Source organism: Phocoena phocoena, chromosome 4, assembly GCF_963924675.1.
Source record: "Phocoena phocoena chromosome 4, mPhoPho1.1, whole genome shotgun sequence".
NCBI lineage: Eukaryota > Metazoa > Chordata > Mammalia > Artiodactyla > Phocoenidae > Phocoena > Phocoena phocoena.
In genome coordinates this window covers 91301855-91446033 of record NC_089222.1, presented here as the reverse complement: position 1 = coordinate 91446033, position 144179 = coordinate 91301855, and the positions used below count along the sequence as shown (strand labels likewise).

The 144179-nt window shown below is 41.9% G+C and overlaps 1 protein-coding gene and 1 pseudogene across 2 annotated transcripts; one reads left to right on the top strand and one right to left on the bottom strand.

Moving 5' to 3' along the window:
- Positions 1–71809: 71809 nt before the first annotated feature.
- On the bottom strand, positions 71810–128033 carry CD47 (CD47 molecule). Of its 2 annotated transcripts, XM_065876093.1 has the most exons (11): positions 127733–128033; positions 114739–115086; positions 104348–104437; positions 87162–87269; positions 85880–85972; positions 84748–84840; positions 83308–83400; positions 77724–77755; positions 76329–76353; positions 75672–75704; positions 73523–73766 (listed from the first exon to the last, which is right to left on the bottom strand). In XM_065876093.1, exons 1-11 carry the CDS (start codon positions 127776–127778, stop codon positions 73762–73764), a joined length of 966 nt encoding a protein of 321 aa, XP_065732165.1. In that variant the 5' UTR covers positions 127779–128033; the 3' UTR covers positions 73523–73761. The 2 variants fall into 2 exon arrangements, with proteins under 2 accessions (XP_065732166.1, XP_065732165.1); XM_065876094.1 differs by lacking the exons at positions 75672–75704; positions 76329–76353 and having other exon boundaries at positions 71810–73766; positions 127733–127921.
- Positions 107715–108164, top strand: LOC136122580 (mitochondrial intermembrane space import and assembly protein 40 pseudogene; annotated as a pseudogene).
- Positions 128034–144179: the final 16146 nt, after the last annotated feature.

The window sequence follows — 144179 nt, the reverse complement described above, 5'->3', positions numbered from 1 at the left end:
TTTTCTCTTTGGCTTCCTTTCTGAACCGTTTTTGTTGTAGAGCTCCAGGCAGAAGCAGCTCTGAGCGAAACTGGGCACAAGGGAAATTTCTCTCTGACATTTTCCCACCTTTTCCATCCGGATCGTCTCTTCCTGCCCTCCACTCCCTCCAGCCTCCTCCACTTCCAATACTGAATTCCAACCACAGGCACAGGGTGAGTATAATATTTGCAGAGGAGGGAGGAAGTGGGAACAACCACTTGGATATTGTAGTGATCCGTATTTATTTTCTACATTGATGAAAAATTAGTCATTTTTTAAGTTGTCACAAAACAAATAGAATCATGACTTATGTTTTATAATTTATGTAACTGATTTTATGTACTTTTAATTTTTTATCAGATTTCTGACAGTTAAAAATCATTTCCCCTTCCAGAAAGATGAAGGATCACGTTTCCCCCTTCTGCCCAGCTGCAGCCATCTGGGAGCGCAGCGTTGCACATTGTTCTTCCTGTGCAGTGTTGAAATAAGTTTCTTGACCCAAGATGGAGCTGCTTCTGCCCAGGGTGCCATGTCAGCAAAGCAAAACTTAGACAACTTTTGTGTCCCTGGAAATGTTCCACTTGATCAGAAAGGTGGTTCCCCAAACACGAAGCCAACTCTGGGGTCTCTACTTACATCCATGTTCCTTCTTTAGCCTACAAAAGCTTCCTGCGTTCCACCCCATTTTGACGTTCTCCAAAAGGAGACTGTTCACTTCATGAAGTGTCAAATAAAGTTTGTTTGTATCACCTAAGTTGTCTTCTTTGGTCATTTTTAACAGTAGTAATCAGTTACTTGTAACTGTTAACTGGTGAAAACTCAGGCTGTGTACAACAAGGACCTACTGTATAGCACAGGGAACTCTGCTCAATGTTATGTGGCAGCCTGTATGGGAAGGGAGTCAGGGGAGAATGGATATATGTATATGCATAGCTGAGTTGCTTTGCTGTTCACCTGAAACTATCACACATTTTTAATCGGCTCTACTCCAATATAAAATAAAAAGTTAAAGAAAAAAAGCTATTGCAGAAAGAAAGAAAGAACACTCAGGTGGTATGGATCCCAAAGACTATAAGGCCTGTGGGGATGGAGGACTACCTGGTAAGAGGCCTTGAAAAAGAGTCAAGTGAGAAACAAGATGGCCCCAGGACACTTGCATGGGCCGATGTAGGAGATCACTGAGGAAGTCTGGAGACCAAAAGCCTTGATATTTTGGAGAGTAGTTGAGACTGCCTTCTCTTAAGGGAGAGAGATTTATCTATGATGAATGTAATTACTCAACAGCAAACTCTTATTGCAGTAGCAAATAACTGGAAATAATTATCAATGGTGGGAGGAGCTTGTAAAAAAATTTATGGAACTAGTAAATAAAACATGGAACTACCATACAATGAAGCCATTAAAATAATGAGTTAGAACTACATGTGCTATTAGACAAAGGTCTCTAAGCATACTGTACGTGGGGAAAAATAAGAAATGCATAATTTACTCCTGTTTGTTTTTGAAAACTAAATATATCACTAGATATACACATAAAATTTCTGGAGTAATACATAAAATATTAATAAATGTTCTTATTGGTAAGAGAAACTGGTGTCTTCAATATATACTCTTTTATAATATTTTTGCTATTATTAATATTAGTTAACATTTATTGAGTACTTGCCCTATGCCAAGTCATGTTCTAAGTGCTAGGTATGTATCATCTCATTTAATCATCCAAATACCTGTAGGACAGATTTTATTATCTTTAGTTTACCTTTGTATAAAATGAGGCACAGAGATGTCAAGTAACTTTCCCAAAGTCACACAGCTAGTAGGTGGCAGAGCTGGAACTTGAGATCAACCTCTTTATCACTTGCATTTCATCACTATACAATAGTGCCGCTATTATTACCTTCACTTTCCAGATGTGGAAATAGAGAGCCAGGGAAGTTAAGCAGTGAATCATGGATTCAAACTCAGGTAACCCTATCCATTATACTACGTGGTCTTCTTGCTTATATTGTTTGAATTTTTACCAAGCAGATGTATCAATTTTCAGATTTAAAACATCTTGACAACAAGTGGAAGATATTCTATAGTTTTACAAATTCTCTGAGGAACTACAGTAAATTAGTTCTATGCTAGGAATACAGAAACTGGCCTCCCTGTCTTGCCCTTCAGGGCTCACAGGGGAATGGGAGATACCTACAAATGAAGAGACAATATAAACACAGTAGTAGAGAGAGAAATGTGAGATGTTTTGGAGCCCAGGGAGCTCCAGAATTATGGAATCCCAGAATTATAAAATCTGAGCTGAGTCCTAGAAGGATAAGTAGGAAGGAGCTGGCAAATTAAGAAGCTGGTGCATGGGGCTGGTGGGATGGGCAGGGAGAGGCAAAGACAGAGGTATAAGATAACAGGCACCTCCAAGAACTGCAAAGTTCAAGATGGTTCCAGCACAAAGTTAAAAAGTTTGAGTAGCTAGAAATCAGACTGGAGAAGTGGTCAGGAGCCAACCAGTGTATTTCAACTCAAGAGTTCTTGGTCTTTGGACGGGACAGTTCTTTGGACAGAACTGCATCTCCCATTCAGGATATTTGGCATCCCTGGTTCTTTCCCACTAAGTATTAGTAACATACTGGACACGGAGAAACCCCAAATAACCCTAAATGAAATGATACTGCTAGATCCCATCTTCCCTTGAGAACCATGTGATACAAAGTCTTATGGGCCATAAGGGGTGAAGACTTTATCATAAAGGCAACAGGAGATGTGCAGAATAACAACAGATTTGCACTTCAGAACTATTTCTCTGAAGGATTCCATGTGATTTGGAGGTGTGAGAAAATCGGAGGCTGGGGAAACAATTGGGAGGTTGTTACCGGAATACAAGTAAGAAATTCTGAAGGCTTAGAAGAGGGCAGTGGGGAAGTAGGAAATTGACTGACTGCTAAGGAGACATTATTAATATGTGTGTCTATTGAGTGGAGGTGAAGATTAAGGAAAGAGCAGCCAAGAAGTCTGGGTAGACCTTGGTGACTTTGGGTAGACATTGGAGTCATGTGCCATAAGGAATACAGAATGAGTAGGTCTGAGAAAAGGAAGGAAGGGTGACTTTAACTAGGACATATCAGCAAATTTGTGGTGCATCTGTGACATCCAAATGGGGATGTCCAATGGGTCAGGAGAGAAGCGGGAGCTGGAGATACATGCTTGAGTCCTCTGTGTATGTGCTTTGCTGAAATCATGGAAATCAAATGAGTGTAGCTGACTTGGGGAATTGATGTGCCCTACGTCGCCTTTTGAGGCAGGAAGAACTATTAGGTGAATCATATGAAATTGCCAATACTTAACTGTTTTCTGACTGTCAAGAAAAGAATTTCATATGGTTCAAACGAAGATTAGTCTCATCTTTATACCTCATGAGATTATTTTTACCCTCTGCAATATTGTAGTACATATAAGAAATACGTATTTGGTCATTTAGATGACCAAAATGTATTTCTCATATGTATTTGGTCTCTGTCCACAGCTCCTGGCTCACGGATCCCCAAACCCTTTTGGTCTCTTGTCCTCAGTTCCTGAAATTGCTTCACAGCCATAAAGGTGAAATAGGTTTCTTGTTATTCATAATAAACTCCTTTCCACTACAACTGGGTTTATATTAATGAGGTGACTAAGGATGGGAACTTGTTGCTAGGGGAACCGACCATGAATAGAGGAACTTTCAGTTCATCCCCTGATTTCCAGGGAGGGGAGAGGGGCTGAAGATTGAGTTCAATCACCAATGGCCAATGATTCAATCAGTTATGCCTAGGAAATGAAGCCTCCCTAAAAACCCAAAAGAAGAGGGCTTTGAGAGCTTCCAGGTTGGGGAACTGGAATGCTTCCATGGGTTCCAACTCCGTGAGGACAGAAGCTCCTCTGTTCTGGACCTCGCCCTATGTATCTCTTCATCTGGCTCATATCTTTTAGTATTCATATCTTTTAGTATTCTTTGTAATAAACTGGTAATCGAGTGAGTAAATGGGTTTCCTGAGTTTTGTGAGCTGTTCCAGCAAATTAATGAAACCCAAGTAGGGGGCTATGGGGACCTCAGATTTATAGCCAGTGGGTCAGAAGCAGAGGTAACAACCTGGGCTCGCAACTGGTGTTTTGTGGTCTGATACTATCTCACGGCGGATCATGTTAGAATTGTGTTGACTTGTAGGACACCCGGTTGGTGTCCTAAGTATTGCTTGGTGGTGGTGGGGGGAATCCCCTGACCACACACATTGGAAATTGGGTTCAGAAGCCAAAATGCCCTCATCACCTACAATAGCGATTTAGATACTCGACCTCTTGTGCAGATAGAGGAAATAACAGAAGAGGTGGGTGAGCTACTGGGCAGAGACTGGAAAACTCGGGCTCCAGCCTGACTGGCCTTGCCAGTGTCAGGCAGGAGAAGGTCAGCCACACTGAGGCGGGAGTGTGCTGATGACCTGATCGACTGCACTGCCAAGAAGGGGTTTATTCTCGGGGAAGTGTTCCTACACACCCTCAGGAGAAACAAGCCCTCCGTCTTCCTTTTAGTGAAGCCCAGGGAGACAGTCGTTAGCAAAAGAGCCATCTGCAGGTAAGTCAAAAGTGTTTAGGTCTGAAGAGGGTGGGTGGAGATTTTCAGGCTGGGCTTCCTCTGATTGGGGATGGTCCAGCCTCTCTCTAGGCCAAGGAGAAGAATTCAGCAAGCCAGCTCACCTTGGAGCAAATGAGAGCATCCTTGTACTCCAAGTGTAGGTCTCCCCTGCTCCACGAGTGCCATTCTTCCAGCACCCCTTGAGAAAGAAGGAGTTTATCTCATATCTTCCGTTGAGTCGTCCACCGGGCAGATGTTCTTTCACATTACACGTTATTGCCATTCCTCTGACCGCCGTTCATGTTATTGATGGTCACAGGATGGAACACCTGAACTCCAGTGTTCCTTAATAGAATGTTGCGTCCCACATGTGGTCAATACAGAGGAAGAAACATGGAAGTCACTCACACTTTCTTTCCCTTACTTCTATTTTCCAAAATGCTACTATATAAGGCGGTATAATTATATAAAATGTTCTTGAAAGGCTGTGTATAACTAAAGGGACTTTTACTGAGGGAGGAGCTTTTTTATTTTACCTCCGTGTTTCTGTTGAGAGGCAATTCTCCATGAACATTGCACATTTCTGAACTATCTGGGTTCTCTAAGCAAAGACATTTACAGCCAAATTAAGAATTTTTGATCCAGCAATTCCATTCCTGGGTATTTATCTGAAGAAAATGAAACCCCTAATTTGAAAAGATGTATGTTCCCCCATTGTAAGCAGCTCTTTTCAGGAGGCCCTTTGCCGTATTACTTTAACAATAGTTATATATATACACACACACACACATAATGTTTTTTTATTATGGTAAAAGTCACATAATATAAAACACTATTTTAACCATATTTAACTGTACAGTTCAGTAGCACTAAGTACATTCACATTGTTGTACCACTCTCACCATCATCCATCTTTTGAATTTTTCACCTTCCTAAACTGAAACTCTGTCCCCATTAAACACTAACTCCCCATTCCTCCTTCCCCCACGCCCCCGGCCCCTGGCATCTACCAATGTACTTTTTGACTCAATGAATTTGACTATTCTAGGTACCTCGTATAAATGGAATCAAACAGTATTTAACAAAGCTATATTTTAACTTAACCTTTACACCAGGTGCCCTCATGCTTCACTAACCTCTGGACCAAGCACACCCTTCAAATCTTTTGATCACACAATGCCTTGCTTAACGTGTTGATTCTTTTCTTAAATTAAAGAAGTAGAAATGATGAATAAGTAATTAATGGTGGACTAGATCTTCTCCCCAGATTCCTCTCCAGTAATCTTGTGAGCAAACTGCATGAACAAGATAGCATCTAAAGAAAGATCACAAGTATTCAGCAAGTCTGCACACAGTGAAAGATGACAAAGATTGTGGCCCCCTCCCTGAATGATTAATAGTGACTAGCTTCCCCTTCCTCCCTTTAAAAACTTTCATGGTTGGGCAGAATCTTCGGAGTTGGTTCTCGGACACAAGCCCACTTCTCCCCAGGTTGCCAGCCTCCTGAATAAAGCAACCTTTCCTTTTTTAATCAACATTCGTCTTTGTATTGGCTTTTGAGCAGCGAGCAGCCGAACCTGAGTTTGGTAATACCATGTTTATTGACACATTATTTTCAATAGCCAGGATGTGGAAGCAGCCTAAGTGTCCATCAATGGACAAATGGATAATGAAGGTGTGGTATATATATAGAATGGTATACTATTCAGCCACAAAAAAGAATGAAATCGGGCTTCCCTGGTGGCACAGTGGTTGAGAGTCCACCTGCCATTGCAGGGGACACGGGTTCGTGTCCCCAGTCTGGGAAGATCCCACATGCTGCAGAGCGGCTGGGCCCATGAGCCATGACCGTTGAGCCTACGCGTCCGGAGCCTGTGCTCCGCAACGGGAGAGGCCACAACAGTGAGAGGCCGGCGTTCCGAAAAAAAAAAACACTAACCCATATGATCTTACTTATATGTAGAATTTAAAACAATAACAGCAACAAAAACCCAAGCTCATAGATACAGAGAATGGATTGGTGGCTGTCAGAGGCACGAGGTGGAGGGGCTGGGAGAAATGGGTGTAGGGGGTCAAAAGTTACAAACTTCTAGTTTTAAAATAAATAAGTCCCAGGGATGTGGTGACTATAGGTAATAATACTGTATTGCATATTTGAAATTTGCTTGAGAGAGAAAATCTTAAAAGTTGTCATCACAAGGAAAAAGATTTCGTTGTAACTGTGCATACTGACAGGTATTAACTAGACTTACTGTGGTGAACATTTTGCCATATATACAAATATCAAACTATTATATTGTATACCTGAAACTAATATAATGTTATATGTCAATTATACCTCAATTAAAAAAAACACTTAAAATAATAATAAAGAGAATATTTGTATAAGGAGACATTCTGGGATACTGAAACTTGTCAACATCTCCCTCCCTAGAGATACTTCAAGGTGGAAAAGATAAAGACCTCCTCTTCCTGTACCCAAAGAAGAGTAGCTTCAATTCCAGATTATAGTTAGGTTTTTTCTCTTTCCTGAGGAGATGATATGCAGGCCACCAGTAGCCCTCTGATGCAAAATCAGAGTTTCCTAACTGTGGGAATCCTCTCTAATAATGCTCCCCGTTGTATGCATAGCCCTCATTTAGCCCTCACTGCATGGCCCTGAGGGCAATATTGTCCAAACGTCACACTGCTTTTGCTGAGAGCAATCAATGGTCTTTGTCTCTGACACAGAAGTCTCATTTTTTTATATGTATATATATACAAATAGTCACATATATGTATATAGGTCTATTAGATTGATATATATTTATATAAAAACATATATCATGGTACACATAAATAAAAGTGTGGCAGGCTAACTTGTTAGCTTGCAGGTAAAATAAAAGTCTCAGACCCTTCATAAATTCTGACTTAGTTTTATATGTAGATTCCTCTAAGGAAATCCTTTCCCATTTAGAAGGATTATCCTGGCCTGGGATCCATCCCATCTTTCCCTCAGAAAATAGTGGGAATGGGGACGTTTAGGATCATTCAGGGCAGATTTGGCATCCACGTCCAAAAAGGTTATTAGCGCTGCTCCTATAGGTATGGATTGTCTCCTCACTACTCAAGGTCATCCCGTAGGTAACCACTGGATCAAGTACATTACACCTTCACAGGTAATAAGGCCTTAGGACAATCATTAGTATCGACAACAGAAAGTCCCAGAACTTACTGAGGAGGAGACCCTGTTTCCTGATGGCACCACTAACCCTGCACAGCTCACACCCCCCTAGGAGTCTGAACACTTACCTCTACCTCGAACACCTTTGGAAATTGTTCCTCTTCCAGCTTCCAGACCAGGCCTCAGGGCCTGCAGATGTCAAAGGAAGGACAGTTCCTTAGGCTCTACCACTTAATAGCCACCTCTTAGCTACACAAAGACCTGGCAGCTTTGTGAGTGTGACGACACAGAAAAGCTTCAGCGGCTTTAAAATGAGTGTGTGCTTATCCAGAAATACTTTCTAATTACTACCTGGCTTCCCCTCCCCACCTAGAACATTCTAACAGCCCCCAGCAACTCTCAGCGCTTACAGGAGGCCCAAGCAAGTGAGGATAATTAAGCTCTACACACTTTACAGAAAAATCTACATCTGTTTATGTCTTCCCTGTCCTGACACTACTTCATGGAAGTTCCCCCAATTTTCAATATTTAAAAGGAAACAAACCCAAAGTAGGTAATGCTTTGCAGTAGGGCTTCATGTTTCTGATCAAGGATCCACTTTCCACTCGCCCATGTTATTCCGGCCTCAAGCCTCCCCACCACATAGTTGCTCATCTCCATCCAGCGAAGCCATTCTGGACCATGTACTGAGATGGTGGCCAGTATGGCAGATTCCAGACTTGCCTTTATGGAGACAGCAAAACTGTTCTAATAATCACCTCCATACTTTCCTCCAGGATGAAATTCACATGATCCTCCCAGTTGTCTGCCCTGTCATTCATTAATACGAAAGATTTTGTGCTAAGTCTCCTTCTTCCATCCAGGAAGGAAAAAAAGAGCTCATCCAAGCCCTGTTGTGCAGTACCACCTGCCTATTTGTCCACAGCCAAGTAATGATGGATTTGGAGCTGGGGGGATGAATGGGAATTGTGTTTATTTTATGAGCTGCAGAAAGTTGGCTGGGGAACCCAGCGGGAGGCTTAGCCGGAAAAAAATGATTTTATCTTATGCTGTGTGTCTTCTCTTTAGAAAAATACATGGCATTATCCTTTCCTGAGGTTGGGAAAGAAAACAAGGAAGGCGTGTTCTCCAAATACTGGGTTCAAGGTCTGAGCAGCTTAGGGTGTTAGGCTTTTCTCTGTTTTCAGGGATGCAACACTCCAGCCAAAGGCTGCCTGCTCAGACTAGGCAGTGGCAAAAGGGAGAATGGGCCACACGGGGCCTGGAGGGGCCCTGACAGAGGGTCCCTGGGCCAGTGCTCAGTGGCCTGGAGAGGATTCCACACTTTGGGTAATTTTTAGATGGCAGGAAGGAGCAGCTGTCTTCGAAAGCTGAGGCTTTTCCTCACGGCAATATTCTGGCATGCGTTCTCATGGAAGTCACCACAGTTATCCTAATGAGAATTTCACTAAACAATTTAACACAGAACAGCTTTGGAGGATGTTATGAGGAAAAACACCACGTTGGAGTCTTCACTTTAAGTGTTGATTGATTGGCAGGAGACAGTTTCTGGGTTGCTTTCTTGCTAAAGCAGCTTCCGTAGGTTTCAGTTTGTACAAAGTCCAGGCTGACTTAGGTTTGGGAAGAGGGCTTTGGTGTGGGCATTTGAAGAAACATCTCACTGGCCATTCCTGGCTGAAAAGCTATTGGGGAGGACAGAGAAGCAGAAGAAAAACGGTATTAGTGAGGAAACTTTCTTACTAGTGAAAAGAAATAGTGCCAGCGGAGTCAGAGTCATATAGGATTTTTTTTTTTTTTTTTTTTTTTTTGCAGTACGCAGGCCTCTCACTGTTGTGGCCCCTCCCGTTGCAGAGCACAGGCTCCGGACACGCAGGCTCAGCGGCCATGGCTCACGGGCCCAGCCCCTCCGCGGTACGTGGGATCTTCCCCCGGACAGGGGCACGAACCCGTGTCCCCTGCATCGGCAGGCGGACTTTCAACCACTGCGCCACCAGGGAAGCCCCCCGAATAGGATTTTGTTCTTAGTGTAGCCATACCTATATGTCTCATTTCTCACTCTCTTTTTAGGTATTAATTATTAAGTAATTAGTAAATTTTTTTTGACATATGATTGACATGTAACATTATATTGGTTTTAGGTGTGCCACATAATAATTTGATATATGTATACAGTTGTCCCTCAGTATTTGTTGGAGATTGGTTCCAGGACCCCCCTTGGATACCCAAATCCATGGGTGCTCAAGTCCCTTATATAAAATGGTATAGTATTTGCATATAATCTAAGCACATCCTCCTATACACTTTTAATCATCTCTAGATTACTTACAGTACCTAATACAATGTAAATGCTCTGTAACTAGTTGTAATACAACGTACATGCTATGTAAATAGCTGTATGGCCAATTCAAGTTTTGCTTTTTGGAACTTCCCGGAAATTTTTTTTTAATTAAAAGATTTTTCACCCACAGTTGGTTGGATCCAGAGGCATGGAACCCATGGGTAAGGACGGTGGGCTGTATGTTGCAAAATGTTCAACACGATAAGTTTCGTTGACATGCATCAACACATATAGTCACTACTTTTATTTTCTTGTGATGACAACTTTAAAGATTTACTCTCTTAGAAGCTTTCAAACGCACAGTACAGTATTGTTAACTATAGTCGCCACGCTGCATGTTATCACATCCCAGGACTTGTTTATCTTATAACTGGAAGTTTGTACCTTTTGACCCCCTTTTCATATTTCACTCACACCCTCAACAGCCTGTCTCTGGCAACACCCAGTCTGTTCTCTGTAACTACGAGCACATTTATTTCTCCCTCTTTTTATGCCACATGAGAAGAGGCTGAGCATGATAAGGCAGGAGAATACAGAGGGAAGTTGTTTGGGAGCGCTAGAAAGGCAAAGTAAAGCTGTCCCTTTATATTGCTCTAACAGCCCAGGCAGTGGGTCCCTGTCCACGCTGGGTGAGCCAAGGACCCCTGCCTGCTAACCCATGCAGTGCCTTTGTTCAAATTAGAGAATGGCAGTGAGGCTCGATGAGCAGAGCAAGGTCTGAACTTCAGCCTCTCTGCACCCCCTTGGGATAGGACACTGAACACTCATAGCACTGGAGAGAAGCCCCTGTGTCTGAGGAAAGACCCATGAACTTGAGTGTCTTCCCTGAGGTCAGTCTTCCTGGGAGTCCCAGCCCTCCAGCCTGGAACGCAGAGCCAGGACTTCAGGGCGACCCAATTAGATGATGGCAAATGTCACAGCCACATAGTGCCTTTTCCCCCCCTCTTTCTGTAAGAAGCCCTTTCCCCTCAGAGGCCACTGTAATTAACCCGAGAGAGAACAAGCCATCCTTCTAGTCAAACAAGAAGCTCCTATCACAGTTGACATCTTCAAATGGAAATCCCGTTTTCAGGGATTTCATGTATATGTCCTTCCGTGTGAAAATCCTTATAGGTGATGTTAAAAAAAAAAAAAAGAAAGAAAAGCCATATTAATATTCCAGTGTGCCTCTACCCCATCCTCCTGTATCCACACCAGATCTAACAGTTCAGAAATCTATACGAAGGAGCTGCTCTCCTCATTAAGGAATCAGACAATGACAATCCCATTGTCTGAGCCAGAGTGGGTGCAGAGCTGTGAGCTGCTTTGTCTAAATGCCACAAATTGTTATAGTTTTGCTCTGCACTTCAGTATTGGCGTCATCACCCTTTAATGGGCCAGAAGCCTCTGTTGTAACATTCAAAAGGAGTAACAACATTCTTGGTCCCTGTCCAGTTTTCAGTATAATTATTTGTCAGAATCATATTAACCTGATATATGACAAACCCATAAAATGGATTCATTTAGGTATCCAGGAGTCCTCCCTCATTAACTCTGATATTTATAGCTATGGCTTTGATGCTACAATCCGTCCTCCTGTGAAACATAGAGCAGGGATGTCAGATTTCCCTGAAGCTGTTGGGGGGGAGTCATTTGTTATCTAGTATTGCAAAGAGGGGCAGAAGAAATCTGGCCTCGAGTCCAGGCCCCCATGAACCTTGATTGGCTCCTCTGACAATTCCTCTCTTTTTAGGGCAGGGGAAAGAAACTAAAACTAAACACTTGTACACAAATCCTAAAGGTTTAATAACTTTCCCAAGGTAATGAGGAAGGACCAATGACTCTGAAGTATTCAGAGAGCTGGTTCTGTAATCAGACTTCCTGGAATCAGATCCTGGCTATACCACTTACCATACTAGCTTGGGCAAGATGCTGAATTTCCTTAGACCTCAGTTTCCTCATCTGTAAAATGGGGATTGTTGAGGGGGTCCAAAGAATTAACACATAGAAAGTGCTTAGGACAATTTTTGGCCCATAACAAGTGCAAAATAAATGTTACTTAAATTATGATTACAATTGCTATTACTACCTTGGGCCACAGCGAAACTGAATTTTTGCTCTACAGGTCTACAGTGTAGCACAGTCGTTTTCACACCACATTCTAGGGAGCACTGGGCTTGAGCAGAGGTGACCCAGGGACCCCAGAGGTGGAGGTGGGGTAGCTGTGGAAACTGGAGGGGCAAAGGCGCATCAGAAGCATTCCCCATATTCTTTAGTCAGAACCTTGATGCTTCCACCCATTTCAAGTATTGGAATCCTAGATGAGTTTTCATTTAAACAGTGGGTTCTGGGACTGAAATAAAACATTGATAACTGCAGCTCCAGATACCTGTGACCTGTTCAAGTCCCCCAGCTAATCCAAGGGGCCCTATGAGCACTTGTCTCTGCTGCTCACCCCAAATTCATAAAACTGTGATCACGAGGCCGTTAGAAGTTTTCTTTTACTTTTAATTTTTTGGGAGTGACATGGCTGGGGCTTTGAATTCCTGGTATTGCCGGAGGCTAAGGGTGTTTCTGAGGGCTTGTAAATGGCAGTGTTGGAAATGTTGAACATGATGACAACCAGAGCCATGAGTTGCTATTGCATCGGGACGATCAGAGATGAGCTGTTAATAGTGATGGGGTCTGAGTTCACCGTGGTGTTTCTCCTGTTGCCGTCTTCATGGCCGAGCTTGTTCCAGGAATCCAAGGTCCACTGTGTTCTCAGATTGTCCACCTATCTCCTGGAGACCAAGCATCAGGCTTTTGCAGTCAGTTCACATTCTTGGAGAGGGCCCTGTTTGACTCCCACAAATCCCTTTAGGATTGATTCATTAATTCTGAACAATAATGAGAATGCAATGAAGCCTTTTCTACTCATTCCAAAAGATCCTAGTAAACACCAATTTCATCCCATCATCTGCTTCCTCAGAACTTTAGTTTCTCCCCTGTAAGTCTGTTGGATAAAGTTCAAATTCTTCAGCCTGACTTCTAGGCTGACCTAACCCAACTAACCCTAACTTTCTGATAGAGCAGGCAAGTTTTATCACCACCCTCCATGTCATCTGTTCCCCACTCTCTCCACCTTTCCGAAGCTGATTCATTGTTAAAGAACCATCCCTGACCCCTCTTTTCTTCTGAGCCTTCTCTTGACTACTCAAAACACAATTTCTCCCTTCTTTGATCTACAACTGTGTGTTCTGTCTGCCTTGCTCACTTAGGCCATTATTCCACGATGGCAGTTCTAGGAGTAAAGAGATGATGCATTAGACACACCATCAAGGAAGGTCAGTTGCAGTTACCAAGACCGGATCCCAAAGAGTGGCATCTGGGCTGGGGAGATGGAGTACCGCTAACCTGACTCTCCCAGCACTCATATATAAGTCAGAACGCTCATTGTAAAGAGACGCAGGTCATTCACATGAGCAGAATGCATGGGTCCCCTATCCTGGGCTCTTTTCTCCCTCCTTCAATATGTCAGGGAAGCTTAACTGGTCATCAGGAGGTTGACTAGACATTTCAGCAAAGAAGGGAAATCGCTTTGTGAACTATTTAATATGGATTACAGTGAGAACTGGCTACACCTCTCTGCCCCCTAACAGGAATGGGGTCCCTACTGACCAAATGCACTGGCCCCCAAATTCAGTGTCTCTCCATTGGATATTGTCATCAACAGTGAAAATGTCTGCTTCTCTTTTCCCCCATTTTTCTAAGCTCATAAGACTTATTTTTTCCCATCTACAACTCATTAATTTTATCCTTTTATTCAAGAAATATTTGTTGAACATCATTTGCTATGTACCAAATGCTAGGAATATAAAAGTGAGCAATACCCTGGATACTTCCACACCACTGGCTTTACTACAGTCAAATTTTGATAAAGATCTAAAAGCCATTCTCTCTTTTTAAGATGACTTTGATATATTTAATCTGATCCATTTAGGCCTTGATACCAGAGTTTTGTGTAACACCATTACCTGACTTTCCTGAATGAATAGCTTATTGCCTCAATAGTATTTTAAGCTCCTAGAAGGCAGAGAACAACTCAGTATTTCACATGTATCCCTTATAGTAGGTAAGGTATGCTGTGCACATAGTAAGAATTAAATATTTGTCTCTTTACAAGAGACACCATGTTTCTTACCAGCCATAAGGCAAGAGTGGGGGCAGCTTTACCTAGTTTTATTTCAGAAATTCCCCAACCAATGGCCCACATTAAATCCAGCCAGCAGACATATTTTATTTGGTCTACAGACAGTTATGGTTTTGTTTTTTCTTTTAAATTGAGCCAACATTTAAAAAGGTGAGATCTCTCTCTCTCTCTCTCTCTCTCTCGCTCTCTCTCTGTCTCACACACACACACACACACCCCTAGAATTCCAAGCTCCTTTGGATTTTCAGCTTCCTTTGAAAAACTGGAAGACCTACAACTCTTGGTCTCATACCCACTGAGCAAAAGTGCTGGCATGAAAGTATGCAGGACCACTTCAGAGAGCAAATGTTCCCGGTAGGCTTCAGTCTCTGTCACTCTGTGTTTCATCACACTTGGCCTGCCTCACTTACATAACAGCTGAATCTTGAGTCATTTGAGTCTATGGCCTCTGTTTTACACGAAGCCAGTATATTGGGAAAGGGGAGAGGAAATAGCCCCCCTCGACCCACAGAAAGAGAATCACTCTGAGCCAGCCCTGAGTTTCCTGGTGCTCTGGACATGAGGACAATCTGGCCGCTGGGCCTGCACCTTGGACCTGGGCCTTCCTTACGGTTAGTGTTCTCTGGAATGTGGATGCTCCCTGTTGAGGAGACTACTGGGGCTCCAAATGGCCTGTCTCATTGAATCCAAGTTCTCTGCCTCTCCAGCCCAGCCTGGACCCCGTCTAAGCAGTGTTCTGGCTCGTTGCGTGCTGACTACCCTCAAGTGCTGCCAAGGCAATATGCTGGCCTCGCTGTCCCCCGCTGTATATTGTTAAATTGCTTTCCTAAAGGTGATACTACGTTATCTTCCCAACACCCTGATTTGAAAGTGTGCACTAGAAAGCTCACAGAAACGTTCATTTAGATACACCTAGCTAAAATGTCTAACAATACACGAAGGACTTATTTTATTGTATAATTTATGAGTGTCAACAGAATATATCATTTGAGAATATCAAAGCCACTGGCTGAAAGTGTGTTTGCCCAGGCAACACAATTCAGTCTTTCTAAGAGAAATAGAAGAGTAAACCTCTTGTTTGTCCCCAGATACAGCTCTGGGAAATTCATCCCTCTAACCACCCCCTTTCATTCTAGGGTAGACCTGCAGCATGTCACACAAGTGACAGTGACATGCTCACTACTGCCCATTATACTACTGGCCAGCGGAAGAAGTCCCTCAGCTCACTGCTGCAGAGCCCGCGGGGCCCCATTATCCTCTATTGCCCGTTTCCTTACAAATTCTCTCTGGATCCCCAATGTGTTACCATTGCCTTTTCTCCTTCCCAGTTCAAACTTCTCTTTTGAAGTGAAAGGGGAGAAATAGCCCTCCAAAGGATACTTTCAGGTTTCACAACTGTATTGCCTTGGGCTGTATGAATTTTCATGTGTGTGTTTCCTTCTTATTATTGTTTTTATCATTTGCTCTTTGTCTTACAACCCTCATTCCCTGTAACTTACAGAACTGGTCTAGCCAGGGCTGGCGTGGCACCAGCCATAGGGAGCTCTAAGGGTAACTCTCCCACCTCTGCTCAGAGAGAACTTTGCCCCACCCCGAAAACTGCCCAGGCCAGAGGAGAGGAGGGTGTTGAAAGGTACCCTTTGTTTTCCTCTGGCTTAGGGATTTTAAGATCCAGCATTCAGACGTCATCCTCAAAATGTCCAGTCATTTTCCATGAAGCTCCATGGTCCCCCATGTCAACAACTGCTTGAAATTTGCCCACAGGCCCACTAGGCATCCTGGAAGTTTCAGCTTGTGTAGAACCTAAACCCTTACTGGGGACCTAGCTATGGACCATTCAACATAAAAGACACAGTGAGGTTCTGACGTTAAAATCCAGTCCTTCCTCCTAAGAAGTTGTAAAGTATCTCTGTCCCCGTTCTTTCTTAGGGATTGTCACCCTGATTATTTTCTGCCAGTCCGCTTACATTTTTCACTCGGATAGCAGTCTGTTTCAAAATGGTCATTTCCTTAATCCTGGGAATTTTTATATTAATTACAAAACATTCTCTCTGTCTCGGTGCTTCAACTCTCTCTGAATTTCCCAATATGTGAAAGGTTTGGATACTTCCTCCTTCAATGGCCAGCAGGGAGCAACTGACAAGCCTGAACACAACCTGAAAAAAATTTCCCTACTGTTCAAAAATTATAGATCTATGATAAATTCGGAGTCACAACATCAATCATATTCCTGGGCTGCGGCTCTCTGAAGATTTTACTGTTTAACTGAACTAATTCTCAGGGAGACGCGCTCTACATCCCAGTCTTTGAAAGTCTGGGTTCCGATTGATAACTGTCCTTCTTTCTGTGGAAAGAAAAGCGTTCAGCACTGAGGGTAACCCATATGAGTCTCTTGCTTGCTAAATTAAAAAGCCTGACTAATAGACTTGAGAACTAAATTCAATGTATCTATTTTTAATTTTTTTCTCAGTTTATAAATGTAATTCAGGTTTATTACAGAAAATTTAGAAAAATGAGTTAGCAAAAAAATCAATAAATAAATAAAGTCAAAAAAACTACCTGTAATTCACCACAGATATTTAATTTTTTGCATATAGCCTTCCAGACATTTAAAAGAAATCTGTTTCAATGAAAATATGATTATACTATTTGGTAATCCTTTTTCTTTTGTAGAATGATTAATGTCTGCCTTGGATTTGAACATCAGAATGGAAAGTGAAAATTCTTAAATTTTCTCCACAGTAAATAGATTTTTTCCTAAAGTCAAGTGAGAACAAACCAAGAATAAATGCAGTAGCTTATAGCCTAAGTTGTGTGCTTTTCACACTACTTCTTTTCCTTGTTTTTCTAGTTTGGGTAAACAAAAGGAAAGATGAAGGGATGGAAAAGAAAGGAACCTATGTCTGATCAGGTCGTTGTGCTGTCTCCCTCTACATTGGGGCTTGAGCTATTTATTTTTAATAAGGAAGGTGCTTCCTCTAGGTAACATGACAGGTCTTATGTAGCTACAGGTTCTTGGGCAGGCAACAGTTAATGGTGACATAATTCTGCCATGAGAAGTGGCCCATAAGTTTGCCTCCCATTGGAGTGCCCTATTTTGACTTGCAAACACTCAAGTGGGTGTGGCCATGGCATGGGAAATGATGACCAGAAGCCCCAACCAGGGTGGGGGGGTCCCACCATGTTGATCCACTGATAATGGCTACTTCTTTTCTGTATGTATGTTCATGCTGTCTTTTCTCTATGTTGGAATCAAAGACAGACAGACATTTTTAAGTAAGCATTTGAGTTATTTTAGTTAATGTTCTTCTCTGCTATCATCTTGAAACCAAGCAGTACCCTATGGGACTCCTGGGCATGGAAGGCTTTCTGTGTCCCTCGTTTCTTATTTATAGGAAATAGGCTTCAGCCTCCATCACCTTCCCTGAGTTCCAAAGGGCAGGTTCAAACAACTGGTAATCAGGGAAGGGAGGGGACGCAGAGACAAGGGAGGAGCAGTGAAGAAACAAAAATGCAGCCTTGGGACAGGATTCTGGTTCTGCCTCAAAGGATACACATAAAAATATCTTTGAGCTCTTCTGCAGAGCTAAAACCCCCAACAAATGGAAAATATTAACTACTTGATGAAGCATTCTTCATTCCAGATAGAAGGTCACAGTTTGATAACCTCAAGAACCACAGAAGAGGATTTTGAGAAGATGGCGGAAGAGTAAGACCCGGAGATAACCTTCCTCCCCACAGATACATCAGAAATACATCTACGAGGAACAACCCCTACAGAACACCCACTGAACACTGGCAGAAGACCTCAGACCTCCCAAAAGGTGAGAAACTCTCCACGTACCTGGGTAGGGCAAAAGAAAAAATAAACAGAGACAAAAGGATAGGGACGGTACCTGCACCAGTGGGAGGGAGCTGTGAAGGAGGAAAGGTTTCCACACACTAGGAAGCCCATTCGCGGGCGGAGACTGCGGGTGGCGGAGGGGGGAGCTTCGGAGCCGCGGAGGAGAGCACAGCAAAAGGGGTGCAGAGGGCAAAGCGGGGAGCTTTCCGCACAGAGGACCGGTTCTGACCAGCACTCACCAGACCGAGAGGCTTGTCTGCTCACCCGCCGGGGCGGGCGGGGGCTGGGAGCTGAGGCTCGGATCGCAGGGAGAGAACTGGCTGCGTGAACACAGCCTGAAGGGGTTAGTGCACCACGGCTAGCCGGGAGGGAGTCTGGGAAAAAGTCTGGAGCTGCCGAAGAGGCAAGAGACTTTCTCTTCCCTCTTTGTTTCCTGGTGCGCGAGGAGAGGGGATTAAGAGTGCTGCTTAAAGGAGCTCCAGAGATGGGAGCAAGCCGGAGCTAAAAGCGCGGACCCCAGAGACGGGCATGAGACGCTAAGGCCGCTGCTGCCACCACCAAGAAACCTGTGTGCGAGCACAGGTCACTATCCACACCCCACTTCCGGGGAGCCTGTGCAGCCCACCACTGCCAGGGTCCTGTGATCCAGGGACAACTCCCCCGGGGAGAACGCATGGCGCGCCTCAGGCTGGTGCAGTGTCATGCTGGCCTCTGCCGCCGCAGGCCCGCCCCGCACGCACTGCCCCTCCCTCCCCCCGGCCTGAGTGCGCCAGAGCCCCCGAATCAGCGGCTCCTTTAACCCCGTCCTGTCTGAGCAAAAAACAGACGCCTTCCAGCTACCTACACACAGAGGCAGGGCCAGATCCAAAGCTGACCTCCAGGAGCTGTGAGAACAAAGAAAAAAAAGGGAAATCTCTCCCAGCAGCCTCAGGATTACTGGATTAAATCTCCACAATCAACTTGATGTACCCTGCATCTGTGGAATACCTGAATAGACAATGAATCATCCCAAATTGAGGAGGTGGACTTTGGGAGCAAGATATATTATTTTGTCCCCTTTTCCTCTTTTTGTGAGTGTGTATGTGTATGCTTCTATGTGAGGTTTTGTCTGTATAGCTTTGCTTTCACCATTTGTCCTAGGGTTCTGTCCATCCGTTTTTTTTTACTTTACATAAAAATTTTTTTTCTTAGTAATTACTTTTTATTTTAATAACTTTATTTTATCCTACTTTATTTTATTTTATCCTCTTTCCTTCTTTCTATTTTTTCTCCCTTTTATTCTGAGCCATGTGGATGAAAGGCTCTTGGTACTCCAGCCAGGAGTCAGAACTGTGCCACTGAGGTGGGAGAGCCAACTTCAGGACACTGGTCTACAAGAGACCTCCCAGCTCCAAGTAATATCAAACGGCGAAAATCTCCCAGAGATCTCCATCTCAACACCAGCACCCAGCTTCACTCAACGACCAGCAAACTCCAGTGCTGGACACCCTATGCCAAACAACTAGCAAGACAGGAACACAACCCCACCCATTAGCAGAGAGGCTGCCTAAAATCATAATAAGTCCACAGACCACCAGACGTGGACCTGCCCACCAGAAAGACAAGATCCAGCCTCATCCACCAAAACACAGGCATTAGTCCCTTCCACCAGGAAACCTACACAACCCACTGAACCAACCTTAGCCCCTGGGGACAGACATCAAAAACAACTGGAACTACGAACCTACAGCCTGCGAAAAGGAGACCCCAAACACAGTAAGATAAGCAAAATGAAAAGACAGAAAAACACACAGCAGGTGAAGGAGCAAGGTAAAAACCCACCAGACCTACCAAATGAAGAGGAAATAGGCAGTCTACCTGAAAAAGAATTCAGAATAATGATAGTAAAGATGATCCAAAATCATGGAAATAAATAGAGAAAATGCAAGAAACATTTAACAAGGACCTAGAAGAAATAAAGATGAAACAAGCAACAATGAAAAACACAGTAAATGAAATTAAATATACTCTAGGAGGGATCAATAGCAGAATAACTGAGGCAGAAGAACGGATAAGTGACCTGGAAGATAAAATAGTGGAAATAACTACTGCAGAGCAGAATAAAGAAAAAAGAATGAAAAGAACTGAGGACAGTCTCAGAGACCTCTGGGACAACATTAAACACACCAGCATACAAATTATAGGGGTCCCAGAAGAAGAAGAGAAAAAGAAAGGGACTGAGAAAATATTTGAAGAGATTATAGTTGAAAACTTCCCTAATATGGGAAAGGAAATAGTTAATCAAGTCCAGGAAGCAAAAAGAGTCCCATACAGGAGAAATTCAAGGAGAAACATGCCAAGACACATATTAATCAAATTGTCAAAAATTAAATACAAAGAAAACATATTAAAAGCAGCAAGGGAAAAACAACAAATAACACACAAGGGAATCCCCATAAGGTTAACAGCTGATCTTTCAGCAGAAACTCTGCAAGCCAGAAGGGACTGGCAGGACATATTTAAAGTGATGAAGGAGAAAAACCTGCAACCAAGATTACTCTACCCAGCAAGGATCTCATTTAGATTTGATGGAGAAATTAAAACCTTTACATACAAGCAAAAGCTGAGAGAGTTCAGCATCACCAAACCAGCTTTACAACAAATGATAAAGGAACTTCTCTAGACAGGAAACACAAGAGAAGGAAAAGACCTACAATACCAAACCCAAAACAATTAAGAGAATGGGAATAGGGACATACATATCGATAATTACCTTAAATGTAAATGGATTAAATGCTCCCACCAAAAGACACAGATTGGCTGAATGGATACAAAACCAAATCCATATATATGCTCTCTACAAGAGACCCACTTCAGACATAGGGACACATACAGACTGAAAGTGAAAGTGAGGGGGGTGGAAAAAGATATTCCATGCAAATGGAAATTAGAAGAAAGCTGGAGTACCAATTCTCATATCAGACAAAATAGACTTTAAAATAAAGACTATTAGAAGAGACAAAGAAGGACACTACATAATGATCAAGGGATCGATCCAAGAAGAAGATATAACAATTGTAAATATTTATGCACCCAACATAGGAGCACCTCAGTACAAAAGGCAAGTACTAACAGCCATAAAAGGGGAAATCGACAGTAACACATTCATAGTAAGGGACTTTAACACCCCACTTTCACCAATGGACAGATCATCCAAAATAAAAATAAATAAGGAAACACAAGCTTTAAATGATACATTAAGCAAGAGGGACTTAATTGATATTTATAGAACATTCCATCCAAAAACAACAGAATACACATTTTTCTCAAGTGCTCAGGGAACATTCTCCAGGATAGATCATATCTTGGGTCACAAACCAAGCCTTGGTAAATTTAAGAAAATTGAAATCGTATCAAGTATCTTTTCCGACCACAGCGCTATGAGACTAGATATCAATTAGAGGAAGGGATCTGTAAAAAGTACAAACACATGGAGGCTAAACAATACACTACTTAATAATGAAGTGACCACTGAATAAAGCAAAGAGGAAATCAAAAAATACCTAGAAACAAATGACAGTGGAGACACGATGACCCAAAACCTAGGGGCTGCAGCAAAAGCAGTTCTAAGAGGGAAGTCTATAGCAATAAAATCCTACCTTAAGAAACAGGAAACATCTCAAATAAACAACCCAACCTTACACCTAAAGCAATGAGAGAAAGAAGAACAAAAAATCCCCATAGTTAGCAGAAGGAAAGAAATCATAAAAATCAGATCAGAAATAAATGAAAAAGAAATGAAGGAAACGATAGCAAAGATCAATAAAACTAAAAGCTGGTTCTTTGAGAAGATAAACAAAATTGATAAACCATTAGGCAGACGCATGAAGAAAAAAAAGGGAGAAGACTCAAATCAATAGAATTAGAAATGAAAAAGGAGAAGTAACAACTGACACTGCAGAAATACAAAGGATCAGGAGAGATTACTACGAGCAACTCTATGCCAATAAAATGGACAACCTGGAAGAAATGGACAAATCCTTAGAAATGCACAACCTGCTGAGACTAAACCAGGAAGAAATAGAAAATATGAACGGACCAATCACAAGCACTGAAATTGAAACTGTGATTAAAAATCTTCCAACAAACAAAAGCCCCAAATCAGATGGCTTCACAGGCGAATTCTATCAAACATTTAGAGAAGAGCTAACACTTATCCTTCTCAAACTCTTCCAAAATATAGCAGAGGGAGGAACACTCCCAAACTCATTCTATGAGGCACCATCACACTGAAACCAAAACCACACAAAGATGTCACAAAGAAAGAAAACTACAGGCCAGTGTCACTGATAAACATAGATGCAAAAATCCTCAACAAAATACTAGCGAACAGAATCCAACAGCACATTAAAAGGATCATACACCATGATCAAGTGGGGTTTATTCCAGGAATACAAGGATTCTTCAATATATGCAAATCAATCAACGTGATACACTATATTAAAATATTGAAGGAGAAAAACCATATGATCATCTCAATAGATGCAGAGAATGTTTTCAACAAAATTCAACACCCATTTATGATAAAAACCCTGCAGAAAGTAGGTATAGAGGGAACTTTCCTCAACATAATAAAGGCCATACATGACAAACCCACAGCCAACATCGTCCTCAATTGTGAAAAACTGAAAGCATTTCCACTAAGATCAGGAACAAGACAAGGTTGCCCACTCTCACCACTCTTATTCAACATAGTTTTGGAATTTTTAGCCACAGCAAACAGAGAAGAAAAAGAAATAAGAGGAATCCAAATCAGAAAAGAAGAAATAAAACTGTCACTGTTTGCAGATGACATGATACTATACATAGAGAATCCTAAAGATGCTACCAGAAAACTACTAGAGCTAATCAATGAGTCTGGTAAAGTAGCAGGATACAAAATTAATGCACAGAAATCTCCGGCATTCTTATACACTAATGATGAAAAATCTGAAAGTGAAATTAAGAAAACATTCCCATTTACCACTGCAACAAAAAGAATAAAATATCTAGGAATAAACCTACCTAAGGAGACAAAAGACCTGTATGCCGAAAATTATAAGACACTGATGAAAGAAATTAATGATGATACAAATAGATGGTGCAATATACCATGTTCTTGGATTGGAAGAATCAACACTGTGAAAATGACTCTACTACCCAAAGCAATCTACAGATTCAATGCAATCCCTATCAAACTACCACTGGCATTTTTCACAGAACTACAACAAAAAATTTCGCAATTTGTATGTAAACACAAAAGACCCCGAATAGCCAAAGCAATCTTGAGAACGAAAAATAGAGCTGGAGGAATCAGGCTCCCTGACTTCAGACTATACTACAAAGCTACAGTAATCAAGACAGTATGGTACTGGCACAGAAACAGAAAGATAGATCAATGGAACAGGATAGAAAGTCCAGAGATAAACCGACACACATATGGTCACCTTATCTTTGATAAAGGTAGCAAGAATATACAGTGGAGAAAAGACAGCCTCTTCAATAAGTGGTGCTGGGAGAAGTGGACAGGTACATGTAAAAGTATGAAATTAGAACACTCCCTAACAACACACAGAAATAAACTCAAACTGTATTAAAGACCTAAATGGAAGGCCAGACACTATCAAACTCTTAGAGGAAAACATAGGCAGAACACTCTATGACATAAATCAGAGCAAGATCCTTTTTGACCCACCTCCTAGAGAAATGGAAATAAAAACAAAAATTAGCAAATGGGAACTAATGAAACTTAAAAGCTTTTGCACAGCAAAGGAAACCATAAACAAGACCAAAAGACAATGCTCAGAATAGAGGAAAATTTTTGCAAATGAAGCAACTGACAAAGGATTAATCTCCAAAATTTACAAGCAGCTAATGCAGCTCAATAACAAAAAAACAATCAACCCAATCCAAAAATGGGCAGAAGCCCTAAATAGACATTTCTCCAAAGAAGATATGCAGACTGCCAACAAACGCATGAAAGTATGCTCAACATCATTAATCATTAGAGAAATGCAAATCAAAACTACAATGAGATATCATCTCACACCAGTCAGAATGGCCATCATCAAAAAATCTAGAAACAATAAATGCTGGAGAGGGTGTGGAGAAAAGAGAACACCCTTGCACTGTTGGTGGGAATGTAGATTGATACAGCCACTATGGAGAACAGTATGGAGGTTCCTTAAAAAACTATAAATAGAAGTGCCATGCGACCCAGCAATCCCACTACTGGACATATACCCAGAGAAAACCATAATTCAGAGGCAGTCATGTACCAGAATGTTCATTGCAGCTCTATTTGCAATAGCTAGGACATGGAAGCAACCTAGGTGTCCATCAACAGATGAATGGATAAAGAAGATGTGGCACATATATACAATGAAATATTACTCAGCCATAAAAAGGAACGAAAGTGTTTTTTGTAGTGAGGTGGATGGACCTGGAGTCTGCCATACAAAGTGAAGTAAGTCAGGAAGAGAAAAGCAAATACCTTATGCTAAGACATATATATGGAATCTAAGAAAAAAAAAAAAAGGTCATGAAGAACCTAGGGGTAAGACGGGAATAAAGACACAGACCTAGTAGAGAATGGACTTGAGGATATGGGGAGGGTGAAGGGTAAGCTGTGACAAAGTGAGAGAGTTGCATGGACATATATACACTACCAAACGTAAAATAGATAGCTAGTGGGAAGCAGCCGCATAGCCCAGGGAGATCAGCTCAGTGCTTTGTGACCACCTAGAGGGGTGGGATAGGGAGGGTGGGAGGGAGGGAGACGCAAGAGGGAAGAGATATGGGAACATATGTAGATGTATAGCTGATTCACTTTGTTATAAAGCAGAAACTAACATACCATTGTAAAGCAATTATACTCCAATAAAGATGTTATAAAAAAACCCAAAACCTTTTTATTCCAATTTTAAAAAAAAAGGGTAGAAACCTTTTGATCTCAGGGTTTTAGCCTTTTGAAGGTCCCTGCTTTTGGTTTGGATCTCCACTATCCTTGTGGTCCTAAAATTTTGCCCCTAGTAACGGCCACCCTGGCCATACCTGGGGCCATCCCAGCTGAGGGTAGGCTGCCAAGCATCTTCCAAGGTCTGAGTGGGAGGGGCCGGGTCTCCAGCAACTTCTGTAGGGCATGCTGACCTTTCATTGCCTAAGAAATCACCGCTTCATTGAAGACTCACATAATCTGTGCTTCATTGGTATAATTCTTAATCCCGAATGAGTGCCCAGGGGTGCCCTGCATTCACTTACAATGGTCCCAGTCTGACTTATTTTTCTACTACTGGGTGGCCTTGGGCCAGCCCTGTGGGGTGCTGAGGAAGAGGAGGCACAGGCCAGGGAGACCCTCTGACCTAGGACCCCAACTGGGTACAGCTCAGCCCACGGACCCTACAGAGATTTCAGTGGAAGCTGCTCTCTGTCAGATGTTATTCTCATCTCTCACTCTGGCTCTCGCTCTCTCTGGGACCCGGACAGAAGTCAGTGGAGCCCTGGTCTGGGGAAGAATCTTGGCATAAGCGGTACCCGCTGATTCTGGAACTTCCCCTCCCCTTCTATTACTGAGGACTGTTTCTCATTGGTCTGATGACTCTTACTTTCTTTTCCCTTGGGGAAAGTTCTCTTCTGGGAAGCGCCTGAGTCCCACAAATAAAAAGACTCCTGGCCCCCCACCCCGCTCGGTGCCTCCCTGCGATGCAGGCCTGGGCTCAGATTGACTGCAGCTTGGGCATGCCTAGCTCAGTCCCCAGACACACCCCAGGGGTTGCCTGCAGCTGAGAAAGGCTGTCAGCCCATCTGTCCACTGAGGCTGTATCTTCATCACTCCAGGAAAATGAAGAAATTAGATGGAGAAGACCTAATAGTGCCAGCTCCATTCTTCCAGCTGCTCATGACCGAAACCTTGATGTTGCCTCTGCCTCCTCGTCCCTTATTCCACCAGCCTGCAAATCCTGAAGGTTCCACCTTCAAAACACATCCAGAGTCTGACCATTTCTTGCCATCCCTACTGCTTCCACCCTGCTCCAAGACACCATCGTCTCTTCCAAAGCTCCTGACACCTCGCTTCTTCCACCTGTGCTGCTCTGTGGTCTAATCAGCACAGCAAAGTGATGCTGCCAAAGTTAAATCAGGTTGTGTCACTCCTTTGCTTAGAACTTTCCCTCCAACAGCTTTCCACTGTTACCGAGCAGAGGGCTCGCTCTCTGCTGGATGTGACGTGCGTAGAAGCCAATGCTATGGCGCCGGCTTTTGAGAAAAGAAAAAGCTTCAAAGCAAGGTCGATGAGCAAGGAGACAGGAGGCAGGACTCAAATCAGTCCCCCTGCTCAGGGGTTCAGTCACATCTTTATGAGTTAGGGGAGGAGGGCTGGGGTGCTGAAGTACCGGTGGGGCAGGTGTAGGTTGGAGGGCTTTGGAACCTGGCCATTGGAGGTGAGGATGGTAAAGGGGCATCAGCACCGGATCTTCCTGGACAACAGACCCTTCACTTTTGAAAGGGTTCCCGTGTTCAGGTTCCAGTCATGTCCCAGTCCTTTTGTTCCGTGGAGGGGAGAGACTTTGGTTCTGGGTGTGGAGGTCAAAATTTTCTCCTCTGCGTGTGTTTCACATGCATGACTTGTGGTTTTGATCAGTTGTCCCTGAAAAACAACTCAGTGTCTTGTTAGAAACAGGATAAGGCCAGTTTGTGGCTGGTTCTGTGGCTACACAACCTTCCCTGGAGGAAAGCCAGTCTTTACAGTGGCTGCAAGGCCCTATGAGATCTGGTGCGTGACCTGAGATTTCTCTGAACAACTCGTCTGCTCCTCTCCTGTGACTCATTCCACTCCAGACACAGGGCCTTTGTGCTTGTTACTTCCTTTGCCTGGAACACTCTTCTCCCAAATACAGGCCTGGCTCACTGCCTTTGGGCTTTACTCAAATAGTTAATTGTTCAATTGCTTTGCATTGCATTGAATTCTACATCCAGGTAATTGACTTTAGGCCTTTGTTTCTCATTAATCAGTTAAACCTATATGTAAAAGGGGGAAATTGGACCAAATCTGCATAGGCAACTCCCCCCGCCCCGCCGCCCCACCTTTTTTTTTAAGAAAAAGAAGCTATCTGTTCATTGAGATATGACACAGTAATACACACACACACACACACACAAACAATTTTGTATTTGGCCATATGTGGGCTATATATTATGGCCTATGGAAGAAATCTGTCCACTCACTAATAAGTCTATCCCAAGGGAATATCTAGATGAACTCTGGGCAAGTTCTGACAGCCGTTTATGACCACTGAGACCCAACCGAAGTGTGAATTTACTTTGAAAAATGACTGTTAGTAATGAAAATGTCAAGCGAACTCTGACTTTCTGTAACCAGAATAGATGGATTCACCTTTTCACAAAGCTTCAGCATGTAAAACAAGGTTCTGATCTTTCACCAGGATAAAAACTTATTCAAGGCTATGTCTGGAAGCCCCTGGTAGCAGTAGCTCAGAGAGGAATTTAATGGTTTTTAAATTACGGTTTTAGATGCTTCTAAATTAGTCTCAGAACCTGGGTAGGGCTAGCCTGACTGCTCAAATATATTCATTTCAAGTGGGAATGTTTTGCAGGTTGGCTGCTATATGGAGATAAAAAAATTCATACACATATGTAAAGTATGCACTTCTGTGTCATCTCAATTTGCGGCTGTCTGTATAATACATGGTACATCTATGACTAAACAAGAAGAAATTTAGAAAACACTGACTCAGTGCCAGCTTGAATTATAGACTCCAAGTTAAGTCAGAGTTTAAAACTCAAAACAAAGTGTCTTGGACCAAACCCACTTTTTACTTAGTAGTTGAGTGTTTGTATATGTTTCTTTAACTACTTATATCCCCTCAAAATCTGTACTCTGACAAGTCTTCAGAATTTGGTGCCAAAATTTGAATTTATGATGGTTTACTTTTATGTATCAGGTGAAACGAAAAAACTCAACCGTTCTATATTAGTATAGCCTAAAGCAGTGAATAAACACTTGATTTAGCTTTTCTTCACATAGTGGTACCCTGTAGTTATTCAGGTATTTAATCAGTCTTACAAAGCTGTACATTAAAAAGAAAGAAAATTTAAAAGGCTTCTGCATTTGTTTTATACACTTCCTACTATATATCCGAGGTCCTTTGATATAGCTGCCAACAGAGATTTCTTTGAGAAGGAACATATACTGTCCTCTTGAGGATAAACTGTGTTAATTGAAAGGACCACCTGCTTGCCTATGGCTGAGCTGAAGAGAGAGGATGTTTACGTAGTAGTTATTTTTCTGACCTCATCTAACTCTATCTCAACTTTTTGTTGCTGTTGTTCTATATTTTTGGCTTTTCCCTATCTCTTCCAAAGAGGGGTGAAAATGGGGGAGGCTCAAAGTAAGCTGGGAAGTCAAAGGTACTGAAATTCTATGAAAGAAAAGGATATCCGGCATGTAAATATTACCTTTCAGGTTATTTCTAAATCATCTCTATGTCCTTCTGCTTAGTTTTCTTTCAAATTCAATTAGCATCATCATTTCTGTCACCTACCATGTCCCAGGTCTATATTAATCACCGTAGATGTTTGAGAAAATGAGACAGGACCCCTCCCCCAGGGGACTCATCATTATGTGAGAGTGTACAGGTAAGCAGTCATTACAACATAGTAAGTCATTGAAGACACGCAACATTAAAACTCAGCTGGGCTTCCCTGGTGGCACAGTGGTTGGGAGCCCGCCTGCCGATGCGGGGGACGCGGGTTCGTGCCCCGGTCCGGGAGGATCCCGCATGCCGCGCAGCGGCTGGGCCCGTGAGCCGTGGCCGCTGAGCCTGCGCGTCCGGAGCCTGTGCTCCGCAGCGGGAGGGGCCCCAGCGGTGAGAAGCCCGCGTACCGCAAAAAAACCAAACAAAAACACCTCAGCTGTATTCCCATAGCTTTGAAAATATTCTATAGTCAGAGGTAAAATGACTATTTCAACCCACTACTAAGAATTAAAAATTCTCAGTGATTCCACACTTTTTCCTGTGTATATGTAAATAAAGCTACGTATTCATGAGTTGGGGGAACACCAAGACCACACCCAACTTCTATGATTTGTTAGGAGAACTCACAGGACTCAGCAGATAGTCATACTCATGGCTAAGACTTATTACAGTGAAAAGGTATAGAGCAAGATCAACAAAGGCAGAAGGTTCGTGGTACAAAGTTGGAGAGAAACCAGGCACAAGCTTCCTGGGGCCCTCTCCTGGTGCAGTCACAAAGGCCCTGTTTAATTCCCCAGAAATGATTTGTGAAATGTTGTCCACCAGGGGAGCTCTTTAGAGACAGGTCGTCCAGGGTTTTTAACGGGGGCTGGTCACATAGGCAGGCTTTAACTAGTACATCCTAAAATTTCAGACTCCCAGAAGGAAAGCAAGTGCTTAGAGCACAAACCACTTTGTTTGAGCAAAGAGTTAAGGCATAGTGACCCCTCTTATCTGTTGGGAATAGTGTGAGCTCTCCTGAAGTCTAAGTTCCTCTATGTCCACAGACAGCCAACCTTGTAAGCAGGACTTTCAAAGGATTACAGTTGGGCCTGCTAAGATACCTTTCCTACACAATTCACATATACATTCTGTACAAAATGCTCTGTTTCTATATATTCTGCTGCTGTCTGTATGCAACTTTTCTTTTAAAGGTAATACTATCGTGAACATCTTTCCATGGCGATTCATGTAGGTCTACTTACTTCTTTGTCATAGTTACATGGTCTTCCATTTATAGGCAAACAATTTCTTTAACCATTCCTGTATAGATTGATACTTGGTTTGTTTTCAGTTTTTGGTATTACAAATTATGATGCAATGAACATCATTGTACATATATTCTTCATGTATTCAGGCCTATTGTTTTTGTTACATAGGCTTCCAGTTTCTGCGATGTAAGCATCTAGAAATGGTATTCCTGATGTCATTCAATTTGGAAAGGAAGATCATTGTGTTGGAATTCTACTGGAAGTATTAGAATGTAGAGAGTTTTCTTGGAAAAGAGGACAGTTAGAAGACTATTAAAATACCCAGGTGATAGTTGATTAGGGTCCCAACTAAACTGTGTCAGGGAGCTTGGAGAGGAGTGGAAATGGTGCAGATTTAGTTAGAAGGCAATACAACAGCCCCTGATTGTGGATGGCTAGTGGAGAGTGAGAAAGGGAGAGTTAAAAGTGACTCCCAGTTACATCATCTGGTGGATGGCAATGAGGTGGAATGCAAGAAGAGAGAGCGATTAGGAAGCAATTATAACAATTCCGGGAAGAAGTGATGGGGGTTCAGGTTTTCAAATGTTCATTCATTCACACTTACTGAGAATCTTCCTATGTATCAGCCACTCATTAGCTGTTAGCATTGGTGCAATTTTTTTTTTTTTTTTTTTTGCCAAAAACATTGAGATAGACATCTGATGCAATATAGATTTCAATTAATTTGGCCATTAATTAACTTCATTGCTATTCTTTTGTGAATGGTACAATGCTTAAAGCTATAGAGAGTGATGGTGCATCAGGTCCTAGATGCTTGAAAACTCTGCACACTCTTTAGAGTAAAAATATGAGGAGGGAGGGGAAAAGGAATTATGAAAGCAAATAAGATCTCTCTTGTGTCTAGGTTTGAAGACAGACTGCCTCCCACACACTCGTTTCAAATACCCTTAGCAAGTGTGAGCAGGAAATCTTCCTCCCTCTGCCTGCAGAGAACTTTCTCTCCTGCACAGTTCTGAGTATCACTTGTGTGGGCCTCAAGTGTGGTGTGAAAGAGAGAAGCCAGGAAGCAGTTCTTTTTATTCTTTTCACTGAGTTGCTGTTCCCTTCAAATTTGTCCCTCCTCCCTACCCCATGAACCTAAAATGCAGCTCCCCATCTCCTGAAGCCCAGACACATAAATCATAATTTGAATGACAAGGGGAGTTTTACTTTTTTATGCATCCTTCAATAGAAATTGACATGCTTTAATGCATTTCATTTCACAACTTGTTTGAATTTATACTGGAATCTGCTTTCTGATTAATTTTATTTGGCTAGGCAGAAAAGTCTCATTCTGCATTCATTTGCACCCAATACACTTAAGGAATGTGATCTGACACATTTCTTTTTTGAATTTTATTTTATTTATTTTTTATACAGTAGGTTCTTATTAGTTATCCATTTTATACATATTAGTGTATAAATGTCAATCCCAATCTCCCAATTCATCATACCACCACCACTTTCCCCCCTTGGTGTCCATATGTTTGTTCTCTACATCTGTGTCTCTATTTCTGCCCTGCAAAGCAGTTCATCTGTACCATTTTTCTAGATTCCACTTATATGCGTTAATATATGATACTTGTTTTTCTCTTTCTGACTTACTTCACTCTGTATGACAGTCTCTAGATCCATCCACGTCTCTACAAATGACCCAATTTTGCTCCTTTTTATGGCTGAGTAATATTCCATTGTATATATTACCACATATTCTTTATCTATTCATCTGTTGATGGGCATTTAGGCTGTTTCCATGACCTGGCTATTGTAAATAGTGCTGCAATGAACATTGGGGTGCATGTGTCTTTTTGAATTATGGTATTCTCTGGGTATATGCCCAGTAGTGGGATTGCTGGGTCATATGGTAATTCTATTTTTAGTTTTTTAAGGGACCTCCAAACTGTTCTCCATAGTGGCTGTATCAATTTACATTCCCACCAAAAAAAATTTTTTTCATAGTCTCTGAAGCTCATATGAGGAGGGTAGGGGTCACATCTTTTTTCTTCCTACAGACTTAAATCTCTTTATCCTTTTTAAAATTCCTGTAAAAAATCAAGTTCCATTCTCCAAAGAAGATACACAAATGTCTAATAAGCACACGAACAGATGTTCATCACTAATCATTAGGGAAATGAAAATCAAAATGAGATGCCACTTCACACTCAATAGGATGGCTATTATTGAAAAAAAAGTAAATAACAGGTATTAAAGAGGATGTAGAAAAACTGGAAACTTTGTGCATTGCTGGTGGGAATGTAAAATGATATAGGCACTGTGGAAAACAATATAGTGGTTCTTCAAAAAATTAAATCTAGAATCACTATGTCATCCGACAACTCTACTTCTAGGTAGAATTTTTCTACCCAAAAGAGTTGAAAGCAGGGGTTGAACAGATATTTGTACACCAATGTTCATAGCAGCATTATTTGAAATAGCCACAAGGTAGCAGCAACCCAAGTGTCCATTGACAGAGAAATAAACAAAATGTGGTACGTATTTACATACAATGGAATATTAGTCAGCCTTAAAAAGGAACAGCATTCTGACACACGTGCTACAACATGGATGAACCTTGAAGACACTAGGATAAGTGGCATAAGCCAGACACAAAAGAACAAATATTGTGTGATTCCACTTACCTAAGGTACTTAGAGGAGATAAATTCATAGACACAGAAGGTAAAATGATGGTAGCTCGGGGCTGGGGTAGGGGGAATGGAGAGTTATTGTGAAACGATATGGGGTTTCAGTTTAGAAAGATGTAGAAGTTCTGGAGGTGGATGGTGGTGGTGGCTGTATAACAAGGTGAATGTGCTTGGTGCCGCTCAACTGTGCACTCAAAAATAATTAAAATGGTAAATTCCACGTTATGTATATTTTACCACAACTCTAAAAATGAAAAAAAAAATCAAGCTATAAGTTGCTGCCTGGGCAAACCTGTATTTTTCTCCACTGATACTTTTTCCTCACTTTGAGGGATTCTCTCTCATTTCCACATCTTTTATCCCAGCTTCCTCTCTCTGCCCTACTGCATTTTGCACTCTTCCCCATTTACAAAACTTTCTCTAAAGACAGACTCTGATATAATCAATGATACCCTGTAAGTGTTTGAGCCAATATTATAGCTTTCCCGGGTATATTTTCATTTTAAGGATTATTATCTCTAATGGAAAACACAAGGTTGTATTTCCTGGTGAAGATGGCCTCTGGGCCCCCGAAAATCTCTATACCTTGGCCCCTGTGCCTCTGTAGAGGACTGATGTACTGGTTATGGATTCAGTCAGGAAAAGGAAAGTGACTGTAAGTATTTCAAACAGAGAGAGATTTAATACAGGGTGTGACGTTTCCAAGTTGTTGGCAGGGAAGGAGCAAAACCGGGTGTGGGAAAGTGGTGCTAGCCAGAGATCCCGCACTGCAGTCAGTCCCTGTAGCCCTATAGGAACCTACTTGCCTCTGAGCCCGCGGGACTCACAGCCCTGCGACCCTTCTCAAGCCAGCAGGAACCAGCCGCTGCCCTGCAGAAGGTATTAGACCGACAGCTGCCTCCCAGGCTGGAGCCAGAAAAAGAATCTCTCTCTCTACCTCCTGCTCTCATGCAAAAGCCTCCCAAGGGCAGCATCTAAATTGGAACTCTGCTGGCAGGGGGGTCTAAGAAATATAGTTTACAGGCTTCTAGCCCTTGTGGTTTGGGGAGCACAGAGAGGTAGGTGCTGAGCATAGCAGGCAGCATGTCACACAGACCGGTATTGTGGGGGGAGTTGAAACGAGCACCTCCACACAGACAGGCTGATCTCTGCAGGATGAGACATCCTCGGACTCGCATGTCAGACAGGCTTGTCTTGCAGCTCTGGAATCATGAACAATAATAGCAAGAACCATTTACCAGGCCGTTCAGGAAGCAGAGGGCTCTGTGAAGGGCTTTAAACCTCCCACCAACAAGCCTGTAGGTAGGTGTCATAAGTTCTGTTTTACAGATAAAAAAATTAGAGTCAGGGGGACAGGTCACATGGTCACTGAATGGGGGAGCTGGGTTTCAAACCCAGGTCTGAGTTACTTTTCTCTCGGGCTGAACTCCGAGCTTCCATTTCCAACTCACAGTCCTGCTGGGGATTTGATGAGATCCTGGAAATACACCTCTGGTTTTATGTTTCATCCCTCATCCCCAGAGGGGTGGCATTCACCTCTGGCCACTGGCCCCTGTTCTCAGCCAACACCCCTGTGGTGAGCGTGGCTGTGTGGTCGCCCTCCCTCTGAAACTCTGCATGGTGGTCCGCACAGAGTGGGTGTTGGTCAATTCCACGGCTGTTTTGTTTTTTTTTTAAATTTTTTTAACATATTTATTGGAGTATACTTGCTTCCCAGTGGTGTGTTAGTTTCTGCTTTATAGCAAAGTGGATCAGCTATAAGTATACATATATCTTCATATCTCTTCCCTCTTGTATCTCCCTCCCACCCTCCCTATCCCACCCCTCTAGGTGGTCACAAAGCACCAAGCTGATCTCCCTGCGCCATGCGGCTGCTTCCCACTAGCTATCTCTTTTACGTTTGGTAGTGTATATATGTCCATGCCACTCTCTCACTTTGTCCCAGCTTCCCCTTCCCCCTCCCCGTGTCCTCAAGTCCATTCTCTAGTAGGTCTGCATCTATTCCCGTCCTGCCCCTAGCTTCTTCATGACCATTTTTTTTTTTTTTTTTTTTTTAGATTCCATATATATGTGTTAGCATATGGTTCCACGGCTGTTTTGTTCTGGCAAATGGACCCAGTCTTGGACTTTCCCTGAAGAGGGAAGTCAGCAGACTAGGAGGTATTTCTGCTGCTGGGTAATTTTTCCCATTACAGCCTGCATTAGTTTCCAATGGTTGCTGTAATAAATTACCGCAAACTTGGTGACTTGAAACAATGGAAGTGTATTCTCTCACAGATCTGGAGGCCAGCAGTCTGAGATCGAGGTGTCAGCAGGGCTGAGCTCCCTCCAGAGGCCCTGGGGGTGAATCCATCCTCTCCTCCTGCAGATATTGGTGACTCCAGACCTTCCTTCTCATAAGGCCACGTGACTCTAACCTCTACCTCTGTCTTCACACTGGCCTCTCTTCTGTGCATCCATTTACTGTCCCTCTTCCTATTCTCTTAAGGAGACTTGTGATGGCATTTAGGGCCCACCCGGATAATCCAGGATGATCTCCTCATCTCAAGGCCCTTAACTGAACCTTCTCCACAAGGACCATTTCCTGCATAAGGTGATACTGACAGGTTCAATGGATTAGGATGTGATCATATCTTTGGGGACACCATTCAGCCCACTTCACCTCCCTCCCAGGGGAGGAGGGACATTGCAAAGAGGAGCTTTCTGCTTCCACCTCACAGGAGAACATCCTGGGATCCGGGCCTTGTCTCCTTCATTCTGCAGTAACTTCCTCTTGTACCTTTCTGGCAGTGCTATAGAAAAAAGTCAGAAACCTTGAGGCACATATCAAACAGGTGGATACTCACAAATACAGCTTTGTGGTCACCTTTAGTTGAGTACCGTTAATAGACAGGCCGGGTAACACTCCCAGGAGCTCCCTGGTCTCCTCCTTTACGGTCCTCACCTCAAAGAAACTGCCCAAATTAGCCTTTCTCGTTTCTGGCTTTCTGATCTCAACAAAAAAAGAGCAAGAGAAGGTTTTCCAACTAACTTATTGCCCTCTGGTTTCTTCTTTCTGGATCTTATTTCACAAAAATGCCTCTTCATTACCCCCGCCTCGATTTCTCAATCGAGTCATGTGAATCCTTTGCATGAGAATGGCATCCAAACTTCCTGTTTCCTTCCTCCCAAATCTCCACCCATCCTCCCCCCACACCCCCAATTCACCACATTTTCACTTCTCACTGTCTTCCCAGGCTGCCATGAATGATGACAGCTCAATGACATGCTCCTGGCCCAGGAAGAAAGGGGGTAATTACCCTTGATTCCCATGCAGATTTGGGAGAAGGGGTTTCCACTGTCTGAAACCTCAGTGGGAAGGTGAGTGGCTATCTGCACCTGGGGCAAATGCCCGGGTCAACAGACTCACCTCCACTGCTGGCGTTGATTCGGGGCAGAGCAGGACTTGCAGGTCGTCATCCAAGTTGACTCCACATCTGAGACGGGTGTTCCTCACAGCTCTGTTCACCATTGGTGGATGTTCTCATTCCCTTTATCCTGGGGGCCTGGCCTTCCAAGCCTCATCCATCCTCTAAATGCCATCTGAAGATCTTCCATTCGTACAAAACGTCCAGTTATGTAGAACTTCCCGCAGAGTCTTATTTGATCCTGAAAACAAACCAGTGACGAAGCTGGCTGCCTGGCCCTGACCTCATTGCACAGATGAAGAGTCTGTGGTGATAGGACTTGTCCCAAGTCACCAGGCTGCATGTGGCAAAGCTGGGAGCCCAGCGCAGGAACTTGGCTGTGAAGGCTGTTTGCTTTCTGCTTCTGGCCTTTTCCTCTTATCCTTTTTTCCCTATCTTTTTTCTTCTTTCTCTTTTCATCTTCTCTATGTCCCTGACTCAGTTCCTTACTCTTTATCTTCCTCTCTATTCTAATTATTTCTGTCACTGTCCTAGACCTGAATTTCTATACTAGCTTCACTACTACAAACTGTGTGACTTTGGGCACATTTCTTACTCAGAGGTTCAGTCTCCTCAGCTGAGGACAGCGATAATACTGACTTCCTTCCACACAGGGCTATGGTGGAGGTTTAGTAAGATTATTTATACGTAGAGAGAGAGAGGGAGAGAAAGAGATGAGAGAGAGAGAAATAGAGAGAGGAAGGAAGGAAGGAAGGAAGAAAGAAGGGAAGAAGGGAAGAAGGGAAGAAAGAAAGAAAGTCTTTGGCACTTGGTTGGCAGCAAGCAGACATTCCCTTCCTCCACTTTTTAAATTTTGTGGACACATGGCTAAGACTGTACACTTTTGTCCCCCATTCACCTGTGTCATCCTTATCATAGAACTGTTGGATTTGATTTATCAGGAGACCCTGGCTGTGCCTCTGTGACTATGAGCCGTGGCCAAATGGGAAGAGCCTGATGGATGTGGCCGGCTTGATTGATAACAGCCTGTCTCCAGAGCTCTAAGAATGGCAAGTGACGCATTGCCCCGATTCCACTTCTAATTCTCTGTTGTCACACACGGTGGTTTGGCCAAGCAGAGGCCCTGTGTCCACAGCACAGTGTCTGGCTGCAAGTCCTGGATCTCCTGGGTCACCAAAACTGCTTCTCTGAGTGGAAAAGAAAAGCTTCCAGGGCAGTGGTACATATCCAGAGCAGGGGGCGTGTGTGTGGCTGCACTCCTCTCTCTGATGGGACGTTTTGAGCCAAACAGGAGCAGCAAAGACCCACCTGTGCAGGTATCACCTCCCTTCCTGCAATGCTGTTATCTGGTGCTTTCCCAGGGAGAAATTCATCAGCAGGACAATACGCCTAGGAATGGAAGTGCCCAGGAGAAAGATGTGTCTCATTTTCAGACGTTCTGCTGACCTTCATCCATCCTCTGCAAATATGAAGTCATTGTTTTGGAAGCCACGCACTTACCTCCTATTCCGCAGCTCTCCAACTGCCCTAGCATGAGGAGCTTTAAACGGAAAGAAGCTTGCGTTGTATCACTGTTACCTACTAAAGTGAGGATTTTCTCTCCCCACCTTCATGTCTTGAACATTGCTGTCAGGGGTTGGAAATTAACCTTGAGGCAGAGCATTCACTGACTCCATTCAAGGGGAAAGCAACAGTGAATATGGCTTATTCTTGCCAAGCCAGTTATCTATTTCTTAAGCAATTCTTCTGGGACTGACATCTGTCAGGAATGGGGAAGCTGGGGTCCCGGGCTGTTCCTGATCTCAGCCTAGCCCTGGAGTTGGAGAAAACCCCGCAGTTCCTATTCGAAATTATACACTTGGACGGTGTTTCTCTTGGCTTCAACTATAAAGGCTGGTGCCCAGAGCCAATCTTTAGCAAAACAGAGAAGTTTGAAGTTTTTTTTTCTCCCCCACGAACGTTCCCAGTATTCCTCTCAAACACTTTTCTCGTTAGTCCTCTTTGAGTTCCCCAAGATTTCTTTCTTCCTGTACAGCAGCCACATGTGAGGTCTGGAAGGATCTGAGACATATTTTCCATGTGTGTAAGTGGTTGTTAGTGTCTAGAACAGTGCTTCACAGCTTTCCAGTGTTACGCATCTCCGGCAGCGCTAAGATGCAGGTTCTGGTTCAGCAGCCTTGGAGTAAGGGCTGAGACTCGGCATTCCTAACAAGCTCCCAGCTGATGCTGGTGTGGCTGGTCTGTGGACCGCATTTTGCACCGTGGGTTGAAAATACCTCCAGCCCTCCTCCTGTATTTCTCCTTTACCCTCACACTACTACCACACTCGCAACACTTCTGACACCAGATGTGTGGGTTTTCCCCACCCCAAGCAATTCTGCCACAACAGCTGGGTGTCCTACAATTTAACTCAATTCTGACACTGTCTACCTGGAGATAGCATCAGATCCCCCTGGCTGAGAGTCCGCTTCCATAAGACTACTCTCCAGCCCCAACATCGGAGTCAGATCACAAGTAGTAGGTCTCCAGGTTACCCACAACTTCTGTCCAACTTGGCTACAAATTGAAGGTTCCCATGACCTCCTCTCCCTTGGATTCAATATTTTCACAAATAGCTCACAGAACTCAGGGAAACACTTACTATGCTTATCAGTTTACTGAAAGATATGGATGAACAGTCAGATGAAGAGATACATAGGACAAGATATGTGGGAGGTGCAGAGCATAGAACCTTCTGTCTCCACGGAGCTGGGTGCATCACCCTCCTGGTATGTGGATGTGTTCACCAGCCTAGAAGCTCCCTGAACCCCATATTTTGGGGCTTTTTATGGAGGCTTCATCACGTCGGCATAATCAGTTATTAACTCCATTTCCAGCTCCTCTCCCCTCTCTGGAGATTACGGGGTGGGGCTGAAGATTCCAAGCTTCTGAGCACGGCTGCGTCTTTCTGGTGACCAGTGTCCGAGCTGGGAGCCCACCCAGTCTCCTCGCTAGAACAAAAGATGGTCCTAATGCTCTTATACTTCAGCATTTATAAGAGTTTCAGGAGCTCTGTGTCAGGAACTGGGGTGGGGGACAGGGGAGACCAATACATATATTTCTTATTATTTCACAAGTTGCAAAGCCTTAAAGCAATCCTAAAGTGAGCAAATGGGAATAAGAAAGGTCCCTCCTTTTCTCTCTTGTTTAGGGAAGTGTGTGTGTGTGTGTGTGTGTGTGTGGTTTCTCCCCACATTTCCTAGTGACTAGCTTTATCCTTGTGCTGTCTTCAGATCCTGCATAATTATTCGTTTGCTTGATCAAAATTTTAAATGTTCTCATTGATGCATAACCATGAATACAACTTTCAAATTTTTACCTGTAGAAATTCGTCTTCTCTCAAAATACCCTGATCTCTCATTTCGGTAAAAATCAATCAGTTTAAATTGAGTTACTTACAACTTTTTGTCTACTGTGTGTTTAAAGGCAAGGGTGACTAGAGAGGAGTCCAGACATGGGGCCGGAGGAGATGGCCCTGCTTATGTCTAAGCCTTAACCACCGCTGGGAGTCTACACACCCAGTGGACTGCCGGAAGAAATGATTTGATTGAGAAATTAAAGAGCCTGCAGATGGGAGCTCATCATTGAGGGCAGAACCCAGCCAATTCACCAGACCTATGACCAAAGCTTTAGTTCTCAGTAACACAGATGGGTCTTCATCCCAGCCTTCTACTGACTCAATATTCAGGACCTGGAGAAAGAAGTCTGTGAGCAAACATGAGAAGGCTATTTTCATGAATGATTCTCTAAGGGATGAGCTTGCATTGGTACCCTTTTAGCGGAAGGGATGCATAAAGGAGGCCGGTCAACCTCAGGGTCTCCCCACGTCCACTGCACTAGCTGAGTGGTGCCTGCGGAGGGTGGCCGTAGTGCCCAGCAAAGGCAGCAGCAGTGGCTGTGGGATTTAGGAGCAACCTGCCTGGATCCCAGGAGGGCAGCAAGGGCAGGGAGAGAGGGGGACAGAGTGGAGACAGCACAGCAGACCCACGTGGGGAGCTGAATGATTTCATCCACGAGCAACTCAGAGAAACTCTCTGGAACCTTCCAAGAATATTCAGGGAAGAGTTGCCTGTGAAGGAGGAGTTTGCTGGGGGCTGAGGCTCTGCGTCACAGATAAGAATAAAAGCCTGGGGCTACAAACCTAATTTATTCAAAATGCCGTGTGTTTAGACGCCCATTCTGTGATCTATAAAACCACGGTACAAGACATGATGAGTGGTTGGGGTCTATACACCTGTTTCAGTCTGAGCAGCTCTGTTCCTTCTGTTCTTTCTCACGGGGCATCCATATATGATTTCATCTGAGGAAAGGATTCCTAGGCTAAAATCCCCGAGCACAGTGCTCTCCAAGGGCCCAGCCAGCACTAGGACCCACAGCTCTTCCTCTATGAATTGGGAAGCAATGGTGGACACTGTGGTGAGGTTTAAGAACACGGCTTCTTGGAGCTTCAAGGTAGTGGTCCAGGAGGGGTTTCCTAGAGACTGAGCGCTTCATACCTACATAGCTCTGACTGCTGACGAAGTCCAATTCCGTGTAGATACCAAAGCCATCAGGACAGCTGTGGCAGTGTTTCGGGCAGGGAGAGGATCCTTGGGACAAGGGCTGAAATCTCTGGAGAAAATGGAGGTGGGCACAGACCTTGCAGGCTATTTTGAGCCAGGAATTAAGAAGCTCTTGCCTACATTCCCAGTGAGCAGTGTTCACATTCAGGTCCCATCACTAGCCGGCCTTAGCAGCTCTCAGTGTCTCCAGGGAAGGAGGCCATTGCTAAACTAACCAGGACCCAAATAAGAGACCTCATTCTACCGTGATTGAAATGTTCCGAGTAATGGGATTTTGAAAAAATTAGTTATTCATCATGGAAGAGGTATTAGAGAAAAATACCGTATCTCATTGCTATTCTGAGCTGTCTACCAGTCATCTACTTTAAGGAGAAAAATAGAAGAATTAATGTGGCTCTGAACAGGGATCTGCTTAATGATTTCAAGGTTTTTATCTGGAGAGGATTTCAATAAACTACTTTAAGAGAAGTGGAATGCAAAAAAAAAAAAAAAAAAGAAATACCAAGGGCCTGTATGACTGCTGAAAGGTGAGTTCTCTAAGGCTAGAAATCAATGAAAAGGGTGAATGTTACGGAAAGATTTTTAAGTACTTATTCAGGGGAAACTAAATAGAAAATCAATCAGGGAAATAAAAAATTCATAAATCCAGTTGCTTCTAATTGGCTCAGAACATAGTACAGAATTCAAAGTGTTTGCCTATGAGCAGCTCTGTCTCTTGAAATTAGGACTCTTATCATAGGAAAGAGCATTTGGGTTACTTTTTTTTTTTTTTCTATCAAAGAAAATTCATCGGGCCAAAGCAGTCCTGCACATGGCTCAAGCTGAAGAACTCTTCATTATGGACAATTATGGAGAAATTCCTGCTAAAGATTTACTCAAGCTAGAAGGAACATATTTTCCTTTCAAGTCTTTAAACATGTATTAAGCCCCTACCATGTACACAGCATTCAGCTGGACCCTGTGGGAGATGTACAGATTAATGAGCTGTGATGACTGAGTATTCCCAACTTAGAAGGGGAAACAGGTGAATGCCTAATTAACTTTAGGATAAGTACAAATGCAGTGAGGGCTTAATAGTAGAGATATCACTACACGGTATGGGGAAAACAAGGGGCATAGATGATTTCTGACTAAGGAGATCTGCAAAGGTTTCCTGGAGAAGGTGAAATCTGTATCAAGGGGTTAGAAGATATTCCACCCAGAGAGAAGACTTGGAGCTAATGTCCAGTGGAAATGTGAGCTAGGCTTGGGGAGTGCAGAATATTTTATAATAACTTAGAAGAGTTGGCACAAGGTAAAATCCTGAAGAACATGACAGTTATATTTAGTACCATAACATCTGCCTCTGTGTCTCAAACTTTGGTGGGAGCCCATAATTTATGTGCTGCCCTCATTTCTCTTGTTAGGATGAAAGTTTCCTGATAAACATATACACTCTTAAGTGTTACTGACTTAATAGGTTACCTCTCCCAAGGAGTATTTGCTTTTTAAAAAATTTTTCTTATATATTTGTTTAAGGTATAAAAGAACTCAAGATATGGAATTATTCATGATTTAAATAGTAAGGACAAAACTTTAAGAAGGGTCTGGTCCCCTTTTCTTTATCATGAGCATTTTTCAACATTCCAAAGTTTGCTCAGTGTTTGTTTGTGAAAGAGGGCCACGAGGAAAGAAACACACCTTGTTCTAAAGTATTAACCTCTTCCTGGTGGAGGAATTTCAGGTATGAGTGTGAAGACTGTATTTTTTGGGGGGTGGGACGGGGGGAAGATTGATCTAAAAGGCCTCTGGGAGTTACCTTACTGTTGTGGGATGGGCACATATTTTAGAGACACCAAGTCCTGGTCTTAACTCCAGCTCGGCCTCTTGGAGCATTGAGTCTGGGACAAGCTTCTCCACTTCTTGGAGACAAGATCTCCACGTGTGCAAGTTGGAGGTGATCACTGATCCTTTCCAAGCCAGAGAGGAGCATATCATCCCCTCACATCATACCAGGAGGTGGCCTCTGATTTCACCTGAAAGCAAAATCTTTCCCAGTACAGACACATAAGGGTGAGGGGCTGTGAATGTTCCCGGAGCAGCTACAGTTTAGGCCGTGGGGGACCTCGTGCTCCCTAGCTCAGCAGGGCCTCATGGCCCTCTCCCACCACCCTACTGAACCCCATATCCCTCTCTTCCTAGTTGTTTCTCCTGGCTGGTCATCTTTCAGATCTCAGAGGACAATTATTTCTTCCAGGAGGCTTTCTCTTGGCTTCCAGACCAGGTTGGATCCAATATATTCTCACTGTCACAGCCACTTCTAGTTTACTAACATTCAATGTCTACATTCCTTGCTAGACTGTAAGATTCACGAGGGTAAGTATCAGATCAATATGGTTTACAGCCTGGCCCTTGGTCGATGGGCTTACATATTCTAGAATGAATTAATAAAGGAAAGGGGAAAGGAAGGAAGGGAGGGGAAAAGGGAGGAGGGAAGGGAGGGAGGAAGGGAGGGAGGGAGGGAGGGAGGACCCTGTTAAAATTCACTCCACTATCACCATATAGACCATCTAGAGGACTGAGGGATGGTATGTTCAGACTGATGGGGCAACAGCTGAGGAAGAATTAGGAGTAGCTCTGATTAATATGTTATGATCTTTCTGGAAGAACAAAAAGGCAGCACTGGGGCCCGCTCATTCTCACAGATGTCAACTTTGCTCTCAGCGCTATTCTTGCAAACGTTTGAATGCCAACATCACGACCCTGGGGCCTCGTGAACTGTACATAATAAATTCCCATGAACTGACACTCTTCTGCTCAACACAGAAATTCATAACATCTTTCACTTGCTTTGCAAACTGGACTGCTTTTACTAAGTATAGTGGATGCATATTTTTAGAGCCTTTCAGGAAAATAGAATATTCCATCAGAAAACATTCTGCTTCTGTTGGCAATTCAAAATATTTTATGGGATCTAAGAATGGAGAAGCTGGATTATTCCTTTCATTCTTATCTTGACTTCAGATAGTTCTGACAAGGGAGGGAATGAGATTACAGAGAGGTGAGGACATAGTGATAGGAGCCTATTGGGACAGCATTCAATTCAATGCAAGGAACAGCTATGAAGTACTTATTGAGTTGAGTGGTTCAAACGAATACCAGGTGTTAGACACTGTGTTAATAACTGAAATGTTTTATGCAAGTATGGTGCTGGGTGATGAATTATCTGATTTAATACTATTGAATCTAAAGTTAATATGGTACCACTATTATCCTAACGTTACAGATGAGGAACCAGGCACAGAGATGAATTTTTAAAAAAGAAAAGAGAGACTTCCCTGCTGGTCCAGTGGTTAAGATTCCATGCTCCCAATGCAGGGACTATGGGTTCAATCCCTGGTTGGGAAACTATTCCACATGTCACATGGAGCAGCCTAAAAAAATAAAGAAAAGAAAGAAAAAAAAGAAAAGAAAAACAAAACAAAACAAACAAAACCATGCCCAGGGACACATAAACATCGAGTGGTGAGGCCAGGTGTCCAACACTGGGATCTAATTCTTCAGTCTTTGTGCTTAGCCGCCACTGGGAATGGAAGGGCAGAGATAGAACCAGGAGATACAGTCTCTATCACTGAGAAGCTCGGGGTCCATATAGATGCCTCAGAGCAAGAACCCAGATTCCATCATATTTCGTATACTTCTTTGTGGTTCTGGAGGCTTCCTTTTGGAATTGGAGAGAAGTTTATTTTGTCTTGTACCTGCCATCCCTATAACCCTTTCTGTCCATCTGAACCTGCCGTTGTGCCCACAGCTGATTGGACCACAAATGCCAAAGGAAAGCACTTTCTAGGCAGAGAAAACAGCCTCTGAGAAGTCCCTGAGGTAACTTTTTCCAGGAACTGAGAAAAGGGTGGTATGGAGAGAAAGAGAGAGAGTACCAGCTGACAGAAAGAAGAAAAAGGGGTGTGCACAGCTGGGCTGAATCATGTCCAGTCTTGCAGTCCAATAACTTGGCACCCTTTAAAGTTTTTTTCTTTAAATATTTACTCGACATTTGCTTACATGAGGGGCTGAGCGCTGCCTGGGAAAAGGGCAGAAGAGGAAGCTGTGCTCATTTATTTCACCATCCTAATTTAGCTCTGACCTCAGCCATCACAGACAACTCAGCCAAGCAGAGGTTCTATGGTAGCTAGGATCTTCCTACTTCGTATTGTGCCTCTCAACCGACCTCAGATCTCACTCTAGCCATCAGCTCTTTTTCCTCCAGCGTACCCTTTGGGGGTCTCATCCTCTCCCCATCAACCATTCTTGAGGGTCATGATTCCCCTGCCCCCAATCCCAAAGGTCTGAAGCTTCCCCCAAACATGCAGTAATCCCTAAGCAGAGATACTTCTCTGGTAATACTTTGGTGCCTGGTTATATTTTGGTGTCTCTCACAGAGGTTGCTCCAGTGGAACTGCTCCAAGCTTGTCCTTAACTTGTCTCTGAGACAAGGACAGGTGAATTGGAGAGTGTCAAGTTCATGATGGCAGGTGGCATTGACCTAAGGACGTTGGGAGCCACTGGAGGGTTTTAAATGGAGTGGTGTGGCTTATGTTCTAAGCAGACTACCCTGGAGGCAGTGGACGGAATCCTAAGCGAGCCATGATTGGTGGGTCTGGAGAGCTGAGAGGGGGTAGAGGCGACGATACTAGTACCCCTCAATTTCAAGTCTGCCGAAGTCCCCGGCTCTGTTTCTTTTTCTTTTTCTTTCTTTTTTTTAAATAGTAACCATTGTTGTCATTGTAATCACCTTCATTATCATGATTTGCAGGGCCCAGTACAAAATAAAAGTGTGAAGTCCCTCTTTTTTTTTTTTAAGTTATCAAGAAGTTTAAGATGATGATAGCCCGTGAGGGGTTTTCTGAGCATGGGGCTGAGAGACTGCACAGGTCACACACACACACACACACACACACACACACACACACACACCCGCCCCCGGAAGCCTGCCCAGCCAGAAGCCACACCCTCTCTATCCTAATATGTTCTACCAGGCGACTCAGCTACTCCCTGTTTCAATGTCTCCTTTGACTTTTTACTGACTCTACTCTGCTTTTTCGGATTTATAGTTTCTGCTTACTGTATGGCATTTGGCCTCTGCCTTGCTGCTGACTGATGATTTTCTCTGAATATCTCATTTTCAGACCGTACACAAGACAGAGTCTGATAGGTCAAAATGGATACTACACAGATCTCTAGCAGAGATCATTTTTTGTTGGGAAGAGCCCCATCAATAATTAATCTCAAGGTCATAGGCTGACCTTGACTCAGGTGTCCACTCCTGGCCAGGCTGGCAGGTGCACATGGACAGAAGGGGGTCCTTCTGTTGTGGCCTCTGTGCACCCATGCCTAATCGCATCTCAGAGACAGAGTTTGGGGTGAAGTAGAAAAGAACAGTCTTACTGCTTTGCCAGGCAAAGGGGCACATAGCAGGCTCATGCCCTCAAAACTGTGTGTCCCCAACCCAGGGGGATTTGGTGAGGAGTTTTATAGCAGTGGTTCAAATGCAGGTTTGCGGGTGTGTGCAAGACCTGCATTCCTTTAATCTGGCCTCAGGCCGTCTCCTGATGAGCTTCTGTGGTTTTCGAGGTTATCAAACCATGACCTTCTCTCTGGAATGAAGAACGCTTCATCAAGCAATTAACATCATCCATTTGTTGGGGGTTTTAGTTCTGCAGAAGGGCTCAAAGATATTGTTATGTATATATATCCATTGAGGCGGAACCAGGATCCTGTCCCAACGCTGCATTATTGTTTCTTCACTGCTCCTCCCTTGTCTCTGCACCCCCTCCCTTCCCTGATTAACAATTGTTTGAACCTGACCTTTAGAACTCAGGGGAGGTCATGGAGGCTGAAGTCTGTTCCCTGTGAACCTTAAATGGGGGTGGGGGCACAGAAAGGCGTTTGTGTCCAGGAACCCCACAGGGTCCTGCTCCGTTTCACTTCGTAGGGAAGGCACAAGTGTATTATAGATTTCTCTCCAGTCAATAATGTAGGGTTGAGTCCTTGTCCAGGCTCTAGAACTATAACAAATTATAAAAAACTTGATAGAGTCTTTCTTCTTGTGCTCACAGGGCTTATAAATTTACTGGGGAGAAACGAGACAAAAACCTAAGTCATGCTAAGAGGCACCTTTTGGGACTGTGATAAGAAATGCATGGCACAGGTTATCTGTGCCCCTGCCCCTGTCCTCCCAGGGGTCACTGGGGAGTGGGATTGCCCATGTGGCAGTCCTGGTCCCACCACTCAATTGTCATATGTCTTTGGACATGTTCTTTTATTTCTCTGTACCTCAGTGTTCTCAGTTGTAAAATTAGGACAATAAGAGTACAGTCCTGATCTCAGAGGGTTTTGTGAGATTATACGAGATCATTTATTCCTTCCTCAGTAAATGATTTGGCCTAATAGTTTCTATTATATATCTTTCTCTTCCCTGATCTCAGAGGGTTTTGTGAGATTATACGAGATCATTTATTCCTTCCTCAGTAAATGATTTGGCCTAATAGTTTCTATTATATATCTTTCTCTTCCTTTCTTCGTAAATTTCTCCTCCTCCCTTTCTTGGACAGGCAAATCATATCCCTCTCTATCTAGAAGGTCTATGCTCCTTCCTGCTCCTGTGATTTTGCTTAGAGTGTTTCCACCAGGTAAGTGTGTCTTCCCTTCTCTCCCCCCTTCACCCTCCTTTTTAAGCCTGATCTATCTTCACAACCCAGATTCAGTCCAAGGCCTTCATGCAACTTTTCTTGATTATTTAAACCCACATAGGGAAAGGGCTTAGACCTCAGAGTGCAGCTCCTCTTTACAGCTCAGGAAATTGAGGCTGACAGAGCCTGGCCTCTTTTTCTGTCCTAATCTCCTATTTACATCACTCATCTGTACCATGCACCATAGCGCTTAACCATCCACTTCCTCTGTCCCTCCTGCTTCTTGTCTTAACAGGTACTCATTTTAGCCTTTAGATCTTAGTTCAAAGGATTCTTCCTCAGCCTTCCTCTCTCCAGAATAGATAAATCCTACAGGCTGTCCCTTCTGATAGCAATCTGTTCTTTCCCTTGGAAGACTTCATCAAAAAGCAATTCAGGATTTACTGCTGTAGTTAGCTGTTTAACACCCACCTCTCTCACTTACTGGAATGAAAGTGTTTTTAGAAATCAATTACTTATTGGGTGCCTGTTGTCAAACTCAAGTTCCAGTGCCCAACACACAGAAGCCAAACAAACCACAACATAGGAGTTTGGAGAGAGAAAGGTTTATTGTGAAGGCCAAGCAAGGAGAATGGGTGGCTTGTGCCCCAGGGACCCATATTCCCTCATAATCTGCAAGGAAGAGTTTTTTGGCTTTTTTTTTTTTTTTTTGCAGTACATGGGCCTCACTGCTGTGGCCTCTCCCATCGTGGAATACAGGCTCCGGATGCCCAGGCTCAGCGGCCATGGCTCACGGGCCCAGCCGCTCCGCGGCATGCGGGATCCTCCTAGACTGGGGCGCGAACCCGTGTCCCCTGCATCGGCAGGTGGACTCTCAACCACTGCGCCACCAGGGAAGACCCCAAGGAAGAGTTTTTAAAGGCAAAATTTGGGGGAGGGCTGTAGAGTGTGTGACTTTCTTCCGATTTGTTAGTGATGAGTTAACAGGGTGGAATTCCAGGAATCTCAACCATCAGCCTTCTGGTTCCAACCAGTCTGGGGTCTATGTGATTGTGCTCAGCCTGAAGTTACCATCCTCCACCTGGGCAGGGGCCTTAGTTCCTGTAGAACTCAGAGATATGTATCTGATTGCTATGCTTATCCCTTGAGGAGGAACTAGGAGTTTTTCTTGCTGTCCTATTGTTTCTTGACTGCTTTTCCTTTGTTTCAACATTCCCTCACTTCCCTAATTAGTAACTGTTTAATTCAGGGGAGGTCTGGGAGACTTAAGCCTTTTCCCTACAAACAAGAAATGGGAGACACAGAAAGACTTTTGCACCCGGGAGGGTCCCACAGGGTCCTGCTCAGTTTCATGCCTACTATGTGCATGGTAGTGTGTTGGTTATTGGGGATTCAGTGGTGAATCAGGCAGATTTGATCACTGCCTTCATGGGTTTTACATAAAGTTACCAAACTGAGATGTCAGAACGAGTTCTTAGAACTTTTGGGAGCTCTCATGGATGGGAAATAGCTTAAAAAAAATCAGCAATACTGGAAATTTTAGCCCCACTAAACTGAAGCAAAATTCTGAAGTTATTTTTACAATCAAACATACGATAAGAGAAATATCTCAAGTACTCCAGGTAGCACAACGAAGAAAACTATTTTGAAAATGAGATACCACCTTCTTTGGGCTAGATTCTTCTCTTAAAGGCCAAGAGTCAACATTGACTCTGGTCTTAGATGTCCAAACACTCTAATGCTTTGTGTTTTTCTGACTGTTTGTTTCACAAGAACAGTCTAGTTCCTTTTTATCCAAGAGGCAGAACCCTGAGCACCTGAGCAGTTATCATCCTTTGTAAACTAATCTGAGTGCAAACAAAGCACTTCATTTGAAGGTCAAGAGTTTCTTTTGCCCTTTATTTAAAGAAGCCACATTCTTGTGAAATGGCACTAAATTATAAGCCCCCAATCCATTTAGGAGACTAGTAATTTTCCAGGCTTCAAATTGTCCATTTATGGAAAACACCTTCTGTTAGTCTGTTTGAAAATACTCTCTTTAGAGATTACAACGTTCACACCACCCTTTGACTGCTAGTAGATTTCAATTGCCTAATGTGCATTTCTGCTTAGCTATCTCGTAGGCAACTCAATATCAGCAAGTCCCAAATTGAATTATGATCTGGTAACTCCTTTTCCATTCTTAACATCTGTGAGTGACACCTCTGTACTAGAAATCTGAGATGCAGTCTCTTATTCAAATACAAACTCCTGCATTTCTTACCTAAATGTCTCCTGAATTTGCCTCCCAATCCCCTCCCCAACTCTTTCTCCTCCTGCCATCCTTCCCTCCCCTGCTGGCTCAGGTCTTCATCTTTTTCACACCTTCACAGTACTTGAACTGTGGTCTCCTAATTTTTCTCAGGACTTTACTTCTGTCTTTCTGAATCTTACACTCCCATTACACCACAGCCATCCGTCTGCAATTCCCAATTTTGTCACTTCCTTGTCTAAACCCCTTCAGTGGTATCCTACTATCACCAGCGGTTTTGCTCAAGATGGTGGGGCTCTTTTGCAAGTTTGGGAGGGATAAGAAGGTCTTCATTGTGCTGGACTATCCATTCACACCGCAAGACATTAAGCATCCCTGTATGCAGGCTACTAAATGCTAATAGAAAATCTCCTTGTGATGAGGAGTCTTACCAAACTCAGGTTCAGTTGCTTGAGTCTTGAAAGCCAGGACTTGAGAGACAAATGCTGGTAGGAATGGAAAGGCGCTTTATTCAGAAGGCCAGCTACCTGGGAGGATGGTGGACTTGCGTCCAAAAAGCAACTCTGAAGATTCTGCTCCTCCAGGAGTTTTTAAAGGGAGGATCATTTGGGGAGGTGGTTAGAGTCTTCATTATCTTCCACTGTGTGCAGACTTCCTTCTGATTGGCTGGTGGTGAGGTAACAGGGTGGTGTTCCAGGAATCTTGTGCTCAGCCTGGAGTTACCATCCTCCACCTGGGTTGGGGGGGGGGGGTCTTAGTTCCTGCAGAAGAACTCAGAGACATTCTGTTATCTATATATCCCTTGAGGAGGAACCAGGACCCTATCCCAGGGCTGCACTATTGTTTCTTGACTGTTCCTCCTTAGTGTCTGCATTCTCTCCCTTCTCTAATAAGCAAATGTTTGCATCTGCCCTTTGGGACTCAGGGAAGGTCAAGGAGGCTGAATGAAGCCTATTTCTTACATCCAAGAGATGGGGGACACAGAGAGGATCTGTACCCGGGAGGGGCCCACAGAGTCCTGCTCCATTTCAGGGGGAGCAGAATACACCACCACAAAATACGCCATTTTGGCGTATTGATTAACTGAATTAAATTTACTTAGGAAACAGCCAGTGTAGGAAAGACACTCTGACCCTCTTTTGTCCGTCTGGAAGCAGGAAATAAATCTCCCATGTGAAAGGTACTCTCCCTGCACCAGGAGTAAGAAAGTTATCTTTATCACCAGAGATAGGAAATATAGGGCAGAGAGGGCTATATAAACAAAACTTGTTAATTCTTTACTAATTTACTACCCCAAACTCAAACCCCTTTGTCTGATCAATTCTTCACAAATGTATTGTTTCTTTATATAAAAGATATAAAAGCTACCTGCTTTGGTCCCTTCCTTGAGTCTCATATTTTTAGGAGCTCCTGTATATACACATGCAATTAAATTTGTTTTTCCTCCTGTTAATCTGTCTTACATCAATTTAATTATCTGGCCAGCCAGAGAACCTAGAAGGGAAGAGTTTTCCTCCCCTACAGTGACAACCAAGAAATGTACACACACATTCTCAGACATGCACTGGTACAGTCCCAGCTGCCAATCACCTCTAAGAGAAAAGTCTACACTTCTTACTATGGTCTGCAAAGCCCTCAGAGACCTGACCCCTACCTAGACTTCCAACCTCCTTACCGCACACTTGGTTCTCTGTTAACAGTAACTGCTGTGCTCTGCCACCTGCGTGACAGCTCTTCTAGTTCCTCACTCAGCTAACTCCTCATTCTTCAAGGCTCACTTCAGGGTCTCCTCCTTCCAGAAGGCTTCCTTGAATACCTTCCTTTACCTTGTTTCTGTTTGCCTCTTGCCTCCACGCCCATTCCAGCACTGACCGGACAAGGGCTTCTCCTCTGGGTGCACCCTGCACCCTGGGAATACTCTCCCAACATCCATCCTATCAAGTTACCTGGACCTGTTAATGCTTGACTGCTCCAACATTTTTGTGGACAGGGCAGAAGAGACAGATGTGCTTCCCAGGTCCCCCTTCAAGGAAGAACTTGCTGTCTGTATTAGCTCCCTAAAGCTACTGAAACAAATTCTCAGGAACTGTTTGGCTTAAAGCAATAGAAATGTATTCTCTCACAGTTCTGCAGGCCAGAAGTCCGAAATCAGGGTTGTCCCTCTGAAGGCTCTAGGGGGCATCTGTCCATGCCTCTTCCAGCTGCTGGTGGCTCCAGGCTTTTGTCTGCATAACTCAAATCTGTGCTTCTGTCCTCACATGGCCTTCTCATCTCTGGCTTGTCTGCTCTTCTGTGCCTTATGTGGACACTTGTTATTGGATTTAGGGCCTACCTGCATAATCTAGAATGATTTCATATCATGATCCTTAACTTAATTACATCTGCAAAGGCCCTTTTTTCCGAAAAAGGTCATAACCATGGGTTTAGGAGGTGGACATCCTTTCTTTGGGGGGCCATTATTCAACCCATTGTACTGTCCAGCTGTGAGGAGTGTGCTCCTCAAATAGGCTCCAGCCGTCAGCTCCTCCAGGGGCTGGAGGGTCAGCTTGTAGGACAGCCATGTTAGACCAGGTTACCTGATGGATGAAAGTTAGGATGGGTCACTGGAGTTAGGCCACCTTGTCACGTGGCAATGATTGGAAAACACCCACAGCGAAATTCTCTCCCCTGTCCTTTCATCTCCTTATACCCCCCATGACCCACTTTCCCTGGGTTTCTGTCAACACGAGTATTTATTGAGAACGTTTTAAACCCGTCAGGGAGTGAGATGTTGAGGCTGCGACAGAAGAAACCTAATAGATTCCCTTGTCTTCCTGGAGCCAGCCTGCCTGGTTGGGAAGATGGGAAGCAGTGAGAACACAGGCGGGCTGATGATTAAGCACCATGGTGAACTGTAAGGAAAAGTGATGGCTTCAGAAAGGGATCCGGGTCAGGCTCTGTCCGCCTCAATTTCCTGAGCTGCAAAGCGGGGCTGTAGTCTGAAGTCCAAGTCCTTTCAACACTCCGTCTGCTTCGGTGAGTCTCCTTATGTGGGGTGAAATAATTAAAGGATGTTTTATGAAAGCCTTGGGACTTAAGTTGGGCTGCGAAGTATAGACAGGGTCAAACGGGAGAAAGAGAAGGGGAGACGGTCCAGCCTGAACAGGAGGCAGGAGGACCCTGGGCATGTAGAGGGAGAGGGGTAGGATTTGCCTGTTCTTAGGGGGAGGAGAAATGGCTTAGGAATAATGAAGAGGGTCACGGATGAGGCATGAAGCAGCAGGAGACAAGGGTGGATAGAACAGGGCAGAGATGCGAGGCCCCCGAGACCTGTCTGCTGACAGTGTGGAGTCATAGAGCCTTTAGAGGAGTTTCAGAAAAGAGAAGAGTTGAGATTATAAAAGTGGTATTGGGACTTCCCTGGCGGTCCAGTGGTTAAGACTCCGAGCTTCCACTGCAGGGGTCGCAGGTTCGATCCCTGGTCGGGGAACTAAGATCCCGTGTGCCTTGTTGGCGCGTCCGTAAAAAAAAAAGTGCCTTTTGTTTTGAAGAAAACTGTTTGAGACACAGTATGGGTATGAAAAGGTGAGAGACCAGAAACTGCAAGGCCGCTCAAGACGCTTTTGCAGTTGCCAAAGGTGGGGGACACGATGGGACTTGGAACTCAGAGAGCAGTATTATGAGAAACCCACGTAAGTTGTTGCTTTATCAATTGGTGTGAACTTTAAAGAGAGAGAAATCTTAACTCCAAAGTTAAGATTCTGGGAAACACCCAGAAATAAGAACACTTGGAAGTCGTCGAGATTAAAAAGACTGCGAGCCTGTTCTGGGACCCGTTGAGTTGTGGTAATGTCAGGACATTCAAATAGAAATGTCTGGCTGTTTGTTAGAGACGCCTCATTGCTGGCCTGTCACTGTGGCAGAATTGTCCTGTCACATTCCATCCTAATGGGCTGTCTCTCCACTGCTCCTGGGAAGACAGCCTCCTGTTAGCTCGACAAAGGCATTCTCTGCCTTATCTGGAATGTGGCTTTTCCCTTAATTTATAATACCTTCTCTTGAATCTTTTGGTGTGTTAACATCCGTTTCCCACTCTCTAGTGGTTCCAAAAGAGGCGTGAGGGGTCATCAGGACAGCATCCATTTAGTTATTTTACAATAAATATTTACTGAGTACCTACTTTGTGCCAGGACCTGTGCTAGGCACTGGGCGTCTAAGAGTGAGTAAAACACCCCTGGTTCCCTTCGTGGTGGGAAAGATGCAGAACAAGGGTGAAGAGTACAAGAAAGGAAAGTGCAGGATTCTTAGAACAAAGAACAGGGAGGTCTGAAGATCCCTGAGGGGTTACAGAAGGCTTTAAAAGAAGCAGCATTTAAGTGAAGCCTTGAAGGATGCTGGGGAGCAACTCAGGGCAGCGCTGCAGGGTTGCCGAGCTCCAAGGGCACCTTGCACGGTGTGCTCCGTGTGAATGGAGATGCGCAAGGACGTGGCCCAGAGTGAGGGTCAGGGTATATGGTCGGGGTGGGGGTGGGGATGGAGCAGGGGGCGGTGAGGGACCCCTGATCTGGTCAGCGTTTAGATACTGACACATCCTAAAGAAACTCATGAGGCATTAATAAATATAAACCAGCAGAGCTGTTTGCTAATTTTCATGAGAAATTAGAGTATACATTTGTCACGCAGGCCAGAGATTGACAGCTTTGAGGTGCTGACTCACCCTAACTAAATTCCCAAGGCATTAATATATGCAAGCCCGCACGCCAGTTAGTTCATTTCCTATGAGAAGCAGAGTGGATCTGTCAAGATTGACAGTTCGTCTTCTCCCCGCGTGGAGGCCCCCTGGGAAGCCCAATTACCCCAGGGCTTCATGGCAAGCCTGGAATCAGAGGAGAGAGCAGTTAGTTACACGACCTGAGGACTTCAGGACCTTGGGCTCTGTGTCTGTTGTGTCCATCTCTTGTCGGCGACAGGCTCAGGGGGTTTGTCAGGGGAAAGAGGAGAGGTGAGTGCTTGGTGCATCCTGACCTCCTTGGCCTCTCTGCTCCAGAGCTTGTTAACCTTCCCAAGTCTCAGTCTTCCTTTAAATGTGTGAACGCTAACTGCAGCTTGGGCTTAACCCACTTACTGCAGCCCTTTATACAATCAGCCGTGCTGTTGATGTTAGTCATTCACTCCAGGAGCAGTCCCAGTGCTCACGTCCTCAGTGTCACTTTTCTGCTGTCCTTAGCCCATGTGTACAAGCTAATTTGGTACCTTGGGTCATTGTAGTAATAGCTACATGAACGGTGTTAGGGCAAGCTGAATCAGATCAACCTTTAACCAGGTAACAAGCAAGATCGGCCTTGGGAGAGAATTTAAGCCAAGATTAGAACGCACACCTCCTGACTTCTTCTCTACCCTCTCCCTGGTGCCTGGTGCAGGCCTAGCTAAACGCTGCCCTGCCACTGGGGCAGCCTGGGCCTGGCCTCCACTGGCTTTTTCTCAGTCTGGATCCTTCGTGTGAAAGGCAGAATAAGGGCCCCCCCAAGGATGCCCATATCCTAATCTCTGGAACCTGTGAAAATATACCAAGGGACTGACATGGTTAAGAATCTTGAGATGGGGAGACTGTTGTGGATCATCTGAACCCAATGTAGCCACAAGGGTTCTTACAAGAAAAACAGGGAAGCAGGAAAGTGAGAGAAAGAGCTGCAATGACAGAAACAAGAGGTCAGAGAAAGAGAGAGATTGGAAGATGCTACTCTGTTGGCTTAGAAGGGATGAAGTAGACACAAGCCAAGGCATGTGGCAGCCTCTAGAAGCCGGAGAAGGCCAGGCAATGGCTTGCGCCCTAGCGCATGTAGAAGAAACACAGCCCGGCTGACATCTTGATTTTAGGATTTCCGAAATATAGAACTCTTAGATAATAAGTCTGTGTGCTATCACACCACTAGGTTTGTAGTAATTTGTCATAGCCGCGATAAGAAACTGAAACACTCAGCTTCTCCAGGACCTTCCTGATCACATCCGCCCTCCTGTCTAGAGCCCCATCACTCCGGAGAGCCTGCTGGTGGGAGACAAGTCACCCAGTTCTGGTGCAGGGCAAGGGTTACGCTTCTCAAAGATAGCGCTGCGTTCAAAGCTCCAGCTCTTTGCTGCCCATGCATAAGTGTTGATTCCGTGCCCTGGGCCCAAAATACAGTTGCACTGTCACTGTGTGTGCTGTGACACAGCCCTCCTAGGGCGCTGATGAAGGTGATGCCTTCCTTTGAAGCTAGTTGTTTAGATCAGCTCTACGGGAGCCCCAAGCGAGATGAGAAACAGGTCCAAGGTTCTCATCACGATGCAAGTTTGGTATCAAAAATGCAGTCAGCCGACTGGAACAGGAAATAATTAATCAGGACATTACAGAGCAGTTAAGTACAATTAATTCATACAAAAGAATGTGAGCGTGCAGTTTTAGCTGCCAGAGTGATTTGATTTCCCTGCAAATTTAGTTCAAGATAAACAAACATCAGAGTAATCTTTTCAGGTTTTTCATGACTCATGGGTTATTTCCTCCTTTCAGTTACCAAAAATATTATTAAACACATACACCAACACCTCTAAGTTGATCATATTCTGAAAAAACAGCTCCATGCTCCTGGTAAATGGGAAATTAACGCTGACATAGAAACCACATTCCACACGTGTGTGCGTGCGTGTGCGCGCGCTCACGTCTGTGTGTTAGGAGGTGGTGCTGAATAAAATCTGCAGGGAAATTTGATTTCTGCCCAAATATCTTAAAATCTAAGCAGAAATGCATAAAACATGTATGTTGTGAAAACACTATCTAAGAAAGTGACTTAATCTCAAGGGTAAAGTTATTGATACTGTGTGGGTTTTCCTTTCCTCTTATCCTTTTTTTCCCCTTAGCACTGGGAGCTCTTATAAGGAAAGAGGTGAAAAATGTAAGGCAATGTGTGTTGGCTGGAGCAACAGCGTTACTATTCTTCAGCCCAGTTCTTTTATCATAGCTAGGACATTCAAAAAGACAGGCCTGTAAGCAGGGCTTTATGTAGAGGTGGAAGAATTCATCATGCGGAAAGGTTGGAGGGAATATTTTCTCCCTTTTTGGCTTCAGAGAGCACAGCGAGCCCTGTTGAGCTAGAAAAATAGAGGTGGGTTCACGTGATGGATGATTACTGTTCGGAAGTGCAGATCCATCACAGCAACAATTAGAGAGGCAGGGCTTCCAGTTGGCTCTCAGGGCTGCTGGACTTTGCTCTCCCTGATAGATTTACTCCCCAGATTAACCTGATCACAAATTACAGCCAAAGGGCTGTCTGGTCACCTAAGGTGGAACTAGTAATGTCCTATCATGTGAAAATATAAACAGGCTCCAATTTCTGATCTCATTCACAGTGTAATGATACTCCTATCTCTGAAGAGTCTTAATTCATGCATTTGGAATCTGTCCACCTTCCAAGAACTTTACTCTGATGTCTTTGATTTCCACCTTTACTGTAGAGGATGTTTTATTTTTTAAATTAATTAATTAATTATTTTTGGCTGCGTTGAGTCTTCATTGCTGTGTGTGGGCCTTCTCTAGTTGTGGTGAGTGGGGCTGCTCTTTGTTTTGGTCTGCAAGGCTTCTCATTGCGGTGGCTTCTCTTGTTGCGGAGCACAGGCTCTAGGTGCGTGGGCTTCAGTAGTTGTGGCATGTGGGCTCAGTAGTTGTGGCTCATGGGCTTAGATGCTCCGTGGCATGTGGGATCTTCCCGGACCAGGGCTTGAACCTGTGTCCCCTGCGTTGGCAGGCGGATTCTTAACCACTACACCACCAGGGAAGTCCCAGGGATGGTTTTTTTTTTTTTTTTGCGGTACGCGGGCCTCTCACTGTTGTGGCCTCTCCCGTTGCGGAGCACAGGCTCCAGACGCGCAGGCTCAGTGGCCATGGCTCACGGGCCCAGCCACTCCGCGGCATGTGGGATCCTCCCGGACCGGGGCACGAACCCGTGTCCCCTGCATCGGCAGGCGGACTCTCAACCACTGCGCCACCAGGGAAGCCCCATCGTTGTTTTTTCAAAGGATAGTCTTGGTCGTTTACAAATATATACAGACACATTTACTGATGAAATGCCCTGGCATCTGAGATTTGCTTCAAAATGATCTGGGGCGGGGAGGGAGTGGAGGAGGAAACAAGATCGACCTGAGTTGAAAATACCGACACTGGGTGATGAGAGTTCACTATAATACACACTATACTTTGGTATATGTCTGAAATTTTTTCTAAAAAAAAAAAAAAATCAGTGCCTATTTTATTGAGGTATTTGTCCTTTTAACAAACATATTGAAGTCACACTGCTCACTACGTTTTGGGGATATAGAAACAAATTAATGTTCTCCGGGCTAGACTTCTTATCATCACTTCACATTTCCTGTCTCTAAGATGACATTGGTTTTAAGACACACAGTTGTTTTCATTGCGCCTTTGATGTCTCCTGACTTAAGGTCAAAGCCTACTTGGGGTGGGGGAGGGGAAGTGACAGCCATTTTAAATTCAGATGCCCTGATTTCAGACTGTCCAAATGACATATCTTAGAATCAAGGAAGGATGGGGATCCTTATTTTCTTCTGGTTCTATAGTCAATATTTGGTTGTACGACCTGAAGGTTTCCTAGGAGAAAATATTATTGTGTTCGGTGTAAATGTGGTTTTGGTCCTTTATATACTTTTTTATCCCCAGTGTGTCAGAATCCAGCCAGCAAGTTGAAATAGGTTAATCTGGTCTTATCAGACGTGTCTCAGTCATCTGGAAGAAGATATTGACACAAGAAGTAACTATGGGTATACTCTTTAGAAACGTGTGTTTGCATCTGGTTTAAAACACTTCCAAGGATTCAAGGTGAATTCAGCAGTCTGAGACCTAAAATGTTTCTGCAGCACCGCCTTCCCGGGCACAGCTGCAGAAAACAGAACCGGGGCTTTGAGCCAGAAGGAACTGGGTTGAATCCTGGTTGTATCAGTTACCAACTGAGTGACCTTGGATGTGTTTCTTGCCCTCTCTGAGCCTCACGTGCCTCAGGAATAAAAATATGTCTGAAGAAACTACTGTTGAGTGTTCTGAGATTGCCACAGAATAACAGCATACAGAAAAGCACCTACTGCAGTATTAGAACCTAGAAACTCAAGCTCTTAGCATTGTCCTGGAGCCCAGGTCAGGCTCCTACATACTCTGGATGGAAGGTTTTAGCCCAACCTTCTGACTAGCATCCGCTGTTAAGTGGTCATTCTGCAAAGCAAATCATTTGGTGGATTCACTGCCAAAGACTTGAATTTGGGGGATATTTTAGTCAGCTCGGGCTGCCATAACAAAACACCACACACTGGGTGGCTTACATAACAAACAGCTATTTCTCACAGTTCTGGATACCCTGGGAAGTCCAAGGTCAGGGTGCCACCAGATTCCCCAGATTTGATGTCTAGTCACAGCCCGCTTCCTGGCTTGCCGAGGCCCTCACCTTCCTCTTTTTATGAGGGCATTAATCCCATCATGAGGGTCCCACCCTCATTACCTAATCTAACCCTAGTCACCTCCCAAAGGCCCACCTCCAAATGCCATTACAGTGGGATCAAGGTTTCAACCTACAAATTTTGGGGAGACACGTTCAGGCCAGAGGCGGTGAATCGGCTGCTTCCACCTTGACTTGGAACTTCAGACACAGAAGCTTCAGAACTTTCTCCAGATCTGATCCATGGTCAGCAAGCAAGCTCCTCTGTGGCTCATGTGGCCTTATCCAGGGTTGCTGGAGAAACTGTGTATTGTCTGGGTACCTAGCACAGAGTAGGCGCTCACCAGACGGGGATTGAGCGGGTGATTGTAACTGAAGTGAGGCCACCTGGGAATCCACAGCTGGATTTTGCCCTGTCAACACCAATGCTGCCGGGTTGCTCTTTTGCTAGGGTGTTTCTATACCCTCCATGCGTCATGACAGTACTGATCTTCCTTCTGGTCTCAGTTCCATTTCAGAGCTGGGAAGAGCGTTTACCCACTTCCCAATGCTCTCCTGGCTGGGATCCAGGCAGCACTGAGCAGCCCTATGTAGAAAACTGAGAGAGCTTGTGGCCCGTCCTTGTCCATGCCTGCAGAAGGCTCCAGCACCTGGCTCTTCGCCATCAGTATCAGGCGGCGGTGGCTGGCAGGGACCATCCCACGGGCAGCAGGTCCACAGCGTGCAGACACCAGCTGGCTCCTCTCCCGGCACCGCCCCATCTGCTAGATGAGGGTGACACCAGGAGAGGCTGGGAGAAGCTGGCCGGCTCACAACCTTACAATATGTGTGCGCCCATGTTGAATCTGAGCTGGGAGAACAAGGAAGGGTTGTGCTGGAAGGGCACCTCGCTGTCCCCAGGGAAAGAGCAAGGAAAGGTTCCCTTCCCAGCCCCCTTTCTAGACCAGCTGACACTGGGATTCTGTCCTTGGGGTATGGAACTTACCTACCTGAGCCTGAATTTCCTCATCTGGGTCAAAGACAGAGAAAATCATAATAGAAAGCCATGTTGTCAATACCAAGCAAACAAAATAAAAGTTCATTTCCCAAATTCCTACCTGCCCAGAGCCTGATGGATGAGATGTTTTGTTTGTTGCAGGTGACGAATCAAGGGCTGAAGATAACAAGACTCCTGCCAAGGTTAGGTGCCAAGCCCACCCCACCTTGACCTTGCGTACCTCTGGAGGAGGAAGGGCTGGACCAAAGTTGCAGACTATCTGCAGATTTCTATCCCCCAAGTTTTCCAGGGAGAGGACAGGAAGTCAAATGGCTTTGAGAGTCAGGCAGGTATCGTAAATGGATGGAGCATGCTGGGGGTTTGCATAGTAAACATTAACCACATCCCTCACGTCCACAATGATGCTTTCTCTACTTGCTGGTAAACCAAGTGGTCCTCCGGGTATGTGTTTTGTTTTCTCATTTTTCGTGGATTCATGATCACAGAAAAATTATTTCACAACTCCAAGCAGAATACTAAACTACAGGCTCAAGTTGCACCTGCGGAAGGAGCTGTGGAAACTCGGGAAACTGTGCAACAACAGCCCCTCACTGGGGGGTGGGCATGGGGACCAGTATGGCCAGATCTTCTACTGTGTTTATTAACAAATGCTGGAAATCCAGATTTTTTAAAAATGTAGAACCTCCTGGTTTTGCCGTTTTGTTTTTTCTCCTTTTCTTTTAATAGTGCAAATGTGGTTTAAAACTTTGTGTACACCAAATAAAACCTACCTGCCTGTGGCCCATTTGTATCCCACCTTCTGCCTAGTACCTGAATCTTGAAGTGTTCTTGCTAAATTATTCCAAATTTAACATTCCACGTGTCCTTCCTCAAGAAGCTGGGACGTTGGGAGGCTTTGGAATCCCCAGTGACCAGGGGAGCTATGTCTTTGACCTTGACTTGGGCCTTGTGTCCTTAGGGGATGCCAGGAGGCTGGTGCAGGCTGGACAGAGGTGCAATCTCCTTTACTTAGCAGAATTTCTTTCCTGGGGTCTTTCTATCACCCCGAGGTGCTGGCCTCTTCTGTGGGCCACCTCCTGACCTCTCCTGGGATGATATTAAAGAAGAAACACTGTCCAGCTGTCCTCACTGACTTTCTTGGAGAGATGACAGACCAGTAGCGCTAGGGTGAGCCCTTCGGGCATCGAGGTCAAGCCCCTCACTTTACACATAAAGAAGCAGAGATGCAGAAATCTCCCGCCACCTCCCTGGGGTCCACATCTCATGCATGACAGACAGCCAAGGGATGAGATCCTAGGCCTCCTGTCTCAATGCCCAGCATTGTTTACTGTTGTGCACTGCCCCTGCCCACACTGGGTACACTCACCCCTCCAGACCTTCTCTGGAGGTTATAAGACATTGGCGCTGCATAAATGGTGAACTTTAGAGCTGAGGCTGGGAAAAGTGGGGAAGGCCAGAGGGAAACTGAGGAGGGGGAAAATTTGGAATACTCTCTCCTGAAAGTGAGCAGAATTCACCTGAGATCCATCCAAAAAAGGATTCTTGCTTATTTTGTCACCAGAGTCTGTGGGCACCCATGCCCGTGGAGCCTGTTAGGTCCTGAGAGGCAAATTTGACCTGCAGGCAGCCCTGGCAGAGGTGTTTCACCCACTGGTCTCGCTAGCTCACAGAGCTGCTACCCCAGGCCCACAAGGGAGGCGAGCTCGGGCTCTGTGAAGATTCGGGCTCCTCATCTCCCAAGGCCTCTCGCTCCATCCCCCGGCTCAGAGGGCTCCACTTGCTTGAGATTCGAATCCACACACTTCTCACTCGGCCGAAGGATTTGCTTCCCCTGATGGAATGTATCCTGGGAGGGAAAGAGTGACTTGAAGATTGCTGGTCCTGTGATTTCTAACCTGTGATCTGCTATTTCATCCTAAATGATGCATTCTTTTAAAAAAATCAAGAGTTTCAACTTTCTTTCCAACAACAACCTATTAAAAGAATTGTTAAGAAATGGGGAAATGTGTGAATTTGGGTTTTTTTTCTTTTCCTGCTTATGATGGGGGTGGGGGAAGTAACATTATTAAACTGCTAGTTACATGACACTAGACACTTACATACCTCATCTCATGTAGTTCTCAAACTATTTCTTGAAGGTGTGATATCTATTTTAAAAACTTTTTTTCCTATGTTACAAATGAGGGGATCAAGGGTCAGAGAAAGTGAGAAACTTACTAAATATATACCCCACCCTGGAGGGACTGTCTGTCTAATCCCGGCTACTTTCTTGGGCTTTTGCACAGTGCCTGGCTTGATAAATAGTTGCCGATAATGTTATTTCCCAGGGTGGAAGCCAGTGAGTGATGGCATTCATGAAAGATGAAAAAAGACCTTGTGAGATGAAGAAGAAAAGGAAGAGATTTGCATAATAAATAGTGAAATAAGAAGTGACTTTGACTTATACCACAGCATCTTTCTTACAAGGATTTTGAGGGATTTGACAGTTATCTCACTTGCCTTTTCACCAGTCCTGGCGATATTCCTGTCAAATGAGGGGACATGAAGCACCGAATGATTTAGAAAGGGTCACACACGCAGCCCAAGGGCCAGACTCGGTTACGTCCTCCTCCGTGCGCACGCCGATCGGCCCCACTGCCTCTTCAGGCACCTCTGGGGAAAGGACCTCCTGCCCTTACCCCAACCCCATCACCTAGGAGCAGACAGTCACTAAACTCAGCAAAGAGGAATAACTCAAATTCACCTTGGGTTCTTAGCAGGTGGAGAGAAAACATCTTAGAAGAATATGGAGAAGTGTTTAGACAATACAGATGGGGACAACCTCCCAAATCTGTCTTCTTCCCCAAATCTGATCTTTAATGCTTACTGCAATACCTAGAACATTCCAGGAAATTGAGTTGAATTGAAGCAGAACCTCAAGTAAATACTTTGCTGACCATTTCTGTGTTGCTTTTATCACTAGAAAAGAGAACATACCGATAATTTTAGCTATAGTACAGGCTTTGCTTATATTAGTTTGATAGGGTATCTTTTCATCAGAATCACAAAACGAAGGTTATAGAGGAAGTAGCTTTACAGTCACAATACTTAGGAGATTTCTGTACCCAAACTGGAAATCTAGAGACCTGTAAACTGGAAGATGAGGGGAGTTCACATGAGACTCCTAAGTACACGCTTGTTACTACCTGTCTCAAAAGCTTGTCATCTGCATTTAATTAAGACACAGAAGTCTTAATTAAATGCAGATGAAAAGGTATCCTGAGTTGGTTTTCTCATTTAACATTAGACTTTCTTGTTTTAAGCAGCTCAGTAAGAAATGACACATCATTGAGTCTTGCTTTCAATTAAACATATAGATATATTTATTTATTTACTAGTTCCACTAAGATATTGCTTAATTTTCATTAATGCTGTTGATTTTTTTTTTCTTTCCATAGAGCAATACTCTTGTTAATCTTGCTTGGATGCAGTTAATTGTTCTGGGTTTATCTTCCTGGTTTCACCATTAATTCCGGTGTAGAACCAATTATTTTTATATTTTTCACTGCTCAGAACATCCTTCCTACTGAACACTCATCAATAATGTCATGACTCACAGTATACTGTAATTTTGGGTGGAAGGAATTGAGGAATTGGTTTGGAAGAAGAAATGAGAGGGAGGTGTCTATAAAAGATTCTTCATTGGGAAGCACGGAATGGAAATGTTCCTAATGAAGGACACAAGTGCCCCCTTTCTGATATAATTATGGTTCTGTGATTGGCTTTCTGCATTACTTTTTGTTCCCTCAGAGACAGGTGACAGACTAAGAAAAGACTCCTGCGTAGTTATTGCATCTCTAAACCCCCAACAAGCATAAACAGCAACATACCTTAATGGACTGTGACATATTGATTCACTACACATCTCCGGCCAAGAGTCAGGAGTTGAAACATGACATATGAGGATAGTTCAGATTCCCTCTCTGTGGAAAGTATATAATAGTCTAAGCATCCAAGGCTTAATAGAAAGCTAATCCTTCAAATGAATCGGGGGCCTTTAATCAAGCACTCTTGGAAGCCAGCTCTGCACTCCACTCAAAGGACTTCAGCCAAGCAGCCCCACTTGGCTTTTGATTCCCCCTTGAACTGGGCATCATCCGTGGCCGTATGAGTAGGTGGAGAAGGAATAAATAGAAGCCACTTCCAATTCACAGCACGTCTCCAGCTGCCTGTTTTGCTTTCTGTAGACACCCAGGAGCACTGGTGGAGCAGAGGCTCTAATCATTTTAGAGAAGAGAGTGAGCTGATTACATATAACCTAAGCCTTATCAAAACTTCCGACTGAAATACTTGCATTGGTGAAAGAATATTTACCAGGACTCAGTATTTTCAACATCAACTTTCACTCCTGTGTACTTGGATTTAGTCTCTGCTAGTTATTAGTCTAAAGGCTCTACATTCTCCATCAAATTCTATCTACAGTGATTAGAGGGCCTGCTCTTAACACGTTTTTAGAGGCTTGAGCGTCAACCCCTGACATGAATGAACAAATGGGTGACTTGAGTATTGCTGGCAGGAGAGGCGGGTTCCGAAGACTCCATGTGCTATGAGGACAAGCTCCTGTCTTCCATTCCAGGAAAGGGCAAATCCACTCATCCGTTGCCTTTCTCTAATGTCACCTCCTGCCCTCTTGTTTCACTGAGGGAACCAGAAGGTGTCCTCACAGAGCACTGTGCTTGGAGGAATCAGGTCTGCAGTGTAGCAGCAATTGTATTAGTTTATGCACCAATTCAGTTTATGTTTGATTTGCTTCTTTGGTAATAACCCAACATAGGTAAATCCAAATTCCAGCTATGTTATGTTCATCTCTAGACTATCATGCTAAGTTTTTTCCTTCTGGGCAAAAGTTTAATAAGAAGAGGAAAAAGAGAAATAGTTGACAGTTCCTGAGTGCTTATCTTGGGCCAGGTACTGTGCTAAATACTTCACATGCATTATCTTTCGTCAGCTTCATTTGTAAAACAAAGACACAGAGGCCCAGAGAAGTTAAGTTACTTGCACAGGGTCACACAGCTGGTGAAGCGCAGGGCGTGGGCACTCTGACTCTGTGCCTGTTGCCGCTCCTCTAAGTTCCTGCTTGGGGAGCCAGCTCCAAGGTTTACCAGGTCCTCAGAAGAGATGAAATCTAGAAGCATAGGCAGCATCTCTACTCCATAGAAAAAGGAACTATTGTCAGAAAACACTGAAACCTCTGTGGCCTTCTTTCCAGGGTAAGAATAAATTTGCTGAACTATCCTTTAAGGCACTAATGACTAGGCCGCTGAACACCACCAGCTATTATTATTTTCCAGGCTGACACTTGGCCGGTTCTTTCTCTTCTTTACTTTCAGGCTAATAATTAGATCTAAATCCCTGACAGGACTCTAACCGTCACCCCAGGGGGTTCTAGATTTCTTTACTATTGCTTGCAAAGATTTCATTAAAAAAAAAAAGCCCTTTGAAACTATAAGTTACACTCAGCCACAGCTTTAAAAAAAAATCTATTATCTATTCGAGTCTTTTGAAGAATACATGCTGCTGTCTCTCTCCTCATCTTGAGAGATCAAACCTTATTTTTGTTGCCAATTTGAAGACTAAAGATCCCCAGGAGGACCAGAGAAGGTAGCCTCGTAAAATGTTGTTTCCATCAGCACCTGTGTCGTTGCCAGGTTCACTTGGACAGCATCCAGGCTCTTAGAATGTTATTGACTTGGGTATTTTTGTTTTTAATATAAATTTGTTTTCTACATATAGTGAAAATTATGGTGGTGGCTTTGCTTCTCAGGGGAAAAATATAAAACTGGGCTTTATATGAATAAATTTATCTCTTGGCCTCCGCGTGAAGTCGCTTTGAGCAAGAGGTTTAGAGGCAAGGTGTTGCTGTCTATACCCACCGGTTGCCCTGCTCTCCTCCACTCCCACGCCTATTTGTGACAGGTGCTCAAGTGGCTGTGATCATGGAAAGCAGCTTTTCTCTGTGTAAGCATACCTGACCCAAATGGGGCACTTTAAATCCTTTGAGGAGCTGGAGGAGTCACATAAATAAGTAACTGGCTCAGGTGGGGATTGCTGGTCTCATTAACGTCTGTTAAAAAAATTGAGTGGCCTCTCAGGGGACCCAGTCGCTCAGGAAAAATCTGTTCCGAGACCTTCCTATCACTTTATATTATGACTCTTTGGAGAATCCCAGTTCCTTTGAGGAGGGAGGCAAAGAGCTGACTGGTCTCTACTAAGTCTAGTCTATTCACACAGTAAAGAAAATGATTCTAGCCAGAAGGCCCCAAAATGATATTTGTTAACTATTCCAGCCAAACATTTTAGCCAAATATTTTCCGGGAGACTGTATCGAATACTTTTTCAGAGATATAAAATTAATACAAGAGCATTTAATTTTACTAAACTTGAGCTTCTGAAAAAATTGTTTTGTATAATTTTGAGCACAATTATTTTAAGGCAATTGCTAAATGCCCCACAATCCGTCCATCAGCTTAAAGCTTAAAGAAAGATTCTATAATTTTCTAACAACTTTCTTTGAATGGGAGTGAGAACTTATACTTGTTGATGCTTTCAAATACATTCCTTCATAGGACCCAGGGAAATATTTTCTGTTCCACTTAGTAATAGTTATTACCAGAATCACTCCCTGTTTATAGCTAGGCATATAGCTAAAGATATGAGGAGACATAGGTTCTATTGAATTCAGGCTAAAGTTTTAAAAATCCAACATATATGCCTACCAATTCAACTCTGAGAATTGAACCACTGGTAACATTGCAATAAAGGTTTCTTGGGGTAACCAAATATATGCATCCTCTGACTTACAAAGAGACTTACAAACATTACATTAAAAAAATATCTGGTTGAGCTGGGGGTGTAAACTCCCCAGAAGGCAAGCAGCATCCCTAGAATAAGCTACCTGGGAGGTGCAGTTGGAGGTGCTCCAGCCCGGGGCTCGCGCCTGAGGTGGTGCAGCAGCTATTCCTACAACTGCTGGGAAAGAGGCGTAGCAGTGGGGAAAGCAAAGGTTCCAATACTTTCCACTTGCCCTCAACATGAGAGCACGAGAGAAAAATTTCCCCACAGAATCTACACAATGATTGGTATGTACACAAAAGTTCACTTCACCCATAATGCAGCCTAACCACAGTACCCCGCACCCCCCAACAAACAATGCTTTTAATAAAAATGACTCCGAAAGTCTTTATGGACTGACCTGAAGAATTAATTACCATTTATTTTAAAAATGAATAAGTAGAGCGCTTCCATGGAAGATAAAATCCATGTTTTAAACAAATATGCTTAAACTTTGCAAACAATCCATTTGTTTAGAATGGAAGTCCACCAGATATTATGTTGTCAGTTTAACCTTGAGGAATTTTTCAGGCAATGCAAAGAAAATCAGGAAGCATATGATAGTTGTCTTTTTTGGAAGGCAGGTCTATGAGTAAATGAGTATTTTTTAAAAATAAATTTATTTATTTTTGGCTGTGTTGGGTCTTTGTTGCTGCATGCGGGCTTTCTCTAGTTGCGGTGAGGGGGGCTACGCTTTGTTGCAGTGCTTGGGCTTCTCATTCCGGTGGCTTCTCTTGTTGCGGAGCACGGGCTCTCGGGGGTGTGGGCTTCAGTAGTGGTGGCGCACGGGCTCAGTAGTTGTGGCTCGCGGGCTGTAGAGTGCAGGCTCAGGAGTTGTGGCGCACGGGCTTAGTTGCTCCGCGGCATGTGGGATCTTCCCGGACCAGGGATCGAACCCTTGTCCCCTGCACTGGCGGGAAGATTCTTTTTTTTTTTTTTTTTTTTGCGGTACGCGGGCCTCTCACTCTTGTGGCCTCTCCCGTTGCGGAGCACAGGCTCCGGACGCGCAGGCTCAGCGGCCATGGCTCACGGGCCCAGCCGCTCCGCGGCATGTGGGATCCTCCCGGACTGGGGCACGAACCCGTGTCCCCTGCATCGGCAGGCGGACTCTCAACCACTGCACCACCAGGGAAGCCCAGGAAGATTCTTATCCACTGCATCACCAGGGAAGTCCCAATAAGAGTATTTTAAGAGGAGGCTCCCAGCACCTGGTACTAGGCCATGGTGTTGCAACATCTGTAAGAGAACAGCAGCTGCAGGTTTGTAAATCTGCCAAGCTCACCTGCTATCTGACCTCCAGATTGACATCAGATGGCGGTTTTCAGAACTATAAATCATTTTCTCTTCAAATTGGACTCTTTACCAAGCATTCCTCATCATCCAAATTGGGAAAAGATACCTGGTCTTCCACAAGTGACTATTAACAGAGCTGAAAAGCTGCTGTCTTACAGCCAAATGACTAAATCAATAAATGACTGCTGAATAAATGGAGTTCTAGTGATTAAATCCATGATCACTTCTATGCAGTCTGCACTGCTACCTTCGGCATTAAATAATCAATCCGATTATCCATAACTTAGGGTTAAATACACTTCATTTCCCTCTGATCTGATGGATGGGTACTTGAGCATGAAGCTTAAATACTCAAACTAAACACTGGGGGTATAGTTCCGGCACAGTCTCGCTTCTAACCCCAAACACTGTAAATTGTGCTGAAATCTCTGAGCTACTGGTGAAATCGTGTCCTGCGTGGATGGTGTTACCATAATCCATTATTTTCTAAAGCTGTCAAACTTGAGCCCTTGAGCTGGAAAGGTTGCTGCGCAAAAATGAAATCCAGTTGCATCTGGAAGCCTACACCTCCGTGGGAGTTCGAATCAGGTTGAGTGCAGTTCTGTGCTACACAGAACAGCTTTCCGTGCAGAAGGCAGGATAGTAAATGCTTTCTGAACTTCATTAGTTACTCCTGCTGAGAGTGAGAAAAAGTCCGCATAAATGCATAAAAATTGAATTGCCTATGAGGTAAGGAATGAGGCGGTACTTTGCCGCCAAATATTATTTTCCGTTCAAATGGTTTACAATCACACATACAATGCAGAATCCGAGTACATACCTGCAAGGAAGGTGCCTGAAATCTAATGCCATCTCGATCCGGTTACAATCCCGAGTTTGCTTCAGTTAACTCCCACTCTGTCCCCCAACCCCGCCCCAGATGGAACCCACGACTCCATTCCAGGCCAGACAGACATGTGGCTCAGGCTGGCCCAGTCGGGGTGTCAGAGATGCGATGCTCAGCCTCAGTGGCTGAGCGAGAGGTGCATGGCCCAGGCAGAGAACCGAGCTGCAATCTGGGGTGGATGGGACTATTCAGAAAGGGGGAGGCACTCTTTTTTTCTCCCCTCTACCCTCCCTGAACTCAGGAGAAGGTGGGTCTGGGATTGAGGTCAGTCATTCTGCCATCACACGCAATCTCTGAAGGAAGGCAACAGGGAGGAGAGAGACTAAAGCTGAAAGCTGGAGAGACGCTGATCCTGAGGACGCTGCTTGGAGACCCACTAGCCAGCTGTACGTCTAAATTTTCAGTTATATTAGCCAATAAATCCCACTTTTCTTCGATTTAGGTTTGCTTTCATTTGCAATCAAAATAGTCCCAACTGGTAACCAATTAAAGTGGAGAACCATTTCAATTTACATTTCAGTCTTGAAGAGGTTTATCTCATTCTACAGATAAGGAGGCACACTGAGAGGCAGGTAAGTGCCTTGCTGAGGTCCTCTGCTAGTCAGTACTACAGCCGGGACTAGAAAAGTGATGTTTGCACTCTACCAGGGGGAAAATTAATGCATTGGACTTGCTTAGAAGTTTTAATTAAAACTTTGCCCTGATCAAAAGTTTACTTATTGGATATTGTTATACTTTCAAAAAGAATTTATAAATTAATATTTTAAGTCATCCTTTGCATTGTTACCTAGGATATGGACTCGAAAATACGTTGATAGACTAACTTACTCAGTAATGCGCCTGTGGTCTGCTGAAGCAGCGATAGAAATAAGCCCAACGAAAATAGCTTAAAATGTTTTATTAAGTATATATAATATTACAGGGTAATATTTACAAAGTTATGTTTTTTAAATAAAAAAGTATCTCGGCAAAGATTGCAGATATTCAAAGCTTCAAACAGTGATAAATTGATTTAATACATATAAAAAAAACCTTTAACGGTAACACAGCTGTAAAACAACTTTGGTCTTTAAATCACTGCAAAAAATGGCTGACAAATAGCACACCTTTAATTGCTATGGAAGAAAGCCCCCAAGAGAGGATCTTGCACATAGCAACGCTGGAGTTTTCTTTAGAATGGTTAATGGATATTTCTATGGTGTGGGATCTAATTCTCAGCAATGGCTTTTTGTAAATAATGCTCCGTTTAATAAAAACAAAAATGCTTCCCTCTCTCACCAACCCTGACAACAACACTTTTAAGATTCCACTGATGTTGCCTTACAGAGAAGTTTATTACGAATGCTCTCTTTTTTTTCAAAAGGCTAAATTTATGGAAAAGCTGGTCTTAAATGTTAAGAGCTATCAAAAGCCAAAGACAGGAAAACTTCCTGTTCACTGCGCATCTCTTAAAAGTTACCTGGATTATCCTTATTAGCCACAGAAAATGACTTAACAAAGGACCCCAGTGGGTGATGGCAGTCAGTGATTTTGAAAATATGACACATGTAAAACTAATGTTTTTAAACAAACGCTCCATCAAATGACACACAATAAAAAGATAAAGCGTTGCCCAACAATCACTTCTCTAGTTTCCACCAACGGGTAAGTAAAGGGGTATGCCATTCCACGCATATACCACAGATGTCGTTTTTGAATACCCATGTTAGGACAAGAGAAATCTAGGTGATATAGAGCTTAATTCGTATTAATGAGAAGGAGGAATAAACTCACCACTTTTTAAGCTTTATTATAACTCAAACCACAGTTTGGTTGGTCACTTACTAAACTGACTATAGCATCTTGAAAAGAGCAATACTCCCAACTATGGGATAGCCCCATTATTTTCATTCTGACATTCTCAGAAATTTTAACAGATTGGACCTGGGGTTTCCAGGTGAAAAAAATCATCACCTTTGAAGGTTTTCAGAGCATGTGAAATTTGTCTAAAAAGAAAACTCTCTAGCTCACCCTCTTACAAACACGGGGAAGTCTAAATACAGCCTGCTCTCGGTCATCAAACTTACGGAATGAGCGTCTAATGTATGTAAAACACTGCAGGAAGAGAAAGGAAGGAAAAAAAAAAAGCCTCTTCCTACGTACGGAGGAATTTTTTAATTGAACAAGAGGCAAGACAAAAACCCAACAAAGTTAGGCAGAGACACGTGAAGTACTAGGAAAGGTAAGTAAGAGATGAAAGAGGCAGCTGGACAGATAGGCACAGATTGCAAAGGAGAGCCAGTCAGGGAGGACGGGCGGGAGGATGTTTTGAGGGAGAAAGAAATTTGATTTGGCCGAAAAGGCTGGAAAGGTTTGTTGCCAAAATGACAAATGGTGTCACTCTGAGAACATACAGTAAATAAAAACTGGATGGAAGAGTCGATGGAAAAATTGGGATCACTAAGTGGAAAAGCAGATTATGGGGGGAACAGATATATGATGTTCAAAACATTGTTAGCAACTTTAATTTGGTGTGACAGAAAACTTCCTGCCATTATAAGTCTAATTTAAAGAGAATGAACTGGCCCAACGATGGCCAAGTAAGAGGGTTCCTGCTGCTGTGGGTCCCTTTTCCAGAGAAGCTGACGAGGAACAGCAAGGGTGGACTTCATCTGGCGTTTCTCCTGCTACCTCTGTGTGTTGTCTAGGGCAGTGAATGCCTCAAAGGACAGGCAGTGTTAAAGAGAACACAAAGGATGGATAAGTTCCAAGACTGAAGCCCAAATAAATGAGAGCTGACTACATATTAAAGGTACAACTCTGGTTCATAAAAAAGTTTACTATAAAGATTTCAGACCTGACTTTTTCTTAATAGAGAATAGGAATTTGGATCTTTTTCAAGTCCAACTGCTTTTGCCCTCCTTTCATCAAAATGGAGTTCTAAAGGAACAAACAATATTAGTGAAATATAAATATTTTCAGAAGGAAAAAGAGCAGAGGGAGCCACCAAATTTGTATAAAGGAATACAGCTCCCTCTACATATGAGAATATTTTGGACAGGAACACAATTAGGGAAGAACTTTTTTTTTTTCTTTAAGAAGAGCTGTCTTCATAGTGTGTTCACTTTTCTGAGGCATCAGCAGGTTATAAATTTTGGTCCCAACGTAAAATATGACAAGTAATTTGGCATAAAAGAGGCACGTGGGAACATTCAGTGGACTAAGGAATAACTATTGATAATGCAACTACAAATATGAATGTCTTATTACACAAACAGGAAGAATAACTCGTATTTTTAGAGGGCATTGGTGAGCAGTCAAAAAGCCTGGCAAATTACCTAGAAGCTTGAAAAGTTTTAAGTGATCAAATATTCACATCAAATATAAGTCCACCCAATAAAGATCTTTGTTTTTAAATGTTTTCACTAAAAGCATGAAATTAACATTTGCTCTCCTGTAGGTACCCCGCTGTTGTCCATACAGAAGATACATGTGCCTATCTTATACATGAGCGCATACACACACACACACCCACAAGGGAAGAAAATCTAATAATCTAAAAGTACTCCAGGCGATCACAGCTGTCAGAATGTTAATTTTCTTCTAATGGGGGTAGGACACGTGGGTTCTGTTTTACTTTTCAATCTTAGAGTAAGGTGAATATGAGGCAGGACTACAGGAGGAAGATGAGGGGTGTTTATCATGCAACACAGATACAACAGTAATAAAATCACCCGTTCAGGGTTGGCCTATTGGCCTGACGGTGACACACATTATGTTGCCATGCAGAAGACTCATAGTTCAAATCTCAATCTTGGTTTTTCATGCCCCAGATCAGAAAAGAAGCGAAGAAACACTGTAGATTGTGCCTTCAAATCCGAGGAAGGGAATACGTATGTTACAACCATCGCTATTTCTGCTGAAAAGTGTGAACATAGTTCTCTGAGAATAAGTCTGGCTCCTTTCTGCAGTGATGCTACCGTGTCACTGGACCATGTTCAAAGAGGAGAAAAAGTGCTACATCTCATACAGCAGCAGAAGCAAATAACAGAAGGACAAGACAGGATGTAAAGGGTTGTGTGAAGAAAAGAAGAAAACATCCATCAGTAAAATTACCCTCAATCTGGAAAGGGTCTGGTACACTGTATGTTGAAGGAACAATGTGTGAGTGGCAACCCCCAAGAATGAAGACCATGATCCCCATCAGTATCAAATCCCACAGATGTTCCCAACTGAATTCCTGTCTGTGCTTAATGTTATCCCCTTGACCTGGAAGTGGCAGACACATTATTCAGCTAACACCATAATTGCCACAGTGGCTGTGAACCTGAGTTTTCTAAGGCTTGACGGAAGCCACAGTTTTCATAGATAGCTCTGGGTAACCAGGTTAGTGTCAGGAAATTTTCACCTTGAACCAATTTAAACTGGTGACCTACAGTCAAGAGGCCCCAGGATCTGAAAGGCATCATTCTTGGAAGTTGCCCACTCTACTTTGCCCCTAATTGAATAAAAATAACAACAGAAAACTGGATATCAATTGGGCACACAACACAGATCATAAGTCTTTTATTAACTAAATTAAAAATGCTTTGAATAAAAACTTAACTGTAACAATCATTGAAAGGTCAATTATTTACTTTTTCCCATAGATGGAAACCAGTTGCTTTTCTTGTTTTCTTCTCCAAAACAATGAATCAAGGCCACGGTGCTTAAACACAAGTGTACTTCTTTCATGTCGTACTACTCTCCAAATCAGAGTCCATCACTTTACTTCAGTTACTCTGGAAAATTGAAAAATGAACATATGATTGCTATGATGTCTATTTTCTGTGCCTTAACAAGTTGCTGTATTTTAAAATTTGAAAATCGTTTCAGATATGTGGTATATAAAAATAAAGAAAAATTATTTAATCTTAGCTTTGCAAAGGTCACAGACATAAACCAGGCAAATCATTAGCCTTTTTAGTTGCAGTAAGTAAAAGGCCAATGCCAAATGGAAATAAAAACCAACAAAATCTCATAATCTCCGTTTGCTGGGTTGGCGGAGAAGCCAACAGACATTGATTCTTCCAAAGCAAAAGATATTTATCCTAGAACAATATTCTATCACTTTCACTTTAGATTGACACCATTCATTTAAGGTAAGAGAATTAAAAATGTGATTAGGTATAAGTGAAAGAGGAAATGGGACTGTGGTCCCAAGAGGGTACCTGGAACCTCATTCACCAACAAGGCAGTTACACTATGGGCGTTGTGCACTGTCAGTAGGAAGAGCCCACCACAGACATTTGGAAAAAACCCACAAATTCTGAACAGCTAAAAATTAGCAAAATTAAGGGAATTTCAAAGGTCATTATAGATTTCATGCTCTATGAACACACAAAAACTGCTGTCTAACTTCTGATACAATGGTGCAAAAAAAGTCACATCTTAAAGGAAATTAACAAAGGAAGAGGCACTCAAGGTTCTCCTACTGGTTTTCTGAAAATGAAGAAGTGTTTAGTTTTTTCATACAACTACAGAGGAATAACACCACAGTAGAAAAGGAAAAAAAAACAGCGAAATTAAAAAATAAAACACCAGGATGCAAACACGGACAAACCATGCCACACTTTCAGATACCAGTTCTTTTTTAAATGCCATTTAATGTATTCCTGCTAATCATGTTTTTTTTAGGAGGGCAGTGGTTAGCAGAGCATGCATTTTTTGTAATAAAGGCTGTGACACAAAGTTACAAAAGTGGGATCATTCTGTGACTGCTTACTGAACACAGTCTAAGCATTGTTTTAAACTTAGTCCACTAGACACAGTCAGCGTGTTTTTAATCTTACGCAAAAATTAATTACACTCAGGGGAATATAGCCTCTTGAGATAAATGCTGCATTTTGCTGTAGAGGTGAGCAGGCAGGTCACAGACTTTAAACAGTGAAATACGAAGCAGACTATTCACACGATCAAGGAATGACTGTAAATAGCAAAGGTATGAAGAAAGTTTTGATAAAATGAAAACATAGTTTTTAAAATGTTAACAGAACTAAAGTATCAGAACATGTTAAGGTAAAATCAAAATGAATGCTTACAGCACTCAATATCTCAGACAATACTTATCTTTAAGAACTAATAAATATAGGTCTTTGAAAGTCAATAAAAATTAGAAGTTATTAGCCCAGAGTCCCCGCTCCCAAGAGCTGAAGTGACTAAACATTTCTCTCTCTCTTTTTAAACCCTTTCCCAAAAGGTTAGAACCCAGTTCCTGCTTGGAAAAGCAGAGATATTAAGCCTCCATGGGTTAAATGCAACAAAATCACACAAGCACAAAAGAAACCCTGTCAAGATGATAAAGATTTGTGCCAAATTATCTAAGTGTCGTATAAAAAGCATTTTAAAGTTACAGTCACCAGACATTGCATTTGAAAAATACCTTTTTGAAAAAAGAAGTAATTCCTCTTTGTTGTGAGCAATGAGACTGGTGAGTCTGATTAGTGACACCCTACAGCTTTTATATTACTAGTTTTGCAACTTTTAACAGAGTAGATTGAAGCTTTAGAAACCAAGAAATGTAGGCCTTTATGATTTGACAGTGTCCCTTTTATTTAAAAAAAGCCACACTTTCAAGAATCAATTTTATTTCTTTTCAATGTCCATCTTTTAACCCACCTATAATTGTAGGTGCATTTTATACTTACCATCATTCATCATTCCTTTTGATTCTTTAAATGCTAAGAATTAGTAACAAGCCAAGCAGTTAGTAAGATTCCTCAATTAGAAATCATTTCTAGACAAACAAATATGCAGTAATATCATGCCAACTATTCCACAGCTATAAAGCCAAATTAATTTTAAGGTTATTATTTGATTACAAAAGGCTTTCTGTGGATCATACCCACAGGCTCCACAAAGGGACACAAAGTTGGGAATACAGATCTAGATTTAGGGAGAAAGAAAGTGAGATGTTTTGGTCTCACTCCAAGATGACAACCTGTGTCTTCCTGAAATTTATAATTAGAAATTGAAATTAACTGAGATTCTTCTCTACCGGGGGTGTTACATTTCATCTTGGCCAATTAAAAAGGCAACAGTCCCCTCACCCAGATATCACCTGGCTAGCACAAGCAACTACTGGAGAGACACAGAACAGTGCATTTTTCTCAGAGGTGAAAATGTTACGAAAGCAATACTCTTAATTCTTGATGAATAATCAAGAAAAGAGAGGTTAAGGCAATAAAATAGCTAGATTCTTCCCAGGGCATAGACAGCATTCTAACTACTTTGGCGGCCAATTCAAATTATTACGAACTCGTAATGGATCAAGAAGAATTTATAAACTTGTAATAACCACATACCATTAAGGGGTTCCTCTACAGCTTTCTGGAAAATATTTAAAATATATTTACATAAAATAGAATTTATTTCATGTCCTTTTCTACTAAAATTTATATATGCTAACATTTAAACTATAGATAAACAGTGAATATATATAGTCAAAAACCAAAGTAAAGCAATAAAAGTTAGTTAGAAAAGCAAAGCTTGCCAAGTCTAGCCATTAGTTTTATAATAACTGAATTATTCTCTTAATATTCTTTTTTTATGCAGAATTTCCCACCCCACCCTGCCTCTCTCAGTTCAAGAAATCCTAACTGAGAAGCACAAACACAGATAGCAACATAATAAATAATACAATTAAGCCAGAGATGAGAACAAAACAATCATTTTCAAGTCACGCAAATTGAACTCAGTAACAGGGAAAGAAAAAGTGTTATGATTTAATGGTCTAATGGCTGGATTATGTCTAACAGAGGCACTTTTAAAACTTCTGGCTGTTGGTGACCAGTGTAGCTACGGCACCAATGTTTTTAGAGTGAACACCTGGGGTAAGGTGCAACCCCACTTCCCTCGCCTCTCAAGCACGTCTGTTGAGGCTTATCAGCTTTAGGGGTATATGTAATCTCCACTTCCTGCCACAGACAGGAGTCTTGCTTTTGGCATTCCAGACAGAGCTATTATTAATCCTTTATAGGAAGAGGAGTACAATACAGTCCTTTCAAGATCTTATTTCCATAAAGTAGCTCTTGTGCTTGTCACCAGGATGAGTCTCTATCTACAAAGGTTTTTTTCACCCCCCCCTCATTAATCCCTCTCAGTGCATCTCCTAAATTTGCTCCTTTTCTTGGAATTTTCTCAGGTAGCTTATTAAGGTAGCCAAGATAGAGTAAAAACTATAGTACAGTTTGCAGGAAGAAAAATGCTTATAAAATGGGGGAAGGAGGGAAATGAATCAATTCAAAACAGCTATTTTTCGGCCATATTTCCATTTACTTTATAGATGATCATTTTTAATGAAATCAACTTAATATAAACTTCTCTTCCTCATTTTTAAGCCTGAAATATTCTGTATATGCACATCAAATGGATCCAACAGGTGAGGCAATATATTGGAATCGGCTTCCTTCCGCAGATAACGACCATTATTCTTACACATAAACTTTTCAGTTCTGGGTGTGATAAGACAGCACAATCTTAAGGAATCATTTATTGTATCCCATTGCCAGTAAATGACCAAACAGAAGTTTTAAAATAGGTTGGATCTATCCATGCAAAGGTCATGAAATGACTTCAGTGTTCTCTTAATTTTATGTCACACCAAACAGAGAGCAATGGGGTTCAATATCTCAATCACCATTCCTCAGACTAAACCATCAAGTGATCATACCCAATTCATTTAAGAAATTTTAACTTACCCTAGGAGGTTGTATAGTCTTGTGATTGGAAGCTGATGAAATTAAAAAATAAGAAAATGAATTTAATAAATGAAAGAAATTAAGGCAACATTATGTTTAATTTTAAGATAAAATGTTTACAGCTAAAACTAAAGGTGTCAGAAACTCCACTGAAAGATTTCTGGCTTTGACAGACTATGAAAAAATACAGAACACTGTTAATTATATACATCGACAGAATAAAATGATGCAAATAATCCACCCCAATCAAATAATAAACACACACGCTCTCTCATTTTGCATGCCATATCTCCCCCCAAATCAGCCACTTGTTACACTTTGTGGTGGAAAAACTTTGGCATCGACTCAGCCCCTCTGTAGGCTCTACACCCCTGCCTACTTGACCCAGCTGGAATGTGGAAAGAATAGGGCAATGACCACTCTATCGCCCACCCTTAGCTCACTGCTCTCATTCCCTGTAGCCCAGTCTTCTTTTTTTCTTCTTCCATCTTTCCAGTTTTCAAAGCTCCACCTAGCTAACAAACTAAAGAAAATATCAGATCCCTCTGAGTGTAGGGAATTATTCTAGGCAGCTAGTTTTAGCTACAATCAAGCCCTTCTCTGTATCCCTTCTTAGCTTTTCAAGTTACCCTTCACTGCTGCTCAATGGATTGGTTAATGAAGATGAAGGAATACAGGGCATGAAGAAAGTGACAAAAGGGAAAAGAACCGCCCTAGTTGCATAGGGAAGAAAAGAGAACTTCCTTACAAAAACCAAGTGAGAAGGTCCCGGAGCAGCTAAAACCAGTCCTAAATACAGAGTCAGAGTCCTACAGATATAAGCATCAAGGGGCAACATCCTGCGAGTGACTCTGTAGGAAGGTGATGCTACTGGATAGTCAGTTCCACTGGTCTATGGATTGGATGATGGCACTGGATTTACTTATGAGCAGACTGAGGCAGGCCCCCAGAACTGCTCTGGTTTTCTGTGCTAATTATGTCCTACCACTCCTCCATGTCCTCTCTACCAAGCTTCTAAAACTGATGGGAAATGAGGGTGACACCTGACCCAAGCCAATCTATAGAGGAGTCAGAAGCAGGTAAGGGTCACTCCAATGGGGGAAATGGCAACTGACTGGCCTGAAAAGTTTCTCTCTCCCATTGGAACCTGGAGAGGAGACACAGAAAGAAGACTAGAAAGGTGGTGAAGGGAAAGAAAGGTGAAAAGGAGTCAGAAAGTAAGCAAAGAGAAGCTCAAAGCTTAGAGACAAAGGTAAGAAAATATACCAGTGAGAAGATATGAATAGGATGAAAAAAATAAAAACATTAAGGAGAGGATGAGCTAGTTGGCTAGCAGGTAAAGAACCAAAGAGAGAGGAACTAAGTAACTACACTGGCAGGGGGGCATCCGCTAACTCTTGTTACTGAGAGGGCAAATGATGACTCAGTCTTTAGAGATGTACTGGATTCTTCCAATTCCTAAACTACTTACTGTACTTACTCTGTGAGGCCCAGTTATAGATCTGCTCTCATGAGATTCCCATCTCTGTTAGTGTCATGTGTGGCTTGAAAGTAAATCTCCTTTACTGGAGGCACCTGGGGAGTGGTTTGGTCCTTGCAACCAAACAAGAAGGAAACCTCTTTTCAAAGTACTATGGAGTGAAATGTGTTGGGAATATGGGTAAATCACATTTAGCAACCTCCCAAATAAACCAAGCAGAATTACACAACTTTATTAGGGACAATTATGATAGTTACATGTATATACAACTTACTTTAACTAAACCATGTCCTGTGTCTATGTTCTATCAAGGAAAAGAGCTCTGAACAGCTATGTAAATTTCTGATTGGCAACGTGAAGGGTCAGAGGTAAGATTTTAGAGCTATATTTTCGAGCTCATAAATTATTTATCAGAGTTAGTATTAAGAACCGCCAAGCAACTCCTTTAATAACCCTAATAATGTGTAAAGAAGAGTTTCTGAGTTCTGATTCCCAGGTCCAAGGAACGTCACATTTGGCTAGCCCATTCTGAAACAAAGATATCTATAAAGAACAGGGATTCAAAGGGCACCAGTCAGCTGTGATCCCTCAAATATTATAAAACCAAACAGTGTAGAAGTGAATTTTGCTTGAGTTAATCCTCTCCGATAGGCATATGACCTATGTGACTAAAGAATGATTGTGATTTATCTGCTGCTACCATGGGCCTAAGGCATTGACAGCCATGTATATATATCTTTTTAAATCACAAGCCTTAAGCATTCCATATGAGCTCACTTGCAATGCTTCGTCTGGATTTGTTCTTCTCTCCCAGAAACACTTGACCCATGCTATAAATATATTTCCAGGTTTTGAATTTTCAGGGACAACTTTTTCTATTGATTCCAGATTCACCTCTCCTCAACAATGGGGAAGAAAATATCACTGAGTTTTATATATCTATTTCATGTCATTCTAAAATATCTGAGATGTGGTAAATATGGTTTCTGACTGCTAGTATGTTGATTCATATCAAAACATGACTATATTCCCTTATACTTAACTAGATAGCAATGGCTTAGGAAAATTAAGAAGTATTGACCCTTATGAAGAATGGACATAAGCATCCTACATAGGTAACACACCCAACTTCAATGAGTTTAGTTAGTTCTTTGTAATCTTCTATATTTTCTCACATTCTTATTGTTCTCAGCCCTTGATTTCATTTTATGAAATTTAAATGTTTCAGTAAACAAACAAACAAAAAACCCTAACACAGTTTAAAAAGAACAACAGAGAAAATTAAATTTAAATCCCACTGTTTAAAGTAATAATTAAGGCTACAAATTTAAACTGGGAAATAATGAAAATGATAAAAGTTAAATCTCTCATAGGGACATAAACTTACTCCAAGATAGCTTGGATTTTTTTTTAAAAAAACTATCTGAGGATTTTATTACATTTAAATCAAGACACATTCTTTATAGACTTTTCCAAAATAGAGCCTCTGCAACAAGTAAAAGTTACATTGGAAGCATTTACAATTTTTACTTCCTGATACAAATGCTCAAATTTGCAACCTTAATGTTATATATACTCAGATTTACACATTCAGATTATATATGAAAAACACATCAACTTTTCTAGTCTACCAAGGTATCTAAAGAGCTACTTTCCTGTACCTTTTCTCTTCTTGCCCTTTAACTGACCGAAGGTATTCCTCTGAACTCTGGTATCAGACAAGTTGATTTGAAAAGTTAATTTAGAATAGTCTCAAAATGAAAATAAAACTGGACTAAATTCTTAACTTACATATGGTATATTTATATGTCAAACTATCATAAAGAAAAAATAATCTGGGGAACTTTCCAGGATTTCAGTTTCACTTTGAATTTGATGTGAGAATAATACGGTTGTAATTATATTATACTGGTTTCACAGGCTTCTTAGGGATGTAGCAGTGGAGAAGGGGGGAGAGCAAGGTCAAGGGGGTAACAGCTAGACAATGCCTATTTCCACTGAGTCAGCATCTCCAGACCTGCTGGTCTTTGTGAGACATGGAAGGCATGTGGGAGCATGGGAATAAAAGGGAGCGTGATCCAGATAATGAGGGAAGAAAAAGAACAAAGAGCTGACCATCAGTCAAAGACACCTAATACTACATCACACTATATGGATACTGCAGGTCACATACTGTTCTCAAGCATTCATAGGGAGCAACATCAGCAGCAGTGTCATCTTCAAGAACCAGACAAATGGTGATTAGAAGACTCAACAAAAATAGAATCTGTATCAGCATTCATAATGTGATACTCACAATGCCTACAAATGAATGCCATTCTGCTTTAGAAGTCTTAATAGTGCTTTATGGCTTGAACTAAGAAAATTTCATTGAGGAGACAACTCTGATTTATGAACACATAAACTAAAGGTAAGTAAATTTTAGTTAAGTATTTTACTTGTTTATCTAATAAGCATTAATTAAAGGGGGGCAAAAATATACAAAATAATTGAACTCAATGATTAGTCAGCAAAAGCTGAGGTTCATAAATAAAGGTAAAATTTCTTTGAAAGTACGATACAAGTCATGTGGGGAATACTTTGACTGTAACAATTCAGTTTATGTTAATTTTTAGAGACATATAAGGTTTACCTAAAGCAAAGCAGAAAGACTGACTTTTTTACTCCATTAATTTGTAACTTTTGATTATTTTGACAAATGTTTAAGAGTTTGCTTTACTTCATAAATAAAAACCAGAAATCTTTTATTTAAGGGAGATTAATATAACCAGATTGTAGGAAATATCTTTAGCTTAAGTAAGACATCACACTAGTTTTAGGTACTTAATATTAAAGGCATCTATCTCCACAAACATATTAAAAATAAGAATTTACACAGAGATCTGTTATTTGAAAATTGGAAGACTAAATACAAAGCTTAGAAACAATAAGCTAAGTCCACACTTACAACTGATTTTAAGAGTAGTAAAAGCCTAAAATTTAAAACTCAATGTTCTGATTATACTGGTTTTAACTAAAAATATTTTAAAGTCAAATGTCAGAGGACACTGCTCTTTAATTAACAAAAGTGACAGATTTTGAATTTCAATTCTGTCTACTAGGGGAGTCAAGGTCTGTAAATAGTCTGCAAGAAGAGCAACTGACAAATAGGTCTCTGTGAAAGGACTCTACATAGAAATAACGGGTGAATTAAAAATCCTTTTTTATTAATTAAAATGAACCCTCGGGGCTTCCCTGGTGGCGCAGTGGTTAAGAATCTGCCTGCCAATGCAGGGGACACGGGCTCAAGCCCTGGCCTTGGAAGAGCCCACATGTAGCAACTAAGCCCATGTGCTACAACTACAGAGCCTGCACTCTAGACCCCGCAAGCCACAACTACTGAGCCTGCGTGCCACAACTACTGAAGCCCGCGCACCTAAAGCCAGTGTTCGGCAACAAGAGAAGCCATGACAATGAGAAGCCCGAGCACCGCAATGGAGAGTAGGCTCTGGGGCTTCCCTGGTGACTCAGTGGTTGAGAGTCCGCCTGCCGATGCAGGGGACACGGGTTCGTGCCCCGGTCTGGGAAGATCCCACATGCTGCGGAGCGGCTGGGCCCGTGAGCCATGGCTGCTGAGCCTGCGCGTCCAGAGCCTGTGCTCCGCAACGGGAGAGGCCACAACAGTGAGAGGCCCGCGTACCACAAAAAAAAAAAAAAAAATCATAGTCCCTGCTCACTGCAACTAGAGAAAGCCCGCACACAGCAACGAAGACCCAACACAGACAAAAAAAAAAAACGAAAACAAAACTAACAAATAAATTAATTAAAAAAAAAAGAATCCTCAACAATCTCTCCTTTTATTTAGTATAAAAAAGTTTATACATTCTAAAACATACAGCTGTTTTCTTTTTAACTAGTTAATAATCTAAACTTTTCATTAGTTCATATGATTTCTACCCTCTTTTATTGCCCCCCAAATAATTCCAAGTTTATTTTAAAAATACAGCAGTATTCACTGTATTTTCTCATTTTTGGGGTTACCAATGCATTTCTTTGGTCCTAAACAGTAAGAATTAACCAAAAGCATTTTCCTGGCATAGGCTAACAACAATAAGGTTGACTTACCAACACATTTCATATAAACTAATCCAAGTAATTCTGCTAGAGCTATAATACCCAAACCTGAAATCAGAAGAGGACCATGTACTGGGGTACACTCTGAAAAAACAAATGAAATTCTATATTAGAAATTCACATGAAATAATTGAACTTTTAAAAAAGAACTAGCAATAACAGTAATAATATTCAGTTTTAAGGAGATTCTTTTTCTAATTATCAAGAAACAAAACTTATCTACATATGTTCATCACTATTAAGTCAGTCAGTGAAATGACTCCCAATTACTAAAAGAAAAAAGCCTTTGTCTGTATAATATGTACCTTATCACACCAAGACTAATGGAAAATAGTGTGTAAAGCTAAGGCTCCAACCAACTGGATGGAGCCTGGTTATTTTAAAAGCTCTCCCACAAACACAGGCATAGCAGTTTGACTGCTGGAACAATCAGCCCACAAGCCATATACAGCCAATATTCTTATGGCAATGTGGAAAGCACTATTCTCAGTGGGGTGAAAATGAGAGTTCTAAAAGAAAGCTCACAGCACCAAACGGCTGGCAAGGATGTGGAGCGACAGGAATTTTCATCCACTGCTGGTGGTAATGCAAAATGGTACAGCCACCTTGGAAGACACTTTGGCAATTTGTTAAAAAACTAAATATATTCTTAACGTACAACCCAGCAAATGCACTCCTTGGTATTGACCCAAATGGAGTTGAAACTTATGTCCACACAAAAAAATGCACATGGATGTCTAGAGCAACTTATTCTTAATTGCCCCAAACCAGAAGCAACCAAGCTGTCCCTCAATAGGTGAACGGATAAACAAACTGTGGTACATACATACAATGGAATGTTATTCAGTGCTAAAAAGAAAAGAGCTATCAAGCCACAAAAAGACACGGTTACTAAGTAAAAGAAGCCAATCTGAAAAGGCAAAATACTGTATGATTCCAACTATAAGACATTCTGGAAAACGTAAAACTACGAAGACAGTAAAAAGAACAGTGGTTGCTAGGGGTTTAGGGGGAGGGAGGATGAATAGGCAGAGCACAGAGGATTTTTAGGGCAGTGAAACTTTATTATATGATATTATATCTATGACTATGATCCACGCCATTATACATTTATCAAAATCGTAGCATGTACAACACTAAGAATGAACCCTAATGTAAACTATGGATTCTGGGTGGTAATATGTCAATGCTGGTTCAACAACTGTAACACATTTACCACTCGGCTGGGGGATAGCAGAGGAGGCTGTTATGCGGGGTATATGGGAACTCTCTGTACTTTCTACTCAATTTTGCTGTGAGCCTAAAACTGCTCTAAAAAATAAAGTCTATATATTAAAAAAAAGAAGAAGAAAGAAAAAGAAACAGAAAGAAGAACTCTAAGAGAAATCCCTGGCAAGACAAAGTGAGACTGGAGAAGGATGAGACTTTTACCTGAGACACAGAGGCTGAATCCAACCACAGAGAGCACGTGGCCCAGTACCTGAAGGATCAATATGGCAATGGTGAAGAAGGACATCCCCACAGCTGAAGAGAGGAAAAGTGGGTTGAGAGTGTTTAAAAAGCAATCACTGCTACTTGTATTCTGTGCAATCAAGAATAATATTCTATGACCAAAGACTGCCTCTGGAGTTCCTTGTCAGATGGCAGATTCTTTTCCAGTGATCTAAACCTTGCCTTTCCATATAAGCGGTCAGCTCCATCCAGATACACACATTCCAATCTTTAATTTTCACAGTGAGCTGAGGCGGACTGGCAGTTTTGACCCCGAATCTTAAAACAGTGCTGCTTTTACCACCCTTGTGCATTTTACCACGTGAATGGCTATTATGCCTGGCTTTGCCACACGCACACAGAATTGCTCTGGTGGAGAGAACCGTTACACAAACATGCCACTGTAAGCATCCGAACCTCTACCCGTGTGCCTAGATCTGTGATTTTATAACAAATCAATACCCCTCCAGTGTACAGCAAGCCAGAGATAGGTGCTAAGGCTGAGGGTTAAACATGTAAACAGAAAAAAACAGACTCTAATGATATAAAAAAAAAAATTAATGATTTACTCCCAAAATGCAGTGAAAATGACATCAATTATAGTTGGATATCTACATCATTTTTTAAAACTACAATGTAAAGATTTGCCAGTAACAAAAAAAATAAATAAATCTATTATTTGTTATTTATAATCCTGTTTTGTAGAATTTTAAACAGAGAGGCTTAGCAAAAGAAGAGAAAGGGCATGTTTAATATCTACTTACAGTTTCAAAAAACTGAAATAAAAATATGAAGATAATCATTAAGAAATTATGTAGCATAATTTTAAAAACCACTGATATCAAGTGTATATGAAAATCATTTTTTACAAGATAACTGAATGCCTTGAAAACCAAAGTTAACCTTAAAATTAATCCATATGGGGAAAATATCACTAAGAATAGCCTGGGAAATCTTTTAATAAACCAACTTCTATTGAGTTGTTAAAAAAATCATACAAGAATATTTTAACCAAAACTGCTGCTTTATAAATGAAAAAGGTGGGCAAAATCATGCTATAACAAATACTCACCTATCATAAACACACAGTACTGAAGTAATATTAATATTGCTGTAGGAATTACAATTAAACCAAGTCCACAAGCATTCTTTGTTGAATATTCACCTGTTAAAAATTAAAAATACTAATTAATATTTTCCTACATACTTCCTATTCTTATGGGATGTTAAAGTATTTAATTTATTAAATGTATTAATTTCAATACTACTCTTATAAACTACAAAAGGTTTAAAAATATATATTTCCCCAAAAACTTCACATAAAATAAATGACTTTTTTTTGATTATTCAAGACCAAACTTAAGACATTTAAATGTCAACATATAAGTCTCAACACGTCAAACCTTGAATTGGCTCTACCCCCTTCTTACCTACCTTACATAATTCCAGTGAGAAACTCTGGAATCTCTTACCATTCCCTTCATTTGCTATATTCAACCTGTCCCAAAGTCAAAGCAGTTGTTCTTTCAAGTTGTCTTCTGATTCATATCCTTCCTCCCCATGTCTTTACTAACTCCAGTTGCAAACAGAGGTGCCAAATTTATGTTCCTAAACATTACACCTATACTGTATTCTGCTCAAAAAACAACAAAGGCTTTCCACAGTTTACACTTGTGAGTCCCAGCCTGTCTCTGCTGTTCTTTCCACGTGCTGCAGACCCTTATTTCCCACTCACACTGCCATCCTTCACAGGCAACTGCAATTTCAGATAGATTTGCTTCCCACATTTGTTCCCACTTCCAGGTATTGGCCAATGAAGTGTGCCTCTGGAGTGCGTTGAGTGGTGGCCCTAAAGGTATGTCCACCTCCAAATCCCCCGAATCTGTGAATATTAACTTATATAGTAAAAGATATGATTAAGCTAAGGATCTGAAAGAAGGAGCTTACCCCGGATTATCCAGGTGGGTCCTGAATCCAATGACAGGTATTTTTGTAACAGAGAGACAGAGGGAAATTAAGTGGAGACATGGAGCGGAGGAGGAGACAATGTGACCACGGAGGAAATCAGAGTTATGCTGCCACAAGCCAAGGAGCTGCACAGATTGCCAGATACACCAGAAGGTAGAAGAGGCAAGGAATGGATTCTCCCCTAGAGTGTCCGAGGGTGTATGGCCCCGATAACATCTTTATTTCAGATTTATGGCCTCCAGAACTGTGAGAGAATTTCTATTGTTTTAAAATACCCAGTTTGTGATAATTTGTTACAGCAGCCCTAGGAAACTAATATGCACCTCCCCAGAAATGCCCTCAATTTTATCAATCTTGCTTTCCCTCATAATAAATTTATATCTTACCTGGGATGAAAAGAATGGCTCCAACAATGACAACGATAGTGAGCACTAGTCCAGTAACTAATAGAAAAATGGTTTTCTCCTTCGTATAACTGGATTTATATTTAAGCGCTTAAAAAAAAAACACAAAGAATTACATGAACTCAATCACAAGAAGTAAAGCCATTTCTGTAACTTACAAGGTGCAAAGATTAAACTGATAACTTACTACAATTGAATAACCTTTGAGGAACAAGTCCTTCATATCATGTCAAGCCGTGTCAAATCTTTTTCACAATATGTCAGTGGCTAAATGGTGTCATGGCAGTATAAATATGGATGCTGAATTTATAGGTGACACTTTATGAAGTTATATATATCAGGCTTCTTTTTTTTTTTTTTTTTTGCGGTACGTGGGCCTCTCAGTGCTGTGGCTTCTCCCATTGCGGAGCACAGGCTCTGGACGCACAGGCTTAGCGGCCATGGCTCACGGGCCCAGCCGCTCCACGGCATGTGGGATCTTCCTGGACCGGGGCACGAACCCGCGTCCCCTGCATCGGCAGGCGGACTCTCAACCACTGCGCCACCACGGAAGCCCTATCAGCCTTTCTTAATCGTGGCATTATTAATATTTTGGGTCAGATAAGTTGTTGTTGTTAGGGACTGCTCTGTGCATTACAGAATGTTTAGTACCATCCCTGGCCTCTGCACACTACATGCCAGTAACAGCCTCCAAGCTGCGTCAATCAAAAATATCTCCCGACATTGTCAAATGTCCCCTGAGAAGCAGAACTGCCTCAGGTTTACAACTAATATACACATTGCTGATGAGAAATAACTGGCTAATTAGTAATAGCGACAAAAACAGAACTTTCTTCCACCTTACATAAAATTAGTAAACATCTGGTAATCTAGACATTTTGTTTTGAAAAAGTAGAGTAAACATTGGACAAATCACACCCTCTTGAAATCCTGAGGTGGGGGGAAATGCTTTAATTGTTCAAGTAAAATAATTTCATAAAAATAAATTACAAATAGGCCTTAACGTATGTGTTACGCTTTTGTCAAGTATCCAGCTTCCCTAAAAGAATAATGTAATGCAGAAGCCTAAAAATGTTATATTTTTATCATATATTCACCTTTTGGGTTTTGTTTTGGTTAATATTAAAACTAATTTTTCACCAAGAAAGTTGTTAAAAGCAACCTAAAAGCAGACTGAGTAGCAGAGAGAAATAGAGTGCATGATGAAATTCTGCTGTTCCCTCTACACACGGTACTCTCCATGCCATTTATCAATGGGCGATGGTCCTGAGGGGGAAATTTTAAATAATTTTATGTTTAGCATTTAATTTGCATCCACTAAAATGATAAACAGATCAATTATAGTAAAAACAACAAATAAACTCCTAAATGACCATGACAAAATCTATGTTTAAGGTATTATAACCTAGGGTTAGATTATAACCTGTGGTTAAGGTATTTAAAGTATAATACAGGCACTTGAATTTAAAATCTCTACTCATACTTTAGATTGTAACCTCAACTTCTTCCTCTTTAGAGGGAGATGGAGGGCCAATCAGTAATCAGTCCTGAAGGTAAGTGAAATCCACATTAATCAGAAAAGAGTGAGAAACAATACAGCAAGCTCCCCAAACTTTCATTTGATCCATCCAGCCTCGAAATTTATGTGACTATGACTCAGTCATGTCCCTGCCTTCATACAGGGCAAAGATTTGGGGCTTCCCTATTTTCTAGGGTCAAACACTGGCTAGGATGGAATTCAGTGTAGAGGTCACAAAAGGCATAGACATAGAAAAAGAAACTTTCTCTAGTCCATTTTAATCCCATGTTTCCATTTTAATCCCATGTATACTATTATTTAAAGAGAGTCTGAAAGTTCTGCAAAAGGGTTATTAAATAGAAGCTGTTTCAAATGTACTTCACAATCAGTCAAACATTCATAAGAGACTCTTCTAGGTTTAATTCAGTACATAAAAGAGCTACAAAGATCAAGCAACAAGAATTCACCTTAGAGTCCAGTATAAATTCATACAAAAAGTCTGACTTACACCATGCTTAAGAAAAATAAGAGTTTGAACCTCATATAAAATTCAATCTCTTCAGGCTTACAAGAGCTGTAGGAGAAAAATAATATCAACAATACAAACAAAAATAAAGTGCCACAAAATGCTATTATTGACAGGGTTGTTATCATAGAATGGTCTTTTCAAAACCTTTTGGAGGTAGCTTTTATTCCTGTTGATTGGTTCAACTACTAATTTTCAAGGCTACCTAACCTCTTCCTCAAAATTAAGCAGCAATTTCTAACAAATATACTAAAGGGGTCTACTTAAGTAACCACAGGCAATGAAAGGTTATCTTCATGTTTTCTTTTGTAAACCTTTAAAAAGGGTTTCTTTTCACTCATTTTCTTTGCTTACAATGGCCACATTTTAGCAGGTCCCACAGCAAGTTTGGAGAAAGTATCTTGTTGCTAGGTTCAGATGTCATGTTTCCAGCTAGCTAAATGGTCAGGAATCTGATACAGATGCCACAAAACCCACTAACCTTAAGGATTTTGTGTGTGTGTGTGATCTGTTCTTGTCCTTTAATAAGTGGATTTGTTCTTATTTATCAAACCTATCAAAACTTTAAATTTAACAATGAAAATAAATTCAAGTAATTCCCTGAACATTTAGCATTAAGATAATTTAATGTGTTCTTAACTGCAGGCTCTTATCAAACTTCCTGGTATGATTTTCTGGCAAAAATCCCCATGCTTTCAACAACAGACCTTAGCTAAAAGTACTGAAATCAATGCACAAGATAAAATAGGGGAAATACAGTATTTACATTTTTTAAAGACTTTTTTTTTAAGCGCAGTTTCAGATTTACAACAAAATTGAGAGGGAGGTACAGAGAATTACCATATACTCCCTTCCCCCACATATGCATAGCCTTCCTAATTATCAACTTCACTCACAAGAATGATACTTTTTTTTTTTTTTTTAACTAAGGATGAACCTGCATTGACCCATCATAATCACCCAAAGTCCATAGTTTACATTAGGGTTCACTCTTGGTGCTGTACATTCTATGGGTTTGGACAAATTTATAATGCCATATATCCAATATTATATATTATACAGACTATCTTCACTGCCTAAAAATCCTTTGTGCTCTGCCTGTGCATCTCTCCTCCCCACCACCCACTCCTAGCAACCACTGCCCTTTTTTTTTTTTTTTAACATCTTTATTGGAGTATAATTGCTTTACAATGGTGTGTTAGTTTCTGCTTTATAACAAAGTGAATCAGTTATACATATACATATGTTCCCTTATCTCTTCCCTCTTGCATCTCCCTCCCTCCCACCCTCCCTATCCCACCCCTCTAGGTGGTCACAAAGCACCGAGCTGATCTCCCTGGGCTATGCGACTGCTTCCCACTAGCTATCTATTCTACGTTTGGTAGTGTATATATGTCCATGCCACTCTCTCACTTTGTCACAGCTTACCCTTCCCCCTCCCCATATCCTCAAGTCCATTCTCTAGTAGGTCTGTGTCTTTAATTGTCTGCATAGTTTTGCCTTTTCCATAATGCTTTATAGATGGAATCATATAGTATGTAGCCTTTTCAGATTGGCTTCTTTTACTTAGGAATATGTATTTAAGGTTCCTCCATGTCTTTTCATGATTGACAGCTCATTTGTTTTCAGTGATGAATAATATTCCATTGTCGGGATGTACCACCCAGTGTATCCATTATCCTACTGAAGAATATCCTGGTTGCTTCCAAGTTTTGGCAATGATGAAGAAAGCAGCTATAAACATCCATGTGTAGGTTTCTGTGTGGACTTAAGTTTTCAACTCCATTTGGGTAAATACCAAGGAGCACGATTACTGGATCATATGGAAAGAGTACATTTAGTTTTACATGAAACCACCAAACTGTCTTACAAAGAGGCTGTACCATTTTGCACTCCCGCCAGCAATGTATGAGAGTTCCTGTTGCTCCACATTCTGACCAACATTGGGTATGGTTGGTACTTACATTTTTAATAGATACTTATAAACTTAGTGCTGCCTGACACGGGAATACCAAATATATGGGGAGACAATGTCAAGTTTTTTCAACAAATTAGGAATTCTAAAAGTTTCCCTTTTATACCGTCTATAAAGTAATTAAATCTAGTCAGCTTCTTCTCAGAGATGAGATAGGTTGTTCATTTGCTTGCTCTATAAATACTTACTGTGTGCCCACCATGTACTGGGCCCTTTTATTAGCCCAAGTCATATCAACCAAATTGAGGTAGGAGTAGAGGTTACTTTATTCAGTAACAGTTGATCGAGCACCTACTATGTGACAATCACTATTCTAAGTGCTGACAGTGAACAAAGACAAGTAATCCTGCCTCAGTGCTCCTGATATTCTAATATGGGAATGAGTGTGTGTGTTGGTGGGGAATGTGTCATGGAAGTGTTACTCCCAGATCTTCTCCTCCAGTTAAATAAAAGGTGTGGGTCTACCCTAGCCTAAGAAAGTCCTATTATGTATTTAATCTTTCAGATTCATGCGAACAGAGAAATGACATGTCCCTCTAGCCACCTGAAGAAACGTGGCTAATACTATGAATAGATACTCCATTAAGGTTTTCTTGTCTCCTTGTCACTGACATAAAGCACATACGAGACAGAATGCAGGCTGTGGCAGAAGAAGTCTAGTGAAATTACCAGGCTCAACTTGGAGATCAAATAAAACTATCATCTTAGTTTTAATGACATCCCGAAGATGGTATTCAATAAGCCCACATAGATCCATACAGGCTGAAGTCCACCTAACAAAACCCTAAAATCCATGAACTCAATGCCTGTTATAATGCACGACATTTAAATGATCCCTTACCAAGTGATTAGTGAGTTAGTGGCAAACAGGAAGGTTAAACACTGAGGTAAAATGCACATCAAATAAGGAAAAAATCGGGGCTTCCCTGGTGGCGCAGTGGTTGAGAGTCCGCCTGCCGATGCAGGGGACACGGGTTCGTGCCCCGGTCCGGAAGGATCCCACATGCCGCGGAGTGGCTGGGCCGGTGAGCCATGGCCACTGAGCCTGCGCGTCCGGAGCCTGTGCTCCGCACCGGGAGAGACACGTTTGATTTTATTATTACAGTGCTATCTTCTGATAACTCTCGGAAAGTAATTTTAGAATGTTTTTGGTTTCTGTTGAGCTACACATCAATACTGTCTCCAATGCAGGATAAAGCACGTCTCATAAGCTTTAAAATAAAATTACAATTTCAAATTTTTTATTAAATTAAATTAAAATTACTATTTTAAACATATTTAACACACATTAAAAAAACAGTGAAGGCTTTGTGAAACTGGTGCTGGATAAAAATGAATATTAAAAAAATGAATATTAATGCCAATAATAAACTGATTACTTGCCAGAAGGAGAGTAAAATAATTTTATAATGGACTCCATATACTATCCAACTTGTTTCGATGAAATAATTTTGTCAAAATGAAGACTGACTAGAAATCACATTCCCAGTCTACAGGACCCGGCAATAAAAGAGCCCAATCTTTATGAAGCCTGGGCTTTGAGGTACTTTGAATATAAAAGATAAAAGAAGATGATGCCTAACACACTAACTTCCTTTCCTTGGTTCCAAACATTCCTGGTCTTGTGCGTGGTGCCACACCTTCAGAATATATGCAGGAAGTTGGGACGTTTGAATTGGGAAAGGGTCAAAGGAATAGCAACTGTATTTCTACAAAAGAGTATACTGCTAAGCTATAGTTTTGTTCAGTTCCTTCCACAATAAAATCAGTGTATAAAAACACGATTTAATAACAGAATTTGATAATTATGTGGACAGGACCAAGGGAAAGCAATGGGAGTCCAAGATTATTTAATAGAATTCTTTGTAATAATATCTATCATGATGATACTTTACCTTTGCGGACAGAAATTTCCTGGTGCAGTTAGTATACGTCTTTACTTCAGTCAGAATGATTTTTCTAATCTACAAAGAAATTCTGTTCCATTACTTCTTTTAAATGTGTTTTCATGGCCTAATCACGTTCAATATTAAGCTACTCCTCAAGATTGCACTCAAGGACTTAGTAGGATCTCAAGGCTGTTGTGATGGAGAATTTTTTTCCTTGAATTTTCCAACAATGATTTCTATAGAGACCCCTAACCAATTTCTGTAGAGACCCTTGAGCAGTAACCAAAATCCTTGTGGAAGGAATAATCTTGAGCAGGGACTAGAAAGTTAGAAAACGAAATGAAAGATGCCTAGAATGCACAAATTTGAAATAAATTACAGCTGTCCTCTCCTTGCCCGGTTCTGACATGCATGAATTTCAGTTACCATCATTTAGTTAAATAACACAAGTCCCCCCAAAACAGAGTTCACAATATATTAACTGAGTAATTGCATAAAGTGTAAACTTCTCTGATATCTCTTCAATTCACAAATCACTACATAAATAACAGATATGCATCATGATCAGTGACCACTCACCACTCATGTTACCCTTTTCAAAGACTGCTGGTGACTGGTCACTGCACATCTGTTATTCAATTCACGCACAGACAGCAAAGCATATGTTGTGTTACCTCCTGTGTCCCAGTCATAAGCCACTGCAACATTTTACAATGGATAATCAAAAGAGGAAACAGGGCAATAAAGGTGAGGGAGCAAAGAGACGAGATGTGATAATGCTGGAAGCGAAATTCGAATAGAAGGTAACTGGGGTTACAGAATAGCTGACTGTGGAATGTCAACACTACTGCCGTTCAAGAGAGTCTAGATATGCAGCCAGAAGAACTTAGTAAGAGTGAACTTATTGGCATACATGAGGACAATGAGGTGGCTCTGACAAAGAATGAAGATGTCCCAAAGGATGTGACTCTGGCAGAAAAACTTCACATGAAAGGAATTCTTTGCGATGGATAGTTCATGACGTTGAAAGTGATGGAAGCTGATTCGATCTTAGAAAGGAGTATGACAATTCACCAAGGCATAGACAAGATGCTTGCTCTGTATTCAGTTATATAAGAAGAGGCAAGCATTTTCCAAACTACCCTTGATAAAATTCTTCAATTCTCACTGTTTTAATTTATCATGTACTAAATATTAGTTTTACTATTTTTTTCATTTCCTAATACATTTATTACTGACAGTAAGAGACGTTTTAATGTTTTGACAAAAAGTTTAAAGGTCACAGAACTATAGTAAATTTTGGCATTTATTATTAGATTGTTTTGCAGAGTTTCAGCTTATATGGTCGTGTTTATAGTCCCGCAGTTCTGTGTAAAGCAGGGATTCACTGAATAATACAACAGTTCTAAAGAAGAAAAAATAAGAATAGATACTCCTATCTCAAAGAATTTCAACATGTTATCCAGTTATTTTTTTAACATCTTTATTGGAGTATAATTGCTTTACAATGTTGTGTTCGTTTCTGCTGTATAACAAAGTGAATCAGCTATATGTATACATATATCCCCATATCCCCTCCCTCTTGCATCTCCCTCCCACCCTCCCTATCCCACCCCTCTAGGTGGTCTCAAAGCACTGAGCTGATCTCCCTGTGCTATACAGCTGCTTCCCACTAGCTATCTATCTTATATTTGGTAGTGTATATATGTCCATGCCACTTTCTCACTTCGTCCCAGCTTCCCCTTCCCCTTCCCTGATGTTATCCAGTTCTTGATATGAAGTTGAACCTTAATCCTATAAAAACTACAGGTCTTGATGGGCAGCAATTGAAATCATTCATCAAACATCTAAATGATAGAAAATACCTGTTATATTGTCAAAGAGTAAGGAAGGACAACCCTGAAAATCAGCCAGGAACATAATTGTCAGTGCAGTGGAAAACTGAGTTGGTACAGTTTTCAGAACAAAAACAAAATACCTGAAATGTAATACTATTAAGAAAACTGTTACTTTGGTTAAGGCTCAGTGTTTGATTCTAGGATTCTCTGAGCTGTTTGCTAAGCGTAAGATTCTGCTTAAAAGCTTGTAAGTTAAAGTTAAAGGCAAAGGTATTTAGGAACATTTTCCTGTGAGAGACCTTTGTCTTCAAAATGTGGTCTAAGGCTCACCACATTTGGGACCCCTTGGCTTGGCTTCCAGAGTTTAGAAGTCTTCTCAAGGCTTCTTTCTCAGTAGGATCGATGGCATCCTGAGATACAGTTCAAGATACAGTTCTGGTATAAAGAAACTCTTTCTCCTCAAAGTGAAAGCATAATCTGCTGTCATAACTGGATGTTTAGCTGACAGAAGGTTTAGGTTTTATCTTGGATCACCAAAAAGAATGACACTCAGAGCTAGAAAAACCAGAGAGAAACCCCCTGAGGTCAAGTACAGAAAAAGTTAAAAGGAACTAGAAACTTAGAAAGTCATGGGTCTGAGTTACTATTAATACTTTAGAGCGTGTAAAGACTTGATTCAAGTCTTTTTCTTTCTTTTTTTTTTTTTTTTTTTGGTATGCGGGCCTCTCACTGTTGTGGCCTCTCCCGTTGTGGAACACAGGCTCCGGACGCGTAGGCTCAGGGGCCATGGCTCACGGGCCCAGCCGCTCTGCGGCATGTGGGATCTTCCCGGACCAGGGCATGAACCCGTGTCCCCTGCATCGGCAGGCGGACTCTCAACCACTGCGCCACCAGGGAAGCCCCAAGTCTTTTTCTTGATATAAAAAATGCAAAACCAAGGAGCAAGTGGGGAAAAAGGGGGCTTTCCTGTTGGTGGAATCCCCAGGCCATAAACAGGAGGCCTCCTACAAAGCGCACCAAGGGAGAAATAGATTTAGATTCATATCTAACCTGAAGATGTGACAGAAGGCACAGAGCAGTGCTACAAAGCCAGGGGCAATTTACATTTCACTTCTACATCTCTAGCATACCACCCAGTGCCTAGTAATCAGTAGGTACCCTGTCAAAAGACATTTATTGAATAAATAAAGTGGGTCCACATTCTACTCTATAAATAACAGTTTCTTTTACTCAATGTGTATATCCAGATATAGGTTCACCCTTCTTGAGAAAAGAAAACAAAAACACATTCGAAATAATTTCAAGACAGGGAGGCACTATAATGTAGTGGTAAATAGCACTGTTTCAAATCCCAGTACTACCAAGAAACAGTTGGGTGATGGTGGGCAAACTGCCTAACCAATCTGTGCCTCTGTCTCTTGTCTATAAAATGGGAATGATAACAACAGTATCTATCCCCATAGAGTTCCTGAAAGAAGTAAATATGATTTCAGATGTAGAGTACTTTGCATAGTGCCTATCACACAAAGCAAGAGCTCTACAAATATTTAGGTACTATTATCAAAAACACCTTTAAATGTGAGCGCAGGCTGGGTGAATCAAGTATATAAGTACCTCCTACACACATACACACACACACACACACAGACACACACTACATTTACTTGTTCTAAGATGAGCCTAATTAAAAAATGGCCACTATGTGGACATATATACACTACCAAATGTGAAATAGATAGCTAGTGGGAAGCAGCCGCATAGCACAGGGAGATCAGCTTGGTGCTTTGGGACCACCTAGAGGGGTGGGATAGGGAGGGGGGGAGGGAGATGCAAGAGGGAGGGGATAAAGGGATATATGTTTAGGTATAGCTGATTCAGTTTGTTATACAGCAGGAACTATCACACCATTGTAAAGCAATTATACTCCAATAAAGATGCTAAAAAATTATTTACAAAAAAAAATTGCCACTAAAATATTTTTTTAGATTTATGATCACATTCCTTAAAATATGATCAATAGAAGGGAGTTCCCTGCTGGTCCAGTGTTTAGGACTCCGTGCTTCCACTGCAGGGGGCACGGGTTTGATCCCAGGTCAGGGAACCAAGATCCCACAAGGCATGGCCCCCCAAAAAATATGACCAATAGAATACATATAAAAAAGAACATTTACCCTAACACAAAAATGAAAATTAAGATGATGTTTTTTTAACCATCGAATTACCAAAGATTTTAGAATTATAATGATGTCAAGCTTGTGAGGTGAAAGACAGGTATTCTCACCTGCAGTAGTAATTGATACAATGGTGCTGGAAAACACGTTGGCAACATGTATCATGAGGCTTAAAATACCGTCTCTGCCATTTCTAGTGTTACATACCTTTAGTATGTACTAAAGGTATGTAACACTAGATACTTCCATAGTATCAAGAAAATTTGGAAATATCCTTAATATCCATCAAGATGAGAGTTAAGTAAATTATAGTACATCCATAAAAGTAGAGCACAGGCAACTACAAAAAGATTTCTGAAAACACGGGAGGCAAATCAGCATTTACAAGTATGTAAGCTATATGAGTCCATTTATGGTTTTTCCTTTTTCAAGAAAAAAGACAGAAAGGGAAGGAGAAATTCACTAGAATACCTCAATAGTTTATTTCCAGGCTGTGAGACTCTAGATGATTTTTGTTTTTTCTCTAGACTTCCTCTGTTGTATAAGGTATCCTAAAGTGATATGTATTACTTTTTTTTAAGTCAGAAAAACAATGGTAAAGCTTATTTTGTAAGAATATGGCTGATAGTGAATACACTCCTGGTTCGGTCCACTAAAAATGATATGTTACTAATGGTAATGTCATGATCAGCACAGTTCAATCAATCCAAATGCAACAAATCACACTTCAGTGAAATGATTTCATGATCTTAGAAAAAGGCTATTGCCTATTTAAATCATATGACATAGGCCTTAAGGCCTGAGTCTGCCAATAGGGATAAAGGCTTTCCCTAACATCAGTGGACAAGGTCTTCGTGCTACACCAGTCTTTTTCTTGATATAAAAGACTTACTGAAATTCTAAGAAAATTTCCACAAGAATTTTAGACACTGTTTTGAAAGTAAGAGTTGTGAAATATCTTGACAGTTTTCTCCCTTAGCCCTTTCTTCCTCTTTTTTGCCCTTTTAAACAAAAGTTGAGAACAGATTTGAAATCACAAAGCATTTCCAGAGTGCCATACATTGAAAAGAATCCTTAGAATACATAATCAGTCATTTCCCTTCCATTTTTATGTATCACTTTAGATACACATGACTTAAACTTCTGAGTAAAATTCATGAAATATATAATAGGTCAATCCACTACAATATTTTACTAGCTTTCATTTTATAAAGGTTGCACTAGTGAATAAAATAAATAAATGAAATCAGCCATTAATTACTCCTTGCCTTATATAAATGTTTACTAGCCTTCAATGACTATTTCAGTGTGCTATAGGGAGATGAGAAATAAATCTTACATTTTAAAAGTTTAAAAGTTTTGGGACTTCCCTGGTACCATGGTTAAGAATCTGCCTGCCAATGCAGGGGACACAGGTTTAAGCCCTGGTCTGGGAAGGTCCCACATGCCGTGGAGCAACTAACCCATATGCCACAACTACTGAGCCTGCGCTTTAGAGCCCGTGAGCCACAACTACTGAGCCCATGTGCCACAACTACTGAAGCCTGCGCACCTAGAGCCCATGCTCCGCAACAAGAGAAGCCACCACAATGAGAAGCCTGCACACCACAATGAAGAGTAGCCCCCACTCACCGCAACTAGAGAAAGCCCGCACGCAGCAACGAAGACCCAACACAGCCAATAAACAAATAAATGAAGTTTAAAAGTTTAGACTACTGAAAGGAGTCCAGTTTCATGCTTTTCCACATACCTGTCCAGTTTTACCAACACCATTTATTGAAGAGAGACTGTCTTTCCCCCACTGTATAGTCTTGGCTCCTTTTATTGTAAATTAGTTGACCATAAGTGTGTGGGTTTCTTTCTGGGCTCTCTATTCTGTTCCATTGATCTGTGTGTCTGTTTTTGTGCCAGCAACATACAGTTTTGATTACTAAAGCTTTGTGGTATAGTTTGAAATCAAAGAGAGTGATAACTTGCAGCTTTGTTTTTCTTTCTTTCTTTCTTTCTTTTTTTTTGTTCTTTTTTCTTAAGATTGTTTATACAGGGTCTTTTGTGTTTCCATGAAAATTTTAAGATTATGTGTTCCAGTTCTTTAAAAAATGCCATTGGTATTTTGATAGAGATTCATTAAATCTGTAGATTGCTTTGGGTAGTATGGACAATTTAACGATATTAATTCTTTCAAGCTATGAGCACAGAATATCTTTCCATTTGTCTGTGTTGTCTTCAATTTCTTTCATCAGTGTCTTATAGTTTTCAGAGTATAGGTCTTTCACCTCCTTGGTTAAATTTATTTTTTTTGATGCAATTGTAAATGGGATTGCTTTCTTAATTTTTCTTTCTGATAGTTCATTCTTAATACATAGATATACAACAGATTTCTGTATATTGATTTGGTATGCTACCACTAACTGAATTCATTTACCAGTTCTAACATTTTTTCCATGGAGTCTTTAGGCTTTTCTATATGTAGCATCATGTTATACGTAAATATGACAGTTTTACTTTTGCCATTCCAATTTGGATGCCTTTTACCTCTTTTCTTGTCTGATTGCTGTGGCTAGGACTTCCTATACAATGTCGAATAAAAGTGGTGAGAGTGGGCATCCTGTCTTGTTTCTGACCTTAGAGGAAAAGCCTTCAGTTTTTCTCCATTGAATATGATGTTAGCTGTGGGTTTGTTATACGTGGCCTTTATTATCTTGGGTACACCTACTTTGTTGAGTGTTTATCATAAATGGATGTTGGATTTTGTCAACTGCTCTTTCTGCATCAATTGAGATAGTCAAATGATATTTTTCTTTTGTCTTGCTAATGTGGCGTATCATGTTAAATTAATTTGTGGATATTGAAACATCCTTGCGTTCCTGGGATAAATCCCACGTGATTGTGGCCTATGATCCTTTTAATGTACTGCTGAATTCGTTTTGCTAGTATTTTGTCAAGGATTTTTGCATCTATGTTCATCACGGATATTGTCCTGTATTTATTTATTTTTCTAGTGTCTTTGACTGGTTTTAGTATCAGGGTAAATCTGGCCTCACAGAACAAATTTGAGGGTATTCCTTCTTCTATTTTTTTGCAATAGCTTGAGAAGGATAGGTAATAACTCTTCTTTAAATGTTTAGTAGATTCACCTGTGAAACTATCTTGCTCCCAGACTTTTGTCTGTTCAGAGTTTTTTGATTACTAATTCAATTTCACTTCCAGTAATCGGACTGCTCAGATTTTCTATCTCTTCCTGATTCAGTCTTGGAAGATTGTGTGTTTTTAAGAATTTATGTATCTCTTCTAGGTTGTCTAATTTGCTGGTGTATAACTGTTAGTAATAATCTCTTATGATCCTTTGTATTTTTGTGGTGTCAATTGTAACTTCTCTTTCATTTCTTATTCTATTTACTTGGGCCCTTTCTCTTTTTTTCTTGATGAGTCTGGCTTAAAGGTTCATAAATTTTATCTTTTCAAAGAGACAGCTCTTAGTTTCACTGATCTTTTTTTACTGTTTTTTTTTTCATTTATTTTTGCTCTGATCCTTACTATTTCCTTCTTTCTACTACTTTTGGGCTTTGTTGGTTCCTCTTTTCTAGTTCCTTTAGGTATAAGGTTATATTGTTTATTTGAGATTTTTCTTATTTCTTGATGTAGGCCTGTATCACCATAAACTTCCCTCTTAGAACTGCTTTTGCTGCAATGCAAAGATTTTGGATCATTGTGTTTCCATTTTCATTTGTCCCAGGTATTTTTTAATTTCCTCTTTGATTTCTTCAGTGACCCAATGGTTGTTTAGTAGCATGTTGTTTAGCCTCCACTTGGTTGTGTTTTTTCCATTTTTCTTCTTGTAACTGATTTCTAGTTTCATACTGTTGTGATAGGAAAAGATGCTTGATATGATTTCAATCTTTTTTAATTTACTGAGACTGGTTTTGTGGCTTAGCATGTGATCTATCTTGGAGAGTATTTCACATGCACTTGAAAAGAGTGTGTATTCTGTTGGTTTTGAATGGAATGTTCTATATAAGTCTATTAATTCCATCAAGTCTGATGTGTCATTTAAGGCCAATATTTTCTTATTAATTTTCTGTGTAGATGATCTATCCACTGACGTAAGTGGAGTATCAAAGTCCCCAGCTATTGTATTATTGTCAATTTTCCTATACTACTTGCTTTATATATTTAGGTGCTCCTTTGTTGAGTGCATAAATACTTATGAATGTTATATCCTCTTCTTGGATTGATCCCTTTATCCTTATGTCACACCTTTTTTTTTTTTTTTTGTCTTCTCTTGAAGTCTTTGTTTTAAAGTCTATTTTCCTTGATATCAGAACTGCTACCTCAGCTTTCTTTTTGTTTCCATTTGTAAGGAACATATTTTTCCATCCTTTCACTTTCAGTGCATGTATGTCTTTAGGTTTGAAGTGAATCTTTTGTAGGCAGCATATATAGATGGGTCTTGTTCTTGTGTCCATTCAGCCATCCTGTGTCTTTTGATTGGAGCATTTAGTCCATTTACATTGAAAGTGGTTATTGATAGGTATGCACTTTTATTGTCATTTTGTTAATTGTTTTCTGGTTGCTTTTGTAGTTCTTGTCTGTTCCTTTCATCTTTTAGTCTCTTCCCTCATGGGTTGATGATTTTCTTTAGCTTTGTGTTTTGGTTCCTTCCTCTTTACTTTTTGTGTAGCTATTATAGGTTTTTGGTTTGTGGTTACCCTGAGGTTTATATACATGAACCTATATACACAGCAGATTGCTTTAAGCTGATAGTCACTTAAGTTCAAACACATTCTGAAAACTATGTTTTTACTCCCCCCAACCCTGTTTTATGTTTTTGATGTCATACTTACATCATTCTATTTTGTATACACAAATAACACTTACTGTAGTTATACTTGATTTTACAACTTTTGTCATTTAACATTCACTTTTTAAGTGACAATCCACTGCCTTTACTATATATTTGCCTTAGCAGTGAGAGTTTTCCTTTCATATACTTTCTTATCTCCAGTTATGACCTTGCCTTCTCCACTTAAAGAAGACCCTTTAACATTTATTGTAAGGCTGGTTTATGAACCAGCTTGTAAGGTGGTGATGAACCCTTAGTTTTTGCTTGTCTGGGAAATTCTTTCTCTCTCCTTCATTTCTGAATGACAACATTGCCAGGTAGAATATTTTTGGTGGTTAGATTTTTCCTTTCAGCATTTTAAATACAGCATGTCATTCCCTTCTGGCCTGTAAAATTCCTGCTGAAAAATTGGCTGATAACCTTATGGGAATTCCCACGATTGTGACTAGTGTTGCTTTTCTTTTGCTGCCTTTAAAACTCTCTTATCTTTAACTTTTGTCATTTTAATCATGATATGCCTTGGTGTGGATCTCTTTGAGTTCATCTTTCTTGGGACTCTCTATGCTTCCTGGACCTGAATATCTCTTTCATCCCCCAGATTAGGGAAGTTTTAGCCATTATTTCTTCAAATACATTTTCTGCCCCTTTCTCTCTCTCGTCTCCTTCTGGGACCCCTATAATGTGAATGTTAGTATACTTGATGTTGTCTCAAAAGTCCCTCAAACTATCCTCATTTTAAAAAGTCTTTTTTTCCTGTTCAGTTTGAGTGATTTCTAGTATTCTGTATTCTAGATCACTGATCTGTCCTTCTGTATCATCTAATCTACTGTTGATCCCCTCTAATGTATTTTTCACTTCAGTTATTGTATTCTTCAGTTCTGATGGATTCTTTTTTCTATTTTCTAACTCTTTGTTGAAGTTCTCACTGTGTTCATCCACTCTTCTCCAGAGTTCAGTAAGCATCTTTACGATCATTACCTTAAACTCTTTATCAGGTAGATTGCTTATCTCTGTTTCATTTAGCTCTTTTTCTGAGAGTTTTTCTCGTTCTCTCATTTGAAACATATTCCTGTCTCCTCATACTGCCTAATTCTGTTTATTTCTATGTATTAGGTAGGTCCATTACATCTCCCAATCTTAGAAAAGTGGCCTTATGTAGATGTCCTATGGGGCCCAGCAGCAAGTTTCCCTATGGCTACCAGAGCCAGATGCTCCAGGAGTATCCCCTATGTGGACTCTTTGTGCCCTTTTATTGTGTGTGAGGCCAACTCCTGTGGGCACACTGGTGGGCAGGATAGGATCCCCAGCACTGTTGGCTGTGCAACCTGTCAGCATGCAACTGCTACAAGTTGCATGATTGCTGGTATGCTGTGCCGGTCCCCAGAGCTAATATGCTAGAGGGAGAATTCCAATATGGTGCCCTCCAGTGAAGGTGTCGGAGTGGTAGAACGAGATCACAAAAATGGCTGCCGCCAGCATCTCACTTCCGGGAGGGAATCCCAACTGCCTCCTGTCTCTCAGTGAGGCTCTCCAAGATAAGCAAGTGGGTCTGACTCAGACACCTGTCAAACTGCTGCCTCTGTGCTGGGACTTGGAGCAAGTAAGTTTCTGTGCACACCCTTTAAGAGCAAAGTCTTGGTATCCTACAGCCCTCTGGCTCTCCCAAACATAAGTCCCACAGGTATTCAAAGTCAGACATTTTGGGCACTTGTATTCATGGTTTAGGACCCCCAGGATGGGGAGGTGGATGTGGGGATTGACCCCTCAGTCCTCAGGGAGGATTTCCATTGTTGTGATTTTTCTCCTACTTAAGGACCCTTAAGTGTGGGTCCTGACAAGACCACACCTCTGCCCCTCCTACTCATCTTGTTGTGGTTTCTTCTTTATATCTTTAATTGTAGAGTACCTTCTCTGTTAGTCTTTAGGTCATTCTCAGAGACAGTTGCTCTGTAAGTAGTTGTAACTTTGGTGTGCCGTGGGAGCAGGTAAGCTCAGGGGCTTCCTACTCCGCCATCTTGATCGCTCCTTCTATGTCATCCTATCTTGTCAACACCAATGTAGGCTGTAACCATCTCTTTACCAAAGAAAATAATGTATGTGTAAATGCTCTGTAAATATTAAAACCAGTTGAGTCAAAGGTATTGTTATTATCAGGATTCCCAATGTTCATTCTTAAGAAGCTAAGGAAAAAAAAAACCTTCTTAGGAATTAAAAGTGAACTGAAGCAAAGTATGAGGAACAATATAGACTTCAAGGAGAATATTAATATTGACTGTATATTCTTATTTACCATGTTATCATGCTTGCTAATACAATTTGGTTAAATAAAATATTTCACCAGCATTGTCTGCCAGAAATAACAATTTAACCAGTATAACATAAATGAAAAATAGAAGTAAGTACTTACTCACAACACCAAACTGTCCCCAGAATAGAAGTATAGCCAAAATTGGGAAAATAACAGTGAGGATATTTTCATTTGGAGAAAACCATGAAACTGGGAAAAGAGAAAACAAAAATCACAATTAACATTTACTATAATCACTGTAGCTCCCGCCCATGAATAGTGAACAATATATTTTATTGTGGAGATGGAAAATAAAAACAATTAATTGAAACTTTGGTCTTAGGGCTTCCCTGGTGGCGCAGTGGTTGAGAGTCTGCCTGCCGATGCAGGAGACAGGGGTTCGTGCCCTGGTCCGGGAGGATCCCACATGCCGTGGAGCGGCTGGGCCCGTGAGCCATGGCCGCTGAGCCTGTGTGTCCGGAGTCTGTGCTCCGCAACGGGAGAGGCCACAACAGTGAGAGGCCCGCGTAACGCAAAAAGAAACAACCCCCCCCCCCAAAAAGAAACAAAAAAAACCTTTGGTCTTAAAATAATTAAGTAACAAATTATACATATAATTTAACTTATACAGCAAATTTTACTTATGAAACAAGAAACTAGTTCTTTAAGTGCTTTTCACCACATTTTCCCTAACCTATGACTTCTGGAAGGAGGTAATATGGTACAGGAGCTGAGAACAAAGTTCTGTAGCTATAGCGCCTGGCTTTGAAACCCAACCCTAACTTACAATCTCTGTGATCTTGGACAAAGTCTTAACACCTCTCTGTTCTTCAGTGTCCCCATTGTTACACTGGGATAACTGGACTGTTGTGATTGTTAACGAAGTTAATACATGAAAAGGGCCTAAAACAAATCTTGGCACTTACCAAGTGCTCAGTAAACATTAACTTCAATTATTATTATGTGCTCCTACAGTGAACACCTGTATGTGTAACATGCCAAGAATTTACCTTAAACCAACAATGAAGTCTTTCTGTAAAGACTTACTCAGGGTTTCAAAGTGTGGAAGCTGTACAACTGGGTACCTTCACCTTACTCTGACTAAAACCAAAACAGATGTGAGCCCTGGCTTTTCTCAAACTTACTCTGGAATAGAAGATGTATTTATGAATAATTAGGCTTCAAATGATTGTTTAGATATAAAGTAACATGATGGGCTTTAGGTATTAAGTGGTTTACAAGTTACCTAGAGAATGATAATATGAAATGATATGTTCTATATAAAGGAAATTGTGATTTTAAGTCTTCAGAAAGATTTGTTGAGAACTTTTGAAAAATTAAGTTTAATTGCATCTTATCAACTCCTAAGACGATAATTTTACCTGTGAAATTTCTCCTCTAACAATAAAGCCAAGTAAATGCACTGAAAGCATTTCAAAGTTTGCCTGTGAAGAGGGAATGCGCTGTGCACATTTTCAAATCTTCCACTGCTCTGCCTCTGTATCGGCATGCAAGAAGACTTGTGGGATTTCATACAGTAATACTAGCCATGCATTTCTTGTGTTAGCTTATAATGTTAAGCTCGGGTAAATGTTCACAACAATCCACAGAATATAATATTATGAATTCTATCTCACAGATATTGACTTTCCATAATCTAGCATTTTGCACTACACATAGTAGAGACTCAATTGGTTTGTTGCTGAAGGTTCCGATAGTCAAAAAACAGTGAGTGAATGAAAGAGAGTTTTTTGGGGTGGGGGGGTGGATGCTCTCATGGTTGCAGATCTCTACCAAGAGACAGATGTCTTCAGATACTCTGAATTCATATCTTAATTTCCAACTGAATTACTGAGCATCTTCCTATACCAAAGAAAACCCATTTCAATTCAGTCTAAAATCCTACCAGGAAAAACCTTCATGAATCATCTTTAGTTTTCCGTATCTAATGCCCAGAGGATTTGGTAAAAGCTCAATGATCTAATGACTATTCTTAACCTATTTTTCTCTACGTGCTTTATTATTTTTTTTGAGTTGTGTACATTAACTCCTCAAATCCTCACAACTACTACATGCCTCCTATCATTGAGGAAACTGAGGCCTAGAGAATTAAGGGTCTTAAGTATCTTAAATCTTCATGTCCCAAACTGACTCCTGAAACTCCTCCCCCTACTCCTTCAGCAAACCTACCCTCTCAGTTTTCCCCATTTCAGTAGTGGTGACCCCATTTCTCCAGTTGCTCAAGCTAAAAACCTTGGGGTCATCCTTGACTCCTTGACTTCTCTCACATCTCACTTCTGGCCTGACACTAAATCCTGTGGTTGCTACCTTCAAGATACAGCCAGAATCTGATCTCATGTTCAACATGGGCTGACAATGAAATGTTCTTTCTTCACTGGCCTCCCTCCTTACACAACAGAATAATCTTCAGCAGTCTTAGCATATATTAATAGAAATCTACCAGTGAAAATAAGAAGTGTGTTTGACCTGGTCTGACCACTCATTTTTCACTTACTATACAAACATTTATTAAAAGCCCACCATGGGTAGGGTACTCTTCTAGGTACCTGAGATCTAGCAGTGAATAAGCCAGGTGGGGCTACCGGCTTGAGGAGGGGGAGGGGCTGAAGAACAGACTCTTGTGGGTAGTAAGGCCTCATGGGGAGAGGAACTGGCTCTGAGCCTTGGACTGGAAAGAGCCTGCCATGTGAGGACAGGGGAGAAGATATGCCAAAGGAACAGCAAGTTGGAGCAACTGAATGATGGCCAGTGTAACTAGAATTTAATGATACAAGATAAGATGGAAAGAGATTGCTGGGATTAAGAACTCTCTAATTACCTGTTACCTCTCTCTAATTTGTTAAGGTGGGAAAAGTCTTCTCAGCTTATTAAGAAAGTTTGGATTTTATTCTATAAGCAATGAAAAGTGATCGGAAACCTTCAAGTAGGGAAGAAATGTGACCTGATTTATTTAAAATCTTCTTTGGCAGCCTTGAAGGGAATGGATTATAGAGAAGCAGGACCTACCAGAAAGTTAATGCAGCCATCAGGTAGTAGCAGGAAGGTAGGACACGGCCCACAAATGCAGTCCTGAGTTCAGTTTTACTCATCAAATTTAAAGACATAATAGGGAATCGTCCCAAAGGAAAATGACTAGAATAGGGATGCTGAAACCATGAGCAATGGCTGAAGGAACTGGGGATTTTTACCTTAGAGAAGAATAAACTTGGAAGAGAAATACCATACCTCCTAGTGAGTGAGAAATTGCAGGGTTGCAAGTTTTAGCTTGACTTCAGGAAGAACTGGAACTGCCTGATAATAGACTAAAATCCTCTGGGCAGTAAAAGTCTCTTCCTGTCATGCGCTTAGGTAAATATTTGAATGGGAGGAGGCGGGTCCGCGCGGGCCTCCAAGTCGCCCGCCCCTCAGCAGAGAGGCCGCAGCAGAGAGGTCACAGCGAGAGGTCGCAGCGAGAGGCCGCCCCCCAATGCTTCAATCGCGGGAGGTCGGAGCGCCGGGCTGCACCGTGGCCTACTGCTGGCAGGAAGGGAAGGATCGAATCATATTTGTGACCAAAGAAGACCATGAAACTCCAAGCAACGTGGAGCTGGCGTCCGACGACCCCAATGATCCGTTAGAGGAGCACGGACTGATCCTGCCCCACGGAGACCTCAGCTGGAACTGCCCGTGCCTTGGGGGCATGGCCAGCGGGGTGTGTGGGGAAAAGTTCAAGGCGGCCTTTTCCTGCTTCCACTGCAGCACAGAGGATGTCAAGGGGTCGGACTGTGTAGACCAGTTCCGGGCCATGCAGGAGTGCATGCAGAAGTACCCGGACCTCGATCCCCAGGAGGAGGAGAAGGAGAAGCCAGCAGATCGATTAGAGGAAATGGCTGCTTCTGAGGCCACCACAACCAAAAAAGAGGAGGGGTCCAGCTGATGAAGGTCCCGGGGCGCGCTGGGCTCCTGCCTCCCTCAGAGAGGATGAACCTCTCCAAGAAAGTGTCTCTCCCTCTGTTGTTCTGTGCACTGTACGCTACAAAATAACTTACTGTGCTGCTCAGGGGTCTTGGCCCCTTGACATAGACACTGAAAAATGGCTTGTGTGTATGTGTGTCTCACATAACCTATCAGGGCATGTAGCTGCCACTTTTGAATTCTCTTCTCATATTGTCCTGAATTTTGCCTCTTTGAAATAACGTGCTGAATAATCTCAGCAACCCAAACTCATTATCTGGGAGTGTCTCTTGTGAGTGAGCAGATTTATTGGGATTCCTCGTATCCCTTTTAGTAGATTTTATACCTAGCTGGAAAGCGAAAGAGAAACATCTTCCTTTAAAAATGCTGGAGCGGGGCCATTCCTTGTAGAAGAGGCAGGATGATCAGCCCTTGAGTATTTGACGAAGAGCTATGCTTCATTTCTGATATATTTTGGTTTCCAGTTTGCATTGAGCTCCAGGTTTTCTACATTTGGAAAACAGAGCTTTGTACCCTCTGAGTGACTCCCTTTGTAAGTGAAGAGAAAGGCTGTTTATTTCTGTTCTTTTTATTCCAAAAGCCCTGGTTTGGGGTCTGTGTTCACGTTGGCTCTGTCTCAGCCTGTTCAGATACAATGTTCTTGAGAGGTGGGGACCTAATCATTACCAAAGTAGCGCCTGAGAGACGAAACGGTGGCAATTAAAAGGAAAGCATGATTTTTACCTGAAGGAAAAATTTTTTTGAATGACCAACTACCTGGGGTGTGATAGAAGTAATTCAGGAATTACATGGGCAGATAGACTAGATGATTAATAGCTGACTCTATACCTCTATGCAGAAATAATAATAAGAGCTATTTCAAAGACAGAGGGTGGGACTATAGAACAAAAAATATTATTGTCTAAGTGATTCTTAACTGGAGCTTATCAGAATTACCTGGAGTTTATCCAAACGCCACATACTCTCCCCTTTCAGCTTCTACCCCAGTAACTGTGTGTGTGTGTGTGTGGCAGGGGTGGGGTGACCCACGAGTCTCTCAATTTAAAATCACTGCTGCATCTCCCTGCTGTAATTTGTCTTTTCTCACTGACATGAACATGTTACCTCTCTCTAATTTGTTACGGTGGGAAAAGTTTGAGGATCACTGAATTGGATCTTTGAGTAGCAAATGCGATGCTAGGGAAAAACCCAATGTTTTATATAAAACTATGTATATGCCCATTAAGCTACTGATTTGTTAGAGTAATTAGTACGGTCAGACGACTAACTCTTTGTCTCCCGAGGGGAGAGGGAGACAAGATACTTCTCTAAGGTCCCTTTCAGTTCTGAGTTTCTATGGCACTAAGAAAATAAATTAAGCTTAAAATGGACTAAGAACAATATTAGATATTTTTCCAGTCCAGGATTAAGAAAGACGATCCAAAGTCAGCCAAACTCTTACTCCACCCAAGCTACGTCTGACAACTATGCCCATTATTCTCCAATTCCTGGTCAGGTAGAGTGGCTCGCAGGAAAGTAAACTTACTACTGGAAAGGCAACGAAATGATACTAAGAGTATGTGGTCTGTGGATAAGTGCTTACATTTTGCTTCCAAGTTTAAACATTATAAAAACCCAGGACCTCATTTCTCTTATCATTGTGTACAAAATGGGATGACCTGAAAGAGCCAAGGAATCTCATCCATTAAGTGTGCCTCCCCTTCAAATATATACAAGCTACACCTCCATGCACAGAGAACACGTGTCCACAGAGAAGGATCACGATAAAATTTCTGACACTAAAATTCAAGCCAAATTTTTATTTGATGCTTCAGGACTGTGATGGGTTGTTTTTTTTTGTTTGTTTGTTTGTTTTTTTGATGTATTGACTTGGCTAGGGTATAGTCCCCAGTTATTTAATCAAAGCCAGAATTGTAAGGTAGCCCCCAAACACCCTGCCCCCTGAAAGCAGCCTTTTTAAATTCCCTCCCCTGGAGGGAGGGATGGGACTGTGAATATGATGGATTTCATTCCCGTGATTATATTGTTTCATGTGGCAAAGAGATTTTGCTAAATGTAATTAAGGCCCCCAATCAGTTGACTTTGAAAGAGTGATTATTCTTGAGGGAGAAGGGGCAGACCAAATAAGAACTTAAAAGGGTTTGGGATTGTTCTAGCAAAAGAAATTCAACATGTTCGAGAGGGATTCAACAAGAGGAGGATTCTCCTTAGCTGGCTTTAAATATGGAAGAGGCTGTGTGGCAAGGAATGGGAGCAACCTCTAGGAGCTAAGAGAAGCTCCCATCAGACATCCAGCAGAGAAACAGGGACCTCAGTCCTACAATCACATGGAATTGAATTCTGCCAAAACCATGTGTGCTTGGAACAAGACCCAGAGCTCCTGATGAGAACACAGCCTGCTAATACCTTAATTTTAGCCTCGTAAGATTGGAGAACCCAGTCATAACATGACCAGAATTGTGATCTACAAAGTGGTGAGCTAATAAATGAGTGCTGTTTAAAGCTGCTACATTTGTGGTTGTTTGTACATGCACTTGAAAACTAACAAGAGGATCTCAAAATGCCTTCATGTCAACATTATGAACATAATGTATCTCATGATGATGGTAACGGAAATGGCAACTTTGCTAAACTTGAACAGACCTTTTAAAACAAAACCCTAATAGCTTACTCAGAAAAAAGTAAAATTTTAAGCCTCCAAGTTTTTGTATCATTAATACTATAAGTATAAATATTAATAACACATTTTATAACTATTATTATTTACATTTAGTAATCTGGTTGTTTACAAGGTGTTTCCACAGAAACTATATACAGTGGTGGTAAACATACTGGTTTTAAAGACAGACAGATCTAGGTTAAAATCCTGGCTATGACTCTGATCTTGAACAACTACCCTAAATCTCTCATGCTCCCTCATCTGTTAAATAGTAAGACCTATACCTATCTCCTAGAGTTCTTGAGTTCAGGACACAATATACATAAACTATCTGGCACATATACATAAACTATCTGTGCCCTAATAAAGGTAAGATTATTTTACTGTTCTTTTGTACTATCACTTCCTTGAAAGTAGGGATTATGTCTTCATCATCAATGAATCCATAGTGCCTAGCACAGCGCCTGACATATAGTAGGTGCTCAATAAATCTTTGTTAAGTAAGCACAACGATATTTTGAACAAGGCTGTGATGGAAATGGTATTCCCATCTTACAGATAAAAAACAGAGGGCCAGACAGGTTGAGTTTTTTATCCAAATTTTCTTAAACTAGAAAATGGTAATGTATTGAAAAAGCTTTCTAAATTCAAGTCCTGTGCTCTGTCCATGGTACTATACTATATGTAGGCACCAGAGGTATATAAAATCTCATAGAGAGGTATACTTATCTCATAGGTAGTATTTCTAAAATACTGTGCTCCAAAAAAAGGGCACAAAGAATGCCCACTCTTAATTCACATTCTACTAAGTGGAATTCTCTATTACACAATTTCTATTCCTCATTTATGCCTATATTTGTGAAAAAGTACCACATTGTAAAAATGGTTTCTATTGCCTAAATCCCCAAAGTCCCCATGATGGGTAAGTCTCATTATCACAATACATTTGTATTCCACTATAAGAGTCCTGCTCCAATTAACTTTTTGTGCAGAAAGGTTTTTTTTTTTTTTCCCCAGTAAAAAATGGGTACAAAATAATGACATGACAACAGTAGATGCTGGCAAGGATGTGAAGAAACTAGATCACTCATATGTTGCTGATGGGAATGTAAAATGGTACAACCACTCTGCAAAACAGTTTGGCAGTTTCCTTCACTTTGTTATACAGCAGACACTAACACACCATTGTAAAGCAATTATACTCCAATAGAGATGTTAAAACAAACAAACAAACAACAAAGCATACACTTGCATACAGCTGAGTAATTGTACTTCTGGGCATTTATTCAGCAGAATGAAGATTATGTGCACCTAAAAACCACTATATGGTAGTTCACAGCAACTCCATTTGTAACAGCCAAAAACTGGAAACACCCAAAATGTCCTACGATAGGTGAACAGTTAAATAAGCTGCGATATACCCATACCATGGGATACTACTCAGCCAAAAAAGAGAGAAAGAGAACAAACTATTGATACAGGCACAACTTGGATAGATCTCAAGGGTACTGTACTGAGTGTAAAAAGCCAATCTCAAAAGATTACATACTATATGATTCCATTTACATTATACTGTTGAAATGACCAAAGTATAGACATGGAGAACAAATTACTGCTTGCCAGGTTAGCATGAGGAAGAGTTTTGTGCAAATGAAATAGTTTTATATGCTGATTATGGTGGTAGTTACATAAATATACATATCATAAAATGACAAAGAATATACGTACATTGTACCATTGTCAACTTCTAAGTTTTGATTTTTTTTTTTTTTTTTGCAATACGCGGGCCTCTCACTGTTGTGGCCTCTCCCGTTGCGGAGCACAGGCTCTGGACGCACAGGCTCAGCAGCCATGGCTCATGGGCCTAGCCGCTCCGTGATATGTGGAATCTTCCCGGACCAGGGCACGAACCCGTGTCCCCTCCATCGGCAGGCGGACTCTTAACCACTGCGCCACCAGGGAAGCCCCAGGTTTTGATATTTTAGTATCATTATATAAGAGGTAACCAACCACTGGGGTAACTGAGTGAAGAGTACCCAGCACCCCTAAGCACTGCTCTGTTCTATCTTTGCAACTTCCTGTGAATCTATAAGTATTTCAAAAAATAAAAATGAATGCAAAGCCAAATGTCTGAGACCTCTGGTAGAATTTTCTACGTTCTCTACAGTGAAACAGTACTTCCTCATTTGAATGGTCCCAGAGTAAACACAGTTCATATTTTTATAGGGTACTTTGAAAACAAAGAAAGATGAAACAATCACACACAAAATTATAAACTTTCTCTTCATCTCAGATGTTGGTATTACTTTCTCATCCATCTTCATTCCATCTTCTGGCCTTTCAAGTCTCATATCTTGAGTTTACCACTCAGTGACCTACACTACACTAAAAAATTACTGGTCCCTATGCCTTGTTTTTTCATTCCAATGAAGCTGTACATTCCTTCAGAAATTTCAACTAGATATTAGGTTATCCAATTCCAGATTAGACTCCTGATGAAAGGTATACTCTAAAATAAAGAAAAAAAGCTCTTCAGCCCAAATTAATAAAAGTTACAGTGTAAGAGAGATTTCTGAGCAGAAAAGCTTTCCAGATTCTGCTAGCCTACTCTAAGCCATCTCCTGCCCTCCCTCTCACAACACCCCAGGCCAGCTTCAGCAACCTGATACCTTCCTTCATAAAACAAACACCCCAAAAACACAATTTACATCTGCAAAGCACTTTGGTTCACAAAGCACTTGTACACAAGGGATCTCATCTGGTGCTCATTAGACTGTAGAATACATAAAAGCAAGTACCTATTTTCATCCCCATTTTAGAGATGAGGTAACTTGACTTGGCAAAGTAACTTCTCCATACCATAAAGGTGAACAGTTAAGTTGCAGAATAGGGGATATAACTCAGATCTGTTGATTCCTAATCCTAAGCAATGTCAAAATATTCTATCAACCTAAGCACCCCATTCCCAATGTGGTAACAGATATTTAGTAACAGTAAATGCGAGAAGAAGAGAGGCAAACAGCGGATCCAATTGAACTGATCTGATCCCATTGAAAGCAGAGGTTCTTAAAGTATGATCTAATCCTGAGATCGGTAATATGTCTAGTGATTCTAAATACAGCTTTCAAAATAGGAGGTTGAAATGTACTTCTGTGTGGTTGAAGAACTCAGCTGGCACAGCGAAGAACAGAAAGAAAGGAGACTTTAAATTTACTCCAGGTAACTACTGCTTTATGCAACTCACCAACTCAAGTTTGTGAAGAAAGGGCAGAATAATGGTGCTATAATTTAAATAATTATAAATAAATAAATTAAATTGGATCCCTAGCTCTCCCACATCTTGGCCAAGGGAAAAAATAACAAAGCAAGGCTAAGCACAGGAAACCTCAAGGAATCATCTATGATAACCTGATTTTTAATATTCTGGTTCTCCTCCTAATCTGTTCTTTCCAGAGGAAGCATGGCTGGGACTTGTCAACCACTGATCAAAGTGTAAGGTTTAAAAAAAAGGCAAAATAATTGGAAAAAGCCTTGAAAATTAATCACATGAAAGAAAGTACTTTTGATGGCAGCAAACAGAAATGCAGAGGAGATGACCCCCCGGACTGCTCACCGCAATATAACAGTCCTCAGACAAAAAGTTTGAGAACCACACAATGTACAAATTAACAAACAACAAAGGAGATTTACTGTGAAAAGCAGAAGAGCATATAAGATAAAACTCACGATCTTAAAGCCGCTAAACATTCCATCAACATTTATTATTAATAGTCTGCTTTTTGATTCAAACGAGTTGGTGGCCCCATGTTACCCCCCCTTTTTAACAGGATCATGTTGCTTCAGGAGAAATAAAAGGGAAACTTTATAGAAGTCTTACCAACACGATATTTTAGTTCTACGATGGTTTCGCCTTCTCTGCTTAATTCTGTTACTTCACAAGTGTAGTTTCCTAAGACGGCATCACGTTTATCCATCGTCAAAGAGGCAATGCCACTTAGTAATTCTGATGGTGATATTTTTGCACTAGTAAAGATATCGCTGGAATTGGACCTTTGCTGAACTCCATCAAAGATGAAAATGTCTTTTCCTTTAAATTTCCAAGTGACATACAATTCAGCAATGCTCTTCGCCTCCATGTTATTAACAAAACATGGGATGACAACAGTTTGATTGCAAACGGTGTATTCTACAGATTTGGTTGCATTGAATATTAGCTGAGCTGAACCTGGAAAAGAGAAATAAAATTGTTTCATTTCATTACAGAATTCTATACTATGAGATTTTACGTATGTTACAAATCCTTAAGATAAAGAGAAATACTTCTATTGTTCACTTAAGCAAGCAAGCAGCTATAGAGAAGAGAAGATGGGCAAGGTTAAAAAAAGAAACAAATTATTTTAATATTAACATGCACAGCTGATAGACAATACTGTACACTTCTTGCTTATTCATTCCCAGTAAAACAAAATATACATTCTCACACATCTTGGGAATGACTTCAGCAACCGTGTTAGAACATGCAGGTGTAGTATCTGGCTTTGGAAGCTTTGAAGTAATCAGTACTGTCTTCTGATATATGTAGAAAAATACTATCCTTACTATGAGAAAATTTTAAACAGAAAATAAAACCAAATATTATATTCAGTCTTAACTTCTATACACTCCTCCAAATAGAACTTGCTAAACTGATATGAAGTCTATCTCTATCCCTATGTTGCATTTCCGAAAATGGTGTCAGGCTCTACTGTACTTAAATATAAAAAGTAAATCACATGAGTCACATCACATCTTTCCACTAGGATGGAAAGTCTTAGAATGCTAAGGAGAAAAAAACATTCTCTATGGCTATTTTCCCATTGCAAAATACAGACAGCAACAGACATTTTGTAAGCGAGTATTATAAAAGATTATACACAATTGAATGGTATTTTCCCACTCCCACATTTCATTGAAACTAAGGAACAACTTCCAAATGTATATTACAGGTATCCCTTCCTTCTAGAAACCAAAAACCACCCAAAATAAAGCTAAGATGCAAGTTGAAACCAAGAGCAGTACTGCTAATAAGTAGCATATATTCCATCAACTCTTTTCAATAGGATAAACTACTGGTTGTTGCCTTATAAAAGAGGGATTGAGAAATGCATCATCTTTCATCTAGAATGTGTAAAAATGTGGAGAAATTGTAGTTGTCTTCCATATTCTTCAGCCATTTATCAATTCTTTCATCTAAGTAGTTCCTTGGTGTTTCTCTCAAAAAAAGCACTAACAAATATAAATAAAACCTCAAGTTTAATCATTCATCTTTAAGATTTTTTCCTTCATCGGGGCATAGGATGGTATTACTCTAGGAACATAATTACTATTCAATAAATGCCCACTGAATTGAATGCTAGGATGCAGAGTGGAATATGAACTGAACAATGTTCAAGAAGCCTGAGAACAAATCCCATCTCTGTCAATTTTCAGTATGCGATCTTAAGCAATTCACTTAACTTCTCTACGCCTTGGTTTACTCTATGTAAGTAACAGGATCAAAAAGGACTTCCCTGGTGGCGCAGTAGTTGACAGTCCGCCTGCCGATGCAAGGGACGCGGGTTTGTGCCCTGGTCCGGGAGGATCCCACGTGCCGCGGAGCGGAGCGGCTGGGCCCGTGGGCCATGGCCGCTGAGCCTGCGCGTCCGGAGCCTGTGCTCCACAACGGGAGAGGCCACAACAGTGAGAGGCCCGTGTACCACAAAAACAAACAAACAAACAAAAACGAACACTGGGCTGCTTCACAGAATTGTGGTCAGCAACACAGGAGAAAATATATTGGCAAGTGCTCTCTAAACAATACTGTGCTATAAATATGTAGGATGATACTATAAAAACTAAGCACTATACAGCATTTTAATGTAATGTTCCAGACCTTCTCTGACTGGCAGGTCTAAATTGTTACATTTCTGGGAATCTGCAGTCTGAATCAATCCCGTGGGCATCCATAGCTCACCTCTCCCTAGTTCTTTATATTTCTAGCCACCCAAATATCAGGAAGCCCCAGGCAAAACCTGGACTTCCAAATGCGTTCTTCAAAACCCTGGAGTTGTAAATTATTCCCCCTGAGAAATAAGCATTAGTGGGAGACTACAGTGTACAAGGAGAGAAGAAAAGTGGCTATGATGTTGGAATTAGAAAGGAAGGAAAGTGTCAGAAAATATGGTCAACGATTTTGAAATGGACAAAAAGATTACTGGGAGTCCTTTCAGCAGAGTGCTGGGCACTGTCTGAGAGATGCGAGTGCTGGGCACTGTCTGAGAGATGCTTTTGGAATATCTGATTCTATAGGGGCCTGTGCATTTTGCTAAGACTGGGCTGCTTTTACAACTTTGTAAGTTGTAGAAAACTGATGGTAATGCGAATGATTCAGATCCATAGAGATACAAATAAACTTTGTTCTGCCATTGATTTCCACCTGGTGGAAGAGAGGAATTTAAACAATTACATTTTAGGGGCTTCCCTGGAGGTCTAGTGCTTAAGACTCAGTGCTTCCACTTCAGGGGGCACGGGTTTGATCCCTGGATGGAGAACTAAGATCCTGCATGCCTTGCAGCGTGGCCAAAACTTTAAAAAAAAAAATTTTTTTTAATTACATTTTACTGCGCTGAGGACACTGACCAATTTTGCATTTGCTCACAAATTCATTTCACCATTCCTGATTTCCCATATGTACATGTGTCTATTCTTCCAATTCTCTTTTAAAACCAAGATGGTTGTACCGTCTTGCTGGTTTGCTTATTAATGTGAAATAAAAACTTTGACACATGTTCATTTTATATTTGTTTGAGTCAAGATTTTACCTTCTAAAAATTATCCTTTAATTAAAGAGATACAAGTGAAGAGCTAAGTTATCCCAGCGATCTTTTTTAGAAGTGGTAAGACCACTTCTAAGTAAGTAAGAAGCAGTCAGCAAGCACTCCACGATTTCATAACTTATGTTTAGAAAATGAATTTTCGAAAGAATACAGAAAGCACTGATTACACTGTTATTTGTTGTAATATTAATGCAAACATTTTTATAGCTGAAGCAATTTAAGTAGAATAAATGCTGTCAATAAACTTCAAAGTGAAATTGACCTGGATAAACTATAATTTGAATAATCCTTGCACTAATAATTAATAAATATAGTCCAAAAATGTTGCTCCATCAGCTGTTAACTACAACTTCATCCTCTATAAACATTTGTTAAAAAGCTATTAAGCAGTAAAATTATCTGATTTGGTTTTTCTCTATTTTGCCTACTGCCTTTTGATGAAACAGCAGAGTGAAGAAATGATCTAAAATAGACAGAGCAAATAAAGGATCATATAGATAATTATCATGAATAAGTAAGTTCTGAATAATCAAGAAATGCCTACAGCAGTCTAAATCAGATAGAAATTGATAAGTATAACCATCAGCCATGCTAGAATTACAGATAAATTAACAAATGAAATGAGAAAATTAACTTATATCAAATGCCAAAAATATTGGACCTTACAACCTCTGTGAATACAGACCACCAACTCAAACCATCTCATAACACAGTCCTCAAAACAGCTGCTATACACTTTCAGAAAAGGCTTAATACATGATACTCACAGTACACAGGTCTAGGTCAGAAATGCTAACATGCAGCAAATGTTTATTGAGAATTACCTGGTCTGAAACACTGTGACAGGATGTGGGGATACATTAATGGAAAAAAATGTAGGAATTATCTTTAAGAAGCTTAGAATTCTCACTTGGGGGACTGATACATACTTTTTATAACCCAAGGTCATAAGGGCTGTCCTTCCTGTATGAAGTGCTATGGAGGGGCAGGAAAGTAATCAGTCTTACGGATTTCAAGGAAAATATTTGTTGGGTCTTCCCTGGTGGCACAGTAGTTAACAATCTGCCTGCCAATGCAGGGGACATGGGTTTGAGCCCTGGTCGGGGAGGATCCCACATGCCGTGGAGCAACTAAGTCCATGCGCCACAACTACAGAGCCTGTGCTCTAGGGCCCTTGAGCCACAACTACTGAGCCCGCGTGCCACAGCTACTGAAGCCCATGTGCCTAGAGCCCATGCTCCGCAACAAGAGAAGCCACCACAATGAGAAGCCCGCTCATTGCAACAAAAAGTAGCCCCCGCTCACCACAACTAGAGAAAGCCCACGCACAGCAGCGAAGACCCAACGCAGCCAAACATAAAATTAAATAAATAAATTTATTAAAAAAAAAAAAAGAAAATGTTTGCTGCTACTAAGGGAACAACAGAAGATTGCCATAGACCCTGACCATTTAGGCCTTCAATCTTTTATCATTTCACATGTTCCACATAAAAGTTCTCTCCTTTGTAACGACTCTGAAATCACTCTCCTTTTGGAAGAGGTTATCTTACACTCTCTGAAGGAGCCCTCTCTTCCTATTTCAAGTTGAGTCCTCCAGATAAGAAACCAGAAGCTTCCAATACTTCCACCTATAAATTTTCCTGCTACCCCAACTATCCACACCTCTCTTCCCCTCACTTCCTCCTCTTCAGAAATGAACCCTGTCACCTGAGAGCTAGTTTACATTTCTGCCCCACGCTCATCAATCTCGAGAACTTTCCCTCATTGACTATCATCCTCCGACATCCCTCAAGTTCATTTACAGTAGGTTTAAAAAAACTTTTTTAAATGCTTGAATATTAGCCAACTGGAAAAAAAAAAATCCCTTGTACTTGTCTCTGTTTCCTAGCATCCTAGAAAGATAATCTACATGCATTTCTTCACCTGTTACTCACTTTTTAAATCTCTGCCACCTGGCCTCCACCTTGGCCTTTTTCACTACAACAGCTCTTGCCAAAGTCACCAATCATCCCCTGTGAAAACGGAATGCACATGGTTCACTCTCTATCTTGACTTCTCTACAGTTATTGAGCCAGTGGGCAGCTCCTTTCTTGCTCTTGTCTCTTGGCTTCTATGTCTCTGAATTTCCTCCTAGAGCCTTCACCACCTCGTTGCAGCATTTTTTCTTTATTGAAATCTATTCCTTGACTTACAATAAATATTAGGTTCCTAAGGACTTCCTGTCCAACGCTGCCCCCCACCCCTCCCCGCCCCAGTATTCTCCCTCACTCCAGGTTTTAACTACCCACTCATTTTATTTAACTAGGCCTCACCTTTCTCCTTAACTGTAGACCTTGGAAAGCCAACTGGTTGCTATGTGTTTCCACTTGGATGCACTACAGTTACTTCAGAGTCAACATGTCCAAAAATCTACTTACCTTCTGCCTACCTTCATTCCAAATCCTCACTTCCCTAAAGTATTTTCTATTATCTACCAGTCAACCAGACCTGGGCCTACGAATCACGCTGGATTCTACCCTCTCCTTAGCCATGGAGAGTTCTTGTTAGGTTCAGCCTATTTAACAGTTCCTAAATCCAATGTCTGTTGTATGAATTAATTAGACATTCATCATTTCTGCCTTGAACTATTGCCATACCCTCCTAACTAGCTCCCTGCCTTCAGCCTCAATGTTTCCCCATCCCAGCCATGTATTTTCCACAGTTCCCGAAATAACTGTTCCAAATGCAAATATACACTCTTTTGCCTAATATACTTTAACAGCACCCGCCGCCCCCCGACTTTCAGGCTAAATTCTAAGGGCATTAGCATGGAATACAAACTAGGTCCTTCAAGATCCTGTCCAGCTCCACTTCCTGTACTCCTTCATTTCCAAACTAAGCTCCAATCATAATGACCTTGCAATTCCATGGATATGCAAATGCACCCTCTTCTCCATGCCTTTCCCCCCACACACAAGCTGTTCCCCAGCCTAAGGAGGCCTGTACCTTTCACTGGGTGTTCAGGTAAGAGCACAAACTTTGGAGTCAGACTCTGGATGGTGACTTAGCACTTTCTAAGTGTATAACCTTAGGCAAGTTACTTAATTTCTGTATCTCAGTTTCCTCATCTATAAAATGTGAATATTGATAGTGTACACCTCATAGAGATTTTGTTAAGATTTAATCAGATAAAGAACATGGAGTTCTTATTTCAGTGCCTTTCACATACACAGCAAATGTTCAATAAATGGCAGCTACAGTTCACTAACTTTGGCTCTTCCTGAAAGCGCGGTTGAGATGTTCAATCCTGTCCCCTTCATTGCTACTACTCAACTGTATTCATCCCTCCTTATTGCTCCCACTGCCCCCTCTTCAAGTGCTGTCACTGCATTTACTATCAAATCTTGTAACTACTGTTTTACTTTACTGATCTCTCCTTTAGGATCAAAAGATAGTAATGCAAGAACCATGTCTTCATTTGGTATCCTATGGATCTAACCCAGGGTCCATCCAGCAAGTAGGACTTAATACATTTCTTCCGAATGTAAAAATTTAAAGTATGAATCCCAAGAGAGGAAAATCTAAACATCGTATCAGGGAAGATTCACTCTTGTTCCATATTTCAGAAGAATCCTCCACTGTTTCTTACTTCTATAGACCTGATTACAGTATCGTGAAGCTACATATTTTAATGAAAAATCTAAATCAAATCAGTTGCAGATTGGATGGAACAGTTCCTTTAAAATTACTTGTAGTGTCTAAGAATGCTCTTCCTACCAGGTGGTGTTTAAACTGGGTCTGGAAGGATAAGTAGGAATGTTATAGAAAAGTAAGAGCTTTCTAGGCAGAGTACATAATGAGTACAGAGGAATGAAGAAAGAGAATAACCAAAGGCTGGTGATTATTCAGGTGAGCTCTAGGAAAGGGGGCTGGAAAAGATGGTTAAGAAGTATTGTAAAGGCTTCCTTGAATGTCATGCTGAGGAGTTTGGAGTTGAAAACACAAGCAGTAGCAAACCACTCAGACTTACTTACATTAAAAAAAATAATACAGCAGTATGAAGGGTGAATTGCGGCAGGAAAGGAGATGGGAAAGAAGATACATTAAGAGATCACTGCAGTAATCCAGGCAAATGACAACTGAAAAGAAGGCAAAAAATTCCAGTAAAAAAACAAAAAAGGAAAATCGACATAAGTCAGATGTGGGAGGTAAAGGAGAAGAAGAAAGAAGAATTGTAAAGTTGTTAACTAAAAAACAAACAACCCAATCCAAAAATGCGCAGAAGACCTAAATAGACATTTCTCCAAAGAAGATATACAGATTGCTAACAAACACATGAATGGATGCTCAACATCACTAATCATTACAGAAATGCAAATCAATACTACAACGAGGTATCACCTCACACCAGTCAGAATGGCCATTATCAAAAAATCTACAAACAATAAATGCTGGAGAGGGTGTGGAGAAAAGGGAACCCTCTTGCACTGTTGGTGGGAATGTAAATTGATACAGCCACTATGGAGAACTGTATGGAGGTTCCTTAAAAAACTAAAAAAAATACCATATGACCCAGCAATCCCACTACTGGGCATATATCCTGAGAAAACCATAATTCAAAAAGAGTCATGTACCACAATGTTCATTGCAGCTCTATTTACAATAGCCAGGACACGGAAGCAACCTAAGTGTCCACTGACAGATGAATGGATACAGAAGATGTGGCACATATATACAATGGAATATTACTCAGCCATAAAAAGAAATGAAACTGAGTTATTTGTAGTGAGATGGATGGACCTAGAGTCTGTCATACAGAGTGAAGTCAGTCAGAAAGAGAAAAACAAATACCATATGCTAACACATATATATGGAATCTTAAAAAAAAAAAAAAAAAAATGGTTCCAAAGAACATAGGGTCAGGACAGGAATAAAGATGCAGATGTAGAGAATGGACTTGAGGACACGGGGAGGGGGATGGGTAAGCTGGGACGAAGTGAGAGAGTGGCATGCATATATATACACTACCAAACATAAAATAGATAGTGGGTGGGAAGCAGCCACATAACACAGGGAGATGAGCTCCATGCTTTGTGACCACCTAGAGGGGTGTGATAGGGAGGGTGGGAGGGAGACGCAAGAGGGAGGGGATATGGGGATTATGTATATGTACAGCTGATTCACTTTGTTATACAGCAGAAACTAACACACCATTGTAAAGCAATTATACTCCAATACAGTTGTTAAAAAAATTAAAAAGTAAAATAAAATAAAGTTGCTAGCTAAAATATCAATAGTATGCATAACTAGTTAGATTGTGGATTAACTATAGAGAAAAGAGATTTAGGGGTAAATGTTCTTTCAATATTTAATAGGCTGAGTATTAAAAGTACCTGTGATACAATGAAATGGAGATGTCCAGTAGATCCCAGGATATATCAATCTGGATTTAAGAAGAAAAGTCTGAGCTACAAAGACTTGGGAATTACCAAGAATATAGGCAGTAATTGAAACTGTGAGCATAAACAAGATCACCCAGAGAGTCCTTGCAAAGCAAACAGAGCAGGTACCAGAGAATAAAGTGTTGGCGAATACCAATATTTATGGAGCAAATAGTTAAAGAGGAGCAAACCAACGATGTGAGAAAAAGAAGTGACAGAAGTAGGTGAGGCAGCAAAGAATGCCACTGCAGACACTAAGGGTCTTAATATGGACAAAACAGATGTCAAGCAGGATGAGTAAAAACAGCCTCTAGAGATTTAAAAATTCACCATTAGCTTCTTTACCTGCAGCAATGTCAGCAGACTAGGGACTCGGCAGTAAAAGAAAGCTGAGAAAGAAGGCAATAATGGAAAGAGCGTGGAGCCTGGGACAAGGCCAAGGTTTTTTTGGTTGTTCTTCTTGTTTGTTTTTAATATGGGGTGAAACTTGAGCATGTCTGCTAGCTAAGACGAAGGAATCAATGAAGAAGGAAAGATCTAAGGTTCAAAGCTTAAGGATTAAGGTGATTAGGCAGGTCTCCGAGATGGTGGAAGTGAAAGAGCTGTAGACAGGGGATCCTTTCCTTGGAAAGTGAATAGGAACACTTCTGACACTGGGTGAAGGAGGAGAATGAGACGAACGTTGCCTAAGATATTATGGACAAGTTTAGTAATGGTGGGTGGGAAGTTGAGAGAGTCCACACCACACATCACTATTTTTTGCAGTAGAGTAGGAAGTTAATTATTTGCTTGGAATGGATGTTCAGGATTGGGGTAAGAAGCCCCAGCAGTCACTAAAGTGAATGAAGCAAAGCTTGTTGAGTAAAGACGCCTGCAAGAAATGAATCCTACTAATATTTGCCATCAGGCTTGGTCTCTGGTAGGAAGAACTGGAGTATCAAACTGAACTGGGTTAGAATTAGGGTCAAAAGGAGGATTTAGTCAGATCTATTCTCAACAGAAACTAAATAAAGTCTGGGGTAAAATGGAGGTGTCCACACCTGTTTAGTTCTAACTCAAACTAATCTCCCACTCGGTTTTAAAGTGGCCTCACAGGAACAGAAATGGTCAACCTAGAATTATAAGGCCCGGGGCAGTTTAGAGTCAGTAACATCCAGAATTACAGCCTTATCAAGCACTTAAAATATATTAAGTATTACTGCGGTATAAAAACAAAAAATCCCTTCTCTTCATAAACTACACTTTAAGTTATTAAGAGGCATACAGTCTGAAATTTGTCTGTATGTCCAAGAGGGCCTTGCAAAATGCTTAGAGCATAACATGGGCTCATACTTGCTTGAAACAGGAAAAGCAATTTTGATAGACCCTGCACTTGCCAAATCCCTTGCCTTGCTTTTTAACCTATAAGTGTGACATGTATTCAAATATGCATTTATTCTCCTAATCTAAATCCTAAACCCTGGGATTGACCAGATTCTGAGTCTTATACAACTGCTCCATGGAGATGTAATAAAATATTCAGAGCAGGGTGTAACTTCTAATTCCTGTTGCAACTCCATGTAACCACAAAGAGGGAAAATTCAGGTCCTACTGTCTTAGTCTAGGTATATCATAATCAAATTTCCTGGGTGCTCTATATTTTTTTTACTTTATTACTACAATGAGTTTAGCAAAATTGATCCTACACTATCATTCTTGTTCTTTTATCATAGAAGAAATATCGGCACTAGTACACAAAGTGAAAGTTGCTTTATCACAACCCAAGAGTGCATTATATTAGGCTGAGGCATAAGATATAAAAATATAGAAATTTTTCTCTTGTATGAAAAGAGAAAAAAATTTTCTCTTGTATAAAAAGGTATGACAGCAAAAACCTAAAAGATGGGTAAAATGGTTATATGAAAATTACATCACGAAAAGAACATAAATGTATAGTAGCTAGAGTTGAATTAACGTCAAGGAATGCAAACTTAGTTTTAATAATGCATTTTGGATTTAGAATGTTTATCAATTTTGGGAGAACCACCTATTTTTCCTCTTTAGAACCTGGCCTTTCAAATCTCCATTAACAATTCAGTGGCAAAGATAAAACATCTGCCAAAATACAGATGACAGCATGAGCAAATGTCCTAATGGTAGGCATTTAGTGTAATGCTTTAGCATACTGCCTCTAGACTGCTGGGCAGCCCCGGAAATAAGTACTTTTAAATAGGCATTTACTTCCTTAAAATGGCAAATTGTGGTTAAAAGTAATATATTCTTGAGGAGAGAAGAAAACATTTTTGTTTAAGCAAGCCAAATGACTACTAGACTTACGCAATAAAAATGTTTTTTTAATCATGTGTACCTTTGATTTTAAAAACTCACTTTGAACAAAGAAAAATCATTCAACCACTGATAAGACAGTTCACATCACTGTCCTTATGTGAGTAGCATTTTATTTACCAGTTAGTGAATACCACTGAAACTGCTGATGTGCTTTTAAACAATGTATAATTGGACATATGGGGGAGGGGGGAGGAAAGGAGAATAGTAACTCATTCTACATCTTGTAAACCAATAAAGGAGGTTGTATTTTTCCTGTAATTAGAAGGAATGGGCATTTTAGACAATTTCCTTTACTACAAAGATCAATGGAAACTGTAGTGGTTACCAGGAAGTAGCCTTTGATTAACAATCATTTATAAATGAAAATGAAAGCAAATCAAACCTGAGTACAAATAAACGTACAAATCCATGACTTCCTTACTCATTTTAGAATCTAATTTCAGTCTCCCAAATACTTCGGTTTATAACTACTTGTGTTCTGAGACTGTTAACATCTCTTCATACATGTTCTATTAAAACTACATATTAAACACACATGCATAAAAATCCATTGTATCCTATGACAAACACTATCCCTTCCTGTTTTATATTCAACACTTCACTCAAATGCATAATGCCTGTTTTGTTTTTTTTTCAGGTTATCATTAACTAAGTACAATGAAATACCATAAATTCTGAATTCTAAGACTCTGTAGGGACTTGAGCACACTACTATTGTATGTAAATGAGTGCTAATTATATGTGATCATACCTATTACTAAAAGAGGCCTAACCATTTCTATCCCCAAAAGTACCAATCTAGCGCTTCTTTCTAATCTACTTGAAAATAGGACTCCGTTTTTAAAACAGTACATGATTTACACTTTTTACGCTTCAAACTAGCTTTGAGACCAACGGTCTGAATTAGTAATATTTTATTACAAATTCATAATCGGGTTCAATATAAGGCTTTCTGATCATACAACAGGTTTCTGATAGCAGTATTATTTGAGCTATAATGATAGTAATGGGCAGTAAGCCGTTAAGAATGATAACAGAAAACACTACCTTACCTAATATCAACCCTTCAGATAACAGAGATTGATTATTAGCAGCTCCAACATTCCAGGCGGCTTCAGAGTGAGGAAAGAGAGCTAAGCCGGGACTTAAGGGCATTTTGGAAATAGCTTGAAGTCACAAGCCTTTATGAATGGCACAGTGAGGCGAATAACCCGTTTAAAATGTAATTAACTTAGCATTCTAGAATAAAATGTAACAACTGCTTGTTACTGTTACTCCAACTCAATTCTTAATTTTACAAAAAGTTCACAAGAGGATCTATAGATGTGAAGTGTGACAGGCACTGTAGAGCCACGAAAATTCCCATTCCTTCCTCAGTTGTTATAGACGAAGCACACGTTTTAAAAAAGAGAAATGGATTCCAAAAGCTTGGGGGGGCCAAAACGCCTTTGGCGTCGGAAGACACTAAATCTCACTCTGCCGCAAATATGCTTTGACTAGAGGTTACTGTCTTCATACTTCAAGCGAAATCTGGATTACTTTTAAAATGGTTCCCCTAAAAAAAGTAGGAAAACTTGAACGTGCAATTCGGACTGTATTAAAGTGGTTGATGGGGCGTGGGAGTAGCGAGAAAGAGTTTCCATCCAGGAAGCTTATATCTAGGGTATTAAAAAAAAAAAAAGGCAGCCAGAAGAATCTTCTGATTAAACGCTGGGCTGAAAATGAAACTTAACTGTGTCCTTTACGTCCCCTTAACTCCGATGTTCAGGTGGGAGGGCAAACAGGAGAAACCCCTTCTTTCAGACTTCGCCAAAATGCGCACTTGCATCGCATGAGGCTCGGGCCCTCCCACTCTCCCTCCTTCAACCCCAAATGCGTTTAAAGCACTGAGGAGGGTGCGAAAGAGGGGGGACCCTAAAAGCTGCCAACCCCTCTCCTCTGATCGCGCCCTTTCTCTCTACAGCTAATTTTTGCGCGAGGTGCACGGTTTGGAGTCTTCCTCAGTGTGTGCATCTGGAGGTGGAGAACAGGGGAAGATGAGCCCCGCTCTCACCCAGGGGAAGAGGAAGAGGAGGCAAAGGAAGCAAAGAAGGGGGAGCAGATTACCCGCGGGGCCCTCCCACGTCCGCACCCCGGGCGTGCAGGGCCCGCGTGCCCCGCGCCCTGGCCACCCTCTCCAGGGAGCCGCCGGGCCAGAGGGGGCGCAGCCCACACACCCGCGGGGGCGGCGAGACACCAGCCGCAGAGCCGAGAGCGAGTGACCACTCACCGCAGCGCGCCGAGCCCAGCAGCAGCAACACCACCAGGGGCCACATCTCCGCCCCCGCCGCGGGGTCGCCGCCGCCGCAGGTGTCTGGAGCAGGCGCCGCCGCCGTTACAGAGAGGACCGACCGCCGCCTCCCGTCACAGTCAGGACCGGTCGCCCAGGCGGCTTGGCCGCGCGCAGGCGCGCTCCCGCCGCCCCGCAACCGCTCCCCCTCCCGCGCGAGCCGCGCACGCGCGCTCGGCCTCGCCCCCGCCCCGCCGCGACTGCTGTTAACGCGTCGCCCTCACGACTCGCGGCCTCGAGTTCCCACTCCCGCCAGCTCCCCAGCGGTGGCGCGCGCCGGACTTCCCGGTCACGCCCTGCCACCCCAGTCCCCCGCCCTCCTATCAGTGTCCCCGAGGCTGAGCGCGTATTCCCACGCTCACCGGGGCCTCATTACCCCTGTCCCTGTCTGCTGTTCCCTTTTTGCCTCCCGCACCGCCGTGGGCCCCACTGTCCTCCCTCCACTCGTCCTCTCCTGCTTTCACTCCCATACTCACGCTTCAGGAACTACCGCCCCAGGCGCTGCTCAGCCGGACTGCAGAGTGCCGGCCCCTCTCGAGCCCAGGATCACTCGCCTCTCCCGGGGTCCGACGTTCTCCTGCGCGCTTGGACCTTGACGCCTCCACGCCTCTCACTTCTGCCCGTTTCCCCCGAAGCTCCGCCGCCTGCCGCAGGAGCTCAGACCGCGTGGGGGCGTCCCTACGCTTCCCCCAGCGGGCAGCGAGCCGGGGGCACCGCTCCGAGGGCAGACAGGTGGCGGGCGCCTGTCTGCAGGGAACTTCCCCTCGCCCGTCGTGGGCGCTCCTCGGTTCACCTGCCCCCAACTGCTTTTCTTTTCCTAGCGGCTCTCAGGTTCTCAGCTCTTTTTCTCGCCTTGTTCTATAGTGTTTTCAACCTTTGAACGGGATTACTCAAACAAGTTCCGCTCTCGGTGGTAAACAGTTTGAGATGTGGTTAATTCTGGAACCCTAGGGGCGATCAGGCATGGTCACAAACGTTAGCAGAAGTATCCAAGATGTCCCTTCCTGCACAGTCACTGGGCCTGGTTAGTGATCTCGCCCTGTGCACTCCTCTGCTCAGTTTGGGTTTAGCTTGCTTGAAAAATGGGTTCAAAGTGTGGCTCCAAGCCACAATATGGACAAGCCCTTTGAATAGCTCACCGAATCACACAGGCCACATCATTCATGCTAAAGCAAAAGCCCTTTTAGAACTACCTTTAACATTTACCCTAAACGATGAAAACTCTTGTCCAAAAGTCATGCTCTGGTGACTACTCTGATGGCGTGCATATCCTGTCCGCTCCCTTGGTTGTTTTTTCTCTTACGCCGTGCAAAGCAAAGCAATTTCCCATCGCAATATTCCACTCCTCCAAATCCTCTACCCATGGCACTTCCTCCATTGCATCCCCATAGTAATAACATCCAGGAAATAAAATTACCACTCTGACCCTCTGTAGCAGTGTACTGTATAATATACTGTGTAACTCTTCCCTATGATTATTTTTTGTGTAGACCTTTTCCCCGCAGCGTTATCAATTCTTTAAAATCAGAGAGAGTATTTTAAGTATTCCCTTCTCCATGACTTTCTGTTGAACTGGGAAGACAGAAGGGGTTTTAAACAACTTGTTGATGTGACTTGAGGCAAGTGTTGCTCCAGTGAAATTTGATAGTTTTTTAATGATTAAAGGAAAAAAAAGGAAGAGAGAGAGAGAGAAAGAAGAAAGAGAGAAAGAAAGAAAGAAAGAAAGAAAAAGAAAGAAAGAAAAAGAAATGCCTGGCAGATATCTTATTAAAACAATGGTTAATAATTATGGTAGTAATGATTTAAATGGCAGCCTTGACACCCTGAGGCTACCAAAGAGACTGATGGATTCTCCTCCCATTGCTGCTTATGTGGATACAAAAGAATCATCCATCAGACTTTGAGCATTCGGGACATTGTGTATCACAGAGCAGCTGGTTGGCTAAATAAGGTTGTCTGCTGTCCCTGAGATCAACCAACCCCCCTAAAAGCTGAAGAGTGACTGGGAAGGACTGTCCCCAGCTTTCAGAGGTACAGATCAGTGATTCTCTATTTTATCCTGGGAGCTGCTGAGGCTATGTGCTTAATGTAGCTTTGTGCAGAAAATGGAATAGGCTTAAGTCAGGTAAAGGAGAGGCCACCTGGGTGACCACCTCTGCTCTTAGGAATCTAGCTGGGATAGGTTTTTTTTTTTTTTTTTTTTTTTTTTGCGGTACGCGGGCCTCTCACTCTTGTGGCCTCTCCCGTTGCGGAGCACAGGCTCCGGACACGCAGGCTCAGCGGCCATGGCTCACGGGCCCAGCCGTTCCGCGGCACGTGGGATCCTCGCGGACTGGGGCACGAACCCGTGTCCCCTGCATCAGCAGGCGGACTCTCAACCACTGCGCCACCAGGGAAGCCCTGGGATAGGTTTTGATGGTGGGGCAGGAGGAGGCCTGTTCCAGGAGAGACAATCCAAAGCAACCTACGTGGGTTTGATGATCTTCTCTCTGGGATAACCTTGGGCTCCTTTCTCTAGTATCTAACCACCTCACATTTGTGTTTCCCTTGTAACATTTGCAAGCATTTTTATTTGGATTTTGATCTCATCTTATCTTTATGTGACGGGTTTTCTTGGATGGAAGACAAGGGAGTAGTGAATAGAATGTTTGGAACAGAGGTAATACACATTAGGTATATTACCTAAATTAATCTTCATAACAGCCTTAGAATGGGTATTATGATCTTCACTTTAGTGATGACAAAGGGAAAGAGGGACAATGAGCACATTGCCTACGGTTCTGTGTGACACTTATCTCTCATTTGCATCTAACTCCCTTGCCCTCTTCTTCCTATTTTTTCTTTTCACTCTGTAATGTCAAAGATGTTATAGTTTCCCCTTTGTAGATGAATAAACTTACAACCCCCAAATAATTGCTACCCTTTACTTTCAACACCCTTTCAACACCCTTATAGGTGAGGAAAGTGAAGCTTGCTCACAAGCTCAGGGAGGGGATGGTGGTTGGTCTGACTCCAAGGCCAATGAAAATGTTCACAAGCTTCCCTTCTGAATTCACGGTCAAGTTCCGTTTCTTTCACTTTCTATCTTAACGGTACATCCTTTTATCTTCCTCCCCAAACCTACGTGCTACCACATAGCTCATATTGATATGATATTGTCTAAAAATTTATATTGATACAGTTGTATCCTTACTGTAATTTTTCATTCAACTAGACCTTTTTTTTGGCCCCATGTTGGAGTGCCATGCAGTGCCATGCATTGTCCCCGATACTCCTGAGAGCTAGCTCAGGACTGTACCTGCCTAGCTGTGCAAGGCCTGTGCGTTTTGCAGAGCCAGATGAACCTTTCTACATAAGTGGACCCATGTCAAAGGATCCCACAGTAGACCAAAGCCCAGGATAAGCCCAGTGTAAGTTAAGTCCCCCTTTTCTGTATTTTTAGTCATGTTTGGTGCACATGAGTTACCTTATTATACTGAAAGTACCTGTTTGTGTTGCTGTCTTCAAGTTCAGTAGCGACTCCTTCCTAGACTGTAAACCCAATGAGGGGAGAGACCATGTGAGTCCTATTCATTGCTAGTCCCATTGCCTGGCATATCATAGGTAATCAACAAGTGGTTGTTAAAAGGGTGAATGAAAGAATTATAAATAACCTCTCAAGGCCAGGAACTCCATCTTCTATGATTGTCTGGCAAATTATCCATCATAAGGGGATGTTCCATTCTGAAATTCTGTGAACTGAACTACTGAGCTAACCCTGGCGCTTATCTGGTGTACCAGAGGTCTTTATCATTGGATACTATCATTGGAACCACTAAGTTCCAATTTTTTGGTTTATCAATCATCAAGCTTATTGCAGTACATGATGAGTATTCTCTCTCTTCTTAGCATCTCTGAATATGGTTTTTTCTTTTTGGGTTCATTTTTTGTAATGAAGATTCTTGTATTTTTAACACTTCCGGCCAGTGTGATACTAGCTAACTTCCGTGCCCTGGTCAGGCACTTTACACTCGTAACATTGGACTTTTCCATGCCGAGACTTTTCTACTTTCAGGCTTCTGTGCTTCTGTCATGCTGTTCCCTCTGCTTCACACGTCCTTCCCCACATTTTCTTCTTCTCTCTCCAACCCAGAGAATTCAAGCTCACCCTTCAAGGCCAAGATCAAATTTTACCTCCTGCAAGAAGCCTTTCTCAACCCTACTTTTCCTTTTTCGCATAACTCTCCACCATCTTTCAGGTCTAATGACCTCTTCCATTATATTATACTTTGTTCATGCTGCTAATAAAATGTGTCAATATATATTTCTTTCTACATACCTGTCTCCTCTTCTATCATGTTAGCTAGAAAAAAAGTGAAATGTTTCTGAGTATATTTGTATCTCCAGGGTCTGGCACAGTGCCTAGTTAAGACCTAAGGCTGTGTGTGTGTTAAATCAATCAAGAGAGATCAGTGTGCTATGTAGTATACACAAACACTTTAGCCTAGGTTTGAGTTACAGCCACGTACTACCAGTTAACCTTGGACAAGTTATGTAACCTTTGTGAGCCCTAGTTTCCTTTCCTCATTTTAAAAGCTAGATGATAGAATGATAAAAATAATAGAAATTAACTCTTCAAATTGCCTTGAGAATTTAGTGTTAATACTTTTACAGTTACATAGAGCTGTGCCTGGTGCCCAGTAATCGCACAGTCAATATCAGCTCTTTTTATTACAATCTTCTTACAGTGTGATGGGTCTCCTAGATGGGCACTGAAGAGTATTTCAGAAAGATCACCAATTACTGATCTGGAGCCCTGCAAAATTACTGTGGGTTGGTGAACTATCTATAATTTTGACTTAAGCTAGAGGCACATGTCTGTGCCCAGTGGGTAGGGCTTAATCCTCTTGCTCTTCTGCACCCTGTGTTCGTGACTGAATGCTGAGGGACCCACATCTCTGTCGCCTGGCTCAGGGCCCAGTGTCCTAGGATGTTATTTCAACTTGACCCAGTTATTAAAGTATAGGAGTCCCAGTCATTAAATAAAGCCGTGTAGCAATGAGGGTCTGTATTCTCCGGGCAAGGACTGGGGTTGGTTGGTTAGGCAGCTGGAAGATATCGACGTATGACTGGGGAGATGGACTTGGCTTAGGGAAATGGAAGGAAGGCTCCAGCAGCAGGAAATGACCTTCTTCCTCGCCCATGTTTCAATCAGGGGCAAATACTCGAAATAGAAACTGCCTCTCGGTAGGAGGATGGTAAGTAGGACTGAAGGTTTCTGGTAAGAGATATCCTACCAGAGAGATGACAACCTGATCTGGTGTGAATTTCCTTGTGGATGTCAGATGTGCACAGGCTTGTTTTGCCCGGGTCCGGGAGAAGCACAGCGTGTCCTGCTCCTGTTGCGGCTGCTGCTAGCCGCTACCCCTGTGGGGGGCCCGCACTCAGGACAGCGGGAAAGCACTAGAGAAAGGCAGCTTCTACTTTAGGTTGTAAAATGGCCAAAGGCTTATTTCTTTAAGAGCACATAACATTTGCGGTCCTGGAAAGGCCCCTTGTATCTTGCCTAACTCTCCTCTCTGAGGGCAGGTAACATACATATAGCAGGTCACACTATGTACCAAGACCTCACCATGCTAGTGTGTCATTTTCTATGGCCGCCAGAACTAATTACCATGAATTTAGGGACTTAAAATAACACCCATTTATTATCTCACAGTTCTGTAGGTCAGAAGTCCAGTGGGCTCAGCTGGCTTCTCTGCCTCTGGTCTCACAAGGCCAAAATCAAGGTGTTGACTGGGCTCCTTTCCCTTCTGGAGGTTCTAGGGGAGAATTCACTTCCAGGATCATTCAGCTGATTGGCAGAATTCAGTAGCTATAGGACTGAGGTCCACATTTCTCTGCTGGCTGCCATCTAGGGGTGCCCCTTAGCACCTAGAGGCCTCTTTTGGGTCATTGTCTATAGTTGCATGCCATCTCAAAACATGTCAGAGCTAGCAGTGGTACACAAAATCCTTTTTTTGTTGTCATATTTCTTCTGTCTCCCCTTATTCTGCCACATTTCTATGACTGACTCCTCTGCCTTCCTCTTCTACTTTTAAGTGCTCAAGTGATTAGATTGGGCCCCTCAGGTAATCCAGGATAATCTCCCTATTTTAAGGTCTGTAACCTTAATCACATCCACAAAGTCTCTTTTGCCATGTAAAGTAACATTCCCAGACTCCCGGCTGTTAGGGGCTTGGAAATCTTTGGGAGGCATTATTCTGCCTACCACAGTTAGGTTCTTTTATATTTATGTCCCTCAATCCTTATCACAGCCCAATAAGGGAAGCCTCATTATACCCATTGTGCATGTGTAGAAACTGAGGTTCAGAGAGACTTATATCACAGGTAAGAGATAGTGGAGCTGCAGTTTGAATCTTGCTTCAGAGTTCACACTCCTTCTTCCGCTAGAGGGAAGGAATAGTGCGAGCAAAGCAACTGCATGATCTGTTGCTCTCGCTGCGGTTCCCACTATTGTTTCACTAGTGTTGTTTCTCAACTTAGTGCGGTAGTCACCACTGTGTCCACCAAACTTCCAGTTCTCTTCCTAGGTCCCAGGTAAGTGTATCCACTAGGCATCAGCAGAAAACAGGTGACACACTCAAATGAAGTGATTTAGAAGAGATAGATTAAGGTGGTGGTCCCCACCCCACTGGCCGTGGACTGGTATTGATCCAGCTGGTTAGGAACAGGGCCGCACAACAGGGGAGGCTTCATCTGCCGCTCCCCATTGCCCCCCATCTCTCGCATTACGGTCTGAACTGTCCCCCACAACCCCATCCGTGGAAAAATTGTCCTCCACAAAACTGATCCCTGGTGCCAAAAAGGTTGGGGACCCCTGGATTAAGGGACTGTTTTGCAAGGATGTGGGTGGGGTTAAAGGAAACAGACAAGGAAAGGCAAGGGCTGTTAGCTAACAATAGCTATTGCTCCCAGGTCCCTAGGTCTGGAGGTGCAAGAGGAGGAAGTGGTCACCAGAAAGGGAAAGGAGAAACTGAAGGAGGGCTTCCAGGCAAGAGTTGTGGTCTTCGATAGAGGAACACAGCCACCACCAGCCTGCTGGAGAGGAAGGTGTCAAAGTAACTAGTCAGCCTTCACTCCCTCCTACCCTCTGAATTCCTGCTGTGGGCAATTCTCAGCTAGAGGCCAGGGGGGAAAAGCTCTGCTTAGGCAGTTCTTGAAGTTCAGCTTTCCAGGCTCAGGAGAGTGTGGAAGGGTGGAGAGTTGACCTGAGGGAGAATATCCAGCACACCAGGACTATGCCTCCCTATCCCCTTTAAACTGGGTAAGACTGACTTTGCCCAGTGTATTAGTTTCCTAGGGCTGCCCTGCCAAATTACCATAAACGAGGGGGCTTAAAACAAGAAAATTTTATTCTAGAAGTCTTAAGTCAAGGTGTCAGCAGAGCCCTGCTCCCTCTGATGGCTCTAGAGAAGAATCGTTTCTTGCCTCTTCCTAGCTTCTGGTAGATGCGGACAGTTCTTGGAATTCCTTGGTGTGAGCTGAGACACTTCACTCTCTGCCTCCATCCCCACATGGCCTTCTGCTCTTTCCATATGTCCTCTCTTCTTACAAGGACACCAATCATTAGGTTAGGTGTCCAACCTAAATTTAGTATGATATCATCTCCAGATCCTTAATGATCAATAAATACATCAACAAAGGCCTTATTTCCAAATAACGTCACATTCTGAGGTACAAGGAACGGACGTGAATTTGGAAGGGAGACTATTCAACTCACTGTAGCCAGTAAAGTGTGTTAGCTCTGGGCATGGGATTTGCTGCTCTCTCTTCCCCTCCCCCATGACAATTAGCAGTGCTCCAGACAGTGGCTGCTCCCTCAGCCTGGGTCCTGGAGTGAAGATGGAGCAAAGCGGAGCCCCAGCTGATCTACAAGGGAAACGCAACAAGAATAGAAATAAGTGTGTCATCTCTCCTGAAGGGATAGCATCTGAAGTATTTAATGACCACAGTCCAGCCCTTCAGAGATATTTCCAGCAGCTAATGCCGTTCCCCATTTCCTTCCTTACATACAAAAACACCCTTGAATACTGGCGTTAACCAAAACCACTCTGTAGGCTCACTGTTCCTCTTAGCTCCAACTCCACTGGCAACATTTTACTGTTTATCATTCCTCTTTGGGGCCAAGGTGTAGGAAGAAATGGATTTTAAAGCCAGCCTTTTGTATCCTTAGATGGGCAAGTTTTCTAGAAAAAAAAGAATGAAGGCTAGAGCACATGGGTGTTCTTTGAAATTAGCTGCAGAGAAACTGTGTACATTTCAGGCTGAGAGTCTCCTCTCCAGTTTCAGAAGAATTCCTCACCTGCAGCAGCTGGGAATGTCTGCTGAGGAACCTTTGTTCTCCGCCAAAACCAGGGCTCCCTACGTGTGCTCTTCCCCCCGTCCCCTACTATGGTCACAGCACAAAATTACTCAAGACACTGTGCCTCATGGGGTTTGCTTATTGATGCTACATGAGTTCCCTGGGTACATCTGTCAACTTACTTTTCTGTAATACTGGTCTAATTGCTATGGGTGTGGGCCAGAGACTCAAACTATCATCAGATGGGCTTTAAAAGTGAAGTGGATAAACTAGGATCAAACTGCCAGACAAGACAGATGTACATATTTGGAATCATGAGAAGGGTTGCCTGATTCCATGTGCCTTTAACCTCACTTATCTGTCTGTCTTGAATGGCAGCCTGGACTTGAAGTCTCCCACACACCAACTGGCACTGCTGCTGCGGCTGCAACTTCTACTCACTTTCTCCCAACCATAGGTCCCATGAACCCCAATAGTAGGAGGAAAAGAAAAAGTTATTGCAAAACCGTGCTTAGAGGGATGGTTCTCTAAGCATGGTATCTGGTTCAACAGCATCCATAGCACCTGGGAACTTGAACCTTACCCCAGAAACTCTGGAGTGGGACCTAGCAATCTGTGTTTTAGGGAGTCTTCCAGGTGATTCTGGTGTATACCAAAGCTTGAGAGCCACCAGCTTAGGGTTTGATCTCAGAAGTCAGGTGGCCTGCCTAGGAGGTCATCCATCTTGGTAAAAATATCATCAGCTCCTCTGTCCCCTTTGATTTGCTGGGAAAGACCCACATGTAGTACAGTGGAGAATCCCTTGGAACCCCGGTTATCTCCTGGCCCTCTGGGCATTTTGTATTTGCCATAGGTCACAAGTTCTACCCAGGCTGTGGTGGTGACCTGGAGACAGAATCATGACGGCCACAAGAGAAGCATCTCACATGGGAGCAGGGCTTCTCTGACGTCTCCTGGTGAAGGAGCACATATCCCACCTTGTTCTGAGAGAAACAGATGTGTGCTTTAAAGAGGCTTGAGGATCTCTTCAGTTCTTTATTTAGTGAGTTTAGCAGTAGTTTAAGAAACTGGTTTTATTGTAGTTTACAAACGGCCTTTCTTGTGTGTCCATCAAAATACTTAGGACTTGAAATCTGTGCTAATCTCTTGAGTTTCTACTACGAGATGCCATTTTGATAAAATGTAGAAATCTTCCATATGGTTATGTAATTGTGCTTCTTTGTCTAGAGGATGAAGTAAGTGAAACAGGGGGATCCTCTGGAGAAAGGACAGATCAGTACCCATTTCACCAGATGACAAATTCAGAGGCACCCATGAGGCAGCATGTAAAGTAGGGGAGAAACGAGTCATACTCTATCATAATTTAAAAGAAAATGATGTGTTCATTTTAAACAGTCACAGGGGCTAGACCACCTGGAGCTGGCTCTGGTAAACTAAGGTAAAGGGCTCATCTTAACCTGCTCTATCTCTGGGAGGTACGTGGCATACTTGTCAGGGGGAATGCATGAGCGCTCCTTCCTCTGGAGATGAGAGAAGGGCTCCTGATGGACGAATCAGTCAGATTTGCTAATAGATATATTCCTCTCCTTCAGTTGGTCAGATGATTCTCTTAATTTTGTCAGCAGTACTGGATTGCCTAAGAAAGTCCACTGGTTTGCTCGCACAGCACAAAATCTGGTGAACTAGGAATTTTATATTTTTGCCCTTTTTTGGCGAAAAGGTTGCATTTCTCAAGCTCTTCCTCCTTTCCACTCTCAGAACCCTCACTGTTTCGGAGCATGGTAAATATGGGCCCAGAACCCTCACTGTGTTTTGGAGCACGGTAAATATGGTCCCAGAACCCTCACTGTGTTTTGGAGCACTGTAAATATGGTCCCAGAACCCTCACTGTGTTTTGGAGCACGGTAAATATGGTCCCAGAACCCTCACTGTGTTTTGGAGCACGGTAAATATGGTCCCAGAACCTCACTGTGTTTTGGAGCACGGTAAATATGGTCCCAGAACCCTCACTGTGTTTTGGAGCACGGTAAATATGGTCCCAGAACCCTCACTGTGTTTTGGAGCACGGTAAATATGGTCCCAGAACCCTCACTGTGTTTTGGAGCACGGTAAATATGGTCCCAGAACCCTCACTGTGTTTTGGAGCACGGTAAATATGGTCCCAGAACCCTCACTGTGTTTTGGAGCACGGTAAATATGGTCCCAGAACCCTCACTGTGTTTTGGAACACGGTAAATATGGTCCCAGAACCCTCACTGTGTTTTGGAGCACGGTAAATATGGTCCCAGAACCCTCACTGTGTTTTGGAGCACGGTAAATATGGTCCCAGAACCCTCACTGTGTTTTGGAGCACGGTAAATATGGTCCCAGAACCCTCACTGTGTTTTGGAACACGGTAAATATGGTCCCAGAACCCTCACTGTGTTTTGGAACACGGTAAATATGGTCCCAGAGGCCAACTGAACATGCTCCAATAGTCACCTCCCCTTTCCCTGTCTCCTCTCTTTGGGGGGCTACGTCTATGCCTATCCAGCTTCCTTTCCTTCCCCAAGAAGTGGCTTTGTGCCAGTGGAACTGGAAGCTAGATGAAAAGCTATCAAATCACTAAGGGAAGGAATCAATGGTAATGTATGTAAGTGTGTGTATATATCACAAGTGGCAGGCTCATTTCCATGCAAGTTAAGATATTCTCAGTGCCTCTAATTGATGCCCTGCATATCTGTGCACACACACACTCTGATGGGATATACATGGCTGGATTCACCCCGTAGAGGCAAAGTGGACAGCTGCCCACGGGCCGGGATTTGATTTTGCTCTAGGATCCTCTCGGTGACTACCCCCGCTGGCCCAGGCCTTTTGCCTGTTGGGAATTCCCACATCACTGGCCTCTTTGGATTCAGGCACTGAAAGTTGTTTAAATGCAAATTATTTTCTAGGTGGTAGAGACATTATTACTCATTAATATTTGGGTTTTAATGAGTTTTTCAGCTTAGAAGAGAACGGGCCAGAGTCTTTTGGTAATAGAAGCCAGAGAGATATGTTTTACTAACGATAGGTGGAAAAGAAAGAGTGAGATAGGAAATATTATAGAAACTATAGCCATAGGCTCAAGGAATAGCACAAGGACACTAGTTACACGGTAAGGAGTAAGATGGAAATAGGAAAGTGGAAAATAAGGTGGCTCCTTGAGTCCACAGATCATTTCTGCCAGGAGCTCCTAGAGATTCTTTCCTAGGCAGGAGTGGTTGTAGAAACCCTTGCTGAGACAATGCTAAATTTCACATTTGCTTTGGCATCACTATTTCCAAGGATTTATTTAGTTATTTAAAGATATTTATTGAACACCTAGTACGTACCTAGGCACTGTGGGTGTATCAGAACAACAGACCAGACAGAACCCAACCCTCAAGGAGCTTGCCTTTTAGTGTGGGCTGCAGGGGGTGGGCAGAGACAGCAGACACAGTACATAAGGGAAGTGTGGTAAGTTAAATGTGATAGAGGCTCTGGAGAAGAAGAAACCAATGAGAGGGGCTGGGGAGGGAGTGCCATTTTAAATGAGGTGGTCAGAGAAGGCTCACTAGAAGCTGACATTTGAGTAAAAAGTGAGTAGGGAGTAAGGAAGCCACACAGATGTCCACGAAGAGATCATTTCCAGCAGAGGGGAGAGTAAATGCCCTACCCTACCCTACCCTACCCTAGTGGCTTCTGCGGTAATTGTGTTCTTCAGGGAGACCTTCCACGCTGCATTACTCCATCTTTCCCAAATGCAACTGGTGATTATGCAAGCTAGAGATCAGTTGCTGGAAGGGAGGAACACTGAACGGGAGGCAAATGCCCGCTGAAGCTACCGGGGGGACTTGGAAGAGTGTCAGGAATGGTGTACGTGCCCGGGCAAATTCCTGTGTATCTTAGTTTCCTGGAGGTTATTCATACTGGAGGGTTGTCCGCCCACCAGGCTAAGAATGCTCAGCTTGTTTTCAGAGAAAAAGCAAAGCATCTTCTTCGACTTCACCTCTGCTCCCCTCTCAAAACGGCCGCGCTTCAGACACACTCACCCTCTGCATAGCTACCCCAGAGCTGGGCGCTGGTCCTGACGGCCCGTGGGGACCCGCGGGACACAGACATGATCTTTGCCATCAGTTCTGCACGCAAGTTCTCCCTCTTCTTTCTCATCTCTCCTCCCTGGGAGGTATGTCTTCTGTCTGCCCAAATTCATTCCACCCCAGAAGTGGCTCAGTGCCAGTGGGGTTGTTTACTGTGTGGGGAGCTGGCAAACCACTTTGGGAGTGAGCTGATAGTAATAGATTTAAAATACGAGCATTTATCAGAGCAGCAGATGGAGGCAGCAGAGTGGAGCTCCTAGAACGGAGGGCAGGGAGTGTTTCATTCAAGTGTAAAGCGCGCGCCATCTAGACTCAGCTGGCACCAGCTCACGAAACCAGTGAAGAGAAGGAGGAAAACAAAAAAGGCCAACTTTGTGCTAGGTTCCGGAGGTCACAGCATTCCCTCACTGCTCGTCCTCGGTGTCTCACTGCAGCATGGGAAGGAAAACCCTTCTTGGTTGTTTTCCTTAACATATTTTCCTTCCCTAAAACTTACTAATTTTAATAAAAATTCCGAAGCTCAGAACAAATGGAAATATAGACCATTTCATTTATGTGTGTGTGCATTAGTTCGTTCGACAAACACTTATTACCTGCCTAGACATGCCAGGAGCTGTGGCATACTTTGGGACAGAGAACCAGGCAGATGTATACGTTGTTGTTGTAATTCTTAAATATTACAACTGTCAGAAGTATTTTCGTTTTAATTTTTTACCACCATCTCAACGAAACACCCTAAAACTACAAATACATTCAAGACCTATTCTATTTACTGTTTGAACTAAAGGAGTATATTTTTTAGTGGTAAATTTCCTTAGGGCCCAAGTACTATACTCAATAGGTTAGTGGGGAAAAAAAACCCATGATATTAATTTCAAATCATCTGTTTCAGAAGTGTATTATTATTTTTTTTCTTACATCTTTCTTGGAGTATAATTGCTTTACAATGGTGTGTTACTTTCTGCTTCATGACAAAGTGAATCAGTTATACATATACATATGTTCCCATATCTCTTCCCTCTTGCGCCTCCCTCCAACTCTCCCTATCCCACCCCTCTAGGTGGTCACAAAGCACCAAGCTGATCTCCCTGTGCTATGCGGCTGCTTCCCACTAGCTATCTATTTTACGTTTCGTAGTGGATATATGTCCATGCCACTCTCTCGCTTTGTCACAGTTTACCTTCCCCCTCCCCATATCCTTAAGTACATTCTCTAGTAGGTCTGTGTCTTTATTCCTGTCTTACCCCTAGGTTCTTCATGACTTTTTTTTTTCTTAAATTCCATATATATGTGTTAGCATACAGTATTTGTCTTTCTCTTTCCGACTTACTTCACTCTGTATGACAGACTCTAGGTCTATCCACCTCATTACAAATGGCTCAATTTCGTTTCTTTTTATGGCTGAGTAATATTCCATTGTATATATGTGCCACATCTTCTTTATCCATTCATCTGATGATGGACACTTAAGTTGTTTCCATCTCTGGGCTATTGTAAATAGAGCTGCAATGAACATTTTGGTACATGACTTTTTTTGAATTATGGTTTTCTCAGGGTATATGCCCAGTAGTGGGATTGCTGGGTCATATGGTAGTTCTATTTGCAGTTTTTTAAGGAACCTCCATACAGTTCTCCATAGTGGCTATACCAATTCACATTCCCACCGGCAGTGCAAGGGTGTTCCCTTTTCTCCACACCCTCTCCAGCATTTATTGTTTGTAGATTTTTTGATGATGGCCATTCTGACTGGTGTGAGATGATATCTCATTGTAGTTTTGATTTGCATTTCTCTAATGATTAATGATGTTGAGCATTCTTTCATGTGCTTGTTGGCAGTCTGTATATCTTCTTTGAAGAAATGTCTATTTAGGTCTTCTGCCCATTTTTGGATTGGGTTGCTTGTTTTTTTGTTATTGAGCTGCATGAGCTGCTTGTAAATTTTGGAGATTAATCCTTTGTCAGTTGCTTCATTTGCAAATATTTTCTCCCATTCTGAGGGTTGTCTTTTGGTCTTGTTTATGGTTTCCTTTGCTGTGCAAAAGCTTTGAAGCTTCATTAGGTCCCACTTGTTTATTTTGTTTTCATTTCTATTTCTCTAGGAGGTGGATCAAAAAGGATCTTGCTGTGATTTATGTCATAGAGTGTTTTGCCTATATTTTCCTCTAAGAGTTTGATAGTTTCTGGCCTTACATTTAGCTCTTTAATCCATTTTGAGCTTATTTTTGTATATGGTGTTAGGGAGTGTTCTAATCTCATACTTTTACATGTACCTGTCCAGTCTTCCCAGCACCACTTATTGAAGAGGCTGTCCTTTCTCCACTGTACATTCCTGCCTCCTTTATCAAAGATAAGGTGACCATATGTGCGTGGGTTTATCTCTGGGCTTTCTATCATGTTCCATTGATCTAGCTTTCTGTTTTTGTGCCAGTACCATACTGTCTTGATTACTGTAGCTTTGTAGTATTGTCTGAAATCAGGAAGCCTGATTCCTCCAGCTCTGTTTTTCATTCTTAACATTGTTTTGGCTATTTGGGGTCTTTTGTGTTTCCATACAAATTGTGAAATTTTTTGTTCTAGTTCTGTGAAAAATGCCAGTGGTAGTTTGATAGGGATTGCATTGAATCTGTAGATTGCTTTGGGTAGTAGAGTCATTTTCACAATGTTGATTCTTCCAATCCAAGAACATGGTATATCTCTCCATCTATTTGTATCATCTTTAATTTCTTTCATCAGTGTCTTATAATTTTCTGCATATAGGTCTTTTGTCTCCTTAGGTAGGGTTATTCATAGGTATTTTATTTTTTTTGTTGCAATGGTAAATGGGAGTGTTTTCTTGATTTCACTTTCAGATTCTTCATCATTAGTGTATAGGATGCCAGAGATTTCTGTGCATTAATTTTGTATCCTGCTACTTTACCAAATTCATTGATTAGCTCTAGTAGTTTTCTGGTAGGATTTTTAGGATTCTCTACTTATAGTATCATGTCATATGCAAACAGTGACAGCTTTACTTCTTTTCCGATTTGGATTCCTTTTATTTCCATTTCTTCTCTGATTGCTGTGGCTAAAACTTCCAAAACTATGTTGAATAAGAGTGGTGAGAGTGGGCAACCTTCTCTTGTTCCTGATCTTAGTGGAAATACTTTCAGTTTTTCACCATTGAGGACGATGTTGGCTGTGGGTTTGTCATATATGGCCTTTATTATGTTGAGGAAAGTTCCCTCTACGCCTACTTTCTGCAGGGTTTTTTATCATAAATGGGTGTTGAATTTTGTTGAAAGCTTTCCCTGCATCTAATGAAATGATCATATGGTTTTTCTCCTTCAATTTGTTAATATGGTTTATCACATTGATTGATTTGTGTATATTGAAGAATCCTTGCATTCCTGGAATAAACCTCACTTGATCATGGTGTATGATCCTTTTAATGTGCTGTTGGATTCTGTTTGCTAGTATTTCGTTGAGGATTTTTGCATCTATGTTCATCAGTGATATTGGCCTGTAGTTTTCTTTCTTTGTGACATCTTGTCTGGTTTTGGTATCAAGGTGATGGTGGCCTTGTAGAATGAGTTTGGGAGTGTTCCTCCCTCTGCTATATTTTGGAAGAGTTTGTGAAGGATAGGTGTTAGCTCTTCTCTAAATGTTTGATAGAATTCGCCTGTGAAGCCATCTGGTCCTGGGCTTTTGTTTGTTGGAAGATTTTTTTTGGTCTTTTTTTTTTTTTTTTTGCGGTACACAGGCCTCTCACTGTTGTGGACTCTCCTGTTGTGGAGCACAGGCTCTGGACGCGCAGGCCCAGTGGCCATGGCTCACAGGCCCAGCCGCTCCAAGGCATGTGGGATCCTCCCGGACCGGGGCACAAACCCGTGTCCCCTGCATAGGCAGGCGGACTCTCAACCACTGCACCAACAGGGAAGCCCCTGTTGGAAGGTTTTTAATC

Excerpts from the sequence above, each read along its gene's own strand:
- CD47 (XM_065876093.1), bottom strand. The coding sequence starts at position 127,778 with ATGTGGCCCCTGGTGGTGTTGCTGCTGCTGGGCTCGGCGCGCTGCG. Across the intron at positions 83,401-84,747 it reads ATTCAGCCTCTGTGTCTCAG|AGTGTACCCCAGTACATGGT; the intron begins GTAAAAGTCTCA and ends TTGTTTTTTCAG. Across the intron at positions 75,705-76,328 it reads TGTAGAGGAACCCCTTAATG|CATTTAAAGAATCAAAAGGA; the intron begins GTATGTGGTTAT and ends ACTAATTCTTAG.